The 133,206-nt window shown below is 40.7% G+C and overlaps 11 protein-coding genes across 27 annotated transcripts in view; 5 read left to right on the forward strand and 6 right to left on the reverse strand.

Annotated features, from left to right (window-relative positions):
• Nucleotides 1–2,927, reverse strand: part of LOC147182187 (interleukin-12 receptor subunit beta-2-like) — a 9,975-nt gene extending 7,048 nt beyond the window's left edge. The window contains exons 1-6 of the mRNA XM_086058826.1: nt 2,801–2,927; nt 2,090–2,191; nt 1,920–2,005; nt 1,197–1,350; nt 480–631; nt 241–383 (exon numbers count right to left, since the gene is read on the reverse strand). Of these exons, the coding sequence (XP_085914952.1) occupies nt 241–383; nt 480–631; nt 1,197–1,350; nt 1,920–1,983 (513 nt within the window). The 5' untranslated portion in view covers nt 1,984–2,005; nt 2,090–2,191; nt 2,801–2,927. The remainder of the gene's footprint in view (nt 1–240; nt 384–479; nt 632–1,196; nt 1,351–1,919; nt 2,006–2,089; nt 2,192–2,800) is intronic.
• Nucleotides 2,928–4,649: 1,722 nt separating this feature from the next.
• On the reverse strand, nt 4,650–5,219 carry rln3a (relaxin 3a). 2 transcript variants are annotated; one of them, XM_086083453.1, is made up of 2 exons: nt 5,060–5,219; nt 4,650–4,909 (listed from the first exon to the last, which is right to left on the reverse strand). In XM_086083453.1, the coding sequence occupies exons 1-2, from the start codon at nt 5,217–5,219 to the stop codon at nt 4,650–4,652; spliced, it is 420 nt and encodes a 139-aa protein (XP_085939579.1). The 2 variants fall into 2 exon arrangements, with proteins under 2 accessions (XP_085939579.1, XP_085939572.1); XM_086083446.1 differs by having other exon boundaries at nt 4,650–4,912.
• A 7,537-nt stretch (nt 5,220–12,756) lies between these two features.
• rfx1a (regulatory factor X, 1a (influences HLA class II expression)) lies at nt 12,757–25,647 on the forward strand. 8 transcript variants are annotated; one of them, XM_086057947.1, is made up of 18 exons: nt 12,757–12,904; nt 15,388–15,763; nt 16,773–16,885; nt 16,970–17,065; nt 18,425–18,522; nt 18,608–19,046; nt 19,794–20,005; nt 20,584–20,703; nt 20,836–20,969; nt 21,096–21,214; nt 21,329–21,435; nt 22,795–22,946; nt 23,167–23,264; nt 23,377–23,526; nt 23,622–23,830; nt 23,900–24,053; nt 24,127–24,172; nt 24,261–25,647. In XM_086057947.1, exons 2-18 carry the CDS (start codon nt 15,409–15,411, stop codon nt 24,419–24,421), a joined length of 2,763 nt encoding a protein of 920 aa, XP_085914073.1. In that variant the 5' UTR covers nt 12,757–12,904; nt 15,388–15,408; the 3' UTR covers nt 24,422–25,647. The 8 variants fall into 8 exon arrangements, with proteins under 8 accessions (XP_085914073.1, XP_085914091.1, XP_085914109.1 ...); XM_086057965.1 differs by having other exon boundaries at nt 19,824–20,005; XM_086057983.1 differs by having other exon boundaries at nt 19,830–20,005.
• Nucleotides 25,648–27,545: 1,898 nt separating this feature from the next.
• atad5a (ATPase family AAA domain containing 5a) lies at nt 27,546–37,708 on the forward strand. Of its 4 annotated transcripts, none has more exons than XM_086058036.1 (22): nt 27,546–27,925; nt 28,410–28,473; nt 28,575–30,226; nt 30,337–30,403; nt 30,503–30,661; nt 30,942–31,068; nt 31,154–31,417; nt 31,502–31,650; nt 31,794–31,935; nt 32,124–32,390; nt 32,548–32,644; nt 32,723–32,805; nt 32,881–33,017; nt 33,117–33,288; nt 33,761–33,916; nt 33,989–34,240; nt 34,554–34,618; nt 34,692–34,881; nt 34,973–35,127; nt 35,868–36,706; nt 36,790–36,948; nt 37,072–37,708. In XM_086058036.1, exons 2-22 carry the CDS (start codon nt 28,423–28,425, stop codon nt 37,148–37,150), a joined length of 5,262 nt encoding a protein of 1,753 aa, XP_085914162.1. In that variant the 5' UTR covers nt 27,546–27,925; nt 28,410–28,422; the 3' UTR covers nt 37,151–37,708. The 4 variants fall into 4 exon arrangements, with proteins under 4 accessions (XP_085914162.1, XP_085914163.1, XP_085914150.1 ...); XM_086058037.1 differs by having other exon boundaries at nt 34,007–34,240; XM_086058024.1 differs by having other exon boundaries at nt 32,723–33,017.
• Nucleotides 37,709–37,813: 105 nt separating this feature from the next.
• On the forward strand, nt 37,814–40,814 carry adap2 (ArfGAP with dual PH domains 2). Of its 2 annotated transcripts, XM_086058041.1 has the most exons (11): nt 37,814–38,056; nt 38,153–38,277; nt 38,422–38,513; nt 39,016–39,104; nt 39,182–39,294; nt 39,361–39,510; nt 39,587–39,670; nt 39,817–39,879; nt 40,151–40,228; nt 40,324–40,552; nt 40,624–40,814. In XM_086058041.1, exons 1-11 carry the CDS (start codon nt 37,969–37,971, stop codon nt 40,647–40,649), a joined length of 1,137 nt encoding a protein of 378 aa, XP_085914167.1. In that variant the 5' UTR covers nt 37,814–37,968; the 3' UTR covers nt 40,650–40,814. The 2 variants fall into 2 exon arrangements, with proteins under 2 accessions (XP_085914167.1, XP_085914177.1); XM_086058051.1 differs by lacking the exon at nt 38,422–38,513 and having other exon boundaries at nt 37,906–38,056.
• A 1,083-nt stretch (nt 40,815–41,897) lies between these two features.
• On the forward strand, nt 41,898–53,934 carry rhot1a (ras homolog family member T1a). 2 transcript variants are annotated; one of them, XM_086058065.1, is made up of 20 exons: nt 41,898–42,276; nt 42,592–42,650; nt 42,731–42,812; nt 42,901–42,944; nt 43,044–43,097; nt 43,362–43,414; nt 44,146–44,254; nt 45,951–46,052; nt 46,128–46,226; nt 46,360–46,468; nt 46,545–46,665; nt 46,749–46,833; nt 48,036–48,181; nt 48,256–48,356; nt 49,173–49,303; nt 49,633–49,716; nt 51,096–51,218; nt 51,493–51,695; nt 52,641–52,763; nt 53,101–53,934. In XM_086058065.1, the coding sequence occupies exons 1-20, from the start codon at nt 42,240–42,242 to the stop codon at nt 53,216–53,218; spliced, it is 1,983 nt and encodes a 660-aa protein (XP_085914191.1). In that variant the 5' UTR covers nt 41,898–42,239; the 3' UTR covers nt 53,219–53,934. The 2 variants fall into 2 exon arrangements, with proteins under 2 accessions (XP_085914191.1, XP_085914200.1); XM_086058074.1 differs by lacking the exon at nt 52,641–52,763.
• A 37-nt stretch (nt 53,935–53,971) lies between these two features.
• Nucleotides 53,972–58,242, reverse strand: c1h17orf75 (chromosome 1 C17orf75 homolog). The gene is made up of 10 exons (XM_086058086.1): nt 57,898–58,242; nt 57,656–57,730; nt 56,975–57,100; nt 55,983–56,111; nt 55,857–55,917; nt 55,668–55,787; nt 55,532–55,596; nt 55,332–55,471; nt 55,168–55,271; nt 53,972–55,024 (listed from the first exon to the last, which is right to left on the reverse strand). Exons 1-10 carry the CDS (start codon nt 58,038–58,040, stop codon nt 54,815–54,817), a joined length of 1,173 nt encoding a protein of 390 aa, XP_085914212.1. The 5' UTR covers nt 58,041–58,242; the 3' UTR covers nt 53,972–54,814.
• A 1,461-nt stretch (nt 58,243–59,703) lies between these two features.
• Nucleotides 59,704–63,066, reverse strand: LOC147182194 (zona pellucida sperm-binding protein 3-like). Its single transcript, XM_086082977.1, has 8 exons — nt 62,582–63,066; nt 61,042–61,157; nt 60,692–60,783; nt 60,453–60,630; nt 60,265–60,382; nt 60,114–60,199; nt 59,865–59,953; nt 59,704–59,792 (listed from the first exon to the last, which is right to left on the reverse strand). Exons 1-8 carry the CDS (start codon nt 62,957–62,959, stop codon nt 59,734–59,736), a joined length of 1,116 nt encoding a protein of 371 aa, XP_085939103.1. The 5' UTR covers nt 62,960–63,066; the 3' UTR covers nt 59,704–59,733.
• A 1,578-nt stretch (nt 63,067–64,644) lies between these two features.
• Nucleotides 64,645–68,250, reverse strand: LOC147182195 (zona pellucida sperm-binding protein 3-like). The gene is made up of 10 exons (XM_086081199.1): nt 67,692–68,250; nt 66,678–66,793; nt 66,515–66,618; nt 66,274–66,448; nt 65,929–66,046; nt 65,768–65,850; nt 65,262–65,410; nt 65,041–65,196; nt 64,865–64,966; nt 64,645–64,808 (listed from the first exon to the last, which is right to left on the reverse strand). Exons 1-10 carry the CDS (start codon nt 68,100–68,102, stop codon nt 64,645–64,647), a joined length of 1,578 nt encoding a protein of 525 aa, XP_085937325.1. The 5' UTR covers nt 68,103–68,250.
• Nucleotides 68,251–68,350: 100 nt separating this feature from the next.
• Nucleotides 68,351–72,524, forward strand: LOC147182196 (uncharacterized). Its single transcript, XM_086058139.1, has 4 exons — nt 68,351–69,453; nt 69,525–69,872; nt 70,781–70,887; nt 70,979–72,524. The coding sequence occupies exons 1-4, from the start codon at nt 69,300–69,302 to the stop codon at nt 71,186–71,188; spliced, it is 819 nt and encodes a 272-aa protein (XP_085914265.1). The 5' UTR covers nt 68,351–69,299; the 3' UTR covers nt 71,189–72,524.
• Nucleotides 72,073–112,019, reverse strand: tnrc6c1 (trinucleotide repeat containing adaptor 6C1). Of its 4 annotated transcripts, none has more exons than XM_086058101.1 (21): nt 111,904–112,019; nt 106,210–106,316; nt 105,745–105,766; nt 97,633–97,956; nt 85,594–88,104; nt 84,247–84,441; nt 83,826–83,989; nt 83,663–83,740; nt 82,999–83,223; nt 82,540–82,680; nt 82,282–82,401; nt 82,060–82,143; nt 81,690–81,933; nt 81,450–81,611; nt 81,159–81,335; nt 80,894–81,043; nt 80,506–80,616; nt 79,734–79,952; nt 78,492–78,565; nt 78,261–78,400; nt 72,073–78,176 (listed from the first exon to the last, which is right to left on the reverse strand). In XM_086058101.1, the coding sequence occupies exons 2-21, from the start codon at nt 106,267–106,269 to the stop codon at nt 77,801–77,803; spliced, it is 5,577 nt and encodes a 1,858-aa protein (XP_085914227.1). In that variant the 5' UTR covers nt 106,270–106,316; nt 111,904–112,019; the 3' UTR covers nt 72,073–77,800. The 4 variants fall into 4 exon arrangements, with proteins under 4 accessions (XP_085914227.1, XP_085914253.1, XP_085914237.1 ...); XM_086058127.1 differs by having other exon boundaries at nt 84,247–84,444; nt 111,904–111,971; XM_086058111.1 differs by lacking the exon at nt 80,506–80,616 and having other exon boundaries at nt 84,247–84,444.
• Nucleotides 112,020–133,206: the final 21,187 nt, after the last annotated feature.

Genomic DNA, 133,206 nt, shown 5'->3' on the forward strand with positions numbered 1-133,206 from the left:
AGAGCACCCGGAGAAAACCCACGCAAGCACGGGGAGAACATGCAAACTCCACCCAGGAAGGCCGAAGCCTGGACTTGATCTCCAGTCAGCCACTGTGGCGCCCTTGTTTGCAAACATATTATAAAAATTTTTTTTTAAAAACATGACGCTAAGCAATCTGATTTCATGGACGTCTACAGAATTCTGAGAATATTTACTGTTGAGAGGCTGAAATTCGAATGAATCAAGCAATATTAATACCTCATGCCAGAGTTGTTCTACTTCGCCCCGAAATCGCACTTCACACAATCCCAAAGAGAGGTGCAGCTCATTACAGATGGAAGCCCAGGCTATTTCCAAAGGATCTTGGGAGCTCCATGAAATTATAGGAGGCGATGGCTTCACTAAAGGCAGAGGTAACAGAAATGTGTCAACTTAAAATAGTACCATTATTTAAACCGTCATTGTCATAATAGATGTTTGTTATTTCCACGACTCACTCAGGTCTCCTGTGTTGAAGACATCCACTTGGGATTTGGCAGAGCCGTGCTCGTTCTCAGCCTGTACCCAAACATGAAGTTCACTGTTCATGTAAAAGTGTTCACGGTCGATAAATCCACTCAAACTGGTGCCGGTATTCACATGGCCCTTTCTGGAGCGGAAGCGAGAGGAGAGCTAGTAACTCCAGTTGATGATGTTCACTTACCAGACATGGGTTGGAACGAGCAACATTTACACAGTTTCTGTTACTTAAGCAACATTTTTGATAAATTGTACCTGTCAGATTAAAAGTAGGTTTAATACAACATATATTTTACTTTTATTTGAGTATTTTTTGGTAAGAAAAATGCTCGTTTTACTACAAAGAGCTACATTATGCCAGCAGCTAGCTACTTATATATTTTATCCAAATGCATTCATTAACTAATTGTTTCAGTTAAATTGATAGGCAATAGCTGAAATGTTATTCCTAATACTATTTTATTTGATATTCATGCTCTAATTTAAAAAAAGGAAAACATCAGAAGTTATTCACTAGCTACTCACTACTGGAGTTTTTTCACCGACTACCTCCTCTAACCTCTAGCTTGGAGAGCTACGTTTTACTTAACTTGAGTCGAACTTTTCTAAAGTAACAGTTTTCTTGCTTCGTACAATTTATGGCTACTTTTACCACCTCTGTCATTTACTGATCAGTATTATCATGTTGCTCTTACATGCCGTGTGCCGTTTCCCAGTGAAGACTGTAGTTTGTGGGGATCTGAGGATCAACGCCGTGATCCCAACTACAGTGGATATCAACCCCGCAGCTGTCATCACATGGAATGTGACACTCGGGTTTGGAAGGGGGCTCTGGATGACCTAATGAAACTAAAAGAGCAAATAAAAAAACACACTATTTTAAAATATGTGGCACTTTGTATCGAGGAGAGATATATTTGGTAAAGAGGGCAAATACTTATCCCGGCAGGGTATTTACCAGTCACTACAAATACAAGGGGTGTGGGGGAAGGTAGTGAGTGGCTAGGGAAGCTCACTCACGATCTGCTATGCATTTGCAGGGTTGTAAAGCGTAACAGCGTCAAGTGAACGTGTCGTGATAGCAATAATTCGGTCTCCATTAAGTAGTTCAATATTGCACTACAGAGCTCAGCAGAGCACAAACAGGAAACGAGCAGACTGCACTTTCTTCACAGTTTGTGTCAATACAAGCCACAATATAAAACCAGTACTGTAGCACAGCTCAGTGAGCAAATCACAATCTTTTAGGCATGTGGAATGTGCAATGGGGATACTCAACACTCATAATAATATACAGTAGTGTGGTAATTGTGTAAAAGGCATACAAATGAAGCTCTTCTTTTAGAACCGGTTGACCTTAGCAAATTAAGTAGATAATTAAACGGCACCAAGTGATAATAAATCACTACACAGCGTACCTGCAGCAGCAAAATAAATTGGCATGTTGACTAATAAGATTGAGAGAAACCATCCTGGGGCCATTACAATTGGACCAAGCCCTCTTCTACCTGTAAACACATAAATACTGTATTACAGCGAAAATAAATATTTAAAACTTAAAACTTGTGAAAAGAGACACAAATTTGACCTACTGAGACTTTTTTTTTCCAAAAAGATGTATTACGTCAACCAGATGTCCAGAGGTTCCATTGACTTTTCGGGCCTTGGGATATGGTATGTGCTGTCACACCTTGAAAACGCACATAGTGGTAGAGTGTATTAGCTGTTTTAAATATATTCTCCAAGCATGAAGATACATGCAAGACAGTTAATGCTATGGTTCATGTGTAGCCTACTTTTTTTTTCAAATTGTGAAGATACCCCTAGACAATTGGTCAACCACACCGTTACTACAGCTCAAGGTAGGAAGAATGTGACAATAATAATCTGCACGTTACCATTAGTAATACTTAAACATTCTCAACAGCGTTCACACAACTTAAATATATATACTAAGCACAACTTTACTCATTTCCTTTTCAACTGTTTTACTGGTATAGTTGCGGTTCATTTATGCAAGTAACGACCACACTGATGACTCAGAAGTCACAGATGTCTCATGAAGCAGATTTTATACAAATCAACTTAGTCTCGCTGAAATAAGACATGCTATTAACAGCAATTACGTCAAAAATGTAACATTTTAAGATTGTATCCTAATGACGTCCCTAGTTTAGATTACTGCGGTCGTGAATGAAAACAAAACTAACAAAACTTCCTTTGTCGGGACTTTATATAACAACGACTTGGAAGATTTAGCCTAGAAACGATACTCGTTATTAGACATTGAATAAGTTACCTCCTCATTCATCTCCAATGAGACTTCCAATGAGACTTCCAATGTGCATTAACTTGCCTTCCTTCACGTATTGTGTCGCGATGTCTGCCCGGAAACTATAGCTACGCCTTTTCCGCATATGACGTATTTCTAGCGTCATCGTGTATGCGGAAGTCAGTCCTTTCGCACAATTCGCAGTCCATGATATATATATATATTATATATATATATATATATATATATATATATATATATATATATATATATATATATATATATATATATATATATATTGCGACCTTACTCGTTGACATCAAAATGTAATGTTAAAGTAGCCCCCATCTGTTTTTGTTCTGGGTGTTTTTTGTTTGTTTGTTTGTGTTTTCGAATCACTTATAAAGTTAAAGTACCACTGATTGTCACACCCAACTAAGTGGTACGAAATTCATTCTCCACATTTGACCCATCCACTGAGGGAATGGCAAGTAGCAGCAGGGACCGCACTTTGGAATCATTTGGTGATCAAAGCCCTCACTTCCAATCCTTAATGCTGAGTGTCAAGAAGGGTGGCAATGGGTCCCATTTTTATAGTCTTTGGTATGACCCATCCGGGGATTGAACCCACAACCTCTCAGTCTCAGGGTAGACACTCTACCACTACTCCACTGATATGGTAACTAGGTCACTGATCTGTTTTTTTATGAGCTTTCATAGCTCAGCCTCATAACAGCTTTTGGTAAATTGTAATTCTGGAATGACACAAAGTGGAAGGAAAAGTGATCCTGTCACCCAGCTCCGGTCAAGCCCCCGACCCAAAAAAACAAAACAAAACCTGCTGTGAAGTGAAAAGTTGGCAACGAGAACAGCCAGTTTCAAGAAAAATAGAATAACAGAATGTTTTTGTTGTTGTTAATAAAAACTGAGAAGACAGGAAAGGATTAGTTTACATGAACCCCTTTTTTGTGGAATACTTGATGCAGGCCAGATACACACAGACTGTATCTGCTCTAAACTGTAGGTGTAAATACATTTAAGTGTGATGATTGTTTGTCTATATGTGCCCTGTGATTGACTGGCAACCAGAAAACGGTGTACCCCGCCAACCCAAATGAAAACAAGCACTATAGAAAAGGATGGATTGATACTTTGTTCAAATAATATTGCTAAACATTAAAACAACCGTCCATTCATTTTCTTTACCGCTTGGCCTCATTAGGATTGTGGGTGAGCTCATCCCAGCTGACTTTTGTGCGATAGGTAGCCTACTCTGTGGACTTGTTGACATTCAATTGCTTTGTGCAGATAGTGTATATAAAAATAAAGAACTATGAACACTCACATTCACACATTGAATAGTTTCAATGTTTCAATATTATGCACTAAATATCTGCAACACTGCAAATACCAACCGCAAAAAATAATCCATCCATCCATTTTCTGTACTGCTTGTTCTCACCAGTCAAATTCATGCTATTGACTTTGTGTGTGATTTTTAACTTTGTAAAGGCTTAATATAGATACCGGTATTCGATTTCATTAATGATCTTTGGCTTCATTGAACATCTTGGACCAGCTGGTAACACAAAAAAGGTATTTATTAATTGTTTTGGAACACAATAGTGAGAAAATGTGTTATCCAAAGCATGGAATGCCACATGAAACAAACATGTAGCATGATATACATAATTCTGACACAATTTATGCATCCATCTGACAAATAAAAACTGCTGTTTTAATGCTATTACGTTGTTATAAAGTGACAAAAGGTTGATAAGCAAAACTGAGTGCATACATTCACTTGTGTGTTTAATTTGAATATACAATAACATACAGTAAGTATGCTTTTGTATGCAATTGTTGTCTTCAGTTCTCAGCAAAGGGAACTGATCTCACTTTTGCTGCAGCCCCACTTGCAGCATGCGTTGGAAAGACCCAACACCACTTCCCGGCCTTTGCGATCCGCCTTCCTCAGAGCTTCAAGAATCTCTTCGGTGATGAAAGAACGAGTGGGCCGGCTGAAGATTCGGTCTTGTTTTTCGCTTGATATGAAATCCAGATCTCTGTTTCTCTGGAGTATATTCTCGTGACTCAATTCCTCCGAGGACTCTTGTTGGGAGCTGAATAGGTCTTCTGCTGCGGTAAAATGAGTAAAACTTGAGTTTCAGAAATTCTACAATTGCCATGTCACTAAAATTGGAAATAAGAAGTAATCTCATACATACAAAAAAAGATGTAAAACCCCAACAATTCCTTTACATATAGACAAGGTTAGTGTCTCACCTGAAGTTCTGAGGGATCGCCTCCATCGTGAGCCGCCACAAGTGAAGATGACAGCTCGAATGAACTCACGACCACAGAGCTTGACACCATAAATTGGGTTGTCCATAGGCTGAACTTCATTTGCCAGCAGACAAAGAGCCAGAAGCATCACTTTCCACATAGTACCCCAAGGAAATAAAAGCAGAGCTACTAGGGCAAACTATTTGTGTTGTGCAGCAATTAGGTTCTGTTTACCTGTCTGCTCTGCAATAGCTTTGACTATGCGAGTGACCCAAGCGAGCTTTATAAAGCATTCTGAAGCCCTGAAAGGGGGACAATGGGACATGAATATTGCGTGCACAGGATCCTCTGAGAGAATAGAAGATGTGAACGGGAGATACGGTCCGAGACCTTTATGAAGAATAAAAAGCGGAGCAAAGGTGCGAAGCACCTGAAGTGCTTTAGTCACCTGTATTGTCCTCCAGTTTCATATGTAAAACATGCCATAATCGTGAATTGTGAGTATGTTGAAAGGATCATGATCACACTAATCATTTGAACAAGTGAAATGATTTAAGCAGCATAATACACAAATGTGAACATGTTTTGCAATAATATCATTTTTGTTGTACTTTTTGACAAATCTCTCACACATACACTACACGCAGAAGGTTCTCTTGTGTTGAATTTTATTATATTGTGACTTAATGTTCTGGCAACTGAGTTTATGCTGTATCTTATACCCATCTCAATGAGTTGGATTGTTTTTTGAATTGCGTAAATATGACAAATCAATACAAAATTCTGCAACAAATTTCAGTTTAAATATGTTCCTGAAAATCTAAATACACTCACCAACATCACTGCGGTTCATTAAAGCAATTTTACCTGAAATAACAATAAGCTATGTATTGTATTTTTCATTTTAAACCACTAAATATAATTTACATGACTTCCACATTACAACCCTGATAATGACTTTTGCTGTCATTTCTTTAACAGAAAGGTGAACAAAGAGAACGGAGCTATTACTGGTGACATTTTCAAAGTCCGATAACATAGAACACTAGTTATGAGTCACACAAAAAATAAAACACCTTTTATCCGTGGAGCCACTAGTCAAAGGTCATTTATTTGGAAAACTACATTAGCATGATGAATATGTAATTAATATGACAATGGCAAGGAAACAAAATGGCATTTAAATATGACATTCATATAGTCATAAAAGTCACACACAGTCAACTCAGTTATATTGCTGTGCATTACAGTTTTTCTCCAAAGGCTAAAACACAAAAGCAAATCCTCTTAACCAAATGACCAGTTGTCTAAACACGTTTAATAAATATAGCCCTCTTTTTCCAATATCAAAAACACATTTCACATTAAGACACAAGCCACAAAACACAATGACAGAGGCACGTGGTGGCCAGGGGTGTTTTGAACAAATAAATGTGTGCAAAATTTGACACAAAAATAATACATTTGATCTATCAATCTTGTACAGTAGGACCAAGCTGATATTTTTAAAGGACACAATAAAACAATTAATAAATAAGAACTACAGAAAACAATATAATAAACACAAACCAAGGGTTCTTTTTATTCTGTATTTCTTGTACAAAATGGTCCATTCAGAGATTATGATTGTATTCAATTATGAAATAAAAACAAGTATAAAAAGCTGAAACAATATCAAATAACATGAAACAATGTGATCATCAAAAATACATTTATTAATGTGTAAACTTTGACATCCAACAAGATGTCAAATTAAGTTCAGTCCTGTTTACTAACACAAAAATTACTACAGGTAATGGATTTTACCACAGGAAAAACAATGGGAAAAAAAATAAATTATTTTGGTGAGGTAAGGCATCAACATCGTTATGTTTTTTTTAAATACTTAGTCGTGAATTTTGTTGTTTGGTTTCCTTTTCTATTTATTGTATACAGGTCAGTAACTGACATTTTGCCTTATTGCCGGCATGTAGCAAAAAGCTCTATTGTAACTGAGCAACTCATTGACAACTTTAACAGCTCCAATGCATTGAATTCACAACATATTTTATGCAGCCCACTCGTCGGCGCTCGCAGCCCAAGGTCGGCATGCGAACGGTATGGCTGCATGGTTAAGAACCACTTATTTAGACATTTCAGGTATGAACTTATGGCCACCCCTATATGAGTCATTGTTTCACCCTGGCTAACCCCAATTAAAATTTCTGGCTACACCCCTGACAAAACACAATTCTCCGTTCTCATAAATCTAAAAAAGTTCAGAGTGCACAGTTTGCTGGACATTACAAACAAACACTATGGAAGAAGGCAGAGTCATGGGAAGGGGAGTTTGAATCAGAGGAGGAAGAGGAGCATATCAATGAAGAAGAGGAGAAGGTCCAGGCGTGAGAGGAAGACAACCTTACATCATCATTACGGACCAGTCTATGGGCATACTGTCCTTTGGTCTTACAACACCCTCTCGCCTCCTCACCTTCCTAGAGGAGCTAAGAGACATCCTCCTGGGCCTGAGCATCTCGTTTATGTGATCATTTGGGACATTGTCCGCTTCCACAAACCAAACCAAATCAGCGAGTGGTTGACCACCAACAGTAGCCAGTTTCTAAACGTCTGTCTGCCACCGCCCTCCCCTTTCCTGAACCCTATAGAGGAGTTCTTCTCATCCTGGCGATGGAAGGTTTACAACCATACACCAGAGAGAGCCTCCCAAGGGCAATGGAGTTGGCCTGTGTTGATATCCCAGTGGAGGCCTTCCAAGGGTGGAGTCACCATTCAAAGGCGTTCTTCCCGCAGTGGCTGGCAAGAGAGAATTTCGTCTGTGTGATGTGGCCCAATGCAGCTCAGCAACATGATGCCGCACAGTGATCGTGGTGCGTGTGTGATGTGAATAAAGTAATAATAATAATAATAATAATAATTTTCAATGAGGACTGTTGTGCAATAGAGTCTCCGTTTTTGCAGTGAGTTATGTAACTTGTTACGGTACAGTTATGTACATACAGTATTATTTATAGATTAAATTTACAAATCTAAATGCCCAATCCTCTACACAAAGATCTATTCTAAGAATATCCATTAAAGATTCTAAAAATATGCATTGGCAATTATGAAACAAAGAAACGTCTCACAAATTGAACATTGTATTTTCAATTGTTTAGCTGTAGTGTGTAATGATGTGTATAGTCACAGTGTTTAGGTTTTTGAAAAGTTTGAGCAGCTCTTTTGGTGTGAAAGTTTGAGTTTTGAAGTGAGAAGGTGTTACGTATACGCAGTGGGTCGCAAAAATGCAGACACCAAGTAGGAACACAAACATTTATTCTACACAAAGAGCACACAATAAACAAAGTACTACTGAAATCGCTCGCTCCGTACCGGTGCGTTGTGGCCCACTTAAAACACTAGACAAATGTTCAAAATCAGTGTCTGTGCCTGTTGGATTTAGTGATCACAATATTATTACAATAACAATCAAAACAAAAGTTCCCAAAAGTGGATTTAAATAAATATTTAAAATAATTTATTAAACAGACTTCATGAATGATGTACAAAAAGTGAAATGGCAAAATGTTCTGGATTCTATGCATGCAGAGCCTGCCTTAGTTGCTTTTATGACATTATTTACTGAGATCTGTGATAAACATGCTCCAATTAAAAAGTTGTCCATTCGATCAGTTAGAGCCCCCTGGATAGATAATGAGCTGAGATGCATTATGAAACGGAAAGATTTTCTTTTGGGGGGGGTTGGGGGGGGGGCTGTTATCGTTTCAAATAATGCAGGGGATTGGCTAGTTTATAGGTTATGGAGGAACAAAGTCACTAAAATGAATAGACAAAAGAAAAAATTTGCAAAAAATGAGAGTAAAAAATTATGGAAAACACTGAAAGAAGTTATAGGTATGGGTAAATTAAATAAAACACCTGGGTTTCTGGAAATTGATAGTGAATATATTACTAAACCGTTTGAAATTTCAAACTATTTTAATAATTATTTCATCAACAAAGTAAATAACATAAGAATGCATATGACGACTGGGCCCAGTAATCTTTCAGATGATATCATTAAAAAAAGAAATTTTGGTGGATAGGGATTGTTGCTTTGAATTCAACGTGATTACCGGTAATATGGATGACCTTGAAAAACTGATTTTATCATTGAAATGTCATAAACCCTGTGGTATTGATAACTTAGATGAAAGATTATTACAACTTGCTGGTGGAGCCAGTTTTCCATATATTTACATTATGTTTTCATGAATGTGTGTTTCCGCACTTATGGAAGACAGCAAAGGTAATTCCTCTACTTAAAAACAATAGAGAGCAGTTTTCAGGACCAATAAGTACTCGACCCGTTTTGAGTAAAATCTTCGGGGGAATATTATTTAAACAGATTCAGCAATATTTCAAAAACAACAGAATGAATTCAGATTTCCAACATGCTTATAAAGCCGGATTTTCCACATGTACTGCTCTGACATCTCTGACTGATGACTGGTTAAGATATATTGTGAAGAAATTAATAGTAGGCACTGCACTGTTAGATTTGAGTGCAGCTTTTGATATTATTGATTACGAATTATTATTGACGAAGCTTCAAGCTTACAGGTTTAATTATACAGTGGTAAACCTTATCGAACGTTATTTGGCAAACAGAAAACAATGTGTATTGTTTAATGGCACACTGTCAAACATTGTCACACTTGAAACTTGTATTCCACATGGTAGTTGCCTTGGGCCTCTCCTTTATTCCATCTTTGTCAATGATATGCCATTCATACAAAAAAAAAATGCAGGTGTAATGATGTATGCAGATAATAGTATGTCGCTGCAGAAAATATTGGTACTGTAAATGGCTTGCTTCAAGATGAAGTGGTGCAAGTTTCTAATTGTGTCAATGAAAATAAGTTAAAAGTTAATGTTTTGAAGACAAAGTGTATTGTTTTGGTACCAAACATGCCATAAGACTGAATCCTAAACTATGACTGTCTATGAATGGGGCTGTCATAGAACAAATGAGAAAATCCAAACTGTTGGGAGTTACTGTTGATTAAACTTTATCTTGGTCTTCTCACATCAATGACAGTATGTCCAAAATGAGCAGAAATATCTCAAATATTAGGAGGAGTACCAACTTATTAAATGAAACTATAGTTAAATTGTTAATAAAATATGTAGTCCTGTCTCATTTGGACTATTGCCCAACAGTTTGGTCTAGTGCATCAAAACAAGATCTTACAAAGCTTCAAATAATTTAGAATAGAGCGGCTCGTTTGGCCCTCCGTTGTTCAATTCGATGCAGTGTTGGCAGCATGCATTTTCAGACTGTCTTGGATGATAGACTGGCATGTCGACTTATTTAGTTTTTAAGAAATATCTACATTTCGGGTAAACCTGGCTTCTTCTTATCACAACTGCTATCAGTCACTGAAAGGCATAGCCATGACACCAGACAGGTCCTGGGTTATCACTTAACCTAGCCTATTCCCAGAACTAATGCACTTAAAAGAACAGTTATAGAGCAATTTCATACTGGAACCATTTTCCCCCATACCTGCTTGTTATGGTTAAAACACTAAGTTTTAAAAGCTAATTAAAAAAGGCAATAATTGGAAAATAAATTATGAATGATGTTATATAACTTTGTATATAAATGAATTATGTGATCAAATGTGAAAATTGGTAGTATAGTGTGATTCTAGGACGTTAGCTGCAGGCTCCTTTATGTTTCTGTTTATTTTATTTTATGTATGCACTTGTGAATGTTTAGGTAAATTATGTTATGTTGATTCTGATTTTGTAAAGAATTATGTTTTATTTGTAGTTTCTGCAAGGGACCCCGGGAAGAATAGGTTTCACTTGGGGTGTTAAAAAAATATATATTGCGATATTACCGTGCACAATTCTCGTATCGATTCAATATGCGGCCAAATCGATTTTTAAACATCAATTTTTGATAGAAATATTCAACAAAACATCATACTTGAGGTTAGCTTTTAGACCAAGAGTGCCATCTAAAGGAGTCAAAAAAATATCACAGGTGCTTCATGAAACTTCTTTTGTCTGTCTGTCCGTCTGGTTAGTTGTTTCGCTAGCTAGCTAGCACCTTTAAACCAAGAGAGCCATCTAGAGGAGTCAAAAAATATCACAGGTGCTTCATAAAGCTTCATTTGTCTGTCTGTCTGGTTAGCTGTTTAGCTAGTTAGCTAGCTGGCCCATTTTAACCAAGAGTGCCATCTAGTGGAGTAAAACAGTATCACAAGTGTTTCATGAAGCTTCATTTGTCTATCACTACTTATTATTATTTTCAAAAAATTTTAATTAATTTTTTTTCGCAATAATCGACTTATAGATTCATATCATGATTAATCGGTATCTAATTGAATTATGACCTATGAATCGTGATACGGATCGCATCGCCAGGTACGAGGCAATTCACACTCCTAGTTTTCACCATGGTGAAAACTAATGGGGATCCCATTTAAAACAATAAACAAAAAGCTTGGTTAGGCTATATCCTACCATGTGTTACCGGAGGCTGCAAAACCAAATTAATTGAAAGAGATAATGAACAAAACTGACACAATGATCATAAAGTCAAACTGTAAGTCATTTTTAAATTTGTGATAAGTATAACGGTATAATGTGATAAATATAGAGTTTTAATGTGATAAGTCATCAAGTTACAATGTGATAAGTTTAACGTCTACATTTGGCAAAACAAACAAAGCAATTCCTTCCGGTTCAGGTGACTGGCGTGGGTATGTGTGTCTTCTTTTTGTGTCTTATTAATCACGGTTACAATCCCGGTCACCATGCTGCTCCAAAAATAATAATAATAATAAGTGCTTAAAAACAGAAACAATACCCTGTGCCAGTGACATGAACCAGAAGGAATTGCTTCATTTTGTTTGGTCCAATGCAGAAGTCCAACTTATCACGTTTTTTTATTTCTTAAAAATTCTTTACAATATTGTAAGTACCCCCACTAGTCTAAACACGGCCATCTGATTGATATTGCGTTTGTGGAAGATGAATTAAACAGCTGCCACCTGTTTTCTGAAGCTGAGACGTGAGCAACTGTGATGTCATTTTCACCCAACAGCAAGTGGCAAAATGTCTGGCCCCTGAGATGGCTTAAGAGGGGTGGATTTTGCTGTGTAATTAATATTCCACAAATGTAATATTGATCAGAATGCTGTGTTTAGACTGGTAGGGCTGCATAGAACATGTTATTGTAAAGACATTGTTTGGGTTGACTTCCCCTTTAGCGTAATAACATTACTTTATAACGTGGAAATTTTCACGTTAAAAGGTGAAAATGATCATTTTAAAATGTTAAATTTATCATGTTATAGACAGTGTGAAACTAAACTTCTGCTTTCCTGGTGTGGCAGTTCCCTTCCAGAAAATCAAATGTGCTTACTAAGTAAAAATTTAGTTTTTTTTCTTTATGTCTGTGTTAAATCTTAGTCATCCAGGTCATGGTAATCCGCAAAGGCAACCAAGCTTTTAATGTTTAGAAAAATTGAGAAATGGGCGTGTAGGGCTTTGTCGTTTAAAAATAATAATAATAATTTTAAAAAAGAAAAAAGAAAAGAAAAAAAGGTGCCTGTACTGTCACTTTAAGAAAATTTGGTTGTAGCCAGCCAATCAGACGCACGCATGGGGGGGGAGGAAATGGAGCGGGGTGGGTAGCAACAGTTGCCCTGGTGAGGACGAAGCGCCATAGCCACGGTAGCCCTGGCGACAAGAACCCGGCAACGAGAATCAACAACAACAACGACTGAATCGGCCATAAATTTAAAAGAAGAGCTTTTAACGCCGGGAAATACACACGTGGAATCACAGGTGAAGCCCGTGCCGTATATGGAATATTTTACGTCCATTAGCTACAGGATCAAATGTTGGGCTTTTTTTTTTTTTTGTTAACCCTTATATATGTCAGGCATCTGGATTCTAATATTACACTGCAAACTAGCCTTAGTGGCGATAATGTGTCGTGTGGCTTTCCGGAGTGTGGCCATTTGCGCCCACACGTCTTTGGCTTGTCAGTCTGCCTGCCGTGACAACGCAGCCAAGGATGCTGCGGGCCGTTGTTATGGCGATGTCAAAAGCGAAAGGTAACAGTTACAAAATGGCGGTTGTTGAGGCGCTCGGGAACACAGTTGGGGGGGGATATTTGGCGTCAGTCGAGTCACGCCACATCTGGCTCTTGTTTTATCCCCTCTACAGCGTAGTTCGATTTCCTAGTTAGCCGTGTAGTGTGTCGCTGTTATATTTCTTTTCGTACAACGCGGATTCAACAGCGTCTCAACGCAAAAGTCAATCGTCATGTAGCGTTAGGTACACAAAGAGATGCAGATTTAGGATGTTCAAGAATCGAAGAACGTGTGAACAATTAATACGATAGTGTTGAAATTGGGTAACGACCGCGTTGTCTTTCGTACAGATACTCAAATAGCCGAGAAGCAGCCAGCTAGGGCATGTGGCGGACATTGACGATTGAAGAGGCGTGGCAAAAGAAAGCGGCAGTATGGGTGTATTGTATGCTTAATTATAAGATATAGGCTCGCAGTGTGGGATCGTTTTTGCTTCATAACATTTGACGTAAGAGGCAATGCAATCGTTTGCTTGAAATTCTAAGGTTGTGATTCTCTATTAATCTTGTTAAATTAAACGGTGGCCTGTTAAGGAGTTTCAAATCCACTTTTGGGCCCAGTCATCTATTTACTAAGTCGATGTTTTCTATCCCTTATTGAGCCAAGGAAGATTTTTTTTTTAGATTGATTAGAAAAATCTCATGGCACACCACCAAACAAAAATTTATCAAAAAGTAGGCTACATTTGCACATAAATGATGATCTTTTCATATGTATTTTGTTCGGAGTGAACATAGACAGGCAAAATATTAACCCATATTTATCAACAATGCTGACAATTGTGTCATTATTTAAAAACAACATAGCCAACTTTCATCTTTGTCTTCAGTGCTGTGCATACATAGATTTTCCTCCCTGTTCAATTTGAATGCGCACAAACCTTTCTAGAGCGAGGAATAGCTCAAACAGGTCCGGGTTGGTTAGAGGACAACATATAACTTGCATTATGGTGACCTGCTGTGTTTCTCAAGTTCTAAGTGAAGCTCTTGTAGACTGAAAAGCTGATATTTGACACAGACACAGAGAACAGAAATTAGTTGATCATTTTTGTAGTCCATACATACATTTTCTATAATGCTTATCCTCAAGCAGGTGCATAAGCTAAAACCTATTTGTAAGATATATTTTCCCCATGTTTTACATGAATGAGTCACTTTGAAAACTTTGCTTAAATGTGAGCCAGTGGAGGCTGTGTATGGTCATGTGCCTGTGATGAAATGGTCAGTATTGTTTTTGTTGGATTGGTGAAATAAATAGTCATGTGACCAAAGTGTGTTTCTTCTAAACAAAAATACTCAAGTAACAGTAAAAGTATGTTGCATTAAAAGTACTCTGACAATGAAAACCTATTCAAAAATTAACCTAAGTAAATATAACAGAGGAAATGTAACTTCTGTTTTCAGACCAATGAAGTGGAAATGGCTACTTTCCCGTGGCACACCTGATTAGCTCTCCATCATAGTGACATAAAGCAGACATGGTACCTGTTTAAAGCAATAGGTTGACCCACACAAACTAATGAGATCCAATGCCAGAGATATATTTAAGTTTCTGCCTTTACAAAGATAATCATGCTTAAAGTGTACTCACATTAATGAATGTAAAATACACACCTCAGGCTCATAGTGTCAATTAAAACCAAGCTTTATTGTTTAGTTTTTAGATTAGTTTTTTTTCTTACAAAATAGCACAGTATTTAGCATCATATTTCTTTGCTACCTTGTAACACAGTTAAGAGGCAATGTGATCCCATTACAGGTAATAAGACACTACTGAGGCTCTACCTCGCTGGTAGCTTCCACATTAGCTGTATCAGTAAATGGCAGGCAGTATTTCACAACCATAATTGCATCCAGGGAACAAATGGTGAAACTACTCCGACTGCCTCCAACTTTTATTTTGAATGGCTGATTTCAAGGGACTTGATGTGGAAAGGTAATAACATGACATCATATTCATAATAGCTTGGCATTGCCGATGTGTTCCCTATTGTATTTGAGAACTTGCACTCTAGCCTAAATTATTGATTGCTTTATGCCACTAAAAGGAAAAGAGGCTTCAAGTTGTCTGTGTTCAGCATACAACAACATACTGTCTTGTTCTTGCAAAACTTAACTTCCACACAGGCCGTACACATCCCTAAGATATTATTCACTTGTTTCCTGCTTCCAGGGTGATTACCCAGCCAGTGTAATGGCCACCTCGGGCTATGTTGGCGAGATCCCGCCAGCAGCCCCATCTCAAGGGACTGTTGTCACATCTGGACAGCCTGATGCCAACTCCACACCTTCAACTGCCACTCAGTTCCTGGCTGAAATTCAGACCACCGTCGTCACCCCTACTGTTGTCATCCCAACAGCCCAGGCTGCACCCACTGACCAAGTCACTTCCATCAGCACACAGAAGCCTAGTACTGGCAGTCAAACCCAGCCCGCAGCTCAGACACAGCCGGCACAGACACATTACGTAACAGCAGAAATTCAAGGCTCCCCCACACAGTCTGGAAATGGCCAAAGTGCCCCTCAGTACATTGTTGTTACCGTTACAGGTAATGCGCCACACCTTTTAGCTCTGTACCTCAACTTCAACAGATGTCTGTGTTCACAAGTTAACATAATGTGTACTTTTATTTAACTCAGTCACTGCCATTGATGGCTATAGACGTAAAAAATTAATTTGAACAATTTCTATTAGTTTCACCCCCCCCCCCCACACACACACTTTTGTTAACAAGAGTATGAAAATCTAGAATGTTTTTTATTGTACATTTAGAACAGATATAAAATGTGTGATTAATCGTGAGTTAACTAGTGAAGTCATGCAATTAATTACGATAAGAAAATGTAATCGCCTGACGCCCCTAATTTTTAATAATCTTTTTTGTTTTTAATCGTGTCAGGCGATTAGATGTTTTTAATTGTAATTAATCGCATGACTTCAATAGTTAACTCACGATTAATTTAGAATTTTGTTTATCTGTTCTAAATGTAAAAAAAAAAAAAAATTCTAGGTTTTCATACTTTTGTTAACAAAAGTGGGAAAAATGTTAAATAGAAACAGTTCAAATTAATTTTTGACGTCTATAGCCGTCAATGGCAGCGAATGAGTTAATAATAAGTATAAGTATAACCTTTCATCATTCTGAGACAAGAAGCAAATGGCAACAAAAAAAACACAGAAAATCCACCTCACCACATGTTATCTAAATACGTCATAGCTTAAAGCAGGCTTTCCCAAACTATTTCAGTCCAAAAGCAACATTTTAAATCCAGGTCATCCAGAACTTCTGAAGTACATCATCTAAACATCCACGTGCAGTATATGGAAAGTAATGATAAAAGAAAAACACAACAACATAATGTAGTTAACAAACATTAATCAAATTGTCTACTTGCTTGATTATTAAAAATAGCTTACAGTATTGAGAATCAGGCACTGCCCCCCAAAAAAACAGAACAAGGAATGCAGGAATGGTGTAGAGCTCTTGTAGTTCAAAGGCACTTGCAACTGCATTTGAACACCTTCTCATTGCCAACTTATCCGTGTTATTTGTCTAGCAGAGGGCTCCCTTCACTCAAGCGACAGTGTATCCGACTCCAGTTCCCCTCCAGCTGTCGTGCAGACCGGAGTTCCCACGCAGGTCGTTCAGCAGGTCCAAACAGCCCAGCAGGTAAACAGCCCATTTGTGCAAAACACTTTTGTGTGTTGTCCCTTGCACCCCCCCCTAAAGCTCCTCACATCTTTGTTTGCACAGAGGTCGGTGGTCCAAGCTACCTCGCAGATAGCCAAGACTGAGCCCGGCACACAACTCAATGTCACCAGTCTGCAGCCAGTTCATATAAGCCCAGAGGTAAGGCCAACATAATGACTTCTGAAACGTGATACACAATTGAAAGCTATCATCAGCTGTGACTGTGAGGGGTTTGTTTGTATTGTCACTTATCAGCACATCACCCGTGTGGTGACATTTAGCTCCTTTTTAGCAGTGGAGTGACAGCATTAGTCAGAGAGCAGAATCTATGGAAGAAAGGCATCGCGCAGTTTAGGACAGCGCTTAGGCCCCAGAGCAGACTGCAAACTCATCTAGATACCAGTGGACAACATTCATTATAAGCAGCCATTCTGCTGGTTCTCTATGCACATGGAGAAAGACTCAACAGCTGCCTGCTGCTACCAGTTACAATCAAGTAGGTCAGAGACACAAGGGAGATAGCAGCTATGGATGGGAAGGTGTTAATAAGTTAGTGACTATTTTAAATTACAGTGGTGCCTTGAGATATTAGTTGAATTTGTTCTATGATCAAACTCATAACTTAAAACACTCTTACGTCAATTCTTCTTTCCCTATTGAAATAAATCGAAATCCACAGACTTATATGATCGGGGTGGTAGGCTTTCTCCAAATCAGTCATCTCCCTGATCACCTTTACCTCATCCACCCATGGAGGTCTCCTTGCAGTTCCTTATAAACGCACACTTCGATCTTCTGCATAGACTCCAGCAAATCCCTTCCCTCTTTCGCACATGTCAAGTACGGTGCGCCTCTCCCGTGCCGATTTAAAGGAATGAGGAGCCACTTCAATTGACGGCAAATCCCAAGTTCACGGCCACAACGGTGCAAAATACATGTTTTTAAATGTGCCCAGCTGCGTGCATCTGTGAAAATACCAAAATGAAATCGAGCCCACGCTTGTGAAGATTTAGACCGCGCCTCTCAGCTAGACTTGTACTGACCATGAAAACAGAGCCCTAAACTTCAACTGGGAGGAGCATTCAACAGCTTGAAGCCTCTTTTATGATGAATTGTTCACTATTTGACAAACAGCTGCTTACTGTATTGTGAAGTGTGCTCAATTGAGTTCACTGCTATCATACAGCGCTTGCATCTCAGTTTTCCACTCGCAATCAATTTGCTGACTGGCAGCTCATATCTCGAAAAACTTGTAAGTCAAGTTACCTGTATCTCAAGGCATTACTGTATATAAAATATAAAAACTAGGGCCTGAAAGATGTGATTTATTTGTTTAGGCTGATGCTGATTCTTATATTTGGCAGCATAAAATTCTGATAGCTGATTAGCCGGTCAATTAATTAAAAAATATATAGCGAATAAAAATTGACCAGCTGTTTGATTGGTCGGGGCCTTCTATAAAACATCTTGAGATGTAATAAGCATTGTAGAAATATATGTTCAATTGTGTTCCCATAGGTCCAACAGCAGCTCACACCAGTGCAGGTGCAACATGTGTACACCAATCAGGTGCAGTATGTGGAAGGAGGAGATGCCAACTACACCACCAGCACTATGTTAGAATAATTTCCTCAAACCAAATCTATACGTTATCAGTTTCACTTCTCAACGATCTAACATTTGTTTTAATCTCCCATCCAGTCGTTCCGGCGCCTTCCCTTATACTGACACAGCCCTGTACACCCAGACCACTGCTGGCCAGTATTATGAAGGTCAGCCGACCTCAGGCGCTCAGGCCTCCGCCCCTGGTACGCCTCTAACCGTCTCTGTGACCACTGGCACAACAGGAGCCGTGTCCATGTTTGTGGCTCAGCCTAGCAGTGCGACGGGGGGAGGGACCACGGTGGTATCCGCAGGTGGTACCACAAATGGGTCAGGGGATGGGACAGGCACTAACGGTGGTGCCACAGGAAGTTATGTGATCCAGGGGGGTTACATGTTGGGCAGCAGCAGCAGCAGCAGTAGCAGCGGCGGGTCAGCCGGCAACAGTCAGAGCTACTCCCACACCGCCCGCGCCTCCCCAGCCACTGTGAGTATAACAGAGGGCGAGGAGAGTAGCGTGCCGTCGGCAGACAAGAAGGTATGCAGAGGCTCCAAGTGAAGGAATTTCTTTTCATTCTGTGTTCATTTGCACTACCCTTTGGTGCTGTGCACTGATGTCGACAAGTGGAAAGCACAATTAAAAATGCGGAGATTACGAACGCAACAGAATTGTAATACAACCCTGTACAATGCAATTGAACCTATTGTCAGGCTATTGAAGCATATCATATTTTTAACTGTGATTTCCAGCTCAAAGAAAACCAAATCATGACCTCATTGTTTTCATACCATTGCAGTGCATGTAAGGGGCACCTTTGACTTGCCTGTAATACCCCAAAGCTCTACTTGCATTCCCAACCATATACAGTAGAATTCCATATGATAATGGTGACTGACTTGTCAGGCAGACATCCCATCAGTATTCCAGGTCATTAATTCATTGCATACCAATGTTGTAAGCCACGGCACGCACACAAAGGTATTTGTGTTTTCATTTCAAAATGATTTGCAAGCGTAAGATGTTTTGTGTCCGTGTATTCAATAGAAAATACACGAGCATGCAGTGTATATTGGAAATCATGCATATGTACGCTACTCACCAAAGGCGAAGAGATATTGTGCTTTTGGGTGATTTCAGGATGTACCTTGAACCTTCGAAGGTGAACGTAATTTGTCCTTCACCCAAAAGCCCAAACTAAGTTGTATTTTTTTTTAAATAGTGTATAGCATGATTGCATGTATGATTTTGAATGTTTGAATGCTTTATCTTTGCTAATTGCACCAGTCTCTTGCATTTCCCTTGCCTGCCGGTCAGGTACAGTGGTTGCTGGACAACTACGAAACTGCCGAAGGAGTCAGTCTGCCACGCTCGACCCTCTACTGCCATTATCTGCTGCATTGCCAGGAGCAGAAACTCGAGCCTGTTAATGCTGCCTCTTTCGGGAAACTCATTCGATCTGTTTTCATGGGACTACGTACACGACGCCTTGGCACGCGGTAAGATGTGTCATTGAATTTACAAAGCACATTTAGAGGCATTCCTAACCTTTTCACACGCAGCAGACGACTCGCAACAGGCTGCCTTCTTTTATATGAGAAAACACTATCTGAGACATTGGCAGAGACTCCCTCTCTCGATAACACTGATGAACATCAGCGAAGAGCCGTGTGACACGCAATTCATCACGCTAGATTGCTTGTTTGCATTAAATGTATATGCAGAAAGATCCTAAATTGTTTTTTTTAATACTGTGGCATCCATCTCAAGGAGGTATATGTGTGCAATATCTTAAAGCCTTGGAAAATGTTCTCAGTGTGGGCGTGAACGTAGGCTGTGATGAAAACACAGCATGTGTGAGGATTTGTGAGTTTGACAGCAGAGGAGAGACTGAATGTTCATTTTGTTGAGCCACTATGAAATTTACATTTGAAATTAAACAAGGTTCTGTGTAGTCATTTTAATCTGGGTGAATTGTGATTAGTTTGTTTTGTTTTGACAGTTAATTTCTCCTGGTCAACTTTTTCCCATTACAGATTCAATTTGTGAAACAAATGACTTTTTCTGTACCTGGCAGGGGCAACTCAAAATACCACTACTATGGTCTAAGAATCAAGGCAGGCTCTTCTCTTCTCCGTCTAATGGAAGATCAGCAACATCTGGCTATGAGGCAGCAGCCATTCTCTCAAAAACAGAGGTACACACATCACATTGCTGTAGGCATTTCGGTGACATTTATTTCCAGTGTTTCGAGATGGAGTGTTTTGTTTCAGACAGTCAACATGACTGCCTGTACTGTGTCTCATATACATTCTTCTTGTCCAATCAGGTTGAAGCCTGTGCATAAAGTGGAAGGAATGACCAATGGGACAGTTTCGGGAGCAGGACAGCAACAACTTCAGCAGCAGGGTTCTGGACAGGTGGACATCAGCACCCAGGTTCAGCAGTACCAGCAGTTCCTTGGTGAGTTATTTTCTTTGGGTGTAAATTAAACAGGAGCTTATCATGAAATCGTGATGGCTAATCACCCTTCCTTTATTTAATGACTTTTGACTAATTGAGTTTTGGTGTCACGTGTCCTTTGGTCAGATGCAACCAGAACACTTCCCGAGTTCCCAGATATTGACCTCCAGGGAAAGTCCCTGCCCGAGGGTATTGAACTGGATCACATAAAGAACTTTCAGCTGCTCTACAGAGAACACTGTGAGGTAATGCAGTGATCTGCAATTGGACAAATACATTTCAGCGCTAAGGTAATGTCAAAAGATCGATTACTTAGTATACTACTAAGCTGTGCTATGATTCCTTTTTTTCTCTGTCAGGCCATACTGGACGTGATGGTCAATCTTCAATTTACCCTCGTGGAGACCCTTTGGAAAAGCTTCTGGAGGTTCAGTCAGAGTCAGGCTGGAGATGCCACACTGGCTGTGTGAGTTCTCCAGATTTCTCCCAAACCGATCACCATTTTTATGTGAGGCCATCAGCGTTTGACAGTGCAGGCTTAGCAAGCTTTTATAAGCATATCAGTGCAGCCCTCCAGATAGATTTCCCTGACTTTGTGTGTACGCCTCCTCTAAGAGCTTGGTGTTTTCATCATCGGCGGTAGTAGCAGGATTTCCGCTGTGTGGTTTGTCAAGAACAGGTGCTGTTCTGAGAAACGTATGTATAAATTATGCTACGTGACAAATCAGTGGAAAAGCCATAAAGCTTCTCAAACTGGTGCCTAATGTCAGTGGGGAACGGAGAATTTCCTTGTCAATTGGCTATCGTGGGCAAAGGAATGATATGTTTATAAAAACCGCAATACCTAAGATGGCAATTACTGAAGGCCTCACATTGGTCTGAATCCTTTTACAGAATAGAGAAAAAAAGGAAGTGTATCGTGACTTTAGGGATTATTGAGTCACATTAACTAATGTAATAATGTAATGTGGCGGCCGTGGCTCAGGGTGTAGAGAACAACAGTTCAGTAACCAGAAGATCGGCTGTTCGATCCCCGCTCTCCCCAAGTCATGTGTCGTAGTGTCCTTGGGCAAGGCACGTCACACACATTGCCTCCAGTGCTACTCACGCTGGTGTATGGAAGGTGCGAATGTTTGGTGGTGGTCGGAGGGGCCGTAGGCGCTCACTGGCAGCCACGCTTTCGTCATCCAGCCCCAGGGCAGCTGTGACTACTTAAGTAGCTTACCGCCACCACAGTGTGAATGTTTAAGTGCATGAATAATGTATCCGTTCCATTGTAAAGCGTCTTTAAGTATCTGATTAGATAGAAAAGCGCTATATAAATCGGATGCATTATTATTATTGTTATTATTAATAATAGTTATGCAAATCAACCACTGTTTGTAATTCAGAATAAGGTGTATGTAGGGCTGCTCGATTATGAAGAAAATATTAATCACAACTATTTTGGTAATAATAATAATAATAAATCACGATTAGGACAAGAATTTATTTGTTTGGTACAAAACAAGAAAATGTTCAAACGTAAAAAAAAAATCTTTGAAACACTATAATTATGCAAGTTCCTTTTTGGATGAAACAAAATGTATTAAATCAATTCTTTTAAAATAAAAAAGTGCAAATGTATAAATTTAAACAACTCAAAGAACTCAAAAATTAGTATTAATCTTTTTTTTTTTATTATGCTGATTTTGTAATTGTGGAGTGTGATAATTGAAATTGTAATGGAATTTCGATTAATTGCACAGCCCTCGGTGTATGTACAAACATTTTGAAATGCTTTTTGCTCCAGAAATATATTAATGAGAGCTCTGTATGTTACCAGTCACGATGAATCAGAAAAGCGTCTCCCAAAGTCCTGCCTGGTGCTGCTGTGCAAATATGACCTGGTGCTGCGCTGGAGCCGAGACTGTGACAACAGCTTGTATCAGGCTCTGGTGGAGATCCTCATCCCTGATGTCCTCAGGCCAATCCCCAGTAAGACATCGAAAGAAGAGTGGCTGTGTAGTCTATTATGTCTGTTAAAATAAGGTGTGGAAAGAAAGGTTTAATTAAAATTTTCCCACATTTTTAAGACATTGAAATGCATAAAAACGTAATTTCTGACTAAGTCATTCGTTTCATCTTTAAATTAAACAGTCCACTTCACTGATTACTTTATGGCTTTTACATGAATGCCTTTTCCTTCTGCCCTCAGGTGCCTTAACTCAAGCCATCCGGAACTTCGCCAAAAGCCTGGAAAGCTGGCTGACCAGCGCAATGATGAACATTCCTGAGGAAATGGTCCGCATCAAGGTACACCACTGCTCTATTTGTTCTGACAGTGAGCCCAAATTGAAAATGATTAAGTCGCGTTTTATCCAGCGATGTACATACTTTTTCCTCTCTATTTTTCTTGTTGTATCAGGTAACTTCAGCCAACGCATTTGCCCAGACCCTGCGACGCTACACCAGTCTGAACCACCTGGCCCAGGCGGCTCGTGCTGTCCTCCAAAACACGGCCCAGATCAACCAAATGCTGTCTGACCTCAACCGTGTTGACTTTGCTAACGTTCAGGTGAACGCACTTTCTTAATGCTGTGAGTGTCGCACTGGGTCAGACCATCTAATATCGTACTGACAGATTGCCCTCACCCTGTTTACCCCGTGCAGGAGCAGGCCTCGTGGGTGTGCCGTTGTGAAGACCGCGTCGTGCAACGACTGGAGCAGGACTTTAAGCTGACCCTCCAGCAGCAGAATTCTTTGGAGCAGTGGGCTGCCTGGCTGGACGGTGTGGTTTCCCAGGTGTTAAAACCCCACCAACACAGCCCTACCTTCCCTAAGGCTGCCAAACTGTTCCTGCTCAAGTGGTCCTTTTACAGGTCTGGCACAGTAGCATGGACACGTTTTAAATTAGAATAGTGGCTGAATTACTCTCATCTGTTCTCCAGTTCCATGGTGATTCGGGACCTTACCCTGCGGAGTGCTGCCAGTTTTGGCTCCTTTCACCTCATTCGCCTTCTGTATGACGAGTACATGTACTACCTGATAGAGCATAGAGTAGCCCAGGCTAAAGGAGAGACCCCTATTGCCGTCATGGGAGAGGTAACGTCACACGCGACAAATAATGATCATCATGTTTACAATCACAATAACGAATCTTTCATCTTGTGCTTAGTTTGCCAGTTTAGGACGAGGTATAAACATGCTGGATGGTGACAAAGGTAATCGCGCTCAAATACCGCAGTATCTCATTCCAGCGGCGTTTCAAACATGTCCTAAAAAAAAACATTTTAATTGCGTGTGGTACAGAAGAAGAAGAGGAAGAGGAGGAAGAAAGCGATGAGGAAAGTCAGGAGCTGTCCCTGCCGTCAGATGCCGTGGTGTTAGGAGACGAATCTCTGGAGCCTCCCGCCAAGCTGGCCAGAACAGACCAGAGGATCCTCTTCACTACAGGACCAGCTGACAACTAATCAGCGTTGGATCACTGAAAGGAAGAACTGATCATGCAAAAAGAAGACACGTGTATATACAGCAGCTATTGTAAATCTTGTGCACAGTTTTGCTGCAGTCTGTCCTGCTTACTGTTTGTCGCTCGCCTGTTAATGCACACACGCACACCTGTTTGATGGATTCAATTAACAAGTGGATTGGAAAAAAATGATCCCCAATACAAAAACATACAATGTGCGTTTTGACCTTCACTTCACTGTAGATCTGTAAGAAGAAATTTTGCCCAGTCGCTGCAATGGCAATTAGGGCGTGGCTGTCTCCTGCCTGTAAAACTCGATAGACATTTTTGTCAAAATGTCACTGCTTTATCAAAGAATCAGTGAACCACTGTGCTTTGTATATCTGCAAAGTTAGCTTGAGGAGAAGCAACGTGTATAACTGGACCTTGAGCCCTTAATGTCTGCCATTTTTTTCTTTGTTATTTTCTTTTTTACAGGAAATTCACATTTGTGATTAATAGTGTGTTTGTCATGTGTGTGAGTGAGCCCACTGTGTATTCTCAGCGTGTTTGAATGAACATGGAGATAACGTCAAATTGTGTAGGTCTGATTGTGTGCTTGAGTCGTGGCACATTTTTCACCCACAGGCCATTTCTAAGACTTCAGTTTTACATGGGACAGTACTTTACCGCCTGTAAAGAGACATTGGTGTTTTCTAGGAGTGCCTGTCACAGCTGTTACACACCTGTACAGGTAAAGCCACAGCTGTGGAATAAGGACTCTCATGTGTTGCTGCAAAAAAATCTAGTGTGTGTCACATGTTTATGTTTTAAATGTTTCATCCCTGTTTTAATTTAAAACATTGTGTCCTCATTTTCTTATGGAAAATAATTTTGTCCTGTCATTTCATGATATTTTTTTCTGTCCGTGCCAAGCCTGTTTTCTTTTGACCTTGTTTGAAATTATTTCTGTGCCTGAGTAAGAACAGCGAAATATCCCTGTTTAATTTCCCATTCTTTTTGAGTTTTATTGTCACTAAGTGAACCTGTTGTGCAGTGTAAGGTGCTGTGATGTCACACATTGTAGACAACTCTTGATTGCTTTTTGTTTTTTTGGTGGTTGTATTTTCTGTTATCAATCCTCCTGTCTTATCTGAAGACTTACCCACACAGGCTATGACCCAACCTCTTTGCACATATTGTCTTAACCATGCATCAAGTCTGACACAATATTGATATCTTTCTCAACTTCTTTGAAGTATGGTGTGTTAAATTGTGTGGTGCAAGTGTCACATTTTAAATGACCATCACAACCCTGCGGTTTTGATGTGCTTGGTGACGCTTAGTCTGCTCTGTCTTCCACCGCATCAATGAATTACTGCCAATGGCTTTCTTTTGCTCATAAACCCATCGTCGTAAACACTGTCAGTAACCATTGGTTAATACTGACATACCAGTGTTGGATTTACTTTGACTTTTTAGTCGCCACAACGTAGGCCTACTTGTTTTTAAGGGCCATTTGAAGCCTCAAACCAGCACATCAATTATTTTAGGGAGTCCAAATCTATACCACAGCTGATTACATATCACGCCAGTCTTTAACTGCTTAAAAATAAAAACAAGTAATTGTTGAGTAAAATTTTTAGCCTTTTTTTTAAGTGCATTGTTTGTTATGAACAATACAAAGTAAACTAAAGATGTTATGTGGCATAGTTTTATGGATTTGGTCTACTTTAAGTATGACTGTGCCTTTGGAGGTGGTAGAATACAACTCAGATGTTTAATTTTGAATATATTAATTAAAAACTTGAAAAAAAAAATTGCATTCATTCTCCAATTTTCTCAAAAGTTCACCTTTGTGAACATATTCTGAATTTGCAGTATGCTCAATAGAATTCAGCAGAAGCCTACAGTATATACTCAGTTTTCTTGAAAATCTGTGCGCGTCAGACTTGCAGATGGGACTTCCTGTGTTACTTTTTTCTGCAGCATAGAGTATACATACATATATATATATATATATATATATATATATATATATGTATATATATATATATTGACATTTAGTGCAACAGAAACCACAGATTTAAAAAAAAAAATCTATTACAACTTTAAAGTTGATGTCATTTGAGAAACTGTTATTATTGTGCGAAGGAGAAAGGATAAATGCAAGAAAATTTAAATGTTACTGTACAGTACCTGCTTACTCAAAACATCTCATTACTGGAATTTCCCCACTAGGGATCAATAAATAACACTTTGTCAATACATTAAAAAAAACTTTTTTTTTTAAATCTGAAATAGTGAATAAATACATGAATATTCAGTACATTATTTGATCTGAAAGAATGATATAATGGTCCACAATGTAGGTTAGGTTAGTGTTAGGTGTCATGCTATACACATGTATACTGTATTGTACCACATCAGTGATTCTCTAAGTGTAGTACTAGTGCCACTAGTAGTAAGCTGGCTCCCTCTAGTAGTAAATAAACACATAGTACAATTCAGTTGTATTTAACTTTTAGTACCACATATTTTTGCACTTAAGCTTAAAGAATTGTTTATAAACATTTTACACATTTTATTGAACTTGTATGTGAAATGCATTTTAATTTATTCACTATTCAAGTGTTTAAAAAAATTATATATATATATATATTTAAGTGCAGTGTTAATATTCAAACTGTGCATAATGTTACATTGGCTTACAACAATGTTGAGACCTGAGCCTGGATAAGCTAAAGAAAATGGAGGAACAATATTTAATATATGTTTGATATATCTCTCTCTTTTATGAGTACTTAGGTTTACGGTACTTAATTATTTTAGTTACTGTATTGTTTACTGATGATCTAAGTATTTTTTAGTCGGTGTATTTATTATTATTATTATTATTATTATTATTATTATTATTATTATTATTATTATTATTATTATTATTATTAAAACGTATTGAGCACTACAGTACCGTCAACTTGGAATATGATGTACCTGTCCCTTTGCAGACAGTAGAAGTCGCTGTCATTTTACTAATATACAAATAAGTCACTGGTCGGGCGCCATCTTTAGTTTGGTCAAGCGACGGCGAGAAGTGACGAATTTGTTCTCTCTCCTCTGATTGGTGGAATTTACCGACGCAAAAGGTCATGTATATTTGGCGCTCTTCCTTCTACAACTACTCTGGCGCGTTTTTGAAACGCTCTTCCCGAGTAATGTTTTTTTTTTTTCGACTTAATATGTCAACGTTTTAGAAAACATACATTTGGCACTTACACCTTACGTTCGTACTTCCAGAGGCGACGCTAGCAGGATGTGCGGACCAATTTTTGTAACTGTTGAGCGGCAAAGTTTCTTGGAGCGACTTAAAGCCGCCTTATTTTGCTAGCTTGTTGTTTTCTATCATAGATTACGTTCATGCCAGAAACAAATAGATGTCCACCCTTGACTGTGGACGTTAATTTTTGCTGTCGACACGGAAACGTAAACTGGAAACGAGGTCTGAAGTTTTTTTGGACTGTTTTTGGTAAGTGTTTTTGCAATACCAATACTTAAGCTTGGGAGAGCCGCAAGTGTTACCCTCCTTATCGGCAATAATAATGTGTTGTTACTAGGTGTTTATTTACCTGTAGTGTTTCACACTGACGTCACGTTAGTACTTTCCTTTGTTGATACGATGTGAAGCTTTATTATTTCACATACCTGTTGTCTTTCCGCTGTCTCTGATATGACACTAATATGCAATATTTACAATGGCCACGAACGAGTAACCTTACATTGTATGTCAATTTGGCATTGTTTATTCTGAATTATTATTGATTGAGTGAACTTGAACTGTATGTCTCATTTGACAGCGTCCACTGTTCAGAGACACCGAATGTTGTCAAATTGATTCTCTAGCTAATTGCTTGCTCACATGCCATTTGTGCAGGGTGCAAACTGACAGATAACATGTACTTTTAGTTGAAGGAGTTTTGTCATCTTATCATGATTGTTACTTTTTGCCTCAGGTCCCTATAAAGTATGGCTGGTGTTGTGGCAATGGCGTCTGTCATAGAGGATTTTGACACACAGGTATTTTCACATTTAAGCACATATTAATAGCCATTACATTGTAAGTGTGTCATGTACAGTACTTTATATTAATTCATTTTCGTTCTCCATTGTGTTTACAGCCTTGCAAGAAATCGAGCAAAGATGGTGGCAGTGCTGTTGTCAAGACAATCACCAGCTACTTCTCTCCTGTGGCCAAAGCTGTGGAGAAACCGTTCTCACCTCCTCGCTCCAATAACATCATGGACTATTTTAGCCCTGGTCCTCTGACCTCCAAAGTAAAGTCCAGCCCATCAGAACACCCTAAAGGGATTGGTCAGAGGTCTTCAGAAGAGCACACCAACCCAGAGGTTGCGATGAAGCAGCCATCACTTAAACGGAGGAGAAAGACAACTAAAGCTAAAACTGAACTTGTGGATCTTAAAGCTGCTATTTTAGATGACGAGGACTCAAACTTGCCGACAAGTTCCCAAAGTGTCTGTGCTGTCGTTGGCAGTGATACAGCTGCTCTGCTGGCCCAGATTAGCGCCGATGCTTCGAACTCTAATCGTTCAATAGAGAGCAACACTTGTCAGCCTGATAAGCAGGCTCAGAAAAATCAATATGACAAAAATGCCTCTAAATATGGAAAAGATGACCAACCTGAACAAGATGTGTCAATCAATAGTACTTCATCTCAAGTTTTTAATGTAAAGGAAAAGGGGAAACCAGTTAAAACAAATGCTACACGCAGTTCCAAGAAGAATAAACAAAAGGAGGAAAATCATTCTAAATCCGAGCAGAAAGGTGCAGAAAGTTCTTGTGCTGTCCACACGGAGGTTGACGTCAACGAGGGCTCTGAGTTGAAGAGCAACACGGTCATGATCTCTTTTGAGGATTTTGTCCGCAGTCAGTCCGAGGTCAAGGGTGAAGAAAAGAGTACTGATGTGCAGTGTGAAGGAAATAAGATACCTCAAGAGAGTGATAAAATGGATACTCACCAGTTGGACACCTCTAAATCTAAAGAAAATGTAGCATCTACAGAGGTCTCTGTCCAAGTCTCACCTCGAACCATCACCATTCAGGCTCAAATGCACACCATTTCACCAAAGCAGGAAGCGGGTAAGCCTGAGGTAAGGGGAGCATTGCTAACGAACAGGAGAAAGGGTGCGAGAAATCTTGGAACGGAAGCACCACCTCTTCACACGGCGCCTGTGACAGCAAAACGGAAATCCAATGTTGTTCTTGAAGAGGAGGATCTTGACCTGATTGTGCTTGAGAGTGAATCTACCCCCAAGTGCTCTGATGCAGAGAGAAGACAGTTCATGGCGGCCTTCAAACAACCTAGCCTGGATGGGTCCAAGGCAAAGCTGTGCAAGAACCAGGCCAAGCAAAATCAACCTGCTGAGAAAGATGTCGAGGAAAATGACTTACAGGAAGACAAAATGGTTGCAAAAACAGAACCACAAAGAAAATGTAGAAAAGCAGCAGAAAAAGTCACAGCTTCATCAAAGGTTGCAGATGAAACCTTGCCCGCTAAATCTGATGACATCCAAGAGGAGCCAGAGGCTTCCATAAATCCCTCTATTCCAGTTGTGAGGAGGTCTCGAAGAGAGGCTGTTCTTAGGCAAGCCCCTAAAACTCCAGAAACATTTCCTGTTAGGAAACGGAATAGATTGAAGGATTTTGCAGAGACCCCTGTTAAGTTCTCATCCCGTAAAACACGAAAGTTCAAGCATGGAGTCTACGTAGCAGCGATGGTCTCCCCACCTGATGCCAAAGAGAGTCCAATCAGGTAGCATAATAATAGTGTTAGCATTTAGTATTTATGAACATCTGATAATCTGCATAATGACTCCTTGAATCCTTATGATGGTCCATTGATTCATAAATATGTTCCATCAGGATAAAATTCAGGAGAGTTCATCCGAATGCATCTGGAAATGGCAAAAATGCTCCTTTGGACTGTAATGTGAGTAAGATATTTGCCATATATTCGGTGATAATTCAGTTATGTTGGATAAACTAAATGGTGCTCAAAAGATTTGTGGTCATGCTTGTTTGTTTCAAGGTATCTGATAACTCCAAAAAACAGAAGAAGGCAAAAAAACTAGTTGCGAAAGCTAAAGCCATTCAACAGATTAAGAAAGATGCTGTTGAGAATAAGAGGACCGTAAGACGTTCAACAAGGACGGAGGCTTCCATCGCAAAGAGTTATTGTGAAGATGAGGTACGATTTATCATTAATGAGGTGAAATACACACCTAGCCATTCATGTTTTGTTTGCAAAAGCTAAATAATTCATTCAATGTATTAAGAAACAAGGTGAAGTCATGAGCCATGCGTCATATGGTTGTGTTGGTTTTCTCCACTTTGTTACCAATTACCACATTACAAAAATGTGCATGTTAGATTAATTGAGGACTCTAAATTGTTCAATGGTGTCACACAAGGGATGACGTTTACATTGTAAAACTCTTATTATACTGAAACTTGGATCTTGATTTCAGAATGTTGTCATCTCCCTGGAGGATGACCAGACTGCTTCACCTCAGAAGGGACCACAAAAAAGTAAAACTAAGACCTCTCTACGCAATCTAAATGACGTGCTGGGTAAAGCCACCAAAGCTGCCCCAGGTAGTGTTTCACACTTTCAGTAGCATTTCATTTCCAACAGTTTGCTTATAAGTCCCTGAATGGTTCTGTATTGTGTTTCCAAAAGCCTCCAAGGGCGCCTTGACGGAGGGCCAGGACAAGAACGCTCGCAAGGCATCTTCTGTGATTTCCATCTTTGATGAGAGCAGCCGCGAGAGCTCTGAAAACTCCCAAGACGACGAGCAGTTCAGGGCTCGCCGAGAGTTTCTCAAGAGCGGCTTGCCTGAGTCCTTCAAGAAGCAGATGGCCAAGGCCGCTGTCACCAAAGAGACATACACACTTTCCTGTGCCTCTTTCCTACCAGTTGTACACATGATGCAAATACCAAATGGTATAATCAACATCTTCATTTTTTTTCTCTAATACTCTTGTGGATGTGTTCTGTCAAATTGATCTGTACTTTGTACAATGACAGATTGTCCTCTATGGCGTCTACCCTGGCCCGAGTCTCCTCAACTGTGCTGTCTCAATGAGCTTTCCATAGAAGTGTCTGAGCCCAATCCACCTCTAAATGGCTCCTTGGGTATGAAGACAAAACCGGAGTGTGGAGTGTTTTGTGAACGAGTAAGTTAAACATAAAAACAATCTATTTTTCATTCTATATCTTTGTAACGATTGCTGCTCACTTGCTGCCATTACAAAATTCTGTGGCTGTTCAGTGTTCAACTCCTATTTTTTGTGAATTGTGCTTTTCCCCACCACTCCAGGGTTCAGGTTGGAGGCTTGAGATGTCTGAAAAGGTTCGTCAGCTTCTGATTGAGGAGGTCAGCGCCTCAAACCCTCTCTTCCCCGCTAAGACATTTCTGCCTCGCTTCTTGGCCAGACGTGCTGATCACCAACAACACTCAGGTAAGTCGGGCATGTAGACAGTTTATGCACATGACACCGAAGCAATAATAGAGGGGAAGTTATTTAAGAATCTAAAGCTAACTATGAATTAATTGCTTGCTAATAGAAATTGTATAATGGCCTAAATAAATAAATACAGATCATATTTGAATACAATAAAACCTTGGTGTTTTACTGACCTCACACAGAGGCTGCAAGCACTCGGTCTTCACCTGAGGCATTAGGAGGAAAGAGGAAGAGGATGGATGACAAGGTGGCCAAAGTAGCTAAGAAACAGCGAGCTGCCGATCATGAAGAAAACATTTGCACCCTGGAGCCAGAACCGTCAAAGAGGGTAGGCCGCACAAGACGAGTCCAGAGAGCCAGACTGGATAAGGCAAAGGACAAGCCTTCGTCTGGAACAGATGATGCTGTCATCGTGCTTGATGACGTGTGTGAGGACACTGAGAAGAAAGGCGAGTTATTATGATTGTCCTTCAATCAGCACATAATTCCATCTGTCAATCTTATCCTTCGTTTTGTTGATTATTCTTCCCACAGCTTGTCTGAATGTCATTGGCTATTGTAAACCGGAACGAAATAAAAGGGCAACTGTCTGTTGTTTTCCCACAGTTGAGGCAAGGGAGGATGTGTTATGGACAGAAAAATATCAGCCGCAGCACTCCAGTGACATCATTGGCAACACAGCCTCAGTGCAGAGGCTGCACTGGTAAGCACCAAAATACCTTGTTTGTTTTTCCTGTTGAAAAATCCATCTTACTTATTCAAAAAATAATAATTTGTGCAGTTGGCTGAAGGAATGGAAGAATCGTGCAGACAGGGAAGAGAGGAATAAGCAGAAAGAAAAGAAACAAGAGGAAGACCGCAACGGTGTGTCATTTAAAACAATGTTCTTTTTTTTCATTTCACTGGAGTGTCTGTCTGAATGTTTGCCTTTTGTTATAGACTCTGACTGGGACTGTGGAGATGAGGAACCCCTGTTTGCAGAGGACTCGTTGTGCAATACAGTCCTAATTACAGGACCCACGGGAATTGGAAAGACTGCCTCAGTCTATGCTTGTGCTCAGGAGTTGGGTTTTAAGGTGAAGATCGAACATGATTACACACCAGTTAGCCTGTCCTGTGGGTACCTGTTGACCTCTGGGTTAAATGTTTGTCTATGTCCCTCCTGGTCTTCCAAGGTTTTTGAGGTGAACGCTTCATCTCAACGGAGTGGCCGTCTGATTCTTTCCCAGCTGAAGGAGGCCACTCAGTCGCATCAGGTGGACAGTCAAGGAGTCAATGCAAACAAGCCCGCATTCTTTAACAGCTACAACACGAGCAGTAGCACTGGCAAGCTTGGATCCTCTCCAAGTACGTACAAACATGGCAGACCCTGCTGGGAAATTTGGTTTTATACGGGGTATCTGCGTATCCTTAAGTCTTGAATTAGCCTTCTCGACAGTTAAACATTAATTATCCTGAAAAAATGACAAAGTCAAAACTCTTAAAAACTGCCACTTAGTCATCGATTTGTGTTGAACCCGCTGGCAAGAAAAATCATAAATTTAAGTCCATTGTCATTGTTTTGTTAAATGCTGCAAGCTGCAATAAATGTGTAATAAGTTAACATTTATGTTATTTGCTATCTTTAAATATATACATTCTACATTAAACTACTTAATATAATATTGAACCCTGTGGGGTTTATTGGTCACATTAATCGAATGAGAGGTCTTAAATTTGGCCTGAAAAAGGTGCACAATGTTTACATTTCACTTCCTTTAACTTGCAGATAAAGATACTGGAAAGCCAGCCCAACTCAATTCATTGTTTTATCATCCAGGGAAGCCGAACTCTCCTCGCAGGACTGTTTCATCTCCCAGGAAACCTCCCAACTCTCCAAGAGGCACTAAACGAGGAGGCCTCGCTCCAACCTCTTTAGCAAACTTCTTCAAAATGGGCCGACCCAACAACAAGGAACCAACGAGCACTAAGCAGGGTAACCAAAAGGATGAATACTTCAACTGTGTCCTGATTTATTAGAAGAAAAAATAATAATAATTATGAGTAGCGTTTTTTCACCTTAAAGTCCCTTCCAAGAAGATGAAACCACAGGAGGACACGAGAAAACAAAAAGACACCACAGTCAAATCACCCGTGGCTTCCACGCCTAAGGACAATGAGGAGCAGAGTAAAAGAACGGCCACCTCGCTCATCCTGTTTGAAGAGGTGGATGTGATTTTTGACGAAGATGCTGGCTTTCTTGCTGCCATCAAGACCTTCATGAGCACTACAAAGAGACCAGTCATCCTCACTACCAGTGGTTAGTAGAAGCATGGAGGCCACAACATTAAGTATATCTGTACATTCTAATGAGAGACGAGATGTATTTAGTCCCTTTAGTATCGTGACTTGGGATAAACACCCCCACTATGATGTGTTGCAGTTTTACTTTGTGCTAACTAAGCATATTATTAAATTAATTTCACAAGTTTCAGTCAAAAGAGCAATATTTTTGGCTAAATCTTTACAAAAGCTCTTGTACTTGCTGTCACAAGATTGTGTTGGTGAGCGAACTTGTGCAAATATGAGCATTCCATCCTGTTTGATTTGTATTCACATTTGGTGATTTGCAGATCCTGCATTCGGCACCATGTTTGACGGCAACTTCGAAGAGATCCATTTCAAAACACCTTCTTTGGTGAGTGGCGGCCTCGTTCAGGGTTCATTTACCACATCCTTAAGTTGGTCCTTACAACCGATTCCCGTCGTAGTTGGACGTGAGCAGCTACCTGCGCCTGTTGTGTCTGGCTGAGGACACGAGGACAGATCAGCGTGATATCAGCACACTGCTCAAAATCAACGGCTGTGACATCCGGCAGAGCCTGTTGCAGCTGCAATGCTGGACTCGAAGCGCTGGGGGGCGCCACGTACCATCACCTTCAGATGACACAAACCCAAATGGTAAGTGAAGTATTGTTGATCGTACTCATAATTCCAGTCAAGTTACGGACTTAGTTGAGCAATTACACTTATTATGTGTTTTTGAAATTAGGAAATGAACTGACGCGACAGACTAGTGGTGAAGCAGCAGACGAGTGTGCACTGACTGTAACGTCACCTCGACCTCCATGTGAAAGCGGCTGTGCGCAGAGTCGGCTGGGCCTACTGAATATCGAACCTGAGAGAGATGTTTGGGAGCTGCTACAGGTAAACTAAGACGCATGACATGCACTGCTAGCTACAGACTTGAAGCAGGAAATTTGGCTTTGCAGCTTTTGACCCAAATAGCAATTTCCTTCAAATCGGATTTGTTAGATACTCTTATATTGGAATTATGATATGATAATTGTTTGTTTTTAAATTACTGCAAGACTGCACACAAACCAAATGCATGCTGATGAAGACAATGTCTGTGCTGGATCCTTTTACATGACAGCTTAAACATTTTCGTTCATTGAACGGAGCAATATGTCCTTAAAATATATATTTATTTTAATTCACAAAAATAAGATTTTCACTTTTAATAATTTTTTTCCCACTCTGCTGAGAAAAAGATGACATTATTCAAAACAAGTTTCGCTTTTTGTGTGTGCGTGTGTGTGAGTTCTTTCCGGGATTTACTTTTCCTCCTGATACCAAACAAGTTTTGAATTTTTTTTTCCCCTCAGACCATTATGTATATTATGTCTTATGCACATGTATCAACTTCCACAGAATTAATGTCAATAAAAAAACATTTATTTATGGATAATGTGAAAATAAGTGCTCCCATTTGTCAAAATATATATGTGAACACTAAATTCAGTTCTTTATACATTTACATAGTTCAAAAAATGAATAGTACATTTTGTACCTATTAATGGTTAAAAATAATAATAATTTGTAGCAATACACATTTTACATATTACATGCATTGAGTAATGACGTAGTATATTTTGCATCAACAGATTCACACACATGAGCTGGCTTGCTGGGAGCTACTCATGGAAAGCACTCGACAAGGAGTTAACTTGCTCTACTCCAATATGGAGAGCCTCTTACCTTTACCACGCTTGCAGTTGATCTCCACCTACAAACCAGAGCCCACCTCTGAGTTTGCACCTGCCTGCCCTCTGTCTGACGAGGAGCCGCCTTCTCATGCGAGGCTGCTACACTCATCTGAGGCAGCAGATTGCTCAGATGATGGGAGTCCAATTAAAGTGTCACATAGAATGAAGAAGAACAAGAGGAGACATTACCTTCCTGACCAGGATGGACTGCACTCAGACTCTGACTCAGAGGAGAGTTTCCTCTCTCTCTGCAAGCAGCAAGAAGAACCTCAGGCCAAAGAGGAACCCACCGAAAGACTAGTTCCACAAATGGAAGAAAGGAAACCACTGACTCCTGCAGAGCGTCTGAAAAGTGTTCCTGTCTCCAAGTGTCTAGAATCACTAAGTGACTTTTTCAACAATATGTCTGACATAGACTCCCTACTTGTTCATCGGGGGGGTGATGCTCACAGGGGACCCCTTCAAGTCAGTGCAGCTCTGAAGGACGGAATGACTGATGAGTCCAGATATGAGCTGGACACCTTGAGCTGGGTGTTGGGTGAGCGTACGCTGGAGATCCAGACTGCGGTGGAGGCGCTGAGCTTCCACAAGTGTCGGCTCTCTGTAGCAGAGGCCTGGGACCGAGCCCGGCAGCTGGAGGGGCAGCTGGCAGAGGACACTGCGGCAGAACTCACCCTCCCTGTGGCCTCTCATTGCGATTGTTACAGCTTCACTCAGAGCAGCCTCTGTCCGCCCCAGTGAGTCCAACAACCAGATATTATTTTGTTTGTCTTTGTGTAAACTTCCTCCATTAAGAAAATGAGCGCATTGTTTATTCCAGGGTTGTGGAGCAGAGGAGAGACGTTATGGAGGGGCTGGTGTGCAGCGGAACACTTGGTACTCTGGCCAACAGATCTGCAGTTGCTGTGGACTACTTGCCAGCCCTGCGCACCATCTGCAGGTCAGAGCAGATTAAGGAGCAAGGCAAGGTGAAACGACGGTGAGCAGGCACTAGGCCAGGATGCGGTTAAGCACTTGTTTCTTCACTTACTTAGGGCTATAAATAAAAGTGTGAAACCGTTTGTTTCGTGCATGCAGTAAGGGCGTCCTCTTCTTCCACCAGGTTTCTACACTACCTGGACTCCATCCATCTGGGTCTCCACAAGAATACTCTCCAGTACCTTTCCAAAGACTTCCCATAATCTTAGAGAAGATCCTACACATACTTGTGATGACAGACTTTATTTTCACAATTGAAATAGGGCACGGGTGCAGTATGTGATGTCTGCTGGGGTTTAGAACACCAACTACATTGGTAACTCACTTACCATTGACTCACTTAAATGCTTGAGCATTTAACCACCACAACACTCACATGCGGTGTTGCACTCAGCACATCTTCGGGTGCTTTGAAAGATAGCACTAAATGGATCACAATCATCTGTATTTTTGTACATTTGTGTTTTATACTCAGTAGCAATTATATATTCTTTACTTTGCTTTTTGAAGTGTTTATAATCATATAAGAATTGCTTGTTAGAGCAAGTGTGGATCTTTAATCATATGTGAAAAATAGTGAGAAATTTGTGTGTAAAGGCTGCGTATAAATGATAACTGGCTGGTCTTAATTGCTCTCTTTTAAGCCCTAAATGTCACATTCACGTAATCACTTTTTTTTAACATATTTTTTCCTACCTTATATTTGTACACTTTCAGTTTTGTTTTGAGTAAACAAAGTTTTATTAAAGGTGTACAAAGAGTCCTGACTTGATTCAAACTGTGAAATTGGGAGGCGTATTCGTATGTGTGAAAAGAAAAGCCCTTGGCGCTTGAAACTTGTCACTGCAGTAGAAACGAGGTTAAGAGGAAGGACTGCCTTGTGTTGTGACATAAACCAAACATTGCAAGTTCCACTTTTCATTTGAAACCTTGCATTTACTGCATTTTGCCACATGTGAAACTATGTAGGCACCATGGTTCTTTTCGAGGGTCTCACGCGTAAGCCTTACTGTGGAGCGCCATGGCAAACTGGGAACGAAACAAAAGGATCTTACTGGAGCTGGTGAAGCTGCCAGAGAACAGATCGTGTGCAGACTGCGGCGCGCCCGGTGAGCCCTGCGTGTCTTATTCTTCACATGTTCTCTTTGTGATTGTCCTGACTACGAACACCAACTAACTTCCTAATCTTGTCTTGTTCCCATCAGATCCGCACTGGGCTTCGTACAAGTTGGGTTTGTTTGTGTGTCTGAATTGTTCTGGTATCCACCGCAACCTGTCCAGCCGAGTAAAGTCCATAAAGCTTGACCACTGGGAAGATGAGCTTGTGGAGGTATGGACACATACATAATTACATAATGAATAGGTATAATGTAATAGGTGTTTTTTTTAACACTGTTATGATTTAAAATAATAATAATAATTTGTTGATGTAATTAACATTTGTCTTAATGTTTTGGGGCGCCTGGGGGGGAAGTTGATGAAATCCAGTGGCAATGAAAGAGCCAGTGCTTTGTATGAAAAAGCACTTCCTCCTTTCTACTACCAACCACAGCAAACTGACTGTGCGTAAGTATTTTTTTTTCAGTGCGGTATCTTGAAACCAATCAGAAAACGGAAACATCAGTGCCACATTAAGAGATGTGCAAGCAGAAGCAAAAATGTATCTTGAGACGTAATAGGTGTTCGAGATAGATTACAGAACGGATTTAGATTGAAAATGTTGAAATCAAAATGTACACAGTATCTGCTGATCCTGGAATTTAAAAAAAAAAAAAAGACTAAATTAACCTTATATTATCCTTAACAAATTACACTTACAGTATCCTTAAATCTGCTGTTCAAAAGTTTTAACAAATAGCCCATTATTGTTGTAATTACATTTTTAACACAAAAAATCTACCGCAAATAAGTTATAATAGAATAATGATGGTACTGTACTAGCAAACCACAATCACTGGGTAAAAGTAATATATCAAAAATATTAAGTTTCTTAAAATTTTGTAATTGAATACTGAGCCCGCATCATCCATTCAGAGTGGTCACTATAGTGTTTTGTTTGAACCCCCAGAGTGTTAAAAGAGCAGTGGATTCGAGCCAAATATGAAAGATTGGAATTCACAGGAGAGACCAAGTATCCACCTCCGCCTTATACCACAGGTGATGTTTTGTCCTCTCACCCATCCAGCCGTTAACTATCCTTGTTAGGAGTAGTCTCCATTTTGATTTGATTCCAGGCTTCTATGAAGGGATGCTGTGGAAGAAAGGCAAGGAGAATGCACAGTTCCTGAAGAGGAAGTTTGTTTTGTCCGAGAGGGAATTCACTCTGGCTTACTACAACAAGGAAAATGTGAGTTAGCTTGCAAATAGCTTTCAAATATCAAAACTGATGTGTACATGTGTTGCTTTTATTTAGGAGTCCAAAGGTCCAAAAGCCCTCATCCCTATCAAGCATTTAAATGTAACATTTCAGCCAGAGAAGATTGGTCATCCCCATGGGATGCAGATCACCTACCAGGATAAAGACCGCACCAGGAGCCTTTACGTGTATCATGAAAGTCCTGAGGTGGGACTGCGTGATCATTCGAATAACTAATTGACTTTTCCCTGTTCGGAGTTGATGGGTTTCTTTTGTATTCTAGGAAATAGTCACATGGTACAATGCCCTACGTGCTGCTCGCTATGCATACCTCAAGACCGCATACCCAACCGGAACAGCCGCTGATGTAAGCACCCAAAATATTATTTTCAAACATAAATGAATATATAAACATTTTCATATAAACTGAGAAGTGCCATAGAAATAACTTGAGTGATAATAACCTGTATTTGATTTGGCTATGATTTAAGTGAACTAATAACTCTTTGTCAGCTGATCCCGAATATAACACCAAACTACCTTAAAGAGGGATACATGGAAAAAACAGGGCCATCGGTAAGTTCTTCCACGCCAAACGACAGTAACTCATTTACATGTTAGCATGTGTCAGTGCTGACTACTTCCTGCATGCTGTTGAAATGATGTCCTTTTCACGCAGTGTGCAGATTCTCTATATTGGATGTATGGAAAGCTGTGTTGAATCATTGGTGTGAATATGTGTGTGTGCGTGGGGGGGGGGGGGGGGGGGGGTTTGATGTATTTGTCATTTTACATTATCTTTTTTTTTTTTTTTTATACATGTGTATTATCATACTATGTTTACCAGCAAAAGGAACCATTCAAAAAGAGGTGGTTCATTTTGGACTCCCAAAATAGGAAGTTGCTGTACTTCAAAGGCTGTTTGGTGAGAACAAACCCTCGTATTTCAAGTATTTTACTGTCAAGTACCTCACTGTGCACAAGTGTGTGGCAATAACGCTACTGCTGGTCCGAATGTAGGATGCTGAGGAGTTGGGGGTCATCTTCCTTGGCACAGAAAGCAACAATTACTCTGTTAGGGACTGTGTCCCAAAGCACACCCGTAGAAACAAGTGGAAGTTCGGAATCATGATGGAAACACCTGAGCGGCAATTTGTCTTTATGTGTGAGCACGAGAGCGAGCAAAGAGAGTGGCTGGACTCCCTCAGACAGGTCATGTCCAGGCCTATGACACCACAGGATTATACCAGTAAGCATGGCAAAGGGAACTTTGGGATTATGCTCAGAAAATGCACTTATTTATTTATGTTGTCTTTGCAGCTGAGGCCAACATCAGGAACAAGTGATGAAAACAGGATTTGAATTATACAGCAGCAACATCTGAATGGTAACCTGCACTGTGCCGTGACACATGTCCATACAATTACTGTAAGTTACTGTTGAAATGACAATTGTAATAGTCTTCATTATACACTCTATTGAATTGAACTTTTTTGTACCATATGCATAGTTCTGACAACCATGTTTTCCATTAAACTGTTTCCTTATGCTGTAGCAATCTACTTTGAGTCCTTTTGTTATCAACAATTGGTTAACTGTTATTTCATACATTATTATTTTTCTTACAAATCTAATTAACATTTTACTCATTTCCCATTCTAACAAAGATAGATTCTTTATAAACCCTAAGAGGCAACTAATGCCCATTGGAGAACCCATGGGGGACATCACCAAATTCAACAAGACTTCAGCTCAGGGAGAATCTAAAGCAGGGGTGGGCAAAGTATGGCCCAAGGGGCACATACGGCCGCTTCCAATCTTTAATCCAGTACACCAAGCATTTACATACATGATCAAGAGTTAAATTGCTATCTCTATGGCGAGTGGTTAGCATATCCACCACAGTTCTGAAGTTGTGGGGTTAAATCCAGGCTGTGGCCACCCTGTGCGGAGTTTGCATGTGTGGGATATGTCCTAGCTTTCTTTGCACATTGCCCTTAGATGTGAATGGTTTTGTCTTTGTGCCCTGTGACGACTGGCGACCAGCTGTCTCCAAGATCAGCTGCAGTACACCCACGACCCTGATGAGTATAAGCGGTATAGAAAATGGATGGATAGTTGACTGATTGGTCAACTATTGGTAAAATTTAAAATAAATACATTAATTAATTAATTAATTAATTAATATTTGACTCAACTGTTTTGTTTTTGGTTAAACAAATAATTGTCTAATTACAATTAAGTTTTAAAGTACAGCATAAAAAAACGAGAATTATTTATTAGCAGAGAAACTATTTTGTTTTAAATGTATTCAGTTTATTTTGTTTTCATAATCAAATAATGATTGTAAATAAAATGCAATATGCTAAAATAATTTTACATAATTGAATGGCCTGACGCATCTGTCCGTTTTGAAAGTCTGTGGCAATGAATTTTGTGAAATACTTTACCTGTACAATGCAGTACTATACAGCACTGTACTGTTGACCTTTTGCATCGTGAGGGAGCTGCAGTTTCCCCTTTTGACACCTGAGGGCGGCATTCATTGTTTTATAATACCATAAAGGAAGTTTGTCCACTCACTTCTCGCCGTAGTTGCCGGGTAGTGGAGGTCAGGCGTGCTCATGAAACAACTGCGAAATGCTCTGGAACCACCGAAAACGTGAATTCCATTCAAAAGTTGTGGCGTATAACAGTCGGCTATTTTTAAAATGCAGTAGCACTGAGCTAGGAAAGTGCTCGCTGTGAGTTAACGCGCGAAGAACGTGAAGAGCGACACCAAAAAGCGACCGTCCGTTTTGTCCTACAAAGGCGCCGTCCTAGTTTGACAGTAGCTGGGCCTGACGTAAGAGAAACTGCCGAAGGAGTGACAGCCAACGAGGAGACTTCATGAAGCAATAGACTGTCCCTAACTCTGGAGAAAAGCTTGTTCAAACATGAGGAAGGACGTGAGGATACTGCTTGTTGGAGAACGTAAGTTGCGAGTGTGTTCAATGTGGCTCGGCTGCAAAGCGCTTTATCCGCTTATACTCTGTGTGTGCTAGCGAGGAGGCTAATAGCTAGCACACTAGTCGCTCAGTATGTGGTACCCCTATAAAAATCCCTAAAAATGTGTATTCCGCATCATTCCACTATTAAACTCTAGAAGATCACTGTTATTGCAGTAAAGTGTGGGATAGGCTTGGCTCAAAACAAATTAGGAAGCTCAGACTTAAGTGCTGAGATCAAGTGTTTGTTATAAATAACATGTAAAATACCTCAATTTGGATGTTTTTCTCATCGGTACAGCAAAGGTGGGCAAGACGTCATTGATTATGTCTCTGGTCAGTGAGGAGTTCCCCGATGAGGTGATGGTTATACATGCAAATGTTGGCTATAAAAAATTAATTGTTGCTTATTGATGCCAATGGGTGGTTTTCAATGTCAGGTTCCTCTGCGAGCTGAGGAGATCACAATCCCAGCAGACGTCACCCCAGAGAGGGTCCCCACACACATCGTGGATTACTCAGGTACTATGATGTTTATAGTGACACGGTGAAAGAGTGGTTAGCACATGTACCTCACAGCCCCGTTTGTTTGTTTGTCTACATCTTGCAGAGGCAGAGCAGTCAGACGAGCAACTGTTTCAAGAAATATCTAAAGTTGGTTGAATTTATTTTCTCCCATTTTGATGTTTCAATGAATTGCAATATTTTCCCTCTATAAATGAAAAGCTGATTTGGACTATTTCCCCCTTACAGGCAAATGTTATCTGCATAGTTTACTCAGTCAACAACAAGAAGTCAATTGAAAAGGTGAGCAAGGATCCTGCTATGGCTACTGTTGATTTTGCTTGGGTGTGTCTCGAACAATGGAATTGCATTATATTAGGTACACCTGCACAATCCAATGAGTGTCAAACAACAAGAGCATTTATTAATGTTAAATCTGACATCCTAAAAGTAAGCATTATCTGTGTTAATGCGTAATTTGTGATACATATTGGATTTCGTTATGCAGGGATACGAGTGAGTGATTTGTTTTTAGTGAGTGTTCAATGTTATGCTCTGTCCTCCCAGGTGACAAGTCATTGGATTCCTCTCATCAATGACAGAATAGACAAAGACAGCAGGTGTGTGTTGCATTTAACCTGACGGTCACCTAATTTGGGCTGCTTATGTTGTGCTTAAGTTCATGGTGCAAAAGTCATTCTCACTTTGAAGTCGGAATTCAGATTTTATTCACAGAATTCAGAATGTGTGACCTATAAATTTTATTTTTATTTTTTTTCAAACATTCTTTTGTGTGTTTCTTTTTTTATTTTATTTTTTATTTATTTTTTATTTTTGCTGACAAACTTCTGCTCCGCACTTCCGCCCATTTAGTAGTAATATAGTGGAAATGTAATACTTACTTTCCAATTCATTTTGCTGTTGATGTGTGTCCCTAAATATTCTACTTACACCCTTCATGAAATATTCAACTTAAAACTAAAAGAAATGTTAGTCTGAAGTCCTGGTCATGTTTTCTGAATACTTTTGAGCTCCTGAAAATTCAGGTTTTTGTTCAACCTCTTTAAACTAAAAGTCCACACTTCAATCACACTCATTGTTTTTTTGTTTGTTTTTTAACTACTGTGATAGTATATAATTGTAAACTCTTATATACTTTCATTGTTTTAGCATTTATATACTATCATTGTCCTGTAACTATTGACAAATTGCTGATAATTTTCACTTGCTTCTTATGCTCTATCCTAATTTTCAACAGTATGGTGTATGATATGTCAATTAGTTAAATAGAGCTGCTATTATTGTAATAGTGGCCACTGCTGTACAATGCATATGTTTTGTTTTTTCGTAGGGTGCCATTGATCCTTGTGGGCAACAAGTCTGACCTGGTGGAGCACAGCAGTATGGAGACCATCCTGCCTATCATGAATCAATACCAGGACATTGAGACGTGTGTAGAGGTAAGATAGCATTACCATCTGCTGATGTAGCTGAAGACCCGCTCACTTCAATTTGATGTGCAGGAGGTCCTCAGCTTACGACGGAGGTCCATTTGTAATTTGTAAATCGGAACATGCTGGTCGATGGCTAACCTGTGTAGTAGTCAAGTCATAATTACAATACAAATTTGAATGGAAAAACACTACTTGGCTACAAATGTTAACTTGTGTAAGTTCAGTGGTAATTGAGCATGCCTTCTTATGCCGCATGACGACTAGTTTGTTGTGTGACGTAACATTGATAATGTGTATTTTGGGACTCTTATAAACTAAGAGCCACCCATGCTTGAGAAAGCTACAAATATGCGAGTTAAATCCCATCAGCTGCCTGCAGGCTGCTGACCTCTTTTGCACCCCAACAGTTAATGGATGTATATCAGTGAGTGACCAGTAATATTGTCAGACTTGAGAATGAGTTGTTGTCGTGAAGGAATTCGTTTTTTGTCAGGCGGTGTTGACATTTATGAGATCATGAGACTGTCATGCTGGCCTGCTGTTAGATTTAGCTGCAAATCTAAAGTAGAGCGGAGTGTGGACACATAGAAGTGGAAACCGTTTGGGCACTCCATCATGTGGCATTTAGCTACACAGGCATGCCAATGAGCAGCATTGGTTGGCCACGTCTGCCCCTTTTCATCATCAATTGCAGGATAGTTAGCTGGATGTCAAAATGATCACGATCATTTCTTGATATATTTTAACTCATTCACTGCTATCGACAGCTAATGACGTAAAAAAATCATTTGAACTATTTCTATTAGTTTAACATATTTTCCACTTTTGTTAACAAGAGTATGAAAACATATAATTTTTTTCATTGTACATTTAGAACAGATTTCAAATTTATGATTAATCGTGAGTTAACTATTGAAGTGAATAATTAATTACATTTAAACATTTTAATCACCTGACTGATTTTTAAAAAAAAAAAGAAGAAAAGATGATTAAGAATTAGGAGCGTCAGACAATAATTTTTTAAAATCTTAATTAATTGCATGACTTCACGAGTTAGCTCACGATTAATCACACATTTTATATCGGTTCTAAATGTACAATGAAAAAATTCTAGGTTTCCATACTCTTGTTAACAAAAGTGGGAAGAAATGTTAAACTAATAGAAATAGTTCAAATGAACATTTGACGTCTATAAACGTCAATGGCAGTGAATGAGTTAAAACGGAAAGAAAAAAAACTAGATTATAGAATTGTTATTGATATAATATTTATTGATCACTTATCCTATTGCTTTTAAATGCAGTGTGGGTGAAGTGAGTGTGAAACTTCAATCCCTAGTCTTGGCATTGTGGATAATAAGCTTGCACACGGACAGCCCTAACACAGCCGTGGTATTCTCTCACAAGGTCAATAATCGACTTCAACCCTCTGGAGAAAAAAAGACAAACTATTTTGCTTTTACAGGAAGATAAGTACAGTTATCATTCACAGTTACAATATTCAACCTTGCATTCCAATCAGAACCTTCTTGTGGTGCTGCCAAAGATTCTACTGTATTTCTCAGTAAATAATACTTATCGTAATAACAAAAGTCTAGAATATTGAGATCAATCTACCGAGCGTCATAATGGTGTGGTTTGGTTTGAAAGTTCCAATTTAAAATGGCCGTGTAAGCCACATGTATGATTTTACATCCTCTTAGTGCTCTGCCAAAAATCTGAAGAACATCTCAGAGCTGTTCTACTACGCTCAGAAGGCAGTTCTCCACCCGACAGGACCTCTCTACTGTCCAGAAGAAAAAGAGGTGAGACTGTTGGAATTGGCTGATGGGGATATTTTGCTCCCTAGAGACTAAGATGCAATTTCATCTGTCTTGCAGCTGAAGCCTTCTTGCATTAAGTCTTTAACTAGAATCTTTAAAGTGTCCGACCTGGACAACGACGGCATCCTGAATGACAACGAGCTCAACTTTTTTCAGGTAATACTTTATCATCATATTATATTTGTGGTCTAATAATACAATTCTGTGCATCATCTTGAAACAAATGGGCATTTTATGGCGAGTTCCAAATTGCTACATCATTGAGTGTTTTGTTTTTCATGTACTGTAGAGAACTTGTTTCAACACACCACTGGCGTCCCAGGCCTTAGAGGATGTTAAAAACGTAGTCAGAAGAAACATGGCCGATGGAGTCAAGGATAACGGGCTCACACTAAAAGGTTCGAGATCATCTCAGTCTATTGTGAGAATGCAATTTAATATTTGTTTGCTGACCTCATCTTCTCCTCAATTTAGGCTTCTTGTTCCTGCACACCCTCTTCATACAACGAGGTCGACACGAGACCACCTGGACTGTGCTCAGGAGGTTTGGGTACGACGACGACTTGGAGCTCACGCAGGAATATCTTTTCCCTGTGTAAGTGCCGGGAAATGTTCAACTTGTAATTCCTTTGACGCAACGCTTTTGGTGATTGGGTTAGTGTTTTTTCTCTCTTCCAGAGTCAAGATTCCTCCCGACTGCACCACAGAGCTAAACCACAACGCTTACCTCTTCCTTCAGAGCGTTTTTGACAAGCACGACAAAGTGAGTTGTGCAATTGACCGAACTTCATCGCGAAGATGTCATTTTAAATACTGCCACATGATAGATGAGGCTTGTAGCTTTCTTCACAAAAAATAATGAAACTAAAATGTAATATACAATATCATATGATAAATAACACAGAAAATACAATAATATTTTATTTTATATTTCAGTGTTAACATTTAGTGTTAACATTAAACTCATTCACTGCCATTGATGTCAAAAATTCAATATTAATACTATTTCTATTAGTTTCAAATTTGTTCCACTTTTGTTAAGAGTATGAAAACCTAGAATTTTTTTATTGTACATCCAGAACAGATATAAAATTTGTTATTAATCGTGAGTTAACTATTGAAGTCATGCGATTAATTACAATTAAAAAATGTAATTGTCTGACGCCCCTAATTTTTAAGAATCTTTTCTTTTAATTAGGGGCATCAGGCGATCAAATTTTTTAATTGTAATTAATCACATGACTTCACTAGTTAACTCACGATTAATCACAAATTTTATATCTGTTCTAAATGTACAATACATTTTTTTCTAGGTTTACATACTCTTGTTAGCAAAAGTGGAAAAAAATGTGAAACTAATAGAAATAGTTCAAATTATTTTTTGACGTCTAAAGCCGTCAATGGCAGTGAATGAGTTACATAAATGATTCGAAACACAATCACAGTGATTTTTTTTTTTAATAGCAGGGTTCATAGAGCCAGAACAATGCCATTAAGTGTTGGCATTTAAAATAAATTTTAGCATTGTTTAAAAGGTACATTGCCACTGAAAAGAAAATCAAATTAAAAACCTAAAAACCAGGAATTTAAAATTGTGAAAACGGAAGGTTGAAATTGAAAAACAAGTACTTTTTTCGAATGTCTTTTTTTCCCCAATGGAAAAAAAAAATAGATTTGAAACCTCAAGTGAGTCACTCACTGTGGCTAACCCTGACTGATGTCATACGACCACAACAATATTTATAAGATCAAAAACTATGTTAAATATTACAGTAGTATATATAATTTTTCCAACAATGTCTTAACATGTTATTCTCAGATTACTCATAATAATGCTCAATCGTTTGTGCCCCCCCCCCCCCCCCCCCCAAAATGTCAATACCTCAATGACAATCTCGGCTTTGCATGAGGCTGCCATGTTCGATAAACCCTGAAGTCGAGCCACGTATGTGTGTGCGTGTTCAGGACCGAGATTGTGCGCTGTCGCCAGAAGAGGTGAAGGACCTGTTCAAAGTGTTTCCGTACATGCCGTGGGGTCCAGACGTCAACCACACAGTGTGCACGAATGAACAGGGATGGATCACATACCAGGGATACCTCTCCCAGTGGACGTGGGTTTTTCTCTTCACTTGTATTTAAAAGAAAAAGAAAAAAGAAAGAAAACTCTCGTCCAACTGCCACACAGGTTAACGACGTACCTGGATGTCCAGCGGAGTTTGGAGTATTTGGGTTACCTGGGATACTCCATCATCTATGAGCAGGAGTCGCAAGCAGCCGCTATCACAGGTAGCCTATGCAGAAAGTTATGCGTGCTTGCAGACTACCTTATTATAACTCCTTTCTTTTTATTTTTTTTAATTCACTGCCATTGACGGCTATAGACGTCAAAAATTAATTTGAACTATTTCTATTAGTTTAAAAATGTTTTCCACGTTTGTTAACAAGAGAATGAAAACCTAGGCAAAAAAATTATTGTACATTTAGACCAGATATAAAATGTGTTATTAATCATGAGTTAACTAGTGAAGTCATGTGATTAATTACAATTTAAAAAAATAATCACCTGATGCCCCTAATTAAAAAAAAGAAGAGAAAAGATTCTTAAAAATTAGGGGCGTCAGACGATTATTATTTTTTTTAGTTGTAATTAATCGCATGACTTCAATAGTTAACTCACGATTAATCACACATTTTATATCTGTTCTAAATGTACAATTAAAAAAATTCTAGGTTTTCATGTAGTAATGTGATTAATTAAAAAAAATAATAATTGCCTGACGCCCTAATTTTTAATAATCTTTTTTTGAAAAAAAAAATATTTAAAAAAGAAAATATAAAAAATTAGGTCGTCAGGCGATTAAATTTTTTTAAGTGTAATTAATCACTTGACTTCAACAGTTAACTCACGATTAATCACAAATTTTATATCTGTTTTAAATGTACAATAAAACCTTTTTTTTAGGTTTTCATACTCTTGTTAACAAAAGTGGAAAAAAATGTAAACTAATAGAAATAGTTCAAATAATTTTTTGACATCTAAAGCCGTCAATGGCAGTAAACGAGTTAAGTGAATATCAACAATTACAAAATCTTGGTTTTCAGTGACACGAAACAAACGCATCGATCTGCAGAAGAAACAAACCCAGCGCAGCGTCTTCCGTTGCAACGTCATCGGGGCCCGAGCCAGCGGGAAGAGTGGCTTCTTGCAGGCATTCCTAGGAAAGAACCTTCAGGTCCGTTGATGAATGGGGGACAATCCTCTCGGAATTCTCTGCTTCGTTGGTTACATAATCAAGTCGGGTAGTAAGGAAGCAGCAGCTCTGGTGTAATAGCAACATTAAAGTACATATGACATGGTTTTTGAAATAACATGACTTGTTACCATGACAACCATGACAACGCTGTGGTGCTTTGATTGGTCAACAACATCGTCAATTCTGCACGACTTAATGGAATGGGAAGATGACGCAGAACAAATTGATTAAGCCTTCTTAAATGCCAGCAGCGAGCTATCATGTTATCTGTCATTTGATTCTTTTGGGCTTTGTTTTTGTCACCATAGCGGCAGACGCGCATTAGAGAAGACCACAAGTCCCTGTACGCCATCAGCACAACTTATGTGTATGGTCAAGAGAAATACCTGCTGGTAGGTGGCTTCTAACTTCTAATTTAACCCCTTCAGACACGCATTTTTTCTGCTGGGCAATTTTTTTCATTTTTATTTTTATTTTTTTACTGATTTTGACTTCGTATGGCTCTAAACTTACCAAGCTTATGTGTAACATTTTTAACATGAACATCATGCAAATCAACTTGCGATTGTGATTGGTTAGCTAGGATCCAATCATGAACCAGAAGTGTTGACATCATCCAAAGTATGCGTTTTTATTGGTTCAGACACGCAAATATGTCATGTCCTCTGCACGGGTTAAATAGCAAAAAAGGTAGAATTTCATGAGTGGGCCTCCTGTAGGAAAATTGCTGAATCTGCCGGAAAATGCAAAAAAAGAAAAGAAAAAAACGTCAAATATCACACTACTATTCTTGTAAATAAAAATGTTACGATAGAGAATGGCTGAGATTACAAGCTGGTTTTAATGGCAGTCAACAAGGCCTTTTTCAATGGTATTGCTTTGTTACTTCCACTTTGTTTACATTTATTCATTTATTTCATGCAGAGGTCAGCATAAACAAAACAACCAAAACACAATTTTCCAATAAGTACTTGATTTAAAATGGCCCAAATAGGAGTGGGAGGAAGAAAACTTTTGCCACACCCTAATTCTCATTAATATTAAGATCAGAAAAAAATAACTTTACTGAAAAAAAAAAATGGAAAAAAAAGATAACAAAAACATAAATTTTCATTATACATAACAGAATAATTTTGAACTCATTCACTGCCATTGACGGCTATAGACGTCAAAAATTCATTTGAACTATTTCTATTAGTTAAAAAAAAAAATCCACTTCTGCTAAGAGTATGAAAACCTAGAAAAAAAATATTGTAAATTTAGAACAGATATAAAATTTGTGATGACTTTTTAGTTAACTAGTGAAGTCATGTGATTAATTACAATGAAAAAATTGGAATCGTCTGACGGGCCTAATTAAAAAAATATACATTAAAAAATAAGGGTGTTTAATCGTAATTAATCGCATGATAATTTTATACCTGTTATAAATGTGCAATAAAATAATTCTAGGTTTTCATAAAAAATGAAATGGAAACTATTTTAAACTAGTAGAAATAGTTCACATGAATTTTTGACGTCTATAGTCGTCAATGGCAGTGAATGAGTTAAATGGGGGGAGCACTTTGTTCAACAACTATAACAAAATACCAGACAAGCAGTGGTAATAATAAAAATTTGGGTCCACAATTCATGTATTACCGGGTTTATGTTGGGTATTACCTCGCTATTTTGCAGGTTTTTCAGAGATTATAGGTGTCCTGCGTACATTTTATAAGAGCTGAAGATTGAAGTTGACCACATTTATTGTTTCACAAAATCTTCCTTCCAGCTCCATGAGATGATGCCAGATTTGGACTTCATGTCCGAGGCGGACCTCGCTTGTGATGTGGTCTGCCTGGTCTATGACGTCAACGATCCGCATTCTTTTGAATACTGCGCCAAAATGTTCAAGGTATGTACGCTTGCTTTTGCATTTTAGAATTTAGAAAGTGTACCTGTTGTTAGTGAGGCTTTGCGAACGTACCTTTCCGTTCATCATGGAGAATATGTTCCAAAATGGCTGAAAATCTGCCATACCGAAAAATACCTTATTATTGTTTTTGTTTTTTTAATATCATAGACACATTCCACCCAAAAACAATTTGTGATGTAGCATTGCCACGATTTAGCAGGGGGAACATTATACATTTCATTGAGTGAATCTCTTTTGTGTTCGTTTGCGGCAGCAATACTTGATGGACAGCAAGACTCCGTGCGTGGTGATCGCCGCCAAGTCGGACCTGCACGAAGTGCGGCAGCAGTACAGCCTCTCGCCGCACGACTTCTGCCGCAAACACAAGCTCCACCCGCCCCAGCCGTTCACGTGCAACGCGACCGACGCCCCCAGCAAAGACCTCTACACGAGGATCACCACCATGGCCATGTACCCGTGAGTATCGAACCTCAGGTTGTCTCTTTGGCCCCTAATTTTCATCCACAACTCTTCCCTCTCCCAATTGTCCGTACAACACTATACAAGTTTAGACCAGGCTAAAATAAGTTGTAATTTAGCAAAAGGATTAAAGGAACGTACATTGACATTGAAATCATTAAATAGTAAAGAAATAAAAGCAGGTTTCTAAAATAACTTAAAAAATTGAAATTAAATTAAATATATATTTTTTAAATGATAATAGGTATTGAAGTTGTTATTATTATTATTTTGTTTTAAATCATTTACACCTGAGGCTGATTTCACATCTGTTGCCAGCTCATCCATTTGCATGCAGCATAACAGCTAAATGCTCCTTCACCATGTTTGCTTTGACCTGTGGGCTCCACTTTTTAGCACATGAAAAATGGTCAAATCAGCGATTAGTTGCGTCGACCTCACTGGAAATGCATGAAAGTTCTCATTTAACGCCACCAGCCGCGAGTTCAACTTGAAGTCCATGTGCTGTTTTTCTTGATGTCGATTTAAACGCCAGATCCGGAGTTGCGAACCTCAAGTCTTCAATAGACTTTGCAGGTCTTACAGGGTGTCTTAACTCCTTCAAAGTGCTCTGATCCGATTGGCTTCTCGAGTAGATTAGCCGGCCAAGCCCTCCGAATCTCATTTGGCCTGTGCAAATTGTGTCGTCTGAACTCTGGCGCAATTAAAACCACTTTGCTCAGCAGAGCTTGAAAAGCAGTGCAGTGGAGTAAAGGGCTTACACACGTCTGATTGATTCAATGTTATTTAGGAGGCAATTATAAAAAATAAAAAAAAAGACAAAACTATGGTCTCATCCATCCCGCCTCCACGTGCCTCCAGGTTTTATGTGTGTTGTGTGTTTTTTGCATGCGCATCCACACATTGTGGTGTGTGTTCTTCTCCCCCCCCCCCTTCCCACAGCCACGTCCGTCTCCGCTGCATGTGCGCCTGCAACAAGTGCACCTATTGCCTGTGTCAGAACCTCCTCAAGATGGAGTTGCTGCGCAGCATTAAGGCCCAACTGCGCAGGGTGGTTCACAACAGGTTGATATGTGGCGCGCTATCCTGTGTTTCATCCTAGTCGTAGTCTGCGTGCTTGTGTGGGGAAATTCTGTTTTAAACTGCAAACGATGGGTTTGATAGGTTTGGATTTGAATGTAAAGGTCCAGATCAATAAATGACTGTATCGTTCATTTTTCCCCCAGTAGTTTACTCCTGTTATAGAAATTCATATAGGAAAATACTTAAGGCCAATTCAAAACCAGTTTTGATTGATTCTTATGTCAAATTCCAAATATGTTATCCATTTCTGCCAAAGTTTCAGTATGAATTAAAAGCTTTCCTCTATCACCATATCTCATCTGTTGTTGCGTTCCGCCAGGCACATGGCACAAGCGGACCTGAAGAACTCTACGTTCTGGCTGCGGGCCAGCGTGGGCGCCACCGTGTTCGCCGTGCTGGGCTTCGCCATGTACAGAGCGCTTCTCAAACAACGGTGATGGGACGGCGGGAGACGCCGGCATCCTCGTCCCTTCCCGTGCTCCTTTTCCCGTCTTGTCGCCTGAAAGACTGGCCGACCGATCGGGTTACCGCCTGCTGCACCTCATTCATCCCCTTATAGAAAGACAACATTTTATATGCATTGAAACATGAAGTGTCAATCCTCTTTTTGTTTGGGGGGGGGGGGGGGGTGAAGTAAATTGCAACTTGTGAATGCCTACCTGTTTTTCTCCAATGCTGACATTGTGTCAGTGTTTGTGTTCAGTTTCTTCTCAGGTCTAGTAACGGCAGCCACAAAGGGACTTTTGTGTTCATAGATGTGTATATGCAGTATATTCTGGATGTCGTTCTGAAGGGTTTTAACAATGACCACCAGGTGGCCTCTTTGCCCCACCTAGTGGCGTCCAAGCAAACTTTATTTTAACACTCACTGGATGTCATGCAGCCGTTTATTTTCATTTAATTTATTAATGCGTCAACTTATTTGAGTGGTTCACATGCTACAAATATATTTTTCATGTATTTTTGTATTTAGCGCGGTCTAAAGCTATTTCCTTGCTGTTTTTAACTTAGTGTAGCTTTACTTTACTCATTTGTTCGATTAATTATTACCGTTACATATTTTTGCCACAAATTTGTGTGTTGGGTCATGGCGGCTAATTTCACAAGTCAAAGGAATGATTTTAAATATCTAATAAATCACATTTACACCCATTGATGTTTGTGTTGTCTTGGAAGCAACAGTACAAAAGTGGATCACATGACAAGTTTATTACATCTACATACATAAATGTATATTTCATAATTTACATTCACAATACACATTTTTCATAATTAAATTGGTGCTACAAGCTTTTGCTGACTGGTTTAGTTTGTATACAATATGCATAATTATGACTTGTATTTTTCAAAAATGACATTGAAATCACAGCATTTCTAACTTCAACAGATATTGCATGCAAGTTTTTAAAATAGCAGGGTGACTCCAAAGCATAAGCATTTATGTAATGTAATTCATTATTGAACTGTGGCTCATTTGCATGAGACACCCCCCCACAAAACCCACAAGGTTTCCTCAGCTAAAAATTTTGACAAAATCATGTCACAGAAACTGGGAACTGTTTTAAATGAAAGCAAATAAATTAAATTAAATGCACAAATTGAGTCCTTTAGTCACATTTGGTTAACATTCAAGATGATTTGAGCCAAACTTGATGTCATTCAACTATGAGATAATGCCAATTTTTTTGAGACACCCTGCATATTAGTAGTGTATTTAATAAACTGCACAATTAAATCCACCAAAAAAATTATATAAATACAATTTTGTAAAATTATATATTTTAAAAAACTCATGATTTGAATACATTTATCAGTTATCTCATAGTGTTTTGTCATACAGTATATACAATCCTAAAGAAAAAAAAAAGATTATGCACATCCTACTTTACAACCATATTTAGAGATTCACCTTTTTTTTTTTTTACTTCACATTCACAAGTGGATTAAAGCATCGTGTATACAATAAAAATAAATGTTTCCGTGTTGCCAAAATGTACGTAAAACGTCAGGAAACTCAAGTGTCAGAATGCTATTCAGGCCTGCGACTGCTCCCTGAGGAACTCCTCCAGGACGGCGATGATGCGGCAGGCCTCGGGCAGGTCGCTGTGCTCGGCCCGGGCGTTCTGCAGGAGCACGTCGCCGTTGCCGCAGCCCTGCAGGAACTGGCAGCAGCGGAACAGAGCGTAGTGGCTCATCTCGGCCTGGCGAACGAAGCGCTTCAGGCTGTTCATGTCCTGGATGGCCTGCCAAGATACCGACATGCATGTGAGGTGAGCGGGCATGACTTGCATCCATCCGGTGTGTGTGTGAGTGTGTGTGAGTGTATGTGAGTGTGTGTGAGTGTGTGTGAGTGTGTGTGAGTGTGTGTGAGTGTGTGTTCGCCCACCTTCAGTTTGAAGTTCTCCAGGATCTGTCTGAGGAGGAAGGGGTTGGCCCGTTCCGCGGCGTTCAAAAAGGCCTGACTCCAGTCCTCACAGAAGCGGTTGCCGACTGCGGCACAAAACATGCACGTGGTTTTGATGCCTCCAATGATGCGTCGGGACGACTTACCGCTGTTGGTGAGTGAGGGCGGCGTGTCGGAGCAGTCGACGGTCAGGTGGGAGGACGCGTCCTCCGACATGGCCTTGCACAGGGAGGCTGTCGTGGTGTCTTGCTGCGACAGGCCCTGCAAGCTGGCCGCTTTGATGAACCTGCGCGGTAACAAAACAGTCAATAACAACGCAGAAGCCCCAAAAAGAGACTCCTCTCACCGAGACACGTCTGTCTTCGTCCTGTCGTCCGCGTTGGTGACCTCCACGTGATTGTGACTCAAAGCCTGGATCAATGCGAGTGCGTTTAGGGACAGCAATTCATGAAATGTATGAATTTGCGCGGAATGTCTCTTACGGCGTGCAGCAGGAAGCTGATGTTGCTCTGGACCAGTTGCACCACTCGGTAAATGTGCATGACGGACTCTTCGTACCAGCGGCTCAGGTAGGGACGCAGCTCCGTCTCCAGGTTTCGCAACTGGCATACAAAGTAACTAATAAGTCATTTATGACACTGGATGAAATGACTTTGAGCTGGTTTCGGTACCTCGGGCGTTTGCAGGCTGCTGCGCAAGCCTTGAACGTACTTATCGAGTTCCAGCCTATACGTGCGAGCGGTCAAGGAAGACGGCGGCATGAGTCCCAATGTGACATTTGACACATGAAAGGATATAAGTTGAGGCCTTTTTCGGAGCCCCCCAAGAAGCAGATGACGTGCCCGTTGCCGTCGGCGTCGGGTTGCTCGGGAGATCGTTCCTGCTCCAGGAGGCTGCAGTAGCAGCCCACTGCCTGCTCGGGAAGGCTGCGCACGAGACACACGACATCAACTAACTCAACCGCAGGAATCAACGGTGGCAAAAGGGAAAAAAGAGTTTGAAAAACAGTACAAAGTACGAGGCAGAATCATAATTGGGAAGAATTGAGTAGAAATTGATTGATTCGCTGCCATTGACGACTATAGACGTCAAAAATTCATGTGAACTATTTCGATTAGTTAAAAAATATATATATTTCATTTATAACAGATATAAAATTATCATGCGATTAATTACGATTAATCGGCCCTTATTTAAAAAAAACTTTTTTTTATTAGGCCCATCAGGCGATTCAAATTTTTAATTGTAATTAATCACATGACTTCACTAGTTAACTAACGATTAATCACAAATTTTACATCTGTTCTAAATTTACAATATTTGTTATCCCTAAGTTTTCATACTCTTGTTAGCAAAAGTGGATTTTTTTTAGAAATAGTTCAAATGAATTTTTGACGTCTATAGCCGTCAATGGCAGTGAATGAGTTAATCATGTCTTGAAGCAATTGAGATGGAACCGAGTACACGAGAGAAGAAAGAAAGAAATCCCTGCTATGCGTAAAACACTTATATCCATTTAAAATATGCTAGCTTCTGATTGGTTAGTGTTAGTCAGCTGATCGGGGATCAGGAAGTGTTGTCGCTCTGGCTGCCGTGTATGACGAGTAAATTTTCAATTTAAAAGTTCTTCAAGAAGTGCTGTGGTACATTTCCTTGACTGACTATATGGAAATTAATGAATTGATGATCACGTATATTATTAATACAAATAATATAGAATTAAAATGTATTATTTTTTGCTTCGTTTTTTCCTCCCACAAATCAATACAAATAAATCGATGCGGACAACCTGAGCTCCACGGTGGCGATGTTGCCCATGCCTCCCAGCAGGGCACCTTTGCTCAGCCTCCTGGAGATGTAGGTACGCAGCTCGGGTTCCGCCTCCACCGGCAGGCTGCTGTCAATCAGAGTCAAGCTGGAAGGCGGAAGGCACAGTAGTCAGTATGGAGAGTACGCAGCCGTCAACACGTGGGGAGCCACTCAACAGGAAGCAGATGGACAAAGCGACACAAACACGCACAGCGTAATATGGCAGAAAGTATGAACGTATTCCAAGGGCCATATTGTTGAAAAATATGATGAAATGATCCTACAAGTGTTTATTATTATCCAGGTGATAAACTCATTCACTGCCATTGTTCGAGTAGAAGTTAAACATCAGGCAGTGAATCTCAGCTAGAAAAAATATATATATACTCTTTGTTTTGAGAAGTTTGGACTGCATATGACTCACATGCAGTATTTCCTAAATTGCCCACCCCTGGTCGTTTCCCATGGAAATCATTCGTTTTGACCAACATCACATCGAGCAGGCGACACCGGAAAACGATGATGGTCGCTGAGGAAGTGACAATGAAATGAAAATAGATGCAATGTTGCTCCCCATGGCAGCCTGCGGATGTGCGCAAAAAGTGAGAGAAGAAAGCGAGAAGGCGGCGGCCGGCGCGGTTGCACACAGCTCCTGTGTTACCTAAAGTCCTCCTGACTGGTTGTGGAGTCTGCGCGTCTCTGGTTCCAAGTCACATTTTCCTCGGTAGCCTCCGATCTACGACAACATGCACTTTCATCATCACCTGCTTAGTGTACCAATGCACACGTGGTGCTTGCAGACGAGGGAGGAAAACATTAGATAGATAGATAGATAGATAGATAGATAGATAGATAGATAGATAGATAGATAGATAGATAGATAGATAGAACACTTGTAGTTACCTAGTGCCCTCGTACAGATAAATGGCATAATAGCAGTTGAACTGAGTCTTCTGGCCGTACGCAGCAATTTCCTCACTGTCGAAGTCATCTTTCTCCTCCACGTCAATGGAATCTTGAAATGACGACGTCTGCGATGTAAACATGGTCCTAAGATTGCAGCTAGCAGGCGGCTACAGTGGCGCTAGCCGATGGTTTACAGTATTTGGTAGCCAAGTATCGCTGATGCCTGGCTTTGCGGTTGCACTCTTGAAGCAAAAATTAGATTGGTTAGCCCTTATGCAATTTAAAATGTTAGGAGCAGATAAACACTTGCTATTGAGTATGCGCATGCGTCAGTAACGTACGATCTCAAATAAGTCCGACGGCAACAAGTTGTAAAAATTTTCAAACGTTCCTACGTGGAAGGGAGCGTGTTTACAAATAAGATAACTCTTCATGTTACTTAAATTTGTTTAGCGTTAGTATACAGTGATTTAGCTTTATAATTCATAAAAAAGAAAATCAGATTATAGGTCAGTACAATATGCAGAAACAACATACAACACTAGTCAGAACATCAGGTGTGGCACAGGAAATTAAGTTTTAATTGGTTCAAAAATGTACTAAAAATGTTTAAGCAGTAAGTATAATTTATCTGTGTCTATTCATACAACAGACGAGAAAAGAGAGAATTAGTTATACTGTACTTTTATTTTTGTTTTGTACAGTGCAGTATGACTTTTTTTTTAATGTGCCTTGGCTGGGTAAAGGCAGGCTGGGAAGCAATGCGGTGGAATTAGGGGATGGGAAAGTCTGCTATACAAATAAGTGTTCCTGGCAATGTCTACTTAAAAACATGACAAATGACAAATTCCCCAAAAAATTATTGCAATACAAAGTGGATATACACTGATTGATTGATCAGGCGTACTTGACTTAGCATTGTAACCTATTCAATAGAAAAACTTCTCAGAATGGGGCAGATTTACACTACCGCAAACCGGAAATCTGCGTAATGCAAGACCGATGACTCCAGTCATTGGAGCGCAACCTGCTGGATTTGTTTGGTCATTGCACTATTTGGCCCCAATGCAAGTGGACTGAAAGAATCCAAACTGAGTCAGAACCACGGGCTCACATATGGACTCAATACCGCTTAGCGCGCCGCTTACTGTTGGGAGAAGTGTAGCCACCGGCGGCCATCTTACATTGCCATTCACGAAGGCCGCCTAACTAATACATTCGATTTCTCTGCGGCAAAAATGCCATACAGCTGTACCAATTACATATACATTTTATTGCAAAAAAACCCCAAAACACTTAATTTTCTCTTATAAGTAAAATTTGTCTGCATCACGTTGTCATAGCCATTAAGTAAAGTCCATCATTAAAAAAAAAAAAATAATCTGTGTGAATCAAAATTTCTGATATTGATGTGATATAATCTTGAATGGTTTATAACAATGAAGTTTGCCCTTTGCGAGGCTACCATTACTCCATATAGGAATCCTAGCATAAAACACAGATATTGTAGTTTTTTCAAAGACAAAAAAAATATATATAGTTGTCAGTAAAAGTGTACGCAAGATAGCTGCCCCCTGGCTTCATACAAGCAATAAGTCAGAACCTAGCCAACCGGTTAAAGGCACTTGCAGGTAACAGACAACCAGTCACACCAAATTAGAGTCTTCAATGAACTAAACTTGTGTTTTTAGAATACAGAAGGAAGCTTCAAACTACCAAAAACTCAGCAATATTCGAACCATAGTGTAGTGCTCCACCATGCGTCCACAGATTATGACAAAAATCAAATCAAACCAAATAGAATGTTGCAAAATGATTTATTGGCCAACTCGTCTACATTTTGGACAGAATCACAAGAGGGCCTAGAACAACAATGTTGCACGTCTTGGTACCTGAAACAGAGTGAAATCGTGTAAATGCATTATTTGTAGCACTTGACTACACAAACTCAGTTAGCGGTTTACCCTCAGGCATCAGCTGTTTGTAGGAATGTTGCTTGCAGGTTCCATCACAGCAACGGCACACGTCAGGGCTCCCGTCTACATTTTCCCATCTGATGGAGAAAGGGTGGAGTTCAAAACTAAACTCATGGAGGAATGAGATTAAAACTCATTTACAGCATTCAGCAAGTTCACTTCCATTCATTTGAGAAGACAACAAAACAAGGTACGGCATCCATTATAGAAAAAATAAAGTAATATTTAAATTGTTACCTTGAATGCACATAAGTGCAGGCCTTGTTGAAAGAGCTGCTCCTCCACATGTCAGATGTGGCTTTTAGCTGGCACGTTAGAAAGAGCTGAAGGAAAAAAAAAAAATTGTTGGAAGAGTCTATGGTGAAACTGCAATCAGTAAGCAACTCACAGTGTTCCTAGCATCCCGGTTAAACAGGAACGCGTCCAGCTGCAGCTGGAGAACATCCGCCCGCGTTCTGGCCAGGAAGCGTGCTCTTGAGCCACGCTGTCTTGAGTCTGTGAGACACCTGAGTGGAAAGACGAGCACGACTTCAGTGGACCTTCCTGGGACGCCAAGGGACACTCTTTGCATCGCACCCATGGTTTTCAATGAGGAAGTATCGGGGCACGGATGCTGCATCCGGGGTCAGAGTTGCGACACAGCTGTCAACGAAGAGCCGTCTTGGTTCTGGACCGGGATTGGTGTAGGACGCCTCCACGTTCAACACGTCTTCCAGGTAGAAGACGTTGGACAGCCTCGGCCTTGTCCAGTCATCTACAATACATACAAACTTAATACAAACACCGAAACTAAAGCTGCCGATGTTCTGACTCACCGGACATGAGCCTCAGGGAGAAGGACGAGGTCTCGGCAGACGTGTCGGGAATCGGAGGTGGCACCAGAGACTGACTGCTCACAACTTGTGTCCTGTACGAACAGTACTTAAACTAAGAAAGTACGCAATTGTTTTTGTTCTACAAATGACAACTTTGGAACACATTACGTTGTGGAACTTTCGGAGAGACTCTGGAGTGGGGAGGTGAAAATTTGCCGGATTTTACTTATTAAGCATATTTACTTGGTAAACAATTCCTCCTATGGCATCGTATTAGTGTTAATCCATTTAAGGATAGAAAAAGACTACCAGCACTACACTTTAGGTGACGGTGTTGTCCGTATTGTTACTTTTTGTAGTGACAGGACACAGGAACAGTACTGTGGGTCTTCCTTGCGATGCCATGACGATGGGGAGCGGGCGAGAAGGACAGCTGGTTCGAGTAGATCATAGAGTCATCAGATACCTGCAGATGGAAAACGTTTGCATTACAAAACTACAGCACCAGTCACAGGTTTTGTTGAAAGTAGCTTTGTTTATTTATTGCACAGTAGCAAGATTTAATAGACCAAAGCATTCCCTGACATTTTTGTGGCTATATTTAAGCTACATGTAGCTATTATTATTATTATTATGTTTTGTGCCCTCACTAATCTAAGCATGACATTCTGATTAATATTACATTTGTGGAATATGAATTATGCAGAAAAATCAAGCCGTTTTTATCCATCTCAGGGTGCGGCCATTTTGCCACTTGCTGGCGACTGAAGATGACATCACAGTTTCTCAGCGAGACCTGAGCAACTGATGTCATGTCCACAAGACAGCAAGTGACAAAATGGCCGCCTTCTGATACTGATAGACAAAAAATATATACTAAAATACTATATTTAGACTAGTGGGACATTTTGACAAGAATTAATTCAATGGTTGGTGCTGAATTTCACTTTTATTTCCTTTGATCCTTCCTCAGGTCTCCTGACAACCTCACAACGCTAGCTGGATTCTGAAGTACTTCAGTTTAGGCGAACGGTATGGGATTTTTAATAGGTTTTAGGTGAATTAATGAGTACGTGCACATGCAAAAAAAGAAAAAAGAAAAAGAAAAAGAGATCATTATGACATGTCAAATCGGTAAGATTACCGAATGAACAATACTGAGCTCTCTCCCAAGAAAAAAATTATATACATATATACACACATTTTAAAGATTTGGGGGGGGGGGGGGGACTTCCCCTTTAAGGATCTCTGTTACAAGTACGCCAAAAGGGTTAGCTTTCAGGGTGTATGAAGTATTATACCAAAAACAGGAGGAGGATGTTTTCACACCTCAGGGGTTACTGTAAGAAATAAACTGCAAGAACAATTACAGTCCTGCAAATATAAATAGACCCTCAAGTCACAGAGGAAACACATTACGAGCCATATTTAGGTGAAGTGAGTAGTTACATTAAACCAGAAAAAAGGCACTGAATTGTGTCCTTTAATTTGCCTCCAAGGATCATTCTTTGCTCTCTGTTGCTACATTCATAAGACTGTGAAAACTATAAAATAAAATCCCGCTATATCATGTCTATAAATTCCCCCTTCAAGCTAGCAGAGGCTACATGGTTGTTTTAAATACACAATGTGCAATTCTTGTTAGCAGCTGCTAGCTAAGTGGCAATACGGCCTGAAACCTTTTAAAGAATATTCAGTTTTCATACATAACTAGCAGGAAGAACTGGAGAAAACTGCTGAATTTCATTTAAGAGTTAGACTTCACAAAGAAGTTCAAAAAGGTGACAAAGTGTTAAAAAGAAAATCACACTCAAAAATGAGGGGGGGAAAAGCCAGCACAAAAATAATTTACTTAAGCTTACCCCACCTAGCCCCCAGTGGGATACTTACCGATAGCTTGGTGCCACACTGCTCGAGTCCAGCCTTGATGACCAGCTCAGAGTCGCCAGCAGGGAATGCCTGGCACTGTCTAAGGCCTAAATACTCAACATCCCCCAGGAAAACCTCCCCAGGAGACACCATCTGTCCATACATGTCAGCCGTCACCTGTATGATCATTGACGTCGACGTGCATGTCACATACACAGAAGGCGAGAACACATTGGATTGGATCCCGCTTGGGTCATCGGCGTCAATGATGACGGGGGACTTGTACTGCCTTCCTTCTTTGTCAATCATGGGTCCATCCTTTAACGTCCGAATGGCGCTGGAAGATGCCAGGAGCAGCGTGAGACAGAAGTACGGCAGCATTGTGTTCATCGCTAACATGTTAGGACAAACACAGACAAATAAATACTCCTGTTAGCTGAGCTGGCATGCAAGTTTGACCAATCAGGTCACCTGGGAAAGACAGCTGCAAGCAATTAAATATTGATGAGTTCGCACTGGATTGGCTGGTGACTAATCCAGGGTGTACCCATTGCTGTACCATTTCTACTCAAACTCAGCTGTGATTGGCTGCATGAGGACTGTCAAAAGCTAGCCAAATCTTCATATGGAATAAATGTAGGCCTATTGTGTTTTTTTTTGTATTTTTTTTACAATGTTAGCCAATAATTGTGATTCACCTATTTCTGATGTTGTGACATTTTGGTGCCAAACAAATATATATATAATCACTTAATTCTGAGGGAAAAAAATATAGAATAATGAAAACAAAAGACTTTTATGAAATCTGGCAGGACTTAACGACTGATAAAAAGTCCTCGTCATCAGTCTGGCTACAACTTTCTAATTGCATTTTCCAGATGAGCTTTGCAGGTTAGAAGCTTGTCACGGACCATTTTCTTCAACTTCTAATGATTTTCAATGGACTATATGCTACGGAGGAGGCGTGTGGGCCGCGTCCCAGTACTTGCGCTTCCGCCTTTGTGCCCCTCGGTTGCATGTTCCCGTCGAAGGGTGCGAGGCTGCGAGTGTGTCGTGTCTGTCTCAGTGTCCGAAGCATTTCAGATAGCCGAGACGCCCTCCCATCGATGAGCGCGCGGTTGGGGCGAGTGTTGGAATGCGGCCAGCAGTTGCGCTGATGTGTAAAACCCGGAAGTCCGTGGCATCTACCCCATTGGATTGAGATCCAGACTATTTGTAGGCCAGGACATTGACCTCATGTCTTTCAAGGAATGTTTTCAGTTTTTGCGTAGTGCAGTATCATCTTGAAAATGATTTCACCCTCAAACAGCCTATCAATTGACAGCATAAGTGCCCAAAATCAATGTAGAAAATTTAATAACCATCTCAATGCCTTTCCTAAGATGCAGACGGCTATCAAAGACTGGACATTTACATATTTTCTTCAGGCAGTCATGTGAGGTAGTAAAGTATTTTTACTTTGTTACTTGACATCTGATCAGAATGACCTCATAACCCAAAGAAAAAGTAGAATTCATCACTCAACCATAACTTCAATTGTCCAATGAAATTTGGCACTCAAAAGGGAAGTCAACCAAAAAAATGTTTACAATACAATTTTATGTAGCCTCACTAGGCTAAACACTCAATTCTGGTTATCGCGTTTGTGGAATATGAATCCTTCAGGGGCAACAAATACATCACTTGCTGTTGACTGAAAATGACATCACTGTTGCTCAGGAACCAACCAATCAGGGCTCACCAGTTTTCTGAAGCAGTGCTGTGATTTGTTCATTACCTGGGCCCGCGCAACTGTCATTTTCAGCAAGTGGCAAAACACCCACCCCGAGATAGATTAAAAACTGGTGGCTTAACTCATTTGTCCACAAATGCAATATTAATCAGAATACTGCGTTTGAAATTTGTAAAGAAAATATTGTGGTCAACTTCCCCTTTACCAGAATTTATATGATGAGGCTTTGCAAGCCAGAATTCATAGGGCTAATTGTAAATGCCCCATAGACAAAAAAAATAATTAATAATAATCAAAAAGCATGCCTTTTATGAGATACCATTAAAAACAGATCAATTTTAATTACATTTTATTATCTCTTTGTGTCCTTTAGAGTGGAGTTGTCAGTTTGAGCATTGGTCAAGTTGGAGACTAGGATGGCATCCGCCTCACGCCAAAGCTCAACCAGTTCAGTGGAGTTGTCATCTCGTTCATCTGGCATGGTGGGCGTCGGTTCAGGAAGGTCACTTTTGTCATCTGCGTCAGAAAAGAGATTGAGGACTACTTCTTGCCTTACAAGGCCTCTGGCGTACCTCTCTGACCCATTTCACTTGTGGAGTCAACGTAGTCTTCAGCTGTCAGGTCGTCGTCCACCTCCTCAGTGTACAGACCAGGAATTAGCCCTTTCTCTGGTTCTGTAGCGCACACACGTGCGCAACTTTAGCAGAGAAGCTCACATTGTGGAGATCATCATGCGAGCCAAACGCACCATTCAAGTAGTTGAGGCCGCTCATCCAATGGCTGCCATACAGATTCGACCTGCTGATCTTTGGGAGCATTGGAGGCAGCTGCTCGTCAGGAACAGGCCAACTATTCTGCTTGGGCAGAACCAACACAGGACCCACTTTGGCTTGCTGTTCCCACCCTGGGAAAAAAAATAAACCAGACATTTAAAGTCTAGTAAATTGCTGTTGGGACGTCGACACGTACCACTAGGAAGTCTGCTCTTGGAATGAAATTCTGGTTCAGCTGGCTTGCCGAAACCACGAGGACCCAACTTGGCAGGCTTGCTGTGATGTTGTCCAGCGTCGCTTTGACAATACCCACACAGGTAGTCGTTACCGTCAGCTGAACGCCACCTGATAAATACAACTTTCACCAGGTGTTGGCCAAGCACAGCCCACATAGAGTAAGCCAATTGTTGCTTTAATTTAGCAATAATATACAATTTTATCCATAATTTTTTTGAAATCTTAGATTATTTAAATAGTAAATTTAACATGCATTACATTGGTCAATTTATTGTAAATAATGTTCCTTATCAAAAATTTGATTACATGTAGAAAATAAACCAAATTTAAAAATGCTGATACATTTTACTTTGATGACCTCATGAATTTGTCCTTTTTAAAAATTCAATGTACCTCCAAAAGGTTTACCCAGCCCCGACTTCAACACTCACCAGCCGTAGCTACAAAATTAAAGCAAACACTTGCCTCCCGTTGACAAACGTGCACGCTTTGTTGGGTGCTTCTGTGTCATGGACGGGCACTGCGTTCATGAGGCATGTGATGTAAAGCTGCAGAAAAGGAAGCGGCCATTTTAAAGCATCAACTATTGCACATGGATATGTCAACACGTGGCAAATAACACTCACCTCTCCTCTGTCGTCATCATGGAACCTGAAGGCATCAATGACCAACTGCAGCTTGTCGTCTTGTGTCCTCACTAGGAAGCGAGACTTTGAAGGTTGAAGTTTGGAATCCAACAAGCACCTTTTGGGGGGGGGGGGGGGCATTTATAAGTCAATAAAACAATTGGCCTATTGCAGATTTTAAAAATAAATTATCTTTAAACCAGGAAATTGCCAGCAGACAGTCATTTCCTCTTTAAAACTTGTTAAGAGTTTAACCACAAGCGCAAAGACCGAGCAGATCTTTATCAAGACTCAAATATCAGCTCGACTGAAAAAAGTAGCCAGAAAAGAGTTTTTGGCACGTACCCGCTCTCAATGAAGACGTATCTGGGCACAGAGTGGATGTCCGGCTGCAGTGTGGCCACGCAGCTGCTCAGGAACACTCGCAGGCCCACGTGATGGCCCACCCTGACCGATGCCTCGATGAAAATTGGCTCGCCCAGGTAGTAAACGTTCGCACCCCTTTCATACTGCCAGTCATCTGCAAAGAAATGATCCAAGCATTATAAGGACGACGTCAAACTCGAACCGATAACTAAATGCATACTCGTCATGATTCTCAGCTTAAAGTCCAGAGTTTCCACTGCAGCTTGCGTGGACATGAAGGGGATCCAGGTGGGCGCGAGGGAAGAACTGGACAGACTGTAGCGCCTAAACACATCAACATTAGCACCGCTTCATAACATGTTGCCACACCACAATATGCTCACCTCGCATAGTGACACTCTATTGGAACGACCGCCCCGTCCATTCGGATCAGGCCATCATGAGAAGGACCGGGAGTGTAGATGAGCAGGTTGGTGTAGACCAGGGACACGTCAGTCATCTGGTGACAACATTGGTCAACCAATCAGACATTGGAGGTGACTGACATGCCAAAAAAGGTTCATTAGAGCCAAAAATAATCTTAGTTATTAATTGGTCTCTTTTCAAACATTATCACAGCCACCAACTCAATTTTCACAAAATAGTGTATTCTAGTAAAAAAGTAAAGTATTTGGGTGGTCCTAAACAATACCAAGTCCCACTCAGTAGTATTCCATGGTCATTGTCCTGACAGAACAATTTCATTTAAGTCAGTCTTTTTGAGCAGCTTTTGCTTCTTTTTTTTTTATTGATTCCTCAAACTGAAATCTTATAAATAAATCAAGCAATTTTGTTTCAGATTAACAAAAACCATGCTAGATTAATAGCATTGAATTTTTTATTGAAAAACAAAAACACAGTTTGTCTTTCATTTTGTATTTTTGATGAAAGACCAACATTTGGATAGAGATCAGGACCCATAATCTGGATAAGGGATATTGAATGAGTTTATATTGACTGTTAATTAAGTAACCCAGTTGAAGAGCATTTAGTTCTTCTGGTCATCATCACTGGCACTGTAAAGCCAGTAGATAAACACGTAAATATTAGGGATGGGAGAGTACCAGGTATTGTAATTGGGCCAATACCAGGCATTGTATTGGCAATGGCTGCTGATACTTTTACAATTAAAAACTAGTAATTGGAATAGAACGTTACTAAAGTGCTACATTGGAACACAAAATGCTCTTTAAAAATAAAATAAAAATCATAATCAAACTCTTTGGCAAATTATCCATTATGTCATTTAAGAGTAAATTAAGAGAGATTTCAGTCTTCATGGGACATTTGTTTGGTGGCGTGCTGCGGGATATTTCGAATTGAAAATGGCTGCCTTGGCTCACCAGTATGAGTCTTACCCAGTATTTAGTGCCACAGTCCAGCAGCCCAACGAGTATTCTGTACTCGTGATCGGTGGACGGCACGGCGCTGCAGTGGACGTCGTCGCGCTCCAACCCGAGGCGCACCTCGTAACTGTGGACCGGCGCCCCCACGCCAAACAGGTCGGCTTGGATCAGGATCTCCAGAGAGTCCGGGTGGCAGGTCACCCGGACCGTGTTGAGGGGCCGCCGCTGTTCCGCTGAAAGCCGCTTGGGGTCTTTGTGGCGGTAATCTGCGTGACTCTTTTTAGGGAACAGACGTTCACCGCTAGCCAGCGAGGAGGTCACAACACTTGACAAGAAGAGAACGAGGAGTAACGCCGCCATTACTGAGGGCCTCTGGACCGAAACGCCACGAAACGAGAACCTGCCAGCTTGAACAACAATCATATGGGAAACCTTTTTATTGGGCGGCCAGTCAGGTGATCTCGAATTGCACACCTGAGTTCTATTACCCACTAATGGCACACACGTGCGCACGCACACGACTACTTCACTCGATAGCTAGCCAGCTAGCTAGGAGGCGATAGATGGATGGATGGATAGATAGATAGATAGATAGATAGATAGATAGATAGATAGATAGATAGATAGATAGATAGATAGATAGATAGATAGATATGAACGAACAACTTTATTTCCTATGGAAATACGTGTGCATCAAAACTTAAGAACCGAAAGATATATTTCACTTTTCACTTTAAATTAAACCAATTATACAGTATTTGGGAGACTTGCATTTTATTGTTTTACTGTCTATTTTTTTATTTTATTGTTAGTGCAATTTTTAATTTCTATTTTTCTAATAATGATGTTTACTGCATTTTAAATGTATGCTAGCTGACCTGGATATCTCCTTTTTATTGTTTTAATTTGTACTCTTTGTTCCATATAGTTTTTTTTTTTAAATATGTGCTTTGGGCAGCGTTACTGTATTTTAAATATGCTATATAAATAAACCTTAACCTTTTTTCATTTCCATTTTTCACATAAGAATTCTAACTCTAAAATGTCTCCCCAACATCTGCCCATTTTGTGTGCTGGATTGAAGCCAGAGTTGGCAAGATTTGTCCCACAGGCCATATGTTTGACAGCCCTGGTATATAAGGAAATACACGCACTAAAAACAGTTGGGTCAAAAATAACAAACCAACCAGTAGAGGATCTGACCAATATTTACGAGTTGTTTTACACTAAAAGACCCATTTCTTGACTCAAAGTTGGGTCAAAATGACCCATAAAGTGAATTGGTCATTTTTTGATCCATAATTGAGTTACTTTTGACTCAACTGTTTTTAGAGTGCAGTATATATGAATATGAATAGACAGACAGATGGATGAAAATAAAATAGCGTGGGCCTACTAATCTTACAGTACTACTTTACTCATTCTTGAAAAATGATGACAAATTATAGCATTCTTCAAAGTAAAATGTTATTGAACCGGACGGACCAAAAACACTCCACTGTTACTGTTTAAAAAGTCCACACAATTTGCCACAAAATTGTCTTAAAAAGCGCTTCAAACAACCCAGTCAAAATATTGAAGGTACACAATAATAAGAAGAAACAGTTGCTTGCGGCGGTGATGTTTCTTCCTGCTCTGCGGCAAAGACCAACAAATAAAGTGAGCACAGGAAATGGTAGGAGGCTCATTGTGGCTGAGCTTCAGTGCAAAACGCTGAAGACCAACATGAAGACCAGCATCGTGCTCATTCTTGTCGCCGTTTGGCTCTCGAAGGGTAATAACGACGCTCATCTTAAACCCAATGTCATGATTTTTGCTCATTTAAACGTTTTTGTCTGTGTGCAGTCAATACAGATGTGACCTTCATCCAGCTGGCAGAGAAGCAATCTCTGGAGCTCTCGTGCCCGCCTCAGCAGGACCACGCTGGCCTGACAAGTCTCCACCTGTACCACCGCAGAGGCCCCGCTCAGACCACCCTACTGTCCCTGGCTCGGGGGGACGAGGACCAGCTGAGGCTGGACCCTGACTACAAGGCACGCTTGCGGCTGTCCGGAGGGCGCAACTCCTCCCGGGTCAAGGTGATCCTGTCGCACTTGGAGCGAGTGGACTCGGGGCTGTATGTGTGTGAGCGCAGAGAAAACAGCTCACAGCGTGTCTTCACCTCTCAGGTCTTCTTGCTGGTTGAACCCTCAGGTAGGAAAACAACTTCCGTACAATAGATGAGAGGAGAGTCTAAAACGTTTAATGAAAGTGTAAAAAAAAAAAGACGATGAACACACATCTTTGCCTTCTGCTAGCTCAATGCTAACACACCATGCAAAATACCATTGATGGGCTAACAAATTGCATCGATAGTCGCAGTGTTTATAACCCACTAAGCAACGATATATGGGTCGTAAGTTTGTCTGATGATGCTCGTTTGATGAATTATCATGCGAAATAACCAATTTGGGACTTTTACTTTGAAATAGCCAGTCAAGAACCCATAGGAGCAGCTAGCAGGTCTCATATCTATGTAAAAAAAAAAGTTAGCAATTAGTATGTAGTGGTCATATTTGGACATCATGTAATATGACCTAAAAAAAAAAATCCCCCCCCCCCCCCCCCCAACAAATATATGATTACATGATATTTTTCCTGTGTGGCTGGCAAATGCTAGCTAGCTTGTTTTGCTTAGATGGCTAATTGTTAGCAACATAACTGATTGATTTAAGATGAATATATTATGTGGTGCAATCAACCATCATCTAGTGCAACAATTGTAGAAAGTTTTCTATAAGATGTATGTCCTAAATTATAGATATATATATATTGTACTGCCCCCTGGTGGCCAAGGCACGTATACCAGAAGGAGCTGCTGAGTTTAATTCTAGTATATTCATTTAATTATGTTATTACTACAGTATGTTTTAATAAAGTACAATTTTATAGAGTGCTATTTTTATCAAAGTTTGGGCAAGATTGCACTATAAAATATCTATTTTTTATTATGAACTCCACTTGATCACATTGACTTGATTAAACATTATGCTTAGGCTGGCTATGAACATGTTTTATTTTTATGGGCAATTAAACGAGTGTGTTGGCGTTGTGTTGTGCAGGGCGGCCATGCCAGTGCTCTTCCAGCTACCCGCCTTTGCTCATGACCATTTTTTCAGCGACGGGCCTCCTTCTGATCATGCTCTTGTGGCTTGCCGCGGGAGATTGTGTGAGTAGGCACAAAGAACTCAAACAAAAGAAGTCAAAAGTGACTCCTTTAGTTGGTGTTATAGCGGAACATCAAGTGAAATGTGTTTTAGGTGAAGACAAGGCGGCGTCCTCCTCTCAAAGGGCCAGCTGCTGTTCCCATTTATGAGGAAATGACCAGGAAGGAGCAAAACTCCGGCGTGCCCCCGAGCAAGCAGGAAACCCTGGAGGAGGTCACTTCTCCATTGTATGCAAACACTCTCGTGAGACAAACGCAAGACAACTACTACGCCTGCCCCAGACACATCACCCTCAGAGCCTGAATGGACATCACACAATTTAGTAAGGATTTATTGGTAAAATTGATCATTATTATGGATAACTACATATTTAGTCATTAAATATGGTATTGTGATGAGAATGTGCATTGCATATTGGCATACAGTATAGTATTATATTATGTGTAGTTAGTAGAAATATTCTTAAATACTGTTTATATATTAATAATGAAATAGAGATAAGGGGGAAGAATCAGACAAGTTTACAAGTTCTTCGGACTCCTTTTTAAACATGTAGATGATCAGGTAGATTATATGTAAGCAGGTTTGTAGTATGTTTTTGTCGAATTCCATTCTTAACTTTTTTTTTTGTACTACTACTATAACTTTTACATGTTTTTTTTTGCCAGGCCTAATCTGTTGACAATTGCTTTGCCATTACTTTTCATTTTTAACCTTTTTACATTAATCACCCACAGTTTCAACAATTCGATATAATCTATAGTAAACCTTAAAGTACCACTGATTGTCACATAAAATGTGACCTCTATAATCAGCTGTGTGTGGGGCCAAATTTGAAAGAAAATTAAAAATGGCGGACTTCTGCTCTCATTTAGCTTTTTGTGTGTGTGTGTGTGTGTGTGTGTGTGTGTGTGTGTGTGTGTGTGTGTGTAGGTCTTGGGCCGTTACATATGCTGCAAACTTCTAGTATAAAATAATCTATTCTCATAGAATATACAACTTGAGCTGCTTTGTTAAAATGTTCTAGGGGGCGCTAATGAGCAATTATTTTTGCCGCAATTTTCTTGGAAGCCACCCAGAACCGGAAGAACAGACAACCTCCACAAAGAAAAGCGGCAGCCTGTTTTCGAACCTTCAGAATTGAGGCAGACATGCTGAAATTAAATTTCCACACACACACACACAAAAACAATGAGCAATTTTTTTTCTTAAACAGCCGAGAAAAAAATTGCTATTTTATTAATATCTGAAAGAAGCTCCATAGTTCATGAAAACATTTGTTTTTCGGTGCATGTCATTTGAACAATCACATTCTATGAGGAGAAAGATATACACAGAGAAAAATCAAAATAAAACAATACAAGCCACTGACTTCGTAAATCATGAAATCTCAGTACAGACATTTTTTACCCCCCCAAAAAGCAGCCCTAATTCCAAACACCCGCTGATACCATGCCCACCCCGGGAAGGAAAGAGAGAACCCCATAAAAACCTTGAGGGTAACAGGCTGGAATCCCACAGTGCTAAAGAGTGAGACGCTCATTGGTTTTTAGGAATACACAGCATGGCGATGTAACGCTAGGTCGATCGGAATCAGGGGACAAACACATCAAAATGAACAATACAGATACTGGACCCCCCCCCCCCCCCAAATAAAACCCCTGCAATAAATCAGCCACGCCAGTGTAGGCCATGAAAATCGCCATCCTCTGCTCCTCCGACACTTGTGCATAGTTTCGTGTTCCTTTACAACCAGCTCCTCGTTTTCACAAACATCCTCGCCGTGCCAACAAATGTTCCGCAAATGTACTCATCTTTTCATGAGCCACACACACACACAGAAAAAAAGAAGAGAATAATGCACGACACTCCTGATTCAGTCAGGATGGGACCTCAACTACACAGCATTTTGCATCCTATTCTTTTTTTTTTTAACAATCCACATTTTGTCTTTTGAAATGTAAAGCAATTTTAATATATAGATTATATATATATATGTATATATATATATAAAGCACTCCATATTCATTTAAAGTCCATTATTTGGTTATTACGTAACTGCTACGGATTTAGAAACGACAGGTATTATTTGCTCCTCCTTCTCCAATCCATAACTTTCAGTGCTTGGATGATTCGTAATAATATTCGCCATCAAAATGTACATTTAAAATGATGTGGAGTTGATACTCTAGAACCCTGGCCTTCCTGAGACGAGATCCACTTTTTCATGTGTGCAAGATAGTGAGCAATTGTCTTTTATTTTTTTTTCTTGTTTTTTTTCCTGTTTCGTATAAAGTAAAAAAAAAAAAAAAATCTATAGTCAACATAAAACAAACAAGCTTTCGGTTAGCTCAACAGAAAGACAGAACGAAACAACACTGTTCGATCCCAGAGTTCTTAAAGTAACACGAGAAATCGTCATTCTGTGTTGCACTTTGAAAAATGGAAGCATTTGTCCTCTTTTTTGTTGACATTTTTATCTTTTTTTTTTTTTTTAAACCCCGTTCCCCCTGACATCTCCATCGTTAAATTCTTTTGGAACTCCAGAAGGAAACAAAAGTGTTTTGTAAACTGTCAGTGGCCTGGCGGGTACAATGAAATGGGCGCGAGAGAAAGAGAAACAAAACAAAACAGGCAGGCACCTCAGACAGCAATAAGTCCTTCTACCCCCAAACATTGATGGCCACAGGTCTGTCAAATACTTTTTTTTGTCTTTTTTCTTTTTATACATCTTTTTTTTTTTGTCTTTTAAGTTTTTACGAGGTGTTTCAGGAATGGTGCCACAAAAGATATTCTTGTATGTCTGGAAGTGTCAGATGCTCAGACCTCTTCTCACACACTGAACAAAGCAAACGCTGCAAGATCTCCTCAAATCAAATATTTTTTGTTACACGAGTCCTGGAACTTTTCAGACACCTCGCAGTCTGAAAAATGGTGCAATACTCAAATACGATCCATACTCTCCTTGAATTATTGTCCACAATGAAAGCCACTAAAGGTAGATAAACATTAAAAACAAAACACACGTATTCTTTTAGTCCTTGAGTAAACACGTACACGTGAACTGTCCCCCTTCGGTACTTGTGTCATGTGGTTGGGTTTAGCTGGATGAGGACACTCAGTGCAACGCTATAGAGGCTAGAAGTCACAACAATACTGATTTTGACAAGAAACTAACTCGATGGCCGACACGCTCGCACTCACGTACAGTACAAGCAGCCCTGTGCAAACACACACACTAACACACCCACACGCGCGCGCACACACACACACAGACGTTTGTTTTGCCTTTTCAAAGTCGATCCTTTTCAACATTTCTTGAATTGGAAACAAAAAAATTACTAGAAAAAGTGTTCACATTACATTATTACATTATTGGCGCTTCTTTTGATTCAAGTATTTGTTTCCATTATTTTTGTATTTGTCTGATATGTTTATGATCTCGTCAATATTAGGGAGGGTACAAGGGGCCACATACACAGATGCCCGTGATGTGTATGAACTAGCATGTGCATATAATCAACCCGGGCATTTGTTTAAAGTAGGGGTAGGGAACCCTGTGAGATTTTTTTTTCAGCCATGTAATTTTATAAACAAATAAAACCTCTTAGAAAAGTCCCCAAAATGTTCCTAACACACAACAACAAACATTTATTCAATCATATTTTTTTTCTTTAACCTCATAATTAGAGGACTTTTATCAAAACTTGCAAAGGTCGCCCACCCGCTTTGCTTATTCAGCTCTTCTTTTTTGGGACACCCACCAATGATTGAGACGCATTCGGTTTTTGTTCCAGTCGCCACGGAGTCTGTGCAACTTTTCATCATCATTAAAAATAAAATAAAAATAAAAATAAAAAAAATAAAGTGGTGGTGAGGGTTTAATAAAAAAATCAGAGGTGCGTATTTGACCTTTGACACAAGCAGGCGGTTTGTTGTGGGGGTGCACTCAGTGCTGCGCTGCGCTGAGAATTACAGGGCACATTTGCGAACAGAGTCCCGGTCACCTGGTTCGACCGTCCCACTATCCAGTTCCTTGAATCAAGTCCAGTGTGGAGTAAACGCGTGTGCACACACGAACCAACCAAACAAATGAACAACACAGGCATTAGTGATTGTTTTGTTGGATGGCAAATCTAAAAAGTGACTCTGGAAGAGAGGGAGGGGGGGAAAAACCACACATTACAAAACTAAATTAAATCATATTTAAGACTTGGTACCGAACTTGAGACGTGTCCCTGTTCCAAGCTGGCGCCACCTTCAGGCCGGAGGCCCAAATTGCTCCAACATAAGCTTTGAGAAGGAGACAGCTTGCAGAAAAACGGGAAACGCCTCAGATTTGGAGTGCACAACTCAAAAAAAATTTTTTTTGTAGTTTTCTTTTGAGTTTATGAAAAAAAAGTTGATAAAGATCCTGTTTTTTTTTGGTTTTTATAAGAGATGTACCCGATGTGACCCATAAACAGTGCACAGACACATAACCGCCTCCTCCTCTTCCAAATGGTGATAAAAAGCAGCATGGCCGCCGCCTGCTCCCCCCAGCATGCAGCGAGGAGGCGTGGTCACATGATCGTGATATTTGGATGTCAGTTGGCACGAGACTGAAGAAAGCCCGCAAGCGCGAGTGGGCATCCAGGTGGTCTTTTTGACGGGAAGCTGCCTTGGTAGTAAAGGTGGCAAGTGGAGTGGTGACGTTTGGCAGATGGGGAGGGGGGTGTGTGGTGTGGTGATGGCTGCGAGTTGACACCTCCTTGTCCTTTGCATAGAAATGGAAGGCTGCGTCTCAGTGGAGGTGGCTCCAAGTGGAACTGAGTGCTCCCAGAGGTGAAACATAAAGCACCAGTGTGTGTCGTATGCTGAGGGAGGCGCCCCCCCCCCCCCCCACCGCCTCCACATCCTCACTGGACGGACACAGGAAGCGGGCTCATGTGTTTACAAGTCGTCCGTTTTTGAAGGGGGGGGGGGGGGGGTTAACACTGCATAAAGCAATGATAATAGAATCAGCAATGATAAAAACAGTAACAGCAAACATCAACAGTAACAGAAAGGGAATACAAAACAAAATAAAATGCCTCCATCTCAGAGTGGAAGTGGAGGTTGCTGAGGGCAGCAGTAGTAGTAATAGTAGTAGTAGTAGAATAGTAGTAGTACACTAAATACAGGTGGAGGTGAGGAGGGGAGTCGGGTGCGCTGGCGGGGGCACGATCGGGCGGGGGGGGGGGGATTTGAGGTCTGCTTGCAGAGCACGGCGCCCCGCAAGCAGGCAGGCACTCAGCGGCCACGCCAGGACGCCGGCTGGCCTCCAATGACGCGAGTACGACACGCCTCTCCAGGAAACGAGGCAAAAAAAAAAAAGTGCGAGGAAGTTGAGTTGGGGGGGGGGGGGGGGGTGGGTACTCCCTGCTGCCCCCTCCCACCATCATTACCCTTTCACGTTGCTACCATGTTCATTCTGGGCCCCCGCGGAGTGAAGTAAATCACAGCCGTGTCAAGTTTGAAGCCACTTAGCAAGTCAGTCACTTTCCATGGCAAAGTAGCTTCTCCATTTGCCATCTCGGCGTTGAAGGGTGCGGGCGAGGTGGGCGGGGCACAGTGGGCGTGGGACGCTTCTGTTAAGTGCTATGACAGACCAGGCCTTTCACATGGACTTCATTCATTTGGGCAAAATGAGACAAAAAAAAAAAAAAGACAGGCTCCTTTCATTTTGGTTTGATGCCTTCTCTCTATACACACACGGAGGCACGCACGCACACACACTCACACCTGTCGCCTGCTGAGAAGTGCTTTAAGTGAATGTCCTTGAATATCAGACAGACAAGCTTGCTACTCTCCTGAGCTCACACACACACACACAAACACACTCGCAACCAGATGTTTTTTTTTAGTGGCAGTTCTAGTCCGGGTGGTGCAGGTTGTGGTTTTGCTGTCAGTCAGTGGGGAGCGTGGACGGTACAGTCTGTGCTGGCTTATATTGCACATCGCTTGAAATGGTTGCTTTGTGACAGGGGGGGGGCACCAATTTTCTACTTCCTGTCTTGAGGTGCAGCAAAAAGGCCAAAGACCAAACTGCCAGTTGAAGTGCATCCAAGTGTTTTTGTTTCTTCCACTCATAGCATTGGTTCATTTTGCTAGCCCGTCACATCCACCACAAACACCCCCCATGAACACGTCTGAATAAAAGCATTTTTGAAATTTGTTTGCAATGGTTCAAGAAAGAAAAGAAGACGCACTAGAAAAATAAATGGCTTGAACAAGGCGAAGAGAGTTGCATCATTCCCTTTGCGAGCGTTTGTTTGTCGACGTGAGCTGTGGTTGCTTACGTTGGGCCGCAGCAGCATGTACTCTCCGCTCCGCTTTGACTGGCTCAGAGATGAGGGGTGTGCAAGGGTCCGTATGCTTCTTTACCGAGTTCCAGAGTGAGTGAGGGAAGCAGGGCGGGTACGAGGTTAAGGCCAATATTAGTGCTGAGAGTCCAGAACAGCCGAAGAGTACAACCAGCGCTCTGATTGACGTTGTTTTTTTGTTTTTGTTTTTTTACTTTGGGAATGACGCCTTCTCGCGGGTCTCTGAGGTGCAGTATGATTGCCTCTGAGAGGCAGAGGGGGATTAAGCAGAGTTCAAGATGGCAGCTGGTCAGCGCGCCGGTACACGAACACGTTTGACTCGGCGAGTTCACACGTGTAAAAAGTGTTTTTCGTAAAATGAATGAAAGACATCTTCCTGTGTCTCCAAGTGTAAAAACTCACCGCTGCGACTTTTCACTTCGCAGAACTGCAACTTCAAACAAAACAAAAAAACAAGGAGCGGAGGAAGGTGAGGAGGTGAAGCGTGGAGGTTATGGATTCCTCCCACCTCCTTCACCGTCATTGGTTACTCCATGCTGATTATCTCCATATTGATTTTGCGCCGTTGTCCTTACATAGACTCCCCGCTCAGCAGGTCTCCAGGCAGCAGCGTATTGATGGGGCTGGGACTCCCCATGACCCGAGCCTCCTCTCCACTAGGGGGCCCCCACAGGCTGGAATATTGCTGCACGCCACCCCAGAGCAGCTCTCCGCCCCCCTTTGTGCCGCCGGAGCCTCCGCCGCCGTTGTTGTTGTTGTTCCAGTGGGGCGCGTGGCCGATGGGATGGGACGCTCCGGACCCCGTCCCGCCCATCCTGGTCTGATTGCCGCCTGGAGTGGCCTGCCAGCTGGTGGTTCCGCCCAGCGACTGGCCCTGTGCAAAGAAGCGATTCACTTCCTCTTCTCCGGCAAACTCTGCCAGAATGGTGGTGTTCCCGAGCACGCACCTGGACGCAGACACAAGGACGGACAGCAATGAAAAGACTGGCATCTCCTGAGGACTCACCGCCTTGGAGTGGACTAAAACATACATGTGCAGGGACTTCTGAGCCTTGGCAGCTTCGTCTTTAGAGCTGTAGCGTACCACAGCGTTGCCCTGTGTCAGGTTGAGGTGGAATGTGATGAGCGGGCCGTGCTGCATGCACAGTGTACGCAGAGTTGAACCGTCAATCTGCCGCAGGGAGGGTGAGGTCAACGGTGCACCATAAATGCAAGCGTGTGCCAAGTGCTCACAGGCTCAGGGCATGCAGGAGTCCCCTTACCTGTGGAGTGAGATTCCTCAGCACCAACCAGCTGCTGGTCCTGGTAGAGCTGTCTGTACTCCACGTGGTGCCAGCTGCAGAAACAAAGTAGAAGATCTGTTATTCAAACATCAACACAGGTGGCCGACGGTACAGTCATGTGTTTCCATGGTTAAAATACTCCTTGTGGGTTTGGTTTCATGAGATGATCATAGCTAACACAGTAAACCTCTCCTATTTGCAGGGAATTGGGACCAGACCCAGCCACAAATGAAAAAATAAAAAAATAAAAAAAGCTTTACACTCCCCGAAAAAAAAAAAGAGAAGAAGTTTACAACTGCCCTATCACTTTAAACCACAACTATATAACAAACGAACATCTCAAAACAGTTTAAAGGGGAAGTCCAACCAAAACATTTCCATACAATAATACATTGCACGCACACAGCGTTCTAATTAATACTGCGTTTGTGGAATACAAATAAAGCAGCAAAACCCATTCGTTTTTATCAATCTCATTTCAAATTAATTTTGAAAAACGCAGTCAAGTGTGCAAATAGAGAAAAAGAAAAAAAATGGACACGTGCTGAAGATTCACCAAAACTTTCTAAAATAAAATTAGCTCAATTACTACTTTTCTATTACGCAAGGCTTGGGCAGAATCTTGTCGCATATTAAAAAAAAGTGAGTTTTTCAGTAAATAGCTGAGATGTTCCACAGCAATAAACAAAAACAGGAAAAATATTGTTAATTGCAAATCACACATGAGAAGAGTTTCACTGTAATATTTTTTTTAGTAGACATGTTTCAGGGCACTCAAGGTCCCCTTCAAACATGACAATAATAAATACACAATCAAGAATCCCATAAAAATAAAGTCGGAAAGATTAGTTTTTAGACAGGACTTAAAATTCTGCATTGTCAGTAACTCAAGAGTGATTGTGGATGTAAGTCCAAATACTTGATGAGCTAAATGGCTGAAAACTCTGGACCAAAAAGAAGATAAATAGGTTGGAAGAGTGCAGAGTACGGGATGGAACGTAGGGATGGATGTGGGCAGAGAACTGAGGTGCCAGGTTATGGAGAGACTTTAAGGTGAGGAGCAAGATCTTGAATTCAATTCTCTGTTTGAGCAATAGCCAGTTCCAGGTTGTTGGAAATCTTGCAATGAAATTAAATGATTATGAAATCTTTTATATTTTATTAGTATTATTTTTTGTATTCATTAACTATTTGTCCGGCCTTCCGTAATGTGTGACCTACCCGTGGTGTAAGAGCTGCTCCAGCCTTGGGACAGACCCAGAGAGTTGCCCCCCCAAGTTGAGGACGGCTTGGTGTTTGTGAGGCCAGGCGGAGGGCGGGAGGGGGCCGTGGAGCTGCTTCGGGGTCCCTGTGAAACCTTCCACATGTCATGGGAAAGAGAGGCCTGACTGTGGGAGATGGGACCCGGGGACCAGGTGGATTTCATCTCTGACAGTTTACCTGGATGGACAGAAAAGAGTTGTTTGACAGAGCCAAAGGAATACGCCAAGGAAAAGCTATTCAGAATCACAGGAGTACAAACATTACACTTCTGAGTTCCTTAATTTATTTACAGAATGTTTTCATGTTAACAGCTGTAAAAAGGTATAAAGGTTAGTCCTGCATTAACTATGCCTGGTACTAGATTGAGATATTCAAGCTGCTTATTCATCTTTCATGCAAATGAAAATCTTACAACAGTGCCTTCATCAGTCAAACAGAGCAGCAGGTTAAACGTCAGGGTAAAAAACAAGTTATGCTGTCCCGTTTTCCCATGCACAAGTAGAAGGGAGGGTCACCGACACCACAGGGGGTTGTGCACTGCAGGAGAGGCAAGCTGTCAGAATGGAAGCGCTAATGAGTCCTATTTAAGCAGGTGCAATGACTCGACAGGCAGGCTGGGGGTGCTCTCCGGTGAATGGTGGGGCTCACGGGTTACAGTACAGGGAGGGAAAGGATAGTATTGGTTGGCAGTTGTTTATCAACTGCAATTTGTTATCGGTGAGCCATGTACCTGTTTCGTCTGCCTCCGGGGACGACAGACTGAACGAGCTAGTGTAGGCACTGACTGACCAATCAGAGGAGGGAGGCAGAGCCTCGTTCTGAGATGAAGTGGGAGAAGAGCCTGAGCCGATGGCAGCGCACAAACAAATACACAAAAACAAATAAGGGAAAGGAGCAGAGAGAAAATGGAATCAAAGAAAAATGTGCAAGAAATGATGAGATTCAGAACAGAAGAATTAAAGAGTATAAAAAAATGACTGGTGAAGCAGTTTTGAACAGAACATGGACAGCAAAAGAGTAAAGAAGCAGACTCGCTGGTGGCAGCGCTTGCAATATTTGAATGAAAATGTAATATAAAAAAAAATAAAAATTCTCTCTTCACTAAATATGACTCTCACCTGCACTTCTGTCTCGCAGCAGGTAGCGGTTGACATCTTGGATGTTAGTGTTGATTGTGGGACCACTCGGGACACTACCCGGCGTCATGTTGGGGTCCGTCTCCGGATCGATATTCTGGAGACCCTTCCAGGGTACGCCTGGGCAGAACTCTGCAAAATGTCAAGTAAAAGTGTTTGCAAATGATTCATATTTCACAACAGTGAAAAGCAGGCATAATATACTTGTGATAGTAATGCACATTTACAGGAAGAATACGTATGATACCTGGTGGCCAGTTGATGTTTGTTCCATTGGTCATCTTGTCACTGCTACCCTTCCCCTGCCCCCAGCTGTCTGGAGGCACGAGGGGGCTGGTGGGAGACTCCGAGCTGGACATCAGGTTATAAGGGCTGTAAGAGTCATCCAGCTGAGGAGGCTTGCCAGGGGGGCCCAGGTTGGTACCTAAAATGTGGAAACTTGGGTTATCTTATAGTAGCAGTTTGCCAATTTAGCTTTTTTTAACAACAGTACAAGTCTTGTCAACGTAAAAGCTTCTCATTCTAAACTGTTCCTCACCATGTTTGCTCAGGTTGGACTCTAAGGGGGAGGAGTTGCCAGAGAGGCTATCCATCGAGTTGGGGTGCGTCCACTGTGACAGGCGCGATTGGGGCTGGGGTGGATCCTTCATAGACATGCCCACCTCCATGCAGTTTACATTCATGTTTGGATTCAGTCCGGCTGGGGAGAATGACACAATTGATTCCAATTCATTTCAAGGATTAGTGCACCCTCCCTCGTGCAAGTCCCATCACTCACAGAGAGAATAGGGGCTGTAAGTGTTTTGAGAAGACTGCGGCTCTTTGGTCTGTAGGTCAGGGAGGCCCGGAGCCTGGAGGTGGCCTGGAAATGAATCAAGGGTGGATTTGGTCCCGCCATGATGGAGGCCCGTGTGGGAGTGGGGAGGCTGCTGTTGTTGCTGCTGCTTCATTAGCAGAGCCTGGGCCAGCTGACGTTGGTGCTGTTGGATCTGCTGCTGCATGTTATTGATTGTACGTGCAACCTGGAATGATCACAGTGGGAACTTTTAAAGAATGCTTTTTTTCCCCCCACCTGGGCTGTTCGCGTAGATAGCGTGAAAACATTTTAGGAATGAAGAGAGAAAAGTGAGAGTAAAGTGTGAACTTACTTGCTGCTCTTGTTGTCGAATGGGTCCAGAAACGTTGCGCTGCGCCTGTAACATCTGCTGCTGAATTTGTAAACGCTGGTAAGCCTGCAAGTCAACCATATGCCCACTTTTAGTCTCATAGGGGAAAGAAAGAAAATGCACACTGGTGGAACTTGTAACATTAAATTAATATTGGTGAGTATAAAACTTTTAGAAAAATTTTGATGATTCAGAATGACTCACCAGTTGCAGCTGGTAGAGTTGATTCAGAAGTGTCATATGTTGAGGGTTTATTGGCGAGGTTAAAAGTGCAGGATTCAGACCAATGTTTTTTGCTGCAAACTGTAAGAGCTGTGCTTGAACCTGTGGATCAATACCATCGCATTAAAAAAAAGAAGCTTTGAAGGCATTGTGCTAATGTGTCAATGGCGGTTGTGATCTTGTTACTTGAAGTCCATTGCACCCTGCTTAGTTTGTTTTCAAGCGTTTCTATGCATCTACCTGAGGGGAGAGAAACTGAGGCACTTGAGCGCGTAGACTAGGCTGAGAGGAGCCGAGAGGCGGCACTGGCGGCTGAGGAGGCGGCTGAGGCATGGCCCGGGCTTGTGCTGCTCCACCACCAAACATTCCACTCTGCATTTGCTGAACAAACAACACGTTTAACACATTAACAGTTTTTTTTCAAAACTCTGCTTCACTTACACCACAAGCCCGACAATGGGGTTGTAAAATTAGGCCCATATATAATTACATAGGGATAATACATTCTTATCTGACAAAAAAATAAAGAAATAATCAAATTTTTAACCGCTACAGGCTTCTCGTTAAACAAATGACGAGCAGTTTGCAACAGATATGTAAACACACACTACTGTGAAATATTACAAGACAATAGAAAAAAACATGTCAGCGGGTGGTATTAGTATTAAAAGCCAGCAGTTTTGTGGTCGACTGACTCACTTTATCCATGAAGGGCGAACGGGGATCCGTGGAGGGTTCTTTGGAGAGAAGTGGAGGTCGAGGGCAGCTCATGGGTTTGTTGATGAGCCCGTTGTTGTAGTCGTGGCCAGCCATCCCCATCCCCATCCCCCGCTTGTCCAGTTCCGTCTTCTTCTCCAGCAGGGCACTCATGGCCTGGTCCAGGTTCATGTTGTTGCTCTTTAAAGCCTCCTCTGCCGGATCCCGCTAAGGAACACATCACAAGTCAGAGAAAAATATCATACACAGACAGTATTAAGGGAGATTTTTCAAATGTTTACTCGACTGATAAAAGGTTAAAGTAACACTGATTGTCACAGGATCCACCACAAGAAGATTGATGATTTATCAAATAAATTTTTCACAAGGTGCTTTTTATTTTGGTATATACTGTATAAATGGTTCTAACTTCTAAGTATACACAGCAGAAAATGAGGCAGGTATTTCTATACCAGACTTAAAAATGGTACTTTTGAGTCGAAACAAAATATTGGTAATTTCTATAAACTACAAATTAAATTAATTAAAATGTAAGTTTTCTTCTTATTTTTTTATTTTACATTTTTGTATCGAAAAAACATCGAACCGTGACACTAATGTATCAAATGGAACCGTGAATTTTGTGTATCGTCGCACCATTACTCACCGGGAAGCCCATGTCTGTCAGCTGTTTGATAAGACGATTCATGATCCAGGTATCTTCTGGCTTCCCTGGAACTTTTACCTGCAATGACAGAGCATCACAGTCAATCAATAAAACTAACAAGTACACAATTTCAGTTGGCTTGTTTCTAAATAGGTCCTCATGCCTTTTGTGGGATCTTTTTGGGCGCATTTCCCCAAGAGTTAGTGGAGTTGCTCTCCTGGGAAGCCGTGCTGTTCCACATGTCTCCGTCGTCTGTATCCCACTGACCTCCGGAGAGGATCAACTCCTCACCTCCGCCTCCCCATCCATCTTGCATAGCTTTGGGGGCTGGGGATGAAAAATGAGCATAAAAAAAAAGGCAAATGCCCTTGCTGTAGTTGCCACATTTAACGCGTCACAGTATTTGTCGGCCACTAGGGGTCAGGATAGGTTGATGAACAATATTGTGTCCTGCTTTGCTAGAAAATACTGATGACCTTGACTCATCTTGAGAGAACTCTCCAGCAAGAACAATAACACACAGTACAGTATTTCTTTATTCTTCCTGTCATTAAAAAAAAATTCACATTTGGTGAACAATTTACCGGGTTTGCAAGACGCAGCTGTCATAGCTGGGTTCCCTCTACTGTAGTTGTCTGGGTTGCCATCTCCCCAGCCCGTGGGGCCCCCAGTTAGTTTTCCCCAGGCAGATGTACCGTTGTCCATGTTGACTGTTGATTGTGTATTTTCCCCCCAAGAGCTTTCTGGTTTAGTGTGTGAGCTGGGTAGTTCTCCCCAGCCTGCTGTACACAGAAAGATTATAGATAGAACAGATTTTTCGTCAGGACCAAAGTGGTTTAATTTATTTCATTCCGTATTCCTATTTTTTGTGTTCTGAGACACAAAAAGTCACTTAACGCCTAGTTGACACAACAAATCAATTGATCTTTTATTAATTTAGCCATGCGGAGAGCATTAAACCAGTGTTAGGCTTAACGGGATGGTTGACAAGAGGTAAGGATGGCCACGCAAGTATTGGCACAGCCTGGTCAGTCTTGGCATGATAGATGCCGTATCGCCTGCGTGGCTGTAGCAGTGCCAGGCAGAGTTTAGTGCAGGAAGAGAGCGTGACCTGAAGGCTGCTTAATTTTCAATTTGACAGACCCAAGAACCATATTGATTCAAAAAATCCTTTATGGCCTTGGAATTTAAAACAATGATGAGCTTCACATTTTAAAAACACACAGCTAGCTCTGATAGTCATGAAGTGGTTTTACATTTAGCTATTGAGAGAGCATGAAGAATAAAGAGCAAAACGGCAGGGGGCATCTGTTCCAACAGGGTTGATCTCGGGACTTTCTTCAACTACTGACAAATGGCAGCCACATATAATCACACACTTCCGATATCACTCTCAAACTGTTTGTGGTGATTTTCATTTTTCACAGGGCACCATTCTTGTACTTTCTTTGGTTACCCTAAGGTTAGCGAGGCAGACATGCCAGGCAGATATGCCTGATATTGTGTAATGTGAGGCGCCTCAATGAGAGATTGGACTGCACTGCTTATCTCATTTGGATAGCTAATTAGATGTAAATCCAAAAAGGGCAAGCGAGGTCAAGATATTACCTTTAAGTCCATCAACAGCTTGGAGCTTAACAGTGGACTGCCCTAACTAACTGACCCGCTTCTGCAGTTGACACATCTACTTTAAACAGTTCATTAAAAGAGCATCTGGGAAAAAGTATAATTAATGAACCTGTAGCCATAATTAATGTTTGATCAGTAATATGTGTATTGATGGAGAATAGTAATGTTATGTTTTTACTATTTGTCTGTGCATCATTGTTCTTTAAAAGTTTTTGAACAATACATTTGGTTAGGAAAACAGAATGGGAGTTATTTCGACAAACTTCACCTATCTATACACTAAATCATTAATGCCATCTTACCTTGAGCCATCATGGGGCCCCTGTTGTGCGATGTCCCCGACTGGTGCTGCAAAACAGGATCCAAGGGTCCGCTGGTGGGTCCTGGGTTTTGGGAATTTTGGACATGATTCTGTAAAGGTGCATGTGGTCCTTGATAAGGGTGATTGTGAGAGTGGGGATGACTGCTGTTTGGGCCTATGGGGTTATTGCCTCCAGTAGTAGCTTTAGCTTGGGACATTCCTGGATTGTTTCTGTCCCACAGGTTGACAGATTTATTATAGGTAACTGGATCACCCCAGGCGGATGTCCCATCATCTATCTCCATCTTGCGTCGGATTGAGGGTGGAGACGGCTCTTCCCACCCTGTAGGTTCAGCAGAGGATTCCTGCTTACTGCCAGTCCAGCCCTGCTTGACAGAACCTGAGCCACTCCAAGAGCCGATACCTCCTCCAATGTTACCACTGGGTCCATCCTGAGATTTGCCTACCCAGCCCTGGGGAGGGCCACTGGGCCGCGGACTAACGGGCTCTCCCCAGTTCGCTTTGCCTCCAGTACCTGACATCCCTTGCCCCGATGAAGACATTCCCCAGCCTCGAGGGGTTTCCTTCCAGCCCCCTGCCTCTCCCTCCCAGGCAGAGTTGGGAAGATTCTTTTTTCTCTCTTCAGGTTCTCCCCAGTCATTTGCGGAGTTGCTCACTCCACTATTGCCCCAGCTGTGGGATGCTTTAGGTTGCTCTCCCCAGTTCTGGCTTGTTGGCTTGCTGTGAGAATCCTCCCACCCTTTTGACCTCTCTTCTCCCCAAGACTGACCACTATTCTTCGGGAGAGTGGAGGTGGGAACTCCTTTTGATAGATTTCCCCAGCCACCTGGACCACTTGGGGGCTTGATGGTGTTGGGTTGATCTCCCCAGCCAGAGCTGGGCTGTTTGCTAGCAGCTATATTTCCTCCCCAACCTGAAGCTCCCTGAGAAGCAGGCACCTCGTTTTTGCTCCCAGTGTCAGTTCTTTGCGGGAGACCCATGTTAGTATTGGAAGGCCCCTGGGAATCACTAGGACCAGTTTGAGAGTCCCAGGATTCAGTGGCAATGTCATTCTTGGTTTTAGTTTTGTCCATGTCCCACGACGTGTGCTGTCGAACAGGGGTCTGTCCCCATCCTGTATTACATAACACCCTGGGGTCAAGATCCTGGGCAGGCAACGGAGGAGCAGGGGTGTCTCTGGATAAATGATGTTTGGAGCTGGGATGTCCTTCCATGCCGTCACTGCTTCCTTCACTGGCAGCAGTTGTGTTCACAGCTCTGTTCCAAGAACTAGTTTGTGTGTCCTGGGAAGGAGAGCTGGGGCGATCCCAGCCTCCCTGGGCATCTTCGGTTTGCTTCTTGCCCCAGTCTCCGCTGGACTGTTCACCCCAGCCTCCAGGATTTCCTGACCCACTTCCACTCTGGCCCCAGCCAGATTCCCAGCCAGACAACTCTTTAGATGACGGTGCCTTGGAGTCGCCATCAATTCCCCATGCAGAAGTATTCTCTTCTCCATTGACCTGCTTGGCCCCGGACGACTGCTGACCCATTGCACCCAGGCCTGCAGATGCATTGCCCCAACTAGGCAAGTGGTGGGTGGGACTAGGTTGTTCCTGCTTATTAATGTGATTTGGTCCATCAGTTTTAAGGTTCTGAGGTTCTGAACTGAAAGACACATTCGTGGATGGGGAAGGGTGTGACTCTGATGCATCAGAAGTCATTATGCTACCCCAGGCACTGCCAATACCCGAGGAGTTACTGTTAGTGTTGGCTCCAGTATAGGTGCTGGTCTGGGAGGAGGGGGGGCCAGTAGGATTACAGAAGTTTGGTGTAGATTGAGGGGGTGAAATAACGTTGGCTCCCCCTGAGCTGCCTGCCCCTGCTGCACACGCATCATGGCCCAACACAGGCCACGCGGATGGATTAGCATTAGGGTTCAAGTTCAAGTTACAGTTGATGTTGGAGGATGATGAAGAGCCCCAACCTCTGCTGCTCCCCCCTCCCACTGGACTGTCAGTTTTCCCTTCACTGCCCACGGAGGACTGAGACGGTCCAGACCCAGAGCCCCAGCGATTGGCTGCAACCTGGCTTGAGTGCATGTTGGTTCCAGTATGATTGGCAGGGCTGAGTCCAGTGTTCGTCTTACTGCTTAGGTGGTTGACAGGGAAGTGGCCTGTCTGGCTATTGGCCCCTGTGGCCATACTTGTATTACAACACCAACCAGTATTATTACTAGTAATACTACTACCGTTACTACTGGTACTACAAGTGCTACTGCTGCTGCTGGTCAAGTGACCAGGGTCAGTCTCCAAAGAGCATCTTCCTTGAGGGGCCTTGTTCTGGCTAAGAGTAATAGAAGGCCAAGCCTCTGTGTCCTTTTGGTCAATGATCAGTTGATCACTGCAACTTGTAATAGTGGAAGTTGTAGCACTTGTGGCACTCCTGTCTCCTGGCAGGTGTCCCCAAAGGGGATTATCATACTGGGCTCCCTGGCTGCTCTGTGGGGGCAGTTCTGTATAGAAATAAATAAGCAGAACACAAAAAAAAGTGCATCAGAAAGGTGGCTGAGAAGGGGTTTCAAATTACGTACGTCATCACACCCACATATAACCTGTAATACCATGGCAACGCAACGAGCCCACTTCCATTCTTTATCACAAGTCCTTCGACAGAAAAACACGAACCATTATACAGAAGCATTGACAGTTAAACTCACATTCCCTATTGTCCGCATATTGCTTGCATCACACACAGCTTCCAAATGTTTTGAAACAAATTGAAGAATGTCAATGTTCTGTAATATACGATATACGTTTAACCAATCACATTAAAACATCTGATTAATTGGCTGTTTTCTTTTTTTTGTAAATTCCAGCTGCAATTATGTTTTGTATAAACTACAATTAACTTGGGGAGGCTTTCACCTCAGCCACAACTAAGACAATAACTCTATGAAGAGATTTTTCAATTGAAAATGTACAGTATGTGCCGATGCATAAATGGTAGGGATGCATGATATCGGTGGCCGCTAATTATTGGCAATTATCGATCAATTTGACATCATACAGATGAACCAGGTAATTAAAAAAATCTGCCAATAATAATAGACTTGCCACGTTGGTCCATCTGTTATGTTGTGGCTCAGGTTGTGCCCAACTCCTCAACCGCTCCCCTCTCCTGTCGTAGTGTCGCATATTTGTGCCGTCATAATGTGCGCGACCTCGTGTTCTCCCCAAACCGTCGCAGTTTTTTTGTTGCATTTTTAAAACATGACTGTTTTGTTTTGGCAAACTCAAGATGAGTTCATGGTTGTCTTTGAAACAGAAATATCAATAAAAAAACAGCTTCATGGTGCTTTACACAATGTATTTGTACATGTTAGACTTATAGTAGGACTTTTAAGTATATTTGCATTTAAGTTCATTTTGCAAACACTTATCGGCTATCGACATTGGCAATTACTGGTATTGGTTGAAAATAGCATTATCGTGCATCCCTAATAGATGGTAAATAGTTTCTGTATTATGATTATCACAGAAATGATCAGCGGCACTAGCTAGAAAACTGTGACATCTTTAACCTGTTTTCACCAGCAAAGCAGTCACAGTCATGACCTCAGATTGGCATAACATGACTTGCCTGTATGCTCACACGCACACAAGCGTCTCCATTTGCCTGTACAACTACTCTGACAACTCTAAGTAATACCTGTACAGTATGATTTTCTCTTGGAGTGCTTCCATTACACATTGATACAAAAAATAAGTCTGGTCTGTGCATTGGTCACCTTGATGCCACATCATCATTCATTTCTTCTGTGGCTGTTGCGACTGTTTACATGTGCCCTGTAAGAGTTAAGCTTGCATGCAAAGACTAGCTTCCATGGCAATACGTATGAAGCAATCGCATTGCACTGCGCATTTGCCTTTAATACCATTCTTACTTTTTAACGCTTGTAAACTAAAGTAGGGGAAGAGAAAGCAGCATGTGAGCGAGGGGAAAAGAGGGCACTGTGTTTCTGACACACACAGCGCACAGTCTTTCTGTAGCGTCACTCCACTGAGAGGAGCAGGACCGCCATTTTCTCAGTCCTGAATTTGAGCCAAAAAGGGCTCTGAGCTACCGTCTCTGTCTGCACTGTGTAAAAGCATGCATGCCTCACTCGCTATAACATCCGCAAAGCACAACTCTCTCGCACGTGCCCACAATGCACTGCCGCTGCAGCTGCAGCTTTAAAGTACGTATACATGAGCCACAAAAATAACTACACAGAAGGAGCATTGAGGAAGGAAAAGGAAGAGCGAGAGATCCGCCACGACACGACAAAATACCTGTGGAGAGGTGCCTCCCGACCATCGTGCAAGGGACTAGGTTTTGTGCGACACAGGGACCATCCTTGTCTCAATATGTCTGCTTGCCTCACCAAGCCTCTGAGGCTCCTCTCTGAAATGCTGCCAAGAAGTTGCACTGCTCTTGCGAGGCATGAGACAACCCCCCTCTCCCTTCTCCCTCCCTACCTACTGCTTCCCTCCCTTCCTTCCTCACCCCCACATGCTCCGTCCCTCCCACCAACATTGCTTTGGCTGGGTCTCGCCGCCTCTATCTATTGCCGCCCCCCCCGGCTTTATTTATATCATGCTCTATTCCTATCCCGACGACGGATACGCTCCCTCGCTGGAAATGTAAGCCCTAAAAGAAGGCAGGCTGGGGGAGGGGACAGCACAGCTGAAGTAATGTGAAACAGTATTGTTGGTAGGTGGCGGATAGACCACTAAGAGCGAGGCACTTATACACGCAAATGGCATGAGGTAAAACAAAAAGCGGGCTCTTCTCGACACAGCCTTGGATCTTTTAACCTTTCACTAAATGGCCCCAAATATTTAGCTCAGAGCACTCCATGTGCAATTGGCACAGCAACACACAATTGAAAACCTGTTAGCAGAATCAAGCAAAAAGAATGCAGCATCCAAGATAGGGCATTACGTCATGATGACAAATGTCTGTTCTGAATGAATGTAGGCCAGCCAATGTTGCAGTTAAAGCAACTCCAAAGACATGAAATGAGCAAATTCATAAGGATCTGGATTGAAATTTGGCCCTGGAAACGTGTCAAGGGGTCAGAGCAGAGCAACACAACAGAGGATGACGTGCTTGTCAATTAATAGACAGTATAGAGGCAACAGGAGAAGCAGGGGCTGAAGGCTTGGCAACAAAAAAAAAATGGCAGCAGCTCCCCGGATCAAGGCTGGCATTGTGTACTAGTGATACCAGTGCCCACGCACCACAACACAATACGTCAATGTTTGGTGGAAAGCAGTGCTGCTATGCTGGAGGTTCTGCCCACTGAACCTCATGATTGTGAGGATGTAACACATGGGAGAGTCCGTGCTGTGAGTAACATTCAGTAAACGCACTGCAAATACTGTGAATCTACTGTTTGCATGTATACAAACACCGTAGCTCAGATCAGCAGGAATGAGCGTTTACATTTAAATGTGTCATCTTTGATGTAATCTTTTTTTCTATTATTTAAAAAATAGTCAATGGTAGGGGTTTACATTAATAAATAATCAAATTTGAATCATGAGCATGATTTTAACCTGATTGTCAAGGATGACTTGTATTAAAAATGTGGGCTGTACTGAATATCTAATCATGCACTTTCAACCAGTTGTCAACCAACCACCAGGGGGCAAACACATGGTTAAGGCTTGATTAAGCTGCCTAAATAACAAACCAGCACACCCTGCAGCAAGAGCACAAAATCACTCTGTGAACCGATGAGAGCGAGTCATGTCGAGAAGAAAGTATAGCTAAAATTGGAGACGAGGAAGTGTGTGCCTCGAAAGGGCTCAACATCTGTTGTCTGGAGTTTGTGATTGCACTTTGTAATTGCATTTCATGTAGTTCGCTCTGTACATTAAAAATCCTTGGGTAAAGTTTATAAATTATTCCTTTTTCAAGTTTAATTTTGAAAACTTGACAGTTTGTTAAACAGTACTGCAATAAATAAATAAATCCTGTTTTCCCTAACATGAATAATAGTGATTATAATTACAATATTGATCAAAGTAAACATGAGTATCATTTTGGCCATAATGGTGCAGCCCACGTCTGTGGTGTCTGGTGGAATCAGATCAATAGCAAAGACAGAAAATAAAGTCTGGGAGATGCTTTAATGTTGAGTGATGGAAGAAGGAAGTAATCTAGCAGGGATGTGTGGGCCTCAGCTGGACTGATCCCGGCTTAATGAAGTCCCCCAGGGGCACACGGAGCGAATGGTTTGGAGCTGACCGTGCACGTTGTGTGTATGTGCCAGTAGAATGAGACATCAGACAAATACAAACGCACCTTTGCAAAAAAAAAAAAAAAAAAAAGTGGTTTCAATCTTATTATATTATTGTTATTATAACTTGTCTAAGGAAATCCCCAAGAATTCAAGAGTCTGCTTGCTTAATTCCGGTTGGATTATGTATGAATACAGTGGTAGAACTCACTTCAAACAAAATGTTCTGGAAAAATCTCCCAAAAGTCAAACAAAACAGTCCAAACCATCATGCGTTTAAATGCTCTCATAAATAGACCTATCAGACATGACACCAATTCCAGCAATACTTACTGTATAAGGCTCTGCAAAACCTTCAGGTTCTATATGATTATGTGTGTGTCTGGTGTCGCCAAAGGGTAAGTGATACAATATTTATGTTTTATCCGTGTTGAACTTCTCCTAATACTTGTATGACAATTAAAATGTTAGACAGACCTTAGTCAGCGTCACTGAATGAAATGTATTGTTCATCTTTGTGATGTTTGATCACAAATTCAACATGATTGTGTGTTATGCTTTAGCAGTCGTGTCATTATTGACGCTAACGGTGCACTTAGTTTGGCAAGTGCAATAATGAGCGTCTGCAAAGATTTTAACTTGTTAACTGCTACACGGCCCAATGACATTAACTGTAAATTACGGATTACATTAATGCAAGGCAACACATCTAGCATTTGTTAAATAAAAACAACTTGCAGCTATTTTGACCTTGGTAAAGAATATTATGCACTGACAAACAACAAGAATTTGTGATTTTTATAGTGTGGATTCCAGGGTGAAAGGTATATCAACTTTTCTGTATTTCTTCTCTTGCATACTTAAATAAACTATTAGATAAATGAGATCAGTGAAATGTAGGTGAATGTATTCACGTTATAACCATTTTTGTATCTATAAACTAACTAACTCTAATTGAATAATTATTATTTTTTTTTTTATTTTTTTTTTCCCCCTCCCTAATTGAATAATTAAATAACATTTTATGGAAGGTGACTAATCTTAAGCAGAAGCAAAGAACATTATTTGTGTTACAAACGTTAAACCTCGGTGAAATCTGAATCTGCTGTGTGGGGTAACGATCCAAGCAGGCTCTGTGGCTGCTATGTCAAAACATTATGACCACACAACATATCACACTTGCCTAGCTGTTTTTTTGTCTAACAGCAGTAGGCATTTTGTTCTCTGAAATGTAATTCATGCAAAAATGAATAGCTCAATGACAAATTATTGGGGGAGTGGCGGGGAGAGGCTTGCATTTTTCCAAAGTTCACATGCATGTTGTCATGTTTTCCGCTTTTCCCCTCCTCCCCTGAAAGGATAAACCAGGTCAAGGGCTTCCTCCAACATGCCAGTCTTAAAATAGCTCACTCTCACACGCCTCCTCTTCTTGAAAGAGCCTTGGGATACAGAGTGCAAGCCAAGCGAATGGCAACACAGCGAGACCGTTAGAATAATGGGAAAGCTGACAGACATACATGTAGTGCGGACTAATCCTGTCTGCCTCGGGCCAGCTACATGCTACGTGCTGTGACGATGTTTGTTAAGGCGGAGGCGGGGGTCATGCACCGCTCTGTAACAAATTGTGGCTAACCAAACTGATAGAAAACATGAAGCACCAGAGATTTGTCTTTAATGGAGAGTCGATGCTTAATCACATTAGAAGAACCCTAAAAGGGAATCCCCAACGCTCTAGCGTCATCAGTAAAGCATATCAACTCAATCCTTCATGCACACACTCTTCTTCATTTGAGAAAGCTATTTTGGTTGATGTCAACCTCTATTATGCGCAGCAAAAGCATAGCTTGTTGTTTTAACAAGAGTGGTCAGAAATACACAGAAGCGCGGCCCATTTATAGTCAAGACCGTAGCTGACAATATGTGGACACATGGACATACCAGCCAAGATACTCAGTCTTTCTTTAAAAAAAAAAAAAAGTCAGCATATGACTTGAAATTGTAAAAAGGGGTGAGGTGTGGTTGAGTGAGGGTAAAAAAAAGGATAAACAAGAGTGAATGAGCCTTGAGTGCATAAAAAATATGAATAAATAAAAGCAAGGACTACGCTGCTAGGTTAGGCCATCTTGCAAAAATAGAGTAGGACAAAGTATATTGCCAGTGACAATAATCCAAGGAATAATTTTTCATTCTATCATTTTACACAAAACTGAATATAAATTGTGGATTTACACACACATAAGATAATAGATATCCCCAAATTAAATGTAAAGGGCAATATCCGTACTGATGTATAGCAACATTTTCAGGGCGGAAGACTGACTTCTAGACATACGAATATAAGCACACCTTAGAGGTGTACTCTTTAGTGATGCACCGAATATTCGGCCATAAAAAATAATTCGGCCGAAATGGAATTAAAGCCGAAAGAATCCGGCCGAAATAAAAACCGCTGCAAGCAAGCGTCTGTTTGAATTAAACAGCGAACGCGGGGGTGAGTGTCCGCCTTTCTTCTCGCTGGCTTTTCACCGGTTGGTCGCAGGCTCCCGGGATCATTGCCCACACCGATGGAGAGGGGCGTCGCTTGGTGTACACCATTTAAGTGGGTAAAAAAAAAAGACAGAACTGCCGTACTGCCACTCTTTCTCCCGCAGCGCCTTCCCCCCCTTTTTTTCTTATAAGAGCCCCTCGAACGCTTCCACTTTTTTACCGACATCCCGGTGACCGTGCTAAATACTAGCACTATTGCTATCAACAGTTTTTAACACAAAAACACTTACCGCTATCTCTGGGTGGCGGCAGACCTGTACAGGACGCTGTGTGTGACTTTGCAGTCCGTTCCCGAAGCCTATTAGCTGGTGCGAATAAATGTATTTATTTATTTTTAAACGTTGGCGAATATGTGAATGTGCCGATTTTAGGTGCGCCGCACCTTGTCCCGCCGCACGCACCCGTCCCCGCCTGTGCGAACTACATTGACTATAAGGTGCAATCGCACCGCCAGAAAATGCTCAACCCTCGTTTGGTGTTTAATGTACCATTAGCCAACATGTCTGCGGTGTGGGCACATTTGAATTTATATTATGCTTAGTTAAAATGCCAGTGCTAAATAAATATTTCGTAATAATATTATAATTTTAATTAATTATAATAAATGCAATGATGGTAAAAATTGGCATAAATTTTTTTCGGCGTAAACCACGTTCTATGGTTATAACTAGGCATATTCCAATTACCGACTGGGCCAATTATGGGCACCGATAATTAAAACTGTTTTGTGTTCTGTGATTGGATAAGTGACCAGTTTAGGGTGTCCTAGGGCTGGGTATTGCAAACAGCCAAATGATACAATATGCATCACAATACCGGGGTCACGACGATACATGTGTACCCTGAACGAGGCACGGCAGTTAATGTGGCTCCCCTCCCCAGTTAGCTCTCAAAAGCCTTTGTTTTCAACTCCGCTATATGGACTGCAGTGATAAAAAAAATTCCAGCCTTTGGAGATGTTCCAAAACCTTTAGTCATACTTGATCCTTTTACTGTTGCACTAGTACTAACATTCCCTGCTAGTGGCACATCGGCGTGATGTTAGGTTATGTGAAAATGACTTGCAGTGTTGCCTTTCATTCAGCAATGTTTGCATACAGCGTGACACATGTTCTACTGTTAGCAGCGCTTCGAGTTAACCGCCAGCGCTGGGCCTGGTCGAAATGTGTGCGTACTGCACAGCAAGGAGCAGTTTTCAGAGACGCTCCAGGAAACATTATTAATAAACGTGCATTATCGATTCTGGTACCTCCATATCGATATGTGTATTATAAAGAGGCCCACAACACTCTATTGCCGTATAAATTTTTTGAGCACACCCCAAGGATGTACTCTGAAATCTTACCCAATGACAGCGGGGATAGGCTCCAGCCCACCCGTGATCCTAGTGAGGATAAGCAGTTTGGAGAGTGAATGAATGACCTTTCAAGAGATGCTGCTGAGCCTGGAAACTCTCTGCACTTTTTTGTTTGAAATTAAAAGCTAAGTGAAATATTAACATTTTAGTTCTATTGAAATTTTGTTGACTGCATAAAGCTTTCGGGAGCTGATTATTTATTTAAGCTTTCATTTAACTTTCTAAGACGTGCTGTTTGCCTGGGAGAGCCCTGCACTTTTGTTATAAATTTAAAAATGAAGCCTATTGCACAAGATAAGACAAAAAAAACTTAGTGTACACATTTCTTATATCACATTTTCAAAACAGCAAATATCATATTACCTAAAATTGTGGCCACTGGATGAATACACTTCATGCTCCATTCCATCTGTAAAGCTCAGGTTTAAGCTGGAGTTTAAAAGAGAAAGAGCTGCTCTCTATAGTGTGGTGCCCTGGATCTACTAGATAATTTGAACACTGACCCGAAAAGAATTAGGGATTGGGGAAAAAAACAAAAACAAAAACAAAAGAATGATCTGATAACCGCTGGCATGAAGAGAGTGTTCTTGCTGGACAACAAAACAAACTTTTTACGCAGCCAGGATATGCATGTGCATTCTGGGTTGCATTAGGGAAGTAAAACAGAACAATCTGAATGAAAGATGAGGAGGTACGCTCAAAGACAGACCAGAGGACCATATTCTGCATTGATATTCTTCCTTTCACGCAACAGTGATCTGACCAGTTAGCAGAATAAACACTCTCAAATGGTTTGGAGCAACACATTTTGCTTCACTTGGATTTTTCCTCCCCCCATCTCGTTGAAACAGGACATCAGTATGCACTCAACTCTTAATCATTCCATTGAATGCTGTACCAAAGCATTGAGGACTCCATGTTAACCGGTTCATCAACTCATTATGGAACACAAACTATAAAGAACATGACTAGAATGTTTCCATACAGTATATACAAATGAATTACTGGCTCCATCTTCAGTGAGGCGAGGCATTCCTCTGTCTTCATTTCCACATGTAATCAGCCACTCCACACTGACACAGAGAGTGAAAGGAGAACCGGGGAGGCCTATCGAAGAGGGGAGGAGAGAAGCAGTAGCTTTTACCGTAAGCCATGAGTCACTCCAGCCCACAGCACTGGACCTCTGCCACGCTCGCTCGCTCGCTCCACCAATCTTTCGCTTCCTTTGGCTTTCTAGTGATGCCAAGCCAAGCCCACTGAGGTGTCCAGCCAACTAGCTAGCTCCGTATAACTCCTTCCCCCAAAAACAGGAAATAGTCAGCAAAGCTCAGCAAAGTGTAGGAGGAGGATGAGGAGGAGGGGATCGAAAGATGTGGGATAACCGTCTCATTGCCATGGAGATGGAGCTGCATTCAAATCATGCTCTTTAAAGCCTTGACAGAAAATGCTTGCGAATCCGCCTCATTGGGATATGCAGACACTCCGGAAGGTAAACACACAAACACGTACTGTTACGGCAGCTGTGTTTACTCTGCCTTTTCTTCCTCTGGATTGCTTGATTCCCATTTCTAATTCCCAGCCAGACAGAGTGAAAACAAACAGCAGTCGGACACATAGGTGACTTCACATTGTACTACTTACCGCTCATACGGCCAACTCATGTATTGGAGCTAAATACAGTGGAAGCTCCACTGCCCTGAAAGTAGTCAAATTTGGAACGTGTACTTGTTCTAAGTGGACCATTTTACAGCTATTACATCTGTGTTACTGTGAATGCACAATTACTTTCAACTTGCCTGAAACACCATGAGTGTGCAATAAGAACTTGCCAAAAGAGCTTCTCTACTGACCTGCAGGCAGGTTTGTTGAGGAGGAATCAGGCTGGCTGGCTGCAGGCTCAGTGGCGGCGGAACGTCCCTTGGCGGTGAGCGTCAGGGTCCCAAAGGGGAGTGGCTGGCCCCTCTTCAGCAGCTGCTTGTGCTCCTGCTGGCGGAAGCGCGGCGGCACCTCTCTGGCTAGGTGGCGCTGCTGGAGCTGAGTCTGTGAGGTGGTCTGAGGCTGGCCTCCGCTGGGGGCATGCTTGCCATCGCCACTGCTCGGGGGTACGGGCGGGATGAGGCCAGGGTTGGCAGGGGGGAGAGGAGGGATGGGGTCAAACTTGGCAGAGTCTGGCACTGTTCATAAAATGGTAGGAGAGAAAAATCAGAAATGCAGGAGTTAGGCCCATGAAGAATAGACAGGAACTGTTGGGGACCACTATTGACCATCCATTTCCAGTTTGTGGGTGAGCTGTAAACTGGTACCCTAGAGCAAGAGACGGAATACACCCTGCACTAGTCAGTCAAGCCCAGGGCTCAACACACATTCATACCTTGGAAAAGTTGGTCTTCAATTAACCTAACATGCATGTTATTGGAATGTGTGAGGAAACGGAATAATGCCGGAGAGAACATACAATATCTACAAAAGGAGCACCTGAGGAGGGATTCAAACCCAGTCAGAACCTCTTTATTGTGAGGCAGACGTGCTAACCACCACCACCAAGTTATACTGTCTATTATATCTGTTTAAATCTTTCATCATATTGTACTGTAGATGTAATCCAAAAACTACACCACAAACCCCTAATACACAACAATTCCACCACCACTGTTTAGCTTACAGCAGCTTTTATCTTCTACTGCCATTTATAAAAGTCATGGTCACTTTAAGATGAGAGCGCCATGTCGTTGAATAACTAGTCATTTCAGAGATGGCTACAAGTGCACAAGAATCAGTCACCGCAGGATGCAGTCCCTCTAAACACATGGCTGCTTTTGGAGAAGCCAGAGGACTGTAATAATGTCGCAGTACTTCTGTCATAGTCATTCAAATTGAGGCATCACTTCTTCGAGAAGAACCATTTTGCTTGGTTAGAGATCAGACAAGATGAAGCAGTTTCAAGATTCTTAAAATGAACTAGAAAGCTCTGCTTAGTTTGAGGCAGTTTATGTCCCCTCTTTGATTATTAACTGCTACTGAAGTCCAACTAACTTAAGTTACTGTACCGAAACAACAGAGAACATGTAACCCCCCCCCCCCCCCCCACCCAAAATAGTCTTTGAAATGTGGCATGTATCAAACAGAAAGCAGACCTGCCGAGGCTTTCAATTTTTTTTATTAAACAGGCTACTTCTTGATTTATGGAGGATGACAGACCAACAATACCGTTACGATTCTGGAGGTGGAAAGTGTCTTGATACCAGAATGCCTCAAACATTACATTCCTGGACTAGGCATGGGCCGATAATAGATTCTGACAGTACATAACCATAAGCTAAAATATTGCGCTATCATGGTAATAAAATTTCAGCTCTAAAATGACTTTTCGAACGATTTGGATGAATAATTTTTTTTTTTCAATAAATAAATTAATGTTAACATTTTTCGTCAGTTTTAATTCTTTATACTAAGTCACAATGGCCCATCACTGGTCAGCTACTTTTTGAACAGACCCGTGGGCTATTCATTGTGTCCTTGGGCTAACTAGCACCCGCAGGCACCGACTTTCTTTTTTTCTTAAGACAATGAACAGTAATCAGAGCAACACACAGTGTTTACAGTGTCTGTTTTGCTCCCTCCTCCATGCAAAACTGCTCTTTGCTCGTCAAAATTAGGGAAAAACAGTTAATTGGGGGCAATTAAAAGAGGGGTCTTATTTACTCAACTCTGCAAACAGCCCAGCATATTGTGCCCTGCTTAGCCATTCCTTCAAAAAAGAGAAGAGGGCGCTTATTAAAACCTTGACTTTTTTTAAAGCCACGGTAAACCATCAAATCGGGAATTGGCCCATACTATACGTAACAAAATCTAAAAGCATCATCCGTGGTCTGCACAGTAACTGCATCGGAAGTTGTTTTTTTTTACTATATTATTTAACTGCTGTCAAATAGGTCATTGAAACAACATAACTACTTTCGCACTGAACTATGCAGACTAAAAACAAACTACGAAGCGTGTGTGTGTTTGTGTGTGAGGTGTTAAAATTCTGTGCATTATGTGGGACTCCTGTTTTATCATTGTAACAATTAAACAGTTAAGTGTAAACTCCTTATGAGTAGAGGTAGAAGGTCAGGAGGTCCCCCCCCGAGGTCAAATAGGATTATCTTCTCACAGGTCACAGAGTGGCTGCTGGGTCAGATGCATTATGGGCATTGAGCACATAATCGCCTCTGAGCATGTATCATTACATAATGTGGACACTGGTAAACTAGAATGGTAAACTAGAATGTAAACAGGAAGTAATAAACAAGTATGTAGCGTCACAAGGAGATTACTGGATGTAAACTGAGCCAACGGGACGCCCCCCCCCCCCCCAGCTTTCTTCGTAGTGATAAACAACAGGAGTAAAATAAACGCTTTGAAATGAGCAAGGAAGAGCGACGCTCTGCCATTGGCTCAGCTTCCAAGTGTGCGCATTGAAGCAATGAATAACTCTCACACATCCACTCAGGCCGGCCCCAACGCACACACAAAAACAAAGCGTTATGCAACGCTGAGGCCCACACTGAGGGGAGGACAGGATGCCGTCGTAGAGCCTACAGCCAGCCGCTTGTTAATACAGTCGGACGTGTTTGCGCACATACGCCATCCAGTCTTGCATTTTGTTCGACGCATGTGCATTTCTGTCATGTCAATTGGTGCCCTCCCCCCATGGGCTATAACCTGGGAATGATCTGGTTTCCTCTGCATCTGTCTGCTCAGAGATCAGAGGCTGAAGCTTCTAATCAGATGTCATTGCTTGCACTGCCTTGCCTCTTTGTGCCTCATCCCACCTGACCGCCTGCACCCCTCTCCTTCATTCACTATTTACAGGTTCTCGTCACTATTATTGTAACTGTAGAGAATGCTTGACGGGTTACTGACTTTAAAAAGAGGCAATTCCTCGTAAAAGCTCTGTTTAATAACAGTTATGGAGGCAATTTTTACACCGTTGCGACTCTGACGTGTGACGTCGTTTTTTCTGGGAGCTTTGGGGGAAGGGGAAAGTGGGGCCAGCTGCTCTCTCAGCCAATCAGAGAGGAGAGATAAATCGAGTGAAAGCAAGAGGGTGGGAGTGAGTGAGAAAGAGAGAGCAGATCCACAGGAATGGAGAGAACGAGGTACAGCAAGCGATGAAGAGAATGGTTTGTGTTCAAGACTCCACCCCTTTGCGAACGCCACTGTGAGCTCCAGTCTCGCTGCCGGAAACCAGCTTAGGTTGAAAATCCGCTTACAATTAGAACACAACTTGCCTGCAGAATGCCACGTTGCTGGAGAGTCTTAAGAGTTTTAAAATCAGCAAACGAGTGTGTCAAAGTAAATGTAAATACATGTATGATTGCATCAAACAAAGTAAATGCAGAAGAAACAGCTCCAAGCGCAGCACTCTGCTTTGTAGAGCTCGAGTCAAAAGAGATCAGTCACCTTCTCCGACAGCCTATTTGCAAAACACCGTCCTCAGCTGTGCGGGCGCACAGGAGAATTCCCGGTTCATCAAAAATGCACATCAAACCGCCGCCTGCAGGCTGTGTGCCTCACACGGAGGAGGCTACCTCATTTCCCACTTTAAAAGGGATTTGAATATTTCTGATAGGAACGATGATAGCATGCTTGGCAGGGAGTTGAAGACCTCAATGTTGAAGGGGAGGGAGAAGGTTGTTTGGGGAGATATCACAGCGACCAAGGTGGGTGGAAGAACGGAAGAGGGTTCCTAGCATTTTTAAGTGATCTTCTGGCTGGATGGCAGCACAAAAACATGACCTTGAATGAAAGGACAATCTGTGTGTTTTAGAGGATGGAGGTGCAAAAACAACATCTAATCATGACTCGCAGCAGAAGATATGTTGACAATAACATCTTTGTAATACGTACTGTAAGTTACTTCGACCTGTTGTGATGTTGAGTTACAATTGGCTGCTTGTACAACTACTGTAAAAGCGCGTGTTTGATCAGCAGCTGTAACATTATTTCACCACTTATGTCAAATTCTCTTGTCATTACAGTTAACTAGCAATTTGCTTAGTCAGTATTGATCCTGCCTCAGCTTCAAACGCACGGATTGATGACGTGTCCGACTACATGTACACTTCCATCTAAAGCTTTATGAAACGTCCATTTGTCAACGCATGGAGACTCGCTATCGAGGGGAGCGTGCGCGCACATTTAAACATTCAAAACTTTGGTTAGTGAGTGATTAGGAGATTTCCAAAGCTGGGCTTTTAATCTGCAAAGTGAAGAAGGCCTGAAGAACAATTTGTTGCTACGCCTTTATATTATTGGGGTCTGGCAAGTAGGTTCAGTGGCGTTATGGAGCTAATGTTCCTCTTCTACATTAAAATGAGTTGACAATAATAGTGCAGATTTGACTGGCTTTGCTGGTTAACATGTTTTTAATGCTGTGCATTTTAAAATATCAAACATTAACGGGGGGGGGAAGTAAAAATACCTAAATATGCGGAAAAGTGCACTGGATGTGAATAGAAGTACAGTGCACAGAGTAGTTTGATGAGACAATCTAAATGTCTTTGGGGTGGAGCATCGCTTTGCGCCTGTGGGCTTCAAAATGAGAGCACCGTGTCTCACAAGAGAGACGATTAAAATGCTTAATTAGAAATGAATGAATATAACACTGTAGTTAAGAACGAAGGCTTTCTCTCTGTGCAAGACCTTGCCCACAGACAAAAAAATGCTATTTAGAAGAACATATGGTCAGAGCCAGTGTATTTATCATATAGCATCTACATCAGTGGTTCTGAACCTGGGTTCGATTGGACACCGGAGGTTCGGTGAGTCAATCTCAGGGGTTCTGCGGTGGTCAGGACCCACACCCGGCTCAAAGGATTTGTGATGATACGCCCCACATGGCCATCATTGGCTGCAGGTGATCACGCTACATTGCTTGGCCTATCTGTGCTGCAGGGAATTTGGTGTGCTCAGTAATCGACATCTGGCTGTTGGAATGGTACGTTGTATGATTTTGTTACTATTGTAATCCCTTCATACTCTGTTGAGCGAAAAAAGAATGTGATTAGACGAATATGTGCAAGATGTATAATGGAATGTATGGTATTCCACAGGGTTCAATTCTGGGGCCTCCGCTATTTATATTGTATCAGCTGCCCCTCGATTCCATCTTAAAAAAAAAGTGGAGGTTGTTTTAAAGTGCTTTATAAATATAGAGTTAAGTAATGGGTGGCAGCACCCTAACTGCATGATTTTCAATGCCAAGATGAGCAATTCTAGTCCAGCACAACTATTTATGTAGCAAAATTGAAGGAACATTTGCTTGAGGTCCATGGCGATGAGGAATACAAGAGAACTCCCCTTTCTGAATTCAAGGTGAGGAGAACCAGATGCGATGAAAAGTCTACAATCTCTTTTCATTTTGTTCACCAGTAAACCCTACCTATGTCATGAATTTGAAAAAAAGAAGAAAGAAAAAGAAGGGTCTGATGAAATAGCATAGGAAACTGATGGGGTTCCAAGGTGAAGAATCACTGATCTACACCATCATTAAATATAAAATTACAAGCAGCGATTCCAAATACTCACAAGTTCAAAACAATTAGAATTTAATCCCAAAAAAGACTTATCTGTTTATCAGCTATTTATTGCAAACATGATATACAGACACCGAGTGGCGTATTATCCTTCAATTCATAATAAAAAACAATCACAAACCCAAAGATGGATTTAGATTAAAGCCACTAAAACAGTCATTTAAAACAGGGCTCCTTAGAAGATGACTTGAGATGTGGTGATGATCACAAGAGGCAAGCCCTCTCTGATCGCACGGCAATTTATGACTATCCAACACAAAGCACTGGGTGTAATTAAGGCAATGTGGACCGGAAAATTAATTTGTTGCGAAATTACCGCCGCAACACAACTTTGTAACAACGTTATCGTTTATTGCACTATAAATGCAAGCCGTGACGTGTACAGTATGCACTTCACACACCACCTTGGATGAAAATGCACAGCGGGCGCGGAGACACAATGACTCATTAACCTGCTCGCTTATTGGTGGCAGACAGCCTCTGCTATTCTGGGGCATTATGTTGATTACGCTCATCACTCCGCCACTCCCTGCCCATCGAGCCATTGGCCTTTAACCTCTTGAGGTTGAGGGCTGGTCACCGCAATGCAATACAGAGACACGCTCCTTTCACATGTGCTAGGAACCAACTTGTCTTCTTCACACTTTATTAAGGGATACTTTTGACTAACCTGCATGGCAGACCAAAAAATAAATAAATTCATTATGGCTTGGTAAAACTAATTTTATGTGTGTGAGTGTGAACGGTGTTGGCCTGTCAGATGGGGACAAGCAGACTGACTGGGTGTCAGTTGTCACATACACGTGCCAGTGGATCCCACAATGGGCCCCCTCAGCCACGCAGGCAAACAGGAAACCAGAGTGTGTTCTCCGTCTGTTTCTTTTCCTTTCGCATGCTTGTTTTTTTGTCGCCGTATTCAACCAGAGGCATCGTTCTTTGGCCACCCCTTCCACCCTGCTTCTTACAACTATAACCACAACAATTTATTCCATCTTGCTCCTTATAGCCGAGCTCTTTCCTTCAGCTCCTTCCTGCTAGGTCCCAGGGTGAACCTCCTGGCTGAACCAGGTACGAGCTGGTGTTCTGTTACTATGGTGCTCAGTCTCCTGCACGTGAAGGGCTGTTTATTCAGACTCGTCAACATCCCTCGTCTCCTAATTAGCTCCCTGTATGCTGTGGGCCAACATCCTAGACACAAAGCCACATTTGGTCACAGATGGATTTTTCTGTCATGTTAGTTTTTGTGCCCTTACAATTGCGCTCTTCCGTTGCTATGAAGTAACCACATCACATTAGTAAATGGATATGAGCTCCAGATATTGATCTCAGCTCAAACTTAATTGATCTCCAGTAAAACCTACAAACAGCTTTTCAATCATATCAGTTCCTCGCTCAGCTGTAGGTTTGTCCTGTAATTTGGAATATATAGGGGTGCATGAACTCATGTTGCCCCAAACGTCAACTGATTTCCATGAGCATAAAAGTCACATTAGAAATTCCCATTGCAGAATGTTGTAAACCAGGGGATAGAATTTAGGTCAATTTGCAAATGAAACAAAACAAAGCAGATAATGATACTAACAAATCAAACCCAGTTAACACCAGAAAGGGGATGTATTGTATTGGCTCTGCCGGTTTGGGGTGGTCCATTTTCCACTTTAAAATACTGACAAAAACCATCACATTGAACACATCAAACAGAATGAGACACTAACAGATAACAATGGCGGAGAACAAGCATCTCTTTTATTTCCTTCTCGGCATGTGGCTGTTGGCCTAAGACACACAAATTTCATTGCAGAGGCTGAAGGCAACAAGAAAACAGAATGCCACAGAAAAGTAGCAAGAAGTGATTTTTGGCAGATTACTTTCCCTCATTGAGGTTTACAGCTTGAAGTTGACCCGGCGCTAATAACATGGTCATGGCCCCTAATAACAACAACTACATTCAACGTAATGGTGACTTGCAGTTTTAATTCCGTGGCAATATGAGTCTATGTGAAACCGGTCCATGGTACCAAAAAAAAAAGTTTGGGAAAATGCAGCCTGTACCCAAAGCATATCAAAGTAGATTACTCTGATTAACAGATTGTTTTCTTCTGCCTTATTTGAGACAAACTATATCTACTCATAATAAATACGCTTATTTACTAAAGTAGTAGTGTCACAACATAACTAAGCCTTAATTTTTCTCTCTGTAAACTTTCTACATATGCGTTTTTTACCTCAGCATGATTCACTTTTGTTTTAATGCATTTTGTATTCATTCCTATGGTTGTCATCCCCACCCTCCTTTGCAGCGTCTAAGGAATCCACCAGGAGGTCAGAGAAGCAGCTGCACTACCAATATAACAGTGCAAGTAAAAGCAAAAACCAACTCACCTTTGGTTATCTGTTCTGTGTCCTGAAAAGCAGGAGGGGAAAAAACATGAGAATAATCATCAGCAGCACAGGAGTGTGTGCGATTGGAACAGAACACGCTCATGTATTAAAATACTTAAGGGCTCATATCGTAACCCTAATAGCATAAATGCCTTAATCATTTCTGTTTTCAGAAAACAAGAAAAACAAAAATAACTCAACAGAATCCAGTTGCTTCAATTCAATCTTTGCAAATTAGCATGACCTGAATGACTGTGAATATAAACAAAGACGAGGTAAGTTAAAAATGACTAGGACAATTATACTATTAGGTTATCGATTTACCCAATGAAAACAGCTCATGGGGTTGATTGTATCTCAATAGGTTGCATACAGTCAGAAAGAAAATACATTTTCAAATGTGACATATATTGATTGACAGCTGTCTGTCTGATTGACAGCTGTATAGCAAAAGAGAGGCTTCACCTTCGGAGCAGCTTCTTTCTTTTTCTTCTCTTCTTGCCTTTTCTTTTTCTTATCTTCCATCAAACAGTTCTCAACTTTTTTTTTGTAATTGCCGTTTCTTCTCTCAGCTGAAAAAACAAAAGATGTTGGAATCATTAAGATGCCATCACCATTACACATTTGTACGTATATGATAACTCCCCTTAGATTAGTAGAGGGCAAATAGATGTGATATTTCTATCATATTAGATCAATTTAAACTCAAATGACTCAACTGTTGGTCAATTTGGGAATGGGCCAAAATTATCTCCAAGGTCAAAACACCATCATTCATAACATTAGACAAGCTCATCCCATTTTGTAAGAGTTTGCCTTTTGTAGATGATTAGGTATTCATCAGAAAATATTTTTTGGGGTAGTCTATTTACATGTACATTTAAAGCGACACACATCGGACATGATTGCAGTTTTACATTGACCAGAAAAAAATAACAAGCCGATATCAATACGTAAGTAAACCATAATCATACAAAAAGGAGCCAACTAAATACTTTAAAATCAATATTGAATATTTAATTAGCCTGGATGCACTCTTTGCCCCCATTGGTTTGAATCTGTCTGTGTGTTTAGATGACGTTAAGCTCACATTGATGGAGTATTTCTCATCAGTCTGTTTACACTGTAGATACATTGGCAGCTGGTTTGTAGAGTACGTCACATTTTTATCCACATTTGCAAGGGGCGTGATTACGAATCGGATTCCATACATTTTTATCATGACATTGCCACCACTCTTAGCTGAATTGTGTGACAAATCCAGCCCTTTATGAATGTGATACAAGCGTGTCCTTGGTGCTCAGTACAACATGGGTATCAGAAATATAAGTCCTCATCAATAACAAATGAAAAAAGGAAAATAAAAATGTGTTGCATTTAAGAGACTCATTTCGCAAGGTCATTTTACACTTGTGTAACCATGAAGAGGTTACAATTTAAGGTATTTTTATGACAACATTTTGACCCTGGATTTTTTCGTGTGCTAAATATGAACAAAGGACCCCAGACTCCAGAGTTTTTACTGTACATTTGGAGTCAAATGTGTCCTTTTAATTCAGACAAAACATGGCCCATACTCTCAGAGGAGGACCCGATAATTGAGTTTGGTATGTGCGTGAGCAGCAGTTAGCAGAGAGGAGGCACGGCTGTAAAGAACGTTGGCCAATGAGCTCAGCATTGTAGTGGAATTACATCCTCCCGTCAGAACAACAGGATTACAGCCGGGCGTCCCTCTTAAAACCAGACACTTGCTGTGATGCCAAAGGCAGGCAGAATGAAAACAGAAAGATGCAGCAGCGCGCGCACCCGCCAAGGGCGGCCTCATGACAGCAGGTGGAGGATCGACAGGAAATGGAATGGCGAGGGAGGGGGGAGAGGGTTCCACATGCACAATGTGAAATGTGCGTCTGTTGACATGTTTCATTCCTGCAAAGACGGGAAGGCTTCTGTTTTTTGTGCGTTTAATAGGGTTGCATCCGTTACGTGTGTGGGGGAGATGGGGGAGGGGTGTGAGATGGCAGGCAACGGGTACAGCGCCAGGAATGCCAACGCTGCAGACCAAACAAGAACGTGGCCAACATTTAACGCCACCAATTTTTTTAACGCCCCTTACTTGGAAAGCCTGTACTGGGGGAATTCCAGTCGCAATGCAGCAGACACGTCCACTTCAAAATTTTGCAGCAATAAATGTAATAATAATGCATATATTTGTGGAGTCTAGGGTCAAGTTGTATTTTACAATTTTAAAAATGTGCAGAATTTCACAAATGACTTGATGTTAACCCGTAACGTTCCGAAAACCTTATTTGAATATTACCAGTTAGACTTACTTCAAACTCTTAATTTTAATACCATAAATGTAGTCAATAATTATTGTTAATTTTCCATTTTTCTGTATCTGCATTATCAATTAGTAATAAAGATGTTTAAAAAAACATGTATTCTTTTTTATACACAGTACAAGGCGGATGCAGAGATTCATATTTGTTGATACTATCAATACTGTACCATAAGCAAAATCAATACAATTCTATCATGATGTCGACATTTTGTCCCACTGATGAGCTACAGTCTTGCTGCAAGACTGAAGTGAGCTATAGGTGCGAAAGCCCGCGAGGATGATACATTGATTGTAAAAATATTGTTACGTTATTACATTGCTCATGTAGTGGTCTGTCCAAGGCTTCAGTTTGGAGTGCGCCATTGCATTCTCCTTTTTTTCTTGTTGTCAGAAAGCATTAACATGGTCCGCCCTGAGAATAGCTTCAAGTACTTTAGCCCAATCCTCTTTGCAGAGAACGCATGGCGTGCTTGCCTCGCGGTTTGGTTTTAGCAGCCACTGTGGTTTTCGTCTTCTGCGTCATGGTGCCTTCAAGATGTTGCATCAAGTTGAAACAAGGTGACCGTAAGCCACTTCCAACTTCAAGCAAATGGTTATTAGTAGTTTGGCTCGGTAGGGGTTTGGATTGTTGTCAACCACAGTGTTTATGTTTAAATTGACTTCAATAATTAAGTCATGATTAATTGAAAATTTTATATATGTTCTAAATGTACAAGTTTTCATACTCTTAACATAAAAGTGTGAAAAAAAGTTCAATAGAAATATGGCTGCATCTTTTAGTCATTGATACAATAATTTCATAATTCATAAAATTTTGTTCAAATTAAAAAGATGTAATGTACTGTTAAAACGAGTGATATTGATTTGTGTTGGGGTCATTTGTATGCCACTAGATGGCATAAGTAAGTAAGACGGCTCAGTGAATTTTTGTTTTCATATTAAGAGCCATCTAATCTTTAAGGTGTAAGACTCTTTAAAACTAAACATGCATTTTCTTCATCAGTTACATGATACTGGGAAGCATCGTAAATGGTTTTCTTCCAATACAGCGGTGTTTTGACTTAAGAGTTTAAATGGTTCCATGACCATTGACCACATTTGTAACTTAACACACTTTAATAAGAAAAATAGCACTCTGCAGTATTGTAGAATCAGCAATCGTGTTATCGACTCCCACCTCGCAGTAAACACATACAAACAACATGGAGAAAAACTTACAGATTTAAAAAAAACACACACACGTGTTGCTATCTGACAAAAAAGATGCGTTCAGTAAGCACAACGGTCTCCTGGGTTTACACACTACATGTCGTTGCATCAGCATTGTGAGAGTTCGGGCAGGCCTAGAACTCGACTGGATTGCTTTTGCCACCACAACCCAACTGTGCCATTTTGATGACCTGAACCAAGTAAAAGTGTGCTTGTGTGAAAGGACCCTTTTTTATGAGAGGGGGACAAAGTAGACTTTGTAATCTCGTATTGGCTTTCAAGAATGTGAGTTACAGTAGCTAGCAAGTGGTTATGACTACGGCTTGCAATTGATCGGTTCCACGTTTGGTTAACCCAGACCTGTATAGGTCCCACATTGACAAACAGAAAAAAAACAGCTAATTTGGTCCAAAAGGGAAGTAGCTTTGATTTTGAAGTTTCAAGACAGCAATAGTCTGCTTTTGACAGCATGTTAGGTCATCCAGACCACTGAGGACTCAACCACCCATCTGACCGCTGACACCAAGACTGGCAGCATGCCCCTCAGCCTTGCGCTATAGGCCTGACATAAGCTCCAGAGTATTTAGAGGTCTGTTTGTGTTATCGAGCCCCCCTCGGCGCCTCTCCGTGAATACACACTACCACTTTCACAGGCTCGGGGGTCTAACCGGGGCCCCGTGACCTGGCCCCCCCATGCCAACCAGCTCTAAACTCTCCCTTTCTCTCTCGCTGCCACCATTCTCTGCCAGGCCTGAAACCCCAAATTAGGAACTGCAGCACATGAGCAAAGCAGCGGGGTCTGGCCTCTGCAAGCATTCGGGTGCTGCTGGAGACACACTGGGAATGCCATGAGGAGTGTGTGTGCTGCAGAATGATGATAGCCACACTGAAGGCAATTTGTGTCACATCCCCTTGCAAGAAGAATTTATTAAATATGCTAGATTTTGGGTTAAAAAAACAAAAACAAACTAGCGACGAGTTGCTGTTTTGAGGTTCAGAGTTCAGCTTTGACATTCCTGAGTAGAGTTTGCATGCTCTTCCCGTGCTCGAGTGGGGGTTTCCCCCCATGACTGTTGCCTTAATAGAAGACTAATAATTAGGGCCCAACCGACTAATTGGTTGGCTGATATTGGTTTATTTAAAATGCCACCGACAAAAATAAATAAAAGTAGACTGTTTTTTAGTTTTGTTTTTTTAGATATGAACACACTACAACATAAGACAAAGACAGTGAGAATCACCCCCCACCACCTCCCAAAGAATAGGCAGAAAATCTGCAGATTTTTCTGTGTAAAATTACACAAACACAAAGTATTGTAAAACAGTCAAATGTTATGCCTGTACGTCGTAAGTGTTAAGGGACAAATTATGCAATTGCATTATTTTATTCATTCTATATATTTTAAACTCAATCGGCCCTTTAATCGGTTATCGGAATTTTATGGTGCTATATATCAGAATCGGCCTCAAAAATCCATTTTTTGTCTATGGATGCCTTGAGACTGACTGGCAACCAGTCCAGCATGCAACCCCTTCTTCTCCTTAGATGCTACCTTTACCATCAACAAAACCAGACTATTATGGAGAAAACCACAGAAACTACAAGGACACTGTGGCTTAAATGGTTAAAGCACCTGTGTACAGTAGTAAAAAATCTAAGCAGTGCCTTTCATTAATTTCCATCATGAGCTTAATAAAGTATAGCTCCTATTCAGAGAACCCTTTCTGGAATGTGGCCAGAACATGCAAACTCCACACAGGAGGGCCTGAGGCAGAATTTTAACCCAAGGCCTCATGCCCGTGAGGTAGAAGTGTCATCCACAAGTCTTCTGTGTTACCAGTTTTCCAATTATCAATAGTGTATAGCAGGGCTATTACAAATATAAGAAAAGCAAAATTACAAGGATGTGACATTAATTGTTTAAAACGCCTGCCGAGTAACCAGGAGAACCTTTTTGAAAGTTCAATATTGCATTATATCGTGTGTGTTTTTTAAGAATGTGTCTGGGGTACTTGCAGAAGATGCAAAACTCCAAACAGAAGGGCCTAAGATTTGAACCCGGAGCCTCTTGACTGAGGACAACCACCAGTACACAGTGCTGCCAGTTATCAAAATATTTATGGTGTGTGTGAAACTAGAGCCAACCAGGGGGGGATGGACATGGAAACTTCAGCGGCCAGAGGACTCGAACACAGAACCTCAGAACTGTGAAGCAGACGTGCTAATCACTTTTATCTACTATTCGCATAGCATAAGGGGGAGAAGGGGGGTCGAAGCAGAGTGTCAATACATGTAAACATACGTTGTCCTTGAATGATGTTAATTGTGCAAGTTATTAGTCCCGGATAGCCAGGAGCTAAAATCCTCCGTCCAAGAAGCTAAAAGAGCGAGAAATAGCTACAAATAAAAGTAAAAATAAACATTCCCCAATTTGCCTCTTAAAAGGGCGCTCATTTTGTTTTGATGTCAGAAAAGTGTGCTGCATTGGAAACATTCTTCCATGATTCGCGGGCTAGCTGACGTATTCGCCCTGGGAATTCCGCATTTTGGACGAGCGAAAAGCGTCGTATGGAGAGAAGCTAGAGTCGGAAGGGAGGAAACGTCCTACCGTCGAAGCTTTCAGTCGTCCTTTCTTGTTCTCGACGTCGGCGTCGTCGGCGGCGGCGGCGTTGGAGCCTGTGCAGCCATTTTGTAGTAAATGACCGACCGAAGCAGCTCCACACTTGAAACTGTGGGGGGGGGGGGAAGGAGGGGGCGGAGCTTGGCCTCGCACGTGACCTTCAATAACAAAACAAACTCCCTGGTCCCACTTGCCAAGGCTCCACCCCCACCACCCAGGCGTTGCCATGACAACTGCAGCCCCTTCATCACTCTCTTCTCCGGGGGGATGCGCGTGTAGCCGGCGTGTACTTGTGGACCCCCCCGCCCCCCCTTTTTTTTTACACTACCAGGAGAGGGAGAGCGCATGCGCGTGAGACGTGCAGAAGCAACTTGAGCTGGTGAGATAAACACTGGCGCGTGTCACCTGCGCAACATGAGATATGCACTGGGAGTTTTCACCAATAGAGGGCGCGATTTCTATGGAGATATTTGGGGTTGAGTGGGGGAAATGGCTGGTAATAAGACAAGGTTACTTGACAAAATTCAAAATTGGTTTTATCATTCTACATTCTTCTACTGAATTTCAAAAGGCTATTTTACTTTATTGTTTTTATTCTATTCGGACCTTATTCAACATGGAGGGAATTATGAACAGTTCCAAATACAGGCTTCTGTAGAAAAGTTAGGGGGAAAAAACGTCTATAACATCTGAAGTTTATTTGGGGTTAATCAGTCCCATTTAACATGAATGTAATTGGTTAATCTCCAATTCTAAGAGAGTGATTGATTTGCTCTGGGCAACAGTGGGTCATGTGGAAAAAGTTAAGAAATTATTGTGGACTTTTTAAATCACAAAAAAAACTGCCATTTTGAACAAGGGTGCATAGACTTTTAAAATCCACTGTATATAACATGAAATAAAGATTGAGAGATTTTTGTGGTTTCAGGGTTCTAATTATGTTTCAAGTGATTAAAAAATAAAACTCAGTAATTCAAGGATTCTATTTAAAAATAAATAGTATGTACACAAAAATAGAATAATAATTCTAAGATTTCTGTGTTTTGAATCCTCTTGCTGTATCTCAGAGACGCATTTTCCAACTATACTTATTACTTAAGGATATGCAATGATTTGACCGGAAAACACGAAAGACATTTCTCACAGATGAATGCAAATGCATGCAGGAACTTTTCCCCTTACTTCATGCCCCATTAATCACCCGACACCCGAGATTTATCTTTAGATACTGTAGGAAAGGGTTCGTGCACTGTACAGAAAAACATTGCTGAACAGTACAGTAACGCAATATCCCATGCTGGAACATCAGTATGAGTGACTCGTCTCATATGTTCTTCAAGGTCTGATCCATTTGGCTGATTTTGTTGTTGTTGTTGTTTGCTTTGACTTGCGAGCACAAACTTGAGATACTGTGTGGTGGCAGTGAACTCAACTCAACTCACTTCCCAATAGACTACACAAATGTGAACAATTCTTCCAAAAATAAGGCTTCAAACTTTTTATTGCCATTCCCAGTTGAAATGTACTGTCAAAATGTTTTTTTTTTTTTAAAGAATTACACTTTGTGTATTTAAAGCAACCACATAGCTTATCCTTTCAGGATTTTAGTGCTAACACTAAATAGCACCTGTGTTGCGGGGCTATAACACAAGCAAGGAATTAAAGACAAACTTTGCAACATCAAATGGAGACAGACAATGTAAAAGTAGTCACAGTCATATATTATTTATCCTCTGCAGAGAACAGCTAATAATAGTGGCATACTGATGCGCTGTCTTCATTTTGTGATTTCATGTATACAGACAGCTCAAGTATGACACTTGACTTATGCTTCTCAAAAAGTGGCCTCCATTCTAATAGACACAGTGATTCAAATAAATGTCCTTTTCTAGGCAATGGTCACATGAACTTAATCTGCTAACGTGAGACCGGACAATGACATGTCTTGCATCGGCCATTTTTACAGATAAAGGTCTTCTTCTCTTAAGTGGATGCCTTACTCAACTAAATGCCAGTTACTTTTTGCAGTTGAGTAAGTATCAAACACCGCTGTACACGATCAAAAGAAATGCCGTAACTCAAAGACAGAACGCTCCATACCTCTAATGTCTTGCTTTTACCTTTTCCTTTGGGAGTTTGTCTTTGATCCTGGCCTTCGAGCCTTCATGATTCATTGCCAAACGAATTACAGTACTTATTAATACATCAACCATACCCTGAGGCGGAATGAATGTATGACTTTAAAAAAAGGTTACACATGAGACTGAGAATATTGACTTGTAAGTGCGTTACGCACTATTTATAGCAGTGGAGCACTTAGAGTAAGCTAGTAAGTTAGCTAGCTACTTCCAGCCATAAAATATACATAAATAAATCATTTCAATGGCAATAATTTTCAACTTGTAAACATTTTGACCATCAAGCCAAACATAAAAACATTACAAAACATACATAAAAAGAACATCAACATGTTATTAGATAGCACATGGCTTCCTGTGAGAGGAGATGTATCTGGTAAAGCATCAAGTGGCGAGCACCCGCCAGAACAAGAAGAAGAAGAAGAAGAAGAAGAAAAAACCTTGAATGTGATTAAAAAGCAGAGCGATCCTCCTTGTGTTCCAGCAATTATCAGGCCATCTGTACATACAGTATGCGCCACGGCCATACGGAAGATAGTGTCGCCGACATCTGGATAATCACTGGGATCTCAGGATGGTGGCTAAACACAATTATTCTGCCTACAAGATGATAGAGTGTGAGCAGGGAAGTGAGAGGAGAGGAGGGGAGACACTAATCAGGCGGCGAGGCCATGCATCTCCAGCGAGACTGTTATAAATAACCTACCGCGTGAAATCTTGCAGTTTTATGCCGACTCCATATGGGGGAGCCTCTTGTAACTTGTGTTACCATTTAGCTACACCAGAAAAAGCTGACCCTGGCAAAAATTATATTCATGATTATCAGCAATTTGTTCTCCAGTTTTAACCTTCATAGCTACCAAATGATAAAATCCTCTGTGATGTACTTTAATAGTGAACACTCATTTGTAGTTGATGGGCATCATTTTTAAGGGGGAAGTCAACCGAAAAAAAATATTTACAAGAATATGTTGTATGCACCCTCACTAGTCTTGACACGGCATTCTCATTAACACTGCGTTTGTAGAATATGAATTAAGCAGCAAAATCCACCTGTTTTTATGCATCTCAGTCAGTGGCCATTTTGCCACTTTGTGTTAACTGATGTTGACAGGTGCTCAGGGCACAGGTAACTACCAATCACAGCTCAGCTTGCAAATGTCACATGAACAAACTAAGTAAACAGGTGAACCGTGATTGGTCGCTACCTGAGCCCTGAGCAACTGTGATGTAATTTTCAGTTGACAGCAAGTGGCAAAATGGCCACCCCCTGTGATGGATAAAAACAGGTGGATGTTGCTGCTTAATTCATATTCCACAAAAGCAATATTTATTAGAATACAATGTTTAGACTAGTGGGGCTGCAGAGAACGTATTATTGTAAAGAACAAATTTTGAGTGCACTGTCCCTTTAAGAAGGGGTAATGAAGTGCACTACTTGTTGTGACCAGCAGAGACTCCGTTGAGTCAGTCTCTAATCAAAACAAAACAACATGTCATCCATGGGAAGTTGACCTCCAAGTATGTCGATTTGCACCAATCAATTAGAGTTGAGGGGAATCAAGGAGCACCATAATTATGTTAATTAGCAATCTACTTCCTGGTTCATGAAAAACTATAGTTTTGTTGTGACATTAAACGGAGAGTATATTACACAAAATTTGGTGGAAATTGGGTGTATAATTTGTGTGTAACTAACAAATGGTGATTAAACAAAACATTTACATACTGAGAGCTGTTTCCAGTGTTTTTTGTGTGTGTTTATGTTAAATAGGTCAATAGAAAGTGTTGTGTACATTTAAATGACTAGCTAGCTAGCTAGCTAGCAGTGTACTGCGCAGTAAATCCATGGCAACAATTTTGGTTAGGCTGATCATTGTCACAATGGCAATAAGACTGTTACAATATATCATCTACAGCAACACATATATATACACACACACACACACACACACACACACACACACACACACACACACACACACACACACACACACACACACACACACACACACACACACACACACACACACACACACACGGTGGTCATTAAGTCAAGTGTCAGGTCCCAAACATGCCAAGCCGACCTCGCTGTCTCCCGCGTGGACATGTGCGACATTGACGAGCGAGCGCAATCAGTGTTTGGCCGAGACATTCAATTAGGAGCCCGCCGAGCTGACCCATCGGCCTGGGGGTGAAGTTCAAAGGTCGACATGCTGCTCTGTCATCCTATCCACTGTGTGTTTGGGGTGGGGAGGTCAATGAAGTGTCATTGCATACCAAGTGGGAGGATAAATATTTATGGTGAAATTTTAAGTGTTACAATTTTAACTGCTGGGTTAAAAGTAACCCAAATTGGGAGAAATAGCCAACCCAGTGCTGGGTTACCAGGCTATCAGTGTAGCAGGGGTCAAAAGTCGAATAGATGATCAACATTACTCTATTTTGATCTCTTAGATTAGTTAAGGGAACTTAGCATCGTAGTTAGTTGCCATGTATGAATCACTAGTGTATCTCCAAATGAATAATAGCGGTGTATCAAAGACCACACCAAATGATTGCTATTTCTCTTTCAACATTAACAACAACAAAAAAGCGACTGCCCAATTACTGACACACCAGCATGCGTCACTTGATGATTGCAGGCTAATCGAAAGAGTGCTAAGTGATGGCGCTTTGCGGCTAATCAGATGTGAGAAGCGTGGGTGAGCCTTTAGCCCGCTTTGAGAGGCACTCAAAGCTAATCAGATTTATAACGCACACAAACATAATTGTTTGCATTATAGATTCAAATGATGCTGGTGAAACAATCAAACTGGGCTTAATATCTACTTGAATGTATTCATTTGGACAAGCGCAGAAACGAACAGGTCCCTGGCCACTTGATTAGGGACACCTGTAAAGTCTACTGCACGGTTTCCTCACTGTAACACAAAATTGCAGAACTCCCTCTAGAGGTAGGTGAAAGAATCACAGCCAGTGTACAGTTCAGTTGGATAAATGTCCTAGGGGGGCAGAGATATCTATCCAGGACATAATGAGTCTTTTCTAGTGAGCAAATAGACATTCAGCCCAACAATTGCTCCCGCTCCATATTTGCCCGCCCGTCTTGATTACATGCGCAGAAACAGGTGAGCAGCGACGACAGAGACATTTTCTTATCATAAAAAAATGAGTATGCGTTCATAAATATCAGCGCTAAAGCGAGAGCATTAATCCTACAGGGCACACAAACATGTTTGGCGGATTAACACTATAATAACGTTGTTATTGTAGCACCCCCACTGTGCAGCATCCATGTGTCAGAGTGATGAATGCCTCCATCCTGTTAGTGACCTCCAAAGTGGCATCGGTGGAGAACGCCGCCTGGATGCCTCATTTGTCCGCTGGCTACGCTACGCGAGGAAAGTGCTCAGGCAGAACTGGCCTCGGTGGCGCTAATCACAAATGCAATCACACTGGCTGGGCTGCTGCAGGCTGGACTCGAGGAGATTCTGTTGTGAAAAACACACATTCAAGCAGATATAGACTCGTTGGAGTCAATGCTAATTGCTAAATGAAGCTAAGATTGACAAGGCTAGCGCATCAACACTGGAATTAAGTGTATGGGTCATCGAGTCCACTTTTCACAGACGTCGTATCTCATTTTGAAGAAAAAAATAGGAGGCAAATTAATAAGTGTCTACTCACAGAACTTACGTCACAAGTCAAAATGGCGGCCAATTCTGTGAAAGGAAGCTCTCCATTCATTGAAAAGCATCGGACTTTGGATCATTGTAATTTGATTTGTGAGGATGATTTTCATTTCAAAATGTGACGAAATGTCATTTGACTATTATAACAATCAACTTGGTTTGTATGCTAGTCACAGGCAAAAGCAATACAATGCGCCGTTTGTTTTCACCACATAAAGCGTTGCATTGGGGAAATATCAGAAATGCTCGCATTCAATGTATATTATTTAATATAGTATAAAATATTCAAAATATCAGAAACAAATTATCACGATAGAGGTCTGCACAATGAGTTTTCTCAATATTACATAAAAATTACATTACAGTAAACCATTAAAAAAAATCAATTTAACTTTGCTTCTAGGCAAAAAAAAATACTGTTTGTTGCTATACCTACAGTCCAGTGGTGTCAAAGTCCGGTCCTCGAGGGCCTGAGTCATGCATGTTTTAGAGGTTACCAATATTCAACACAACTGATTCATATTTAAGCTCATCAGCAAGCTTTGCAGAGCCTGATGATGATCCTGATCATTCAATCAGGTGTGTTTGAGTAGAGAGGACCTAACTCTGACATCTGTGCTATACACAATATAAAATATCAAAAGAAAACCAATTGTTAATTTGTTAGATTGCCATTTTTTTTATTTTATTTTTTAAATAAAATACTTGAATCAGACACCTGAGATTGACCTGCAAATAAATAAATAACATTTACTCCACCAAATTAAAAAGTTGCTCCCCAAATGAAGTCATTGATTCATTTTGACTTTTTGTTTTTTTAAATCAAGTAGTAATAATTACATTTAGACCAGGTTTTTATTTTTTGGGAAAATTATTCATTTTACTTTACTTTTTTATTAGCTTTATTTTTTTGTTTACATGGAGCATTTGGTAGCTCGCGAATTAGTAGTTATTTGGGAGTTAGCGTGCGGGTGAATGGTTAGCTCTCGAATTAGCGGCTATTAGCCCACGAGCTAATCGGCTAGCTCGCGAATTAACGGCTATTAGGTTAGCCCGTGAGCTAACCTAATAGCCATTTTTTAGCGGCTATTTGGGAGTTATCCCGGGGTTAGCGTGTGGGTGAATGGTTAGCGCAGTGGCTATTTGGGAGTTGGTATTATAGTTGGTGCAAAAGCTGATGGCAAACAAAAAAAACTTTAACATGTTGCAAATCACAAAAGCTGTTTAATAAACATATGCTTGATGGCATTTAAGCAGTCAAGTGTTGAAGTTTTTATTATCAATTTATTTAAAATTTTGACACCAACTTTTTATTTTTCCTGAATGTATATCGGCTTCAAATATCAGTTATCGACTTCCCTGACTACAGATAATCGGTATCGGCCCTGAAAAAAGTATTTCGGTCGATCTCTACTCTTGTGGCCGTTTTACAAGTAGAAATGAGAAATTAGAGTTATGAAAATGAGAAATTTCAATTAAAAAAAAAAGAAAAATACTATATTGGAATATGTAGGTCTCTCTTTAAAATTATCTGTCATTTTTTTTGGGGGGGGGGGTATTTAGTAGTGGTATCAGTATTTGGTATCGTTGTTAACGGTGACTACTCGAGCTGATTATCGGTATCGGTCTGAAAAAAGTGGCATCGAACATTTCTAATATTATAATAATAAAACAAACAAAAATCTTGGCACAGTCGTAATTTGGCATACGAGTGACCCATAGAGCGAGCTAAGCTCTTATCTCAAGGCATCACCTTAGTTGGCTTGTTAGCTTGATGTAAAAAGTTTGAGAAACCAAAAAGCTGCATACTATAAGCTATAATTCGACTGCCTTTCTTCCTTTTGTGCCACCGGCACGTGCGTGTAAATTATACATAAACGCACTATTATGCATACAAATCCACCACGAGTGTGCAGATGATCCCGCGCGTCTTGCCAGTCAGCGGCGAGATATGGAGAGCCTCGTATCTAGGCCGCCGCATCAATCTTCCTGTCAGCGCCGACGCAACCGCCCGGCCCATCATAAACACATTTATTATTCATGAATTACCATTTTTGTCCACTTAATTATTCATCAGGTCTTAATTATCCCCGCAGATAATCTATTCCAGGGTCGTGGGAAATGAGACGAGGTAAGAGAATGATGTTGTTTCAAGGTCCTCGCATGGGGATGTGTCTGAGAGGAAAGGAGGCGTGTGCTTGTGGGAGAATTGAATCCGATGAAGGTGCAAAGAGAAAGACAACTGCAGATCTATTTAGATTAATGGGACAATATGAGGGGAGCGTGATGAATTACAATAAGCAACGTGGAGGTAACAACAACCAGGCTCCAAGATGATCCTCTTCATCTGACACCTACAGCCCCCCACCCCCACCCCTCCCTAATCCCTACCTCCTGCCACGTCTAAACTCATGATCCCGCCACACTTTTCCTATAGTCGGCGCATGCGCACGCAGCACGGAGGGCGGATGAATGATTCACAGCGGCACGTAATGCCCACAGCCATGTCCACAGAGAGCCGATAGAAGGAGAGGCATGATTGAAAAGGTGCAGAACGTGCTAAGATATTAAATTAAAGCCATCCAGCTAATGGGTAGCTAGTTAGGAGACGTTGTTACCATTTAATACAGGACTGGCATCATATTAGCTGCATATGAAAATGGTCCAAGTCAAGGAATTACAATTTTGATAGATGTTTTTTCTTTTTCTTCTTCAAGCTTTAAGCGCATATTCAAATGGTGAGTCTCAAAGCTGAGCTTGCCAAGCCACCGGAATGTGAACCATTACAATGATAGGTGGATTGATGCAGTTAGTTATTTTATTTTTTAATCAATCAAATCAGGCAGGCCATCCAAGCAGGAAGTAAAACATGCACAGACAGTCTGGCAGCTCATCAGGCGACAGTTCTTTAAATTTTGGTATTGAATTGTTGAAATATTAGGACTTCTATCTCTCGTAATATTTCAATCTTGTACAACCATTCTCTCGAAATGTTACTTAAGTTATTTTAAAAAGTCATAAATGTACAACTTTTTTTTATTGCACTGAAAGCAATTATGTGAGGCAGTAACAACTCATTTCCACTGTAAACAAAGCAAAAACTGTGCCAAATATTGCCAAACATTTGTCAATGCACGTAAATCAACAACTGAACTGTACTTAACAAACGCAATGTGCTAGATTAAACAGTAACAATTTTCAGTTTGAACATTTAATTCAGAGATTATTTGGAGTAGCACTCTGAGAATTACTGCCTTGTAAGATATCAGATCAGATTGTGTAGGTGGTTCAAGTGTTCCTCTCTTTTACTGACATGATTTACTGATTGGCGATTGGTAAAGACATATGCGCGGACGGGGGTGGTCCTGGTTAACTTCCCCCTATAATCCAACATATTGATCCATGCGCCTGGCTGGAGGCGTGATCAATACGGGGCAATAAAAGTAAAGCCGGCAGACTCTCTGGGGAGGCGGCCCGCGGAACCGGAGGCGAAGATGCAGGAGTGTGCGCGCGCAACTCAGTGTGTGCGTGTGTTTGCCTCACGCAAATCAGTCAAATGGACAGCTAGTGTGTGTTTGTTTCAACACGAGTCAACATATATGGTCAGAGAACTAGAGAATGGTCATATCAATGTATCTGCACAAGCACTCTGTTTAAATTACAACGCGTAAAGATAGAGATCTAGATACAAAAGCATTGGGAATAACAGTGCCCCCTGCAGGTCACTTTGGATGACTGAATGGAATCTGTCATTCATTCGTCCTTTCCTTTTACTTGTCCTCATTAGGGTAGAAGGTGAACTGGAGCCAATCCCAGCTGACTTTGGGTGGGTACACCCTGAATCTGCCACCAGCCAATCACAGGGACAAACAACCATTCACACTTAAACCATACATTAGGGGTGGGCAAAGTGCAGACTGTGGGCCACATAGGGCTCACTCGGGTCCTGTAATATGTTGCATTTATTTGGATGCTTTTTCTTCTGGTTTGATAACGTTTTTATTTATCTCATTTAATAATGAGGTAATTGATTTTCAGTAAGTAAAGAACAAAAAGACATATATTTAATTTCAATGTTGATTTTATTAAATATTTGGTCATTGAGGATTACAAATAATGCAAAAAAGAAGAAGAAAATAATTAATCTTGTCCGAATTTGACATTTTCCCATATATTTCATAATTGTAATTTTCCATGTTTATTTGTCTCATTAGTAACTTGTTAAAGCTGCTCTATGGAGGATTTTACCCCCCAAAAAACATCTTTACAATAGCCTATTTATTTGACCATTAATGGCTCAAACATATTCCAATAAGGAGGTTAACACCTCAGCTGTTTGCAAAGGGTACTGCAAGCCTCGGGCCGATTGAAAGTTTTCAGATTGTATTCGTGTTCAAATTTCCTGCCTTCTGTCTGCTAATGCGCAGTGTGTACGGGGAAAAGTGTGTGTGCAGTTCCATTTTTTGGCCACATGTGGCAGTAGTGATTAAAAATTTAATTTACCGCACTGAGCAGCTTTAATTGATTTACCGTAAAATACTATTTGCATAGACATTTTTAATCTATTCATCCAGCATTGGCTAATTCATCCCAAAAAAAAAATCCTTTTATGAAAAATAAACATTTCACATGCATATCTGTCAGCTTGAAAAAAATCCAATGCAGCCCTTTAGCACCAAAGTTTGACTACCTCCGATTTAGGGTTCTGAGGAATCTAACGTGCATGTTTTTTGTGGGAAGTGGGAAGAATCTGTGTTTTTTGGAGAAACATGAAACTCCACACAAGACGGCTCAAATGAACCAATTTAAATTTAAAACCAGTTGTATTCAAATATATAGCTATATTAAACAGGCTTTCTATGTTTTTTTGTTAGAATGTTTCAGTGGAAACAAAATGAGGCTTGAGAATGAAAAACGAAGAAGTGATTCCCGTCACGTTAAAGCCCGGTAGAGTGATGGAGCAAAAGCCCGAGTTAACGTGACAAATGCGGCGCAATGACGCTCAGGAGAGGATTGCGCTTCATTAAGCGATAAAGAGAGGAGGGGGGGGGGGGGAGTCTCTTCATGATGTGACCTTTAAGTTGCTGGGGCATCAACTGACAGTGAGCCAGAGTTTCAAACGGCAACGCTTCCCCCCACTGGGATGCTCTCCCGAGACGGCAAACCTCCGCCAAGGCTGAACAGTAACATTAATTGCACAAAGCTTTGTGGCTCATGTCATACAACTCACAAAAAGTTTAGGATATTGGACTGCAGCATGCAGCCACGTACATTTTTAGTGACCTAAAATGCACTATAACTGGTGAATATAATTTGAATGCACCACGAGTGTTCAACATTTCAGTCGTTTGTTTGTGCACAACTTGCTCTTCTTGAATAAGAAACTGGATAGCAAAATTAACAGGTATATATTTTTTTCCGTTCATGGACTTGTTTGCATTAACTCCCAGCTGAAGGTTGCTACAAAAATAAAAATAAAAACCAAATTGCATGTGGTGCTGAAAACTACGGAAGAAGATTAGGGCCAGCGTAGAGAGAGAGAGAAAAAAAGGTCGGCAGGATTACGACTTTATTCTCAGCATTTTGACTTTAAAGTGAGAATTCTCACTTTATTCTCAGAATTCTGACTTTCCCCCACAATTCATAGCTCTACATCATAAAGTCAGAATCCTGCCCCCCCCCTCCTTCATTGGCCCTAATCCTCTTCCGTAGAAAACAACTACATTGACTCTGCTAGTTAATGCTAACATACAGTGGGGAAACGCCATAGGCAAGAAGACCAAAAATTAGCATTGCATTGGCATATATTCTTTATCCTTTAGGAAAGAACGTCTACTATTACTGCTGTATCGAGAACTTGTGCCATCGTCTTTAATTCTGTAATTTCTGCTCGTTTCAAATCTAATTGTGGCCCAAAATCTTTGCATTGTACTGTGCATAAATGCTACTACACTAGCTGAACAGGATACAGGACATTTTTTTCTCCAGAACTAAAGCTTTAAACGCGTGAGAGTTCAAAAGGTCAAGACCTACAGACAGACCAACCCAGACATGACCTTTATAACCAATATGGCTTTTTCATTAAATCATCAGTGACTGGTCTATGCTTGTATGGGGGGGGGGTTCCATTACTTATTTAAGAGCTAATGTGGAGCGAATGGAAGGGAAAAAGAGTGAGAGGATGATAAACAAGGAGGTTATTTATAAAGCACCAATCAATAGCCATTACAATTTTTTATTTGGTTTGCAATGGGGCTTGGCACATGTGTTGCAAATTGAGATGGAGGGGAGGGAGAGCAAATTTAGAAGCTATTATTCCTTGGGGCCATTTAACAACACAACAACAAAAAACAAAAAAGGAAGCCGGGAGGTTCTATTCAGTCGATTCTGTCTGGTGGTGATCGATTTGGATTGATAGCGCTTCCCTCGTAAGGAGAGTTCAACTCAACATAACATCCCGAATGACTCCACAGCAAATAGGTAAATTAAAAAAAACAAATGCTTACTGACAGTTCCAGAAGCTGACACTTGAGGAATATTTAGGTGACCTTATGTGGAAGCACGAGGGGCAAACGTACCATAAGATTATAAATTAATATCTGCGACAGTATCAACTATTGGGCTATTTGGTACAAATGTCTGTGTGAGTGTTTGGAAAGCACCGAACGGTCCGAGTCATGAATAAGGAAGTTACAAAAAGTAATCTGGGTGAGTCATGCTTCTTGAGGCCTTTGACATTTTAGGAAGGGGGATCCCACAAGTGACATTCACAAAGTTGTTGTGTATACTCTGGAGACAACATGAACGTCTTGACATTTAGGCAACTGCTGTGGCTAACGAGTAAAAGTGTTATCCGGTTATTTATATGCTAGCTCGTTTTCATCAACTGTGACAAGCAACTAAGTTTCCTACATCCCAATCGCGCTTACTTGCCATGACGATAAGCAGTCATTCTCGCAGATGAGTGCCATTTGTGTCTACAACGTTGAACTCATTCACTGCCATTGACCTCAAAAAATTAGTTGAACTATTTCTATTAGTTAAAAATTTTCCCCTTAACTTTTGTTAACAAGAGTATGAAAACCTAGAATTTTATTTATTGTACATTTAGAACAGATATACAATTTGTGATTAATCGTGAGTTAACTAGTGAAGTAATGCAATTAATTACAGAAAAAATGTAATCCCATGACGCTCCTAATTCTTAATAATCTTTTCTTCTTTCTTTTTTATTTATTAAATTTTTTAATTCTTTTATTTTTAATAATCTTTTATTTGTATTTTTTTTCAAAGATCATAAAAAAATAGGGGCGATTATTTTTTTAAATCATAATTAATTGCATGACTTCACTAGTTAACGCAATCATTAAAAACAATTATATTTATTTTTAAAACAAAAAAGCTAAATTCAAATTCCAAGTAAAGCAAAAGAATGAAAGGGGACAGAAAGAAGTAAAACTTGTTTTGTCTGCCCCTGATCAACTAAAAAAAACAAAAAAAAACTCACGATTAATCACACATTTTATATCTGTTCTAAATGTACAATAAAAACATATTTTCTAGGTTTTCATACTCTTAACAAAAAGTGGGAAAAAATGTTAAACTAATAGAAATAGTTAAAATGAAATTTTGACGTCTATAGCCGTCAATGGCAGTGAATGAGTTGCTAAAGTGTTTAAGGCACACACAAAAAATGTGCCAAAGTGTGTTTGTCAAGCTTCAAGGTCTTAATTTAATTGTTATGCGTACATAAGTGACATATTATTCTTAATCACTTCCAGTGTACATGGCCACTTTCACATGTCCGTATTGACCAATCAAACCTTTATTATTTCCACGAGTATGTGTGTCACTTATTCCATAAAACATATTAAAAATAAACAATTTTTTTGTAAAAATTTCATTATTTATGTACGTCCTTCAGTTTATTTTACCACCCGTCACACTTACTAGTTTTGTCTCTAAATGACTGACTGTTGCTTTAAGTGAAATCACATTACAAAGAGAAAGTGACATCATTTGAACCTCTGGAGCAGCCATGAAGAAAGAAGGCAAGTTCTGACACTCCTTTTTCATTCTTTAATCTTGGTAGATAAGGTCCGTTAAGATCAACCCAACCACCCCGTCAAGCAACATTTATAGGGAAAACGTCTTATTTTTTTAATCAAACATTTTACACTTTTGTTTTAATGTAAAGGAAATTAATATTTTCTATTGAAAGTATACTCTGTTAGGTCAGGAACTTGACCATGGAGAACAATGACCATGTTATGGGGAAATTTAAGTGACGGGGTGGTTCTTCATTAGGAAAGAGTTTTTCATACATATTTAACTCATTCACTGCCATTGATGACTGTAGATGTCAAAAAATAATTTTAACTATTTCTATTAGTTTAACATTTTTCCCCATTTTTCCCCCCGAAAACATAGATATTTTTTTTATTGTATTAGAACAGATATAAAATGTGTGATTAATCGTGTGTTAACTAGTGAAGTCATGCGATTAATTACGATTAAAAAATGTTTTATCACCTGACGCTCCTAATTTGTAATAATCTTCTCTTTAAAAAAAGATAATTAAAAATAATAATTACAATTATTTATTTAAAAAAAGGAAAACATTCTTAAAAATTAGGTGCGTCGGGTGATTAAATCTTTTTATCGTAATTAATCGCATGACTTCACTAGTTAACTCACGATTAATCACACATTTTTATATCTGTTCTAAAAAAAAAAAAAATTCTAGGTTTCATACTCTTGTTAACAAAAGACGGAAAAAAAATTAAATAAATATAAATAGTTGAAATGATTTTTTGACGTCTATAGTCGTCAATGGCAGTGAATGAGTAAAAAAAATACAAATAAAATAAAAAAGGGAAATAGTGAAATGCTTCATGAATTAGTGCTCAATAATGTCCTTGTTTTGTGGACTAATTAAAGGCCTATAAATTTAATTTCAAATTTTAAAAATATATAATCCATGTAATCCATATATTTGTCTGGTAAAAACAATGACACCGATGACATGAAATTCATATTTCATGGTTAATGAGCCTAAAAATAAAAAGAAAAAAAACCCCGGATTCAATTAATACTGTCTACTGATGGTTTCAAAAAAGCAAATGTTACTAGTAGCAAAATTTAAGATTAAAAAAAAATATTAATATTACTATTTTATATAAATAGTGTACATATTGTCCGATACGGTACAAAATGGCTACAATGTCTAAATAAAAAAAATAATATTATTTAAGATTTTAGGCCTAAGGTGGGAAAATGTTTGTTTGTATGATTAACATGTCTTACATGTTTTGGATTTTGAAAAAAGGAGTTTGCTCTGCATGAAAATGTTCTAGATTGCAAGGTGGAAATGGCACCCGTTTCAGAGAATGACTCGGGTACTATTAGCTCTGGTAGCGATCTAGTTAGCTTTAAGCTACAACTCTTGTAGTTATCTATAAGCCTACTTTAAAAAAAAGAAAGGGAAAATTCAAAAAAGAAAAAAGAAGCTACTAGCCTACTAAGTAACCTACATTGCAACTAAGAGTATAGGATAAGTAGTTGCTCAAGTTGCAAGCCAGCTGTTAGCGAGAATACTTAAATGAAAGTTACACTTTATAGTTACATTTCATGATAGGGAAAAATTGTCTCAAAATGGATGCCATGACCATGGATGGATACATAATTGGTTTCAAAAACCTTGTTGGCTAGTTAGCTTCGGCAATTTAGCTTACCAGGCTAACGTGTGTACAATTGAAGTTCCAGGAGTCGCCATACAACATGAAAACCTGTGTGTCTGTGCATAGCTGCTGTGGAATATCCTCAAATACAAAATGTCACCAATATGGTCAACAAGATGGTCCTCCTTGCCCTGAGATTGGACTCTGCTTATTTTTTTTAATCAGTCCATTAGTGCTGTGTGTGTGTGTGTGTGTGTGTGTGTGTGTGTGTGTGTGTGTGTGTGTGTGTGTGTGTGTGTGTGTGTGTGTGCCATCCTCCCTTGACTGCATAGCACAAACACACATACATGTTTTCATGTAATAAGGTGACCAGCTCACTAAACATCACTTTTGAAAGGTCTCTCACTCACACACACACACACACACACACACGCACGCACACGCACGCACGCACACGCACGCACGCACGCACGCACGCGCTCTGCCAACGAGCCCCCATTCGATCTGTTCAACATTCCCGTCTCGTAGCATCCAGCCCAGCGCCAGCGGGCTCATCCATCTCCATTTCACTCCCTCTGTCGTCACGTCCGCAGCACCAGCTCAGCCTCCGTCAAAGTAATTACAAAGAGCACAATCATCTACTTGTCTGATAGGCTACACCTTGAAGACAGACAGACAGACAGGCAGGCAGGCAGGCAGGTAGACAGACAGACCATCCGCACCTGCTCCAAACACATCCACACTGCTATTATCTGAGAAAAAATACTAATTAATTTTTTAAACAAAGGGAATTGTTGAAAATGAAAAACACACTAAATTAGAATGCAGATCATTGCCAAGGCCAAACAGGCATACTTACGCAGATTCTGCTTAGACCTAAATTATGTAGTGAAATATTCATGTACTATTCCATAATAAATTAGCAAAGTTAACGGATTAATTTTTTTTACAAGAAAATAAATATTAACTGGTTTTAATGCTCAATGAAATACTACGCATTATACTTTTTAAATTTTAATTATATATATATATATATATAAATATAAAAAGATTACATTAACCTTTTATTTATTATTTAATAAATTGCACCAATTGAAATAATTTTAGGTCCAACACAATAACAAAACTGTAATCATGATGTTCAATAAGTAATGACTTATTATTTTTCATTTACAAATTACCCTCTTTAATATCCTATTATTTTAGGAATTTATTATTATTAATGGCACCAAATGAAAAATTCAACTGAAATGCATGGATTATTTTGATAATATAATCCTAATCAAAAGTATACATGCAATTCATTCACTGCCATTGACGGCTATAGACGTCAAAAATTCATTTAAACTATTTCTATTAGTTTAACATATTTTCCACTTTTGGTTAACAAGAGCATGAAAACCTAGATTTTTATTGTACATTTAGAACAGATATAAAATTTGTGATTAATCGTGAGTTAACTAGTGAAGTCATGCGATTAATTACGAAAAAATTTCATCGCCTGACACCCCTAATTTTTAATAATCTTTTCTTCTTAAAAAAAAAAAAAAGTAATTCATTTTTAATAAAATTTTCTTTTTAAAAGAAAAAGAAAAAGAAAAGATTAAAAATTTGGGGCGTCAGTTGATTACATTTTTTAATCATAATCGCATGACACTGGTTAATTCATGATTAATCACAAATTTTATATCTGTTCTAAATGTACAATAAATAAAATTCTAGGTTTTCATACTCTTAACAAAAATGGGAAACAATTGTCAACTAACAGAAATAGTTCAAATGAATATTTGACGTCTATAGCCGTTCAATGGCAGTGAATGAGTTCAATTACAAAAACCCTAAAGCAATACATTTGACATACGTCAAAAAATAAAATACACGTGATTTAGAGTTTTCCCTTTTCTTTTTTACTGACCAGCTCCAGCTATTCCTGATACAATTTGCTATACATTATTAATGTAAAAATCTACATTACGATAAACAAAGGCGTTAATAACATTTTCACACTTGTCACTTAGTTCATTCGCCAGATAAGCGTATAGGCGCTGTATTTTCAATTTAAATTCAATCGCGTCCCTAGCAGGCCTTCCTCATGTGAGCGAAGGGAGGAAAATTACGAGTTGATTTTGCTCTCATTGGCTTGCCCTCGCTGACAATAGGCGGATAATTAAAACGCCGCCATTTCAAATTCATGACTAATTAGGTAAGGCGAGATGGCAGCTCCAAAGTGGGCTGCTCTTAATTAAGTCGGAGAGTTTAGACTTACACCTTGACTAAGTGCGACTCTGTGTGTGTGTGTGTGGGGGGGGGGGGGGGGGTGCGTGCGTGTTGTTCATCACGCCAAGTGCCCAGGTATTTTCCAAGACTATGACCTCCGCCTAGATGGTGATCAGGTGTGTGGGTCATTCAATACAGAGAGCATCCAAGTCATGTTGCATAACTGGTTAATTATCACAATGTCTTTTATATGCAAAGTTATAAGGTTAAATCTGACTTTAACACACCTACATAATATTGTCATAATCATCTCACGATATTTTAAAAGCAGCACATCTGGTAAAAAAAAGTCGGGTTGATTTCCATTTGTGCAGTTCTAGCACCCTCTGGTGGCTATTATTATTATTTTTTTAGTGCCGTTTAATTTTCACAAGGCATTTTTTGACCTTTCTATGTTTAAAATCCATGTTAATGGTCAGATGAAAGGGAATGTAATATGCTTGTGAACCAAGTCAATATGTGGAGGAACTCGTGCGTGCATTAGCAAGTAAGTGCCTCAATATTAAGTGTTATTAGAGATTGTAGCTTGTTTATATGCATTGCTGTTATGCACAAAAGCACAAGTTTGTGTTTTTTAGTATGAGCTATTTATTTTATTTTTTTACAATATTGTGAACTTTTTTTTATATCGCCAACCTTCCCACAATATCATGATAATATCGCATCGTGATGTTTGGATATCATTACATCCCTATTCGCGATAAGCAAATTCTCACGTGTGGTCAACACCAAATTGGCATTGTGATGTGAAATGAAACAATAGCCAAGAAGAAACCTTAGTAAAGGTCACACTGTTGCTGGACACAAAAAGAGGCACAGCTGGTTGTGTTGAATGTTTTGTATAGCATCTCTTCCAAGTCATTAATCACAATAAAAATGCCTCAAAATGTTTGAAACGGCAATGTAGTTACCAGACAACTGATAATAGTTAGCCTAGCTTCCTCTACTTTGCATTTTCCATCCGTCTAGATGCCCTCTGGCACCATGCTGCCTCTCACAGGTCTGTCTTGGTACTACACACCTGATTTATTTGGCATGTCTTACGAAAAGGAGCACAAGATTTGTTTTCCTACATTAAATGTATTTTATGAATACTTTTTTAAATGTATATTTTACAGACATGCTCATATCCGAATATATGTTGAATGAGTTGTAGTAGTGTTGAGTGACGGCATCAGATGAGTCCATCGGCAGACTGCACTTGTGTTTACCGTATTTAGTTGCTGTTAGGTCAATAAAGTGATTGAATATGCACTATTTTTGACTATCTGTTCTAATTAGCGACAATAGGCTAAATTAAATTAGTTAATGATGTTGGCCTTATTATAGATATGCAGCGGTGTGACTTTTAAGCAAGTTAGGCCCATGACATGTCTTTAAGTGTACGATGAAATTAATGCCGCTCTGAAAACGCTATTTCGAGGGTTTTCCCCATCCTCAATGAATCTGTCCGGCTGATAGTGGATGCAGGTTCGACTGACTTTGAAAAGGCAGATTTTTCTCGCATTGCATCTCATTAGATTGTGCAGGTGTCCCTAATGAAGTGCATACTCCCAAGCGGTGCGTTATATGAGAATGCCGCTGCTTTACAGTACTTTTGCCATTAACGAGCACCAGAGGCGAGGTGGGCTGTCTCCCTATAGAATTGGTGTGTGCAGCCCTGTACTATATACGAGTGCGAATGGCCACTGGATCCAATTGTGCAGCCATGGGGAAAATTAAATTCTTATTACGTGACCCTCCTCCCTGACCTGCTCCTCCATCCTCGCCTCCCCCCTCCACAATCTCCTCCCTTCTTTTATTTCTCCCTACATTTTTTTCTACTTACAGTATATCACCTCTTTTACCGTAAACCTGCAGTATCACAAGGTGTCGGCTTGTATATGTTCTCTTTCTCTCTCGGTTACAGTTTATGATGGCCTGTCAGCAGCAAGAAAGTCAAACTGCAATCTGGAAACTGTGTCTGTCCTCTCGAGCATATAGACAGGATTTTCCCCCAGGCACATACATGCTGATTGGATTTTTCGCTGTATACTCAATACTGCAAGCAAATAATGTAGAAAGACACACAACAGAATTTAACTATTTAACTAGGCAAATTAATATCTAGGGTTAAACGCGGATCTGCTTTAATGTTGTTAAATTGGACCCATTGATCATTTGTCATCTAGGCCTCGCACCATGACAATTCCAATAAGGACAATTGTGGCTTTACTCATTTTCTGCCACCTTGAGATATGAATTTAGCATAACTGTAGGAGAAATATTACAAAGTATTAAAAGAACGGCAACATATTTTGGGCTACCGTTGATCGTTAAGCAGTACAGTTTGGGATTCAACCAAAAGATTTAGCGAAATCTCATAGTACAATTTAGGAGTAACTAGGTGACGAAAATAAAGAGCAATTTTACTCGACTGTTTTCCTTGAGCATACATTTCAACTGTTATACAGAAATTTATAAAACACCTACTTGTAACTGTAGTTTAACACGCAAGACACGTTTAAACTTGATTAAACTTTCTTTCAATGAAACATGTTGAATTGACAATAATATGCTGTCTTAAAACTTAGATTTCACTTAAATAAAAAAAAAAGTGCATAATTGCCTGAAATTAATTTTACATCTGCACAATGAATGTAAACATGTTTAAACGTTAAATAAAGTGCAGTGAACAGTTTCTGAGTGGTTCTTTTCTCCCACCGTCATCGTCTCAATGGATGGCTTCTATTTGAGTTTTCGTCCAAATTTTTTTTGGGGTGATGAAAATTTTCCGTTGACAAAATTATCACTGCTCTAGGCGCAGTCTGCTTTACACCCAAAGTTCTGCAAGGTAAGCAGACTAGAGGTAAGATATGTTGTGGTTGACGATAATGTGATGAAAGTCAAGTTGATTGATGGCATCATTGATATTTTCCTCTGCAGTTTGGCGGTACCCAACTGTTTTTGCCCCATGAACCAGTTACACGTAAAGCCATAATTGGATAGACCACAATAAAAAAATAAAAATTTATGTAAAAATAAAATAAAAAGATGAGACCAACCTTGGGCTCATTCAAGAGAAAAACGTGCATTTGTACGAAACAATCAGTGCAGTGGTGAGTTGCATTGCTAAACATCTGCCAAACTGATGACAGGAAAAAGAAAAAGAAAAAAGAAAAAGTGGGATAGATTTAAAAAGCACCTTTCAAGGGACCGATGGATGCTTAATAATCCATGCAGATAAAGTCATGGTAATAAAGATAAACATCACATACAGCAATGCACACACGGCAGGATTATTTATTCACGTTAATCTGTCAACGACTGCAGCCATCTATAGGGTTTGTGCACAGCAAATCCAAAATGGTGACACCAGATTGAGACTGTATGACATTCCATAATAATAATAATAATAATAATAATAATAAAGACCGTCATAGAATACTGTGGTTGTAACCCTTGTTCACATTTACCCACATAGTCCCAATTACTCTCACTTTTCTTGTTTAGCTGGATAAT

This window comes from Leptonotus elevatus, chromosome 1 (assembly GCF_054856555.1).
Source record: "Leptonotus elevatus isolate MCC_2025b chromosome 1, RoL_Lele_1.0, whole genome shotgun sequence".
NCBI classification, from domain to species: domain Eukaryota; kingdom Metazoa; phylum Chordata; class Actinopteri; order Syngnathiformes; family Syngnathidae; genus Leptonotus; species Leptonotus elevatus.

Excerpts from the sequence above, each read along its gene's own strand:
- c1h17orf75 (XM_086058086.1), bottom strand. The coding sequence starts at position 58,040 with ATGTTTACATCGCAGACGTCGTCATTTCAAGATTCCATTGACGTGGAG. Across the intron at positions 55,272-55,331 it reads GCCCTCACTCACCAACAGCG|TCGGCAACCGCTTCTGTGAG; the intron begins GTAAGTCGTCCC and ends TTTGTGCCGCAG. Across the intron at positions 55,025-55,167 it reads TGGAGAACTTCAAACTGAAG|GCCATCCAGGACATGAACAG; the intron begins GTGGGCGAACAC and ends GTATCTTGGCAG.
- adap2 (XM_086058041.1), top strand. The coding sequence starts at position 37,969 with ATGGCAAACTGGGAACGAAACAAAAGGATCTTACTGGAGCTGGTGAAG. Across the intron at positions 38,278-38,421 it reads GGGAAGATGAGCTTGTGGAG|TTGATGAAATCCAGTGGCAA; the intron begins GTATGGACACAT and ends CTGGGGGGGAAG. Across the intron at positions 39,511-39,586 it reads TGTATCATGAAAGTCCTGAG|GAAATAGTCACATGGTACAA; the intron begins GTGGGACTGCGT and ends TTTGTATTCTAG.
- LOC147182195 (XM_086081199.1), bottom strand. The coding sequence starts at position 68,102 with ATGATTGTTGTTCAAGCTGGCAGGTTCTCGTTTCGTGGCGTTTCGGTC. Across the intron at positions 66,619-66,677 it reads ATAGAGTGTCACTATGCGAG|GCGCTACAGTCTGTCCAGTT; the intron begins GTGAGCATATTG and ends TGATGTGTTTAG. Across the intron at positions 65,411-65,767 it reads TGCACGTTTGTCAACGGGAG|GTGGCGTTCAGCTGACGGTA; the intron begins GCAAGTGTTTGC and ends TGTATTTATCAG.
- LOC147182196 (XM_086058139.1), top strand. The coding sequence starts at position 69,300 with ATGTTTCTTCCTGCTCTGCGGCAAAGACCAACAAATAAAGTGAGCACA. Across the intron at positions 69,873-70,780 it reads CTTGCTGGTTGAACCCTCAG|GGCGGCCATGCCAGTGCTCT; the intron begins GTAGGAAAACAA and ends TGTGTTGTGCAG. Across the intron at positions 70,888-70,978 it reads GGCTTGCCGCGGGAGATTGT|GTGAAGACAAGGCGGCGTCC; the intron begins GTGAGTAGGCAC and ends AATGTGTTTTAG.
- rln3a (XM_086083446.1), bottom strand. The coding sequence starts at position 5,219 with ATGTGGAAAGTGATGCTTCTGGCTCTTTGTCTGCTGGCAAATGAAGTT. Across the intron at positions 4,913-5,059 it reads GCGATCCCTCAGAACTTCAG|CAGAAGACCTATTCAGCTCC; the intron begins GTGAGACACTAA and ends ATTTTACCGCAG.
- tnrc6c1 (XM_086058127.1), bottom strand. The coding sequence starts at position 106,269 with ATGGAAGATAAGAAAAAGAAAAGGCAAGAAGAGAAGAAAAAGAAAGAA. Across the intron at positions 81,044-81,158 it reads AAACATCAACTGGCCACCAG|AGTTCTGCCCAGGCGTACCC; the intron begins GTATCATACGTA and ends GACATTTTGCAG. Across the intron at positions 78,177-78,260 it reads GCTCAGAAGTCCCTGCACAT|GTGCGTGCTCGGGAACACCA; the intron begins GTATGTTTTAGT and ends GTCTGCGTCCAG.
- rhot1a (XM_086058065.1), top strand. The coding sequence starts at position 42,240 with ATGAGGAAGGACGTGAGGATACTGCTTGTTGGAGAAC. Across the intron at positions 46,469-46,544 it reads TAACGGGCTCACACTAAAAG|GCTTCTTGTTCCTGCACACC; the intron begins GTTCGAGATCAT and ends TCCTCAATTTAG. Across the intron at positions 49,304-49,632 it reads TCCTAGGAAAGAACCTTCAG|CGGCAGACGCGCATTAGAGA; the intron begins GTCCGTTGATGA and ends TTGTCACCATAG.
- rfx1a (XM_086057947.1), top strand. The coding sequence starts at position 15,409 with ATGGCCACCTCGGGCTATGTTGGCGAGATCCCGCCAGCAGCCCCATCT. Across the intron at positions 19,047-19,793 it reads TGCCGTCGGCAGACAAGAAG|TCTCTTGCATTTCCCTTGCC; the intron begins GTATGCAGAGGC and ends TAATTGCACCAG. Across the intron at positions 23,527-23,621 it reads TTGACTTTGCTAACGTTCAG|GAGCAGGCCTCGTGGGTGTG; the intron begins GTGAACGCACTT and ends TACCCCGTGCAG.
- atad5a (XM_086058024.1), top strand. The coding sequence starts at position 28,423 with ATGGCTGGTGTTGTGGCAATGGCGTCTGTCATAGAGGATTTTGACACA. Across the intron at positions 30,662-30,941 it reads AGAGTTATTGTGAAGATGAG|AATGTTGTCATCTCCCTGGA; the intron begins GTACGATTTATC and ends TCTTGATTTCAG. Across the intron at positions 33,917-33,988 it reads ACCAACGAGCACTAAGCAGG|CGTTTTTTCACCTTAAAGTC; the intron begins GTAACCAAAAGG and ends AATTATGAGTAG.
- LOC147182194 (XM_086082977.1), bottom strand. The coding sequence starts at position 62,959 with ATGTTAGCGATGAACACAATGCTGCCGTACTTCTGTCTCACGCTGCTC. Across the intron at positions 60,383-60,452 it reads TTCCTCATTGAAAACCATGG|GTGTCTCACAGACTCAAGAC; the intron begins GTGCGATGCAAA and ends CTTTCCACTCAG. Across the intron at positions 60,200-60,264 it reads ACCGGGATGCTAGGAACACT|CTCTTTCTAACGTGCCAGCT; the intron begins GTGAGTTGCTTA and ends TTTTTCCTTCAG.